Source organism: Aphis gossypii, chromosome 2 (genome assembly GCF_020184175.1).
Source record: "Aphis gossypii isolate Hap1 chromosome 2, ASM2018417v2, whole genome shotgun sequence".
NCBI lineage: Eukaryota > Metazoa > Arthropoda > Insecta > Hemiptera > Aphididae > Aphis > Aphis gossypii.
In genome coordinates, this window is record NC_065531.1 from 77,056,603 (window position 1) to 77,166,339 (window position 109,737).

The 109,737-nt window shown below is 30.5% G+C and overlaps 3 protein-coding genes across 5 annotated transcripts; all 3 read left to right on the plus strand.

Moving 5' to 3' along the window:
- The first annotated feature begins 8,981 nt into the window (after positions 1-8,981).
- Positions 8,982-77,260, plus strand: LOC114130224 (uncharacterized). Of its 3 annotated transcripts, none has more exons than XM_050200347.1 (14): positions 8,982-9,438; positions 24,622-24,653; positions 65,391-65,640; positions 67,110-67,265; positions 67,438-67,509; positions 68,021-69,028; positions 69,106-69,365; positions 69,539-70,065; positions 73,184-73,873; positions 74,138-74,433; positions 74,967-75,592; positions 76,316-76,452; positions 76,549-76,625; positions 76,738-77,260. In XM_050200347.1, exons 3-13 carry the CDS (start codon positions 65,452-65,454, stop codon positions 76,623-76,625), a joined length of 4,038 nt encoding a protein of 1,345 aa, XP_050056304.1. In that variant the 5' UTR covers positions 8,982-9,438; positions 24,622-24,653; positions 65,391-65,451; the 3' UTR covers positions 76,738-77,260. The 3 variants fall into 3 exon arrangements, with proteins under 3 accessions (XP_050056304.1, XP_050056303.1, XP_050056305.1); XM_050200346.1 differs by having other exon boundaries at positions 76,549-76,621; XM_050200348.1 differs by lacking the exon at positions 73,184-73,873 and having other exon boundaries at positions 8,983-9,438; positions 76,549-76,621.
- Positions 77,261-96,438: 19,178 nt separating this feature from the next.
- On the plus strand, positions 96,439-100,797 carry LOC114130225 (elongation factor Tu, mitochondrial-like). Its single transcript, XM_027995154.2, has 8 exons — positions 96,439-96,653; positions 96,739-96,791; positions 96,856-97,057; positions 98,047-98,213; positions 98,292-98,577; positions 98,645-98,863; positions 99,739-100,036; positions 100,417-100,797. Exons 1-8 carry the CDS (start codon positions 96,611-96,613, stop codon positions 100,595-100,597), a joined length of 1,449 nt encoding a protein of 482 aa, XP_027850955.1. The 5' UTR covers positions 96,439-96,610; the 3' UTR covers positions 100,598-100,797.
- Positions 100,798-103,419: 2,622 nt separating this feature from the next.
- On the plus strand, positions 103,420-106,905 carry LOC114130226 (uncharacterized). The gene is given in 6 exon segments (XM_050201059.1): positions 103,420-104,457; positions 104,601-104,691; positions 105,400-105,506; positions 105,539-105,714; positions 106,043-106,201; positions 106,499-106,905. Coding segments are annotated over 6 exon segments (1,335 nt in total). The 5' UTR covers positions 103,420-103,718; the 3' UTR covers positions 106,562-106,905.
- Positions 106,906-109,737: the final 2,832 nt, after the last annotated feature.

Consider the following 109,737-nt stretch of genomic DNA (forward strand, 5'->3'; position numbering starts at 1 on the left):
TATAAAAGTAAATTTATATAAATATAATATACATGTATAACAATGATGAACATTAATTTATTGTTATATACTGTTATTAAATAGGTTAGTTATACATATAATATAACTTATATATTATATTATTCTATATGTGAATCTTTTTTATAAATCTAATTTAAATAATTATTTTAACGATTAACTCTATTTTCCATATTATACTAAGATATTATTGGAAATTTCTACTATTTTTAACGTTGTAATTTTTTTAGATCTCAGTTCTTTTTTTCGAACAACAGTGTATATTTTTAATTTCATATAGCAAACTAGAATATTAAATTCAAAATATATAATATTCAGTGTTTCTGCCACAACTGTTTATTTTTTATAAGAATCACCTTGTACAATATATGTTTACCATATAGGCGGACTATAGGAGGTGGATTCTTGTGTTTGGTCAATTACTTTTTCTGTGTAAAATTGAATTATGGCTTGTGCGCTATAATAGTATCAGAAAATTTGATTTAAATACAATGCAATGAATTAGAATATACATTAAGAATGAAGAAAAGTCTATTGCATATGTTTCGTAAACACGCATTTGTCTTGGCACATGATTTATCGATGGGAAAATATTTAACGCACTGATGTCACCTTCGTAATCGAAAAGTCATTAGTATTTTACAAATCGACGTGGCTGTTTATTATAAAGGAAATTATTAGAGCTTATTAAGTCGTCATAATAATATTGACATTTATATGTAGGAATATACGTGTCATTTGTAAGTAATGAGCGTTTTCAAGGTAACTTAGATAACAGTTCAGATAATATCAAAAACAATATAATAAATCTAAAAAAACATACCTATTATATGCTATCTTTTCATTCAGTCTGCGCCTTTGCCAGTTTTAATAAATCAAACACAAAAAATTGGTTCATCTAAACCAGATTCAAAAATATAGCACATTAATATATTATATTATATTCATATAAAATTAAATAGTTATAATATTGAAATAATGCTGTCTAATATTATAACCTTAGTGTTAAGCTTACAACAAAAATCGCTAAGTGATGATTTTTTTTTACTTTTATATATTAATTTCTCAAAATACTATTTTATAGAGGCGGAATTGCTAATCATATTACATCATTATAATAAAAGTTGTACTTGAACCAACCGTAGTTATTACGTCCATACGAACAAGCACGTAAAATTAAATGCTGTTTTCGGCAGTAAAAATGTAGAAACCGCAAAAGTGACAATTCGGTTAATGTATATCTATAGTGCCTTTTAACCGAATGCCTGCTATGTAGGTACCTACATAATATTACAAGACGATTATCTCGGGGCGCCGTCGAAACGAAATTCACTATTTATACAAACCTTCACAAATGCCGTCCATTACTAGGTCATGTTTGTTATATAAAACAGACGCCCACCAGCATCTGTTCATAACGATTTCAATGACACGGGTACGGGTTATCGACAAATATAATATAAGGAGACTATTATAATACATAATATAATATCTATACGATGATGTAGTTACACGGTGTCGGTGTGTTCATATACGATGACGTCAGATCAACGAGAATCTAAATACATACGAGTGTGTTCCAGATGACCGGATCATAAAGCATTGGGTAGGTACACTGAGAAATTAAAAAGTCGTACTATTCTCCGAGTAGGTACGTTTGTACATTGAACATACATTTTAAAAGTAATAATTGGCAACGAAAACAGTTTACAAATATTTATACTGAATGTAATCGCTTAAATTATAATATCATGCAACATTTTTAACAGCGATGTTAGCCATAAATTATAATATTATAAAATATAATACTGCAGTTGTTAAAATATGACTGCTACTAATATTTATTAAAGCTGTTATAATTTTTTTAAAAAAAACTTTTTTAAAGATGAGAAAAACTCGTTGTTTGTATACAAATTATTATGACTGACTCTATAAGTATGAAAATAAATACGGTGATTAATTGATTACTCATACATAAGATGGAAATTAAAATCTATTACTATAGATTGAAGATGAACGCATCTGTAAATAATGAAAATATTTTTATTTGCCTACTTAAAACGATGATATAATAAATAAGTTTGTTTACTTCAATTAAACAAATTTCTTAAAGACGTAACACTTAAACGTCTATTTTTCGTATTGTATAAGTGTTTAATAAACATACATTTTAAGTATATTACATAATTATCTTGCCAATAGTAGAGTGTCGCTCAATGATACATTGATAAGTTTCATTATTAAACAAAAAAATGAAGCATTAATAATTAAATATTTAAATAACAATAATATATTAATAATGAATGGTTGCAAAGTAAATTTTAAAATTCGAATGCGCAAGGTTTTAACAATTACTTCCGGTCATTGTAGAAATCTCACATTAGGAAGTCAAAAGATTTCTTAGAGATTCCGCCCGATGTTCGATGCGATATAAACCATTAAGTGGGTGATTTCCACGCATTCTCGCCATAATAACTATTATTATAATTTATATTTTGTATTGGAACACAAACTTCAAATTGTGAGTTCATAAAACATAATATATTATAGAAAATTGTTTATAACAACTGAAATATTATAATGTGTAAATGTATTACATAATATATATGTATATCATATTATTTTAGTCTCTTTAAAAACTCTACGCATTATTAACATTTAACAGATCTTGCAGTTGTAGTAAAATTATTACTTTAGATTGTACAATTTACTACTGAACAGTTGTGTGTAGGTTAAAAAATTGTATATTCACTGGTGAGTATTATTCTAATTTACATCCCTTTTTCTCGGTTAATTCAATATATCAGTAAGAACGCAATTTCAATTCACACTACAACTCCTACTTCGCAGTCACAAAGAGATAATTTTTGCCTCAATATGCAAAATGGCTGCTGTTAATGTATTACAATTACGTATACAGTGTATCTCGCTGTTTTTGTCCTAATGATGGATTTTTTTTTTACTTATTAATGAATTAATTCTTATTTATAATTTTTAAATAAGTAGGTATTATTATTATTTCGCAAATAGTCACACGTTTATTATTCGTTATTTTAAGTATATATATATAGTATATACTTAAACTAAATATTAAAATTATATTCAAAAACTTTACATGATCGTAATCTGTAGTAAATATATTAAAATTCGAATAAGGAAATTCCGTTTAAACATTCAAAAGGTATTTAAAGTAGATATAAATATATTTAACATTATGTAATAAACACAATAATATTCGCTAAGGACAAACACTGTGAGCTGTGAGGTACTTTGTATTGTATGATCTTGAAAACACGAATTGTGTATAATATATTATTGTATTTTTGTCGATTTACGTTAGTAACGACCGATTGCATCATATTTCTGAAATCGCTAACGCCACATATTTTGACTACACAAATTTTCAAATATAATTTAAAATATTACATACTCGTATACGACTTTACTTAAAGCAACCACTCGTATAGTCGTATCTCTAACAGACGTCATTACCCGTTAAAAAAAGGTTTGAAAAAACTGATGGAACACTAAGAAAAACTAATATTAAAAAACCTATTGTCTTTAACATTTTTATTTGTTCCATATCCAATGTCAATACGACATACGGCCATCACACAATAATAAAAAATAAGTGCAGATAAACCCAAATATATATTATTATAAATTATACTATACTACAAATAATAAATACATATATACCTATGATAAATTAAAAATATTTGATTATAGTATATCACAGCATTCCTAAAACACTGTGCTATAATACCAAAAGATAATAATTTTTATGTAGCTTACTACTCATAATGATCAGTAACAAGCAACAGCCAGTAGGATGGTGGTCGATGGATACGAATCATGATTTACGAAAGGGAGAGGTAAAATAATTCGATCAACACTGAAAGTTTGAATATTATAGTTGGTGATTTTAAAATCATTTGCTATCCATTTTTATATTCGATAATATTAAATGTATTATTTAAATCGTGTTATAAATATTATATTATAATCTATCATCAAACATTAATTTAGTCTATTAGAAATTCATTAAATATCGTTGCACGATATTACGATAATAACATTATATCATATTATTTAGTAACAGTATTTACTATTTAAATAACGAACATAATAATATAATATTTAGTTTATCTTAAAAATATTTTTACTGTTCCAATGTTTTGGTATCGTATAGTATAGTATATTGACTATATCCTGTATAGTGTATGGTTTATTTACTTTCAATCCTATAACAATAATGTGTCGCATATAAATTTTATTTTGTTGTAGTAGTATAGTAGTAGTAGTAGTAGTATTTGTAGTAGTAGTAGTGTGCCCGAACGCGATACGCCCGGTGAACGAAGATGGAGCGGTAGGTCGCGTAGGCGTATAAAAATACTGATTTAGTACTATATAGTATATATATATACATACATATAATTATAAAGATAATACAACACGAAATTATGGAAGACAATAAATTCGAGGAATCCGTTTCAGAACAGCTATGACGTACTTGGCGTCCATTTTCAGCGCCTCACAAGTAGTAAGTCGATTATTATATTAGTAGGTAATAAACGTCTGGCAGTAAATTATCAGACGCATTACGATATTCAGGGTACCTATATATTATATACAACGAAAATCATTATAAAAATAAATAAACTCAGTAAAATCGAAGCTCAAAAACATATAATTATTGTACTTACACTTAAATTCCTTTATTATATTTACTTGAGTTGTCAATATCTGCTGCTACCTATTTTTACTCGTTAACTGGCGATATCTGCCATTACTAGTAAGTTAGTGTCTTATAAACAATAGAATTTTGGATCAGATAATTATTGTATTCAATTAAGACGACAACTATAATATCACCTACTATGGTACGAAATAAGGCAGAAGTCGTGCGATATAACATAATACAATTTTCCGTATGTAATTTTCATAGAACATCTTGGAAACTTTTAAACTTTGGTCACAATGTTTGAAATTAAAATTAAAAACTTCGTTTTTAATATAATATGAAAAAATATAAAATGTTCAATTTAGATCGTTTCATAGATCATCATGTCTGTGTGACATTTGTTCTAGAAACACACTGTATAATATTACGTAGGTACCTATTTACACTGTGCATAATATAGAGACCAACGATATTATATTTATACATATATCTTTCGAGTACGTGCCACTGTTGCTGAACCGTTGACAACGAATAGCTATTGTTATACTATGTAGTGCCCTAAGTATACCGTTATTATGCGTTATGTATGTTGGAGAAGATGTGTAGTTCGTCTTGTGATCCAACGAATACAGTTATTATCGAACTAGCACCATGTCATTATATTATTATTATTAACCGATCTTTGTTATAACATTTTATCTGTATAAACACGAAATAAATATCATCGACGTCACAGACCATATATATTTATACTTACAATTTTGTGACATGGACGATCAAAAAAATGTTGTTAAATACTGCAATATCTCTAAGACGTCATATTGAATAAGACGAGACAACTATATTATATTATTGTAATGATATTATGAATTGCGGGCAATTCGTTAAAGTCTCCGGGAAAATTTATGACGTTCTCGTGATCGTCTTTATTACCGTCGTATGCGGGCCTGGGAAATATTATTTATCAAGCAAAGAACGTAAAAAGTTTCTCAGAATTTTTTATTCTATTTTTTATTCTATCGTCCGGGTTATTGTATTTGTACTTACAATACAATATAATATTATACAATGTACATAATACACACAGACTATATTATATTGACACAAAACAAATCGTTTGTGCTACGAATGTATCATCATTATTGTCATAGAATTAAAATCATAAATAGTACAGTATATAGTATCATTGTGTAAAGTATATTGTGTACACCTTACTATCTTAGACGCATAATGCAATGATATAGGTAATATTAATAATACGTATGAACTTAGTACGACGACCGTTGTGGCCGGAGTTACCGGTATATGTACTTATTATACAGACTTTTATTAAAATATATTTAAATCGTTGCGTTTGAGAGCGTTTATGTTACATTCACATTTGGCCGAGCACATTACAATCGTCGCCGCCACCGCAGACAAATCGTAGGTGCATTCGTTCGACTACATACATTTAATATTATTATATACTTGCACAGGCCGTAAACCTGACAGCAATGCGCGTGTGTGTATGATTATTCTCATACACATATTATTATTAATAAATAATAATATATTATATATGCTATGTAAGATTAAACATTTTTCTTCTGTTAATAATCCGTATTCATCGTCGACCGCGTACATATAATTTTAATGCGTCCGACGCTAAACGTTGGATTCGAATCATTACGAGTTGATGCGTTTTGTTTTGCGACCGTATCTCCCGGCGGATAATTGTATTGATAAACACGGTTGGATGATTTTCCGGAATTGTGTACACAATCGCAGACATAGGTCAATCCGGATTTCAATGATTTTCCTAATTCGTTAGACTTTGACGCTAGAACAAAATGTTGCTCAGTTATTACTACCTAATAAAAAAAAAATAAATAACATACTCTAATGGACGAATTGAAACCAAATTTTTTAATCAAAAAAAAAATTTAATGGATACAATTATTATTTTATATCTTGTATTTTATAGCTTATAGTGATGCTTTTAACATTTTATTGAATAATATTGAATATTGTTTAAAAAATAATTTTGTAATTTCCATTTTATTTTTATTTTTATATGAATATTAAGTCACCATATGACCATAATAACATATTTAATATTGTTACTAATTTATTATAAAGGAAGCATATTTTATTATTTTATAAAATAGTTTGAAATCCATTTTTGGTAACTAATGATTTAGTTTTTTTTACATTCGTTATTAACGGAAGAGTTTTTTTTGTTTATTTTAAGTCATATTTAATATGTACTTATAGTTAATAAAATAATGCGTGTCCTTTAAAATATGTTTATGATACGAAATAATAGTTATTAATAGTTAAAATAAAAGAAAAAAGACGAGTGGTACACTCGGAATAATAAACCCATTTAATTCGGTGATAAGTTGGTTTATCTATATAACATTTTCTTAATGGAGGTCGATTACGGTTTAACACCGGAAGGCTACAGAAAAAAAAACTAAAAGATAAAAACTTAACTCGTATTTGAAGACAAGGTTAATCCTCTTAATTTGCGATTATCTAAGTCCCTGGAAAACATATCTCAAGGCGTATTGTGGAGTAGTCGAGATATTATATCAAAAATCAAACACACTGTCAAACTATAAACCATAATAAATAAACTGATGACGTACTAATATATGAGAGTTATTCCACATACTCCATTCGCATACCAACCCATACTCGTAATTCGTTATATTTAATTACGTATAACGAGTATTTCAATAAATCGCAAAATAATTTCCTGTAATTAATAATTACGCACTTCTACGAAACGATCGGTTTTGATTTGACGAAAAGTCAAATATTATGAATTCGATAACATTGTTTGTATGTAAATATTATCTGCGTCCCATAAAAATTAAATAATATTAACTGGAACGTGAGAACGCAAAAATAGAATATTAAGCTACGCGTTGAACTCGTTTTTAAAATTCGTACACACAACATATAACTATAAAACTATATTAGGTATACTATGAAGTCTCGTTTTCCGTTGATATATATTTTCAACGCTCTTGGCTACCATCCGAATAATAATAATTATAATATTATCGTTATTATCGTTAAGTACAGATATCCGGTATTATTATTATTATTGTTATTGTCAAGTGCACGTGCAAGTCCGACGCTCGCACTACCTATTCGTATTTTTCGCCATTATGCGCTGATTTTAATACATTGAAACGGTCGGTTAACGGTGAACGCAACACGGTTACACTAGAAATCTTCGTCTGGGAGGAAATACTAATATTGATGCGGGGAGTTTTGAAAAAAAAAATTTAATTTAAAAAAGGCGACTGTCGCTATAATGTCGTAAGTCTGCCTCCGATGTGGGTTTTTTGTTTTGCGAGAGCTTTCCGATCGGTATATTATTAGTATCTGTATTTCAGACGGTCGTGTCGTCGTTCTGAACTCCCGGGAAACGCGATTACGATTATTCCCGAAAGCGCGATTTCGATCGGTCACTCGTCGACAGCTGCAGCTGCAGATGGTATCGAGAATTCGACGGAAAATTAATATCGTACACCCGAAATCGCGACAACACTGCAGCAGCAGCAGTCGTCGAGACCATTGATTATAGAATAGTCTATATTCTATAATCAATGGTCGAGACGAACTCGCGCTAACCTCTCGCACACGTCATAATATCATTATAATATTCTGCACTCGATTCACTCGGACTTAAGTCTGTCGCGTTCGCAACAGTGCCCGTATCGTGTGTGTGTGCGTATAATAAGTACGTAACGTTCGCGTGAGATCGCTCGCGCGCGCTCGTGTGGTGTTGACCATTTTAGGAGAGACCCGCGGCGGACACGGCTCGACTCTCTGTGCATAGCGTATACACTATTATAGTGTGTGTGTAGTGTACACACACACAGACACGACTGGCATGCATTCGGTGTCGAGTGGGCGTCGGGCGGGCGGCGGCGGCGGCGAGTGTGTAAAAACGCGAGGAAAAATGGTGGTTTCCACACCGCACCGGTTTCCGCGTCGCTCTGTATATATGATAATAATATGCATCATGTGCACCGCGTACGCACGCGAATCGAACTGTACGAGTGCGCCAACACAAACGCGAGTACGTTATTATTATCATCGTCGTCGTCGTCGTCGTCGTCGTCATAGGTATACACAATAATAACGATAATGATAATGATAATAATAATATTATTATTATTATTATTATACGGACTCGACGGCGGCGATCGCGTCCGTCGTCGGTGGGGACGGTGAACTCTCGCGCCGCCCGGAGAGTGTCGCGAGCCGGGCCGGCACGCGAGACGGTTCTCGGGCCGCAGTACGCGAAACACGTTCGACCGGGTCGATCGGCGGTGGCGGACGACGCGAAAAAATTTTCACCACGACACGTGCGACGACTTCGAGCCTACGACGGACGACGAGGACTATTACAATAATATAATCATAACGAATCACGATATAATAATATATTAATTTAATTACGTTCTCGTAGTAAATAAAGTACATTGGTTTTCATAACCCCGTCGACGGGAATCGAGAAGCGACGCTTTCGTTTTTTTTTCGCCGCCATCGCGTATTTTTTCCGGCGCGAAAACGCGTGGACCGATTTTGTTTCAGTGCGATTTAAAAAGGATTCTTTTTACTTTTTTTTTTAACGCCAGTTTACGAAATCGTCCGGTCAGAACGTCAAACGGTATAATATCGCTAATATTATTCACAGTCAAACCCGCGACGACGAGTTTAAACGAGATTGGGTATGTAAAATACATATTATTATTATGTTTTATTATATTATTTTACATTTGCGATAGATATGTATACTATATACCTATGTTATAATAATTACGACCATTATATCGCGTTTGCGCACACCCATCATCGTCTTGCTTTAGACCGTTTAAGCTATGTCGTATTTTTATAACGGTTGAATACAGCCGAATAATAATTCGTTATTTTTACAGCACGGATATCATCGTGAATTCTGCGATCCACTTTCGTAATTGCTCCGCATGATATCATAAAACTGTTATAAGTACGAGTATTATTATGTGATAAGTATTATAGTTGTAGACACGTCATAAACATGCCAACAAACTCGTCGTTATTAGCTTTTATTAGGTATGTGTTTTTTTTTTTAATTATTATTGTTATACCATCAGTCAACGGACCTGAAGACCGCTGCTTGACGGCGGCCGTCGACTGCACCAGACGTTCGCGTTAGTCGGACGCGACGATCCAAATTTGGAAGTAGTTTATATTCAATATATCGGTTACGCTATCGCCACAAACAATGACGAGTAGGTATACTTAAAAAAAAAAACCGACAATCTTAACATTCTTGTTTACTTGAATGCATCGATTTACATTGAAAAAATACTTAAACTAATCACGAAGTACATCTACTCGTAATATATTCCAAGCAATGTATACGTACCTCTATCTATATGTATTTACTATGGATTCGGTCATTTCTAAAAAGCAATCTGTTAACCACATTCGATGTGTATTTCAAACATAAAAACCATAATTTTGACTTAGATTGTAATGATAATAGGTATCTATACATTTTAAGTACAGATACTTGTTTTGATTTTTTTGTTAAATTTATTATTATTTAAACGTCAATAATATAATATAATAGATTCTTACTATTTCAAACTTGGATGGATAGTTAAAACTTTTTATTATCTCAAACTAAATTGAAGTCTCCTTGAAACTATTACTACAACAGTACTCAATATATTGAATTTTTTTTATAAGTATCTCAAACTTCTTTCTATTCTCTTTTAAATTTGAGTGTTTATTGTATTACTACTAAGTTCTTACATTTAAAACATTCAACCGGAATACAATTTTATATAAATTATTGATTCTGGTTTTGGTGACTATACCACAGTATAGTATTAGTATAGTACTAATAACAATTAGTGTTATTATAAATTTACATTTAGAACTTTTATCTATCGACATAGATATTAGCTAATATCATATTAAATAAATGTATAGATTTTATTATTCATTTTAAACACAAATTCAGTTATAATTTACTATAATATATAGATACATACAAATTAATTTATCTAAATAAGTTATAAAATCGTATAATAATAGCCAATTGTCGTTAAAATATTCTTACATAATTCCATCTACGTCTTAAAGACAGGCAGTAAATATACTAAAGTAAACACAGAACACCGGTCATAAAAACGAATTTCAATACTTGACCTTTCAACAATTTCAAAACATAACAAATTTTACTGTCACTTTAAAAAATGTCTTTAGATCAAATAGTGTGTGTCCTATCGATCATTCAATATTTATATATTATTTTATGATTTACGAATATCGTGTAGATATCACTTTTTTAAATCATATAAGCATATAAAAAATAAAATTATTAGTTAGCTGTTAGCCTTTTGATCTACTTAGTACTCATCATAATATCAATCCATAAACGCATTATCTGGTAGTTGGTTTTTAGATATAGTACCTATACAAAAATAGCATAAGTTAAATATTAATGTGGTATTTTTAGTGGATTTTAAAAAACAGCACGTGGGTTTTCAAACAACACAAACAACATAATACTATGGTATAATAATATGTTATATGGCCCTGATGATAAATTTCATAGTAAAATACGATATTATTATTATAATTAATGTTACTCAGACATATTTCGGAAGTTGATTTAGATTGGATAAAATAATATCAAAAATATGTTAGACGTTTAAAACTGTTTACTGGTGTAACTACCATTAAAAGGAACTTATCAGTTACGATTTAAACTTGTTATAATTATTATATTTTATAATTTTATATTCATCTGTGAGTTGGTGTCATCGACCTAGTAATATCAACTACGGAAAACTTATATCAACACGGCCATATGGTTAAACATAACAAAAAAAAAAAAAACAGTCTTTCTTCTAATTGTTTAGTATGTTATTATTGTTTCGATAATTTTGTACAGCATCCATTGTCGAAGTGGTACTGTACCCACGCCACACACATTTCGGAAGTGGTATTTCCATCGCTCACATGAGTATCCCGGTACGGGTGTAGGTTGATGTTCATACAAAAACTTGCGTAACACACACTTTATTTTTAATCTTCCTCTGTCATCGTTTATTTCTTATGCTTATTATTTTTCGGCGACTTTTGCTCTCCCGTCTGTTGTGTGTGTACCTCGGATCCGTTTGGTTTTTGTTCTTGACGTCAAACGCGCGGGACGGACAAAGCGTCGACCAAAGCTGCGTAACCAGAAAAAACCAACACGTAATTTTTTACACGCGCACACGGAAAAGCCCAGTAGTGGGTACTGCAGATGGAATGATGACTGTGACTGAAAAGATTATTTATGATTTCAACCAGCTATGTCACGTATTGTAATTTATAACATACAATATTATATTATTATACACAGTGGCTCGCGCATTTTATCTTAACAAAATACTATACATTGGTCACAAATATCAAAAATAATGTCTCGAAAACCGGACTACACGACAGATTACCGTCAACCTCTAAATAGCATACCGAGTTTTCTTAACATTGATTAGCTCTTAAATTTATATATATTAGATATTGTTGTTATTATATATTTTGCCTCTGATATTGATTCAAATAATATGTCTGAGACATTTAACGGTCTGTTTAAAACTCATTTGAAAATCATTATTGTTAATTGTACGCTTATTTAAAGTTAACAATGTATTTTGTTGAATATAAATAAAAAAAAATTGTTCAATTGTGTTTAGTAGCAGGTACCCACGTTTTTAACGCAGTCAGTTGGACAATAAAATTTGTTCTTCTACATAATATAATAGCACAATGAACTGAGTAATTTTACATAACTCAATCCCCGCACTGTTGCAGGCTCTTCGAGTCGTACCTACACTATTCGGTTTTTTATATATATACGGTTGTTACGGTTTAGTTTTTTAATTTGTTTACTATTAACGAGAAAGCGTTAAAAATATTATTACGTATCGTTTTGTGAACTCAGCTTGTAAGACGTCGCAAAAATATAGATGACGAATTTCGCGAAGGACATTCCCTCCAATAACCCTGAACCGTCTAATAAACACGCGACTTTATTTTCTATCAATTTTTATCTCGATTGTCTCGCCTCTAGAAAAGTGTGCGGAATCGCAAAATTATTATTTATTTTTATCTTCCAAGGACATACTAGAATCTAAGACTTTACTGGACCTAGTGTTCTGCACTGGTGCAAATTTATTTTTAAATGCATCATTTCTAATAAATCATAACTGTAATAATGGAGGTAAAAATTGAGTAGGTAAGTGTGTACTGCGATGAGTTTATGAGCTGTAGACGGGCTTTTATTTCGATTATCTCGAGCCTTCGGGCTGATGAGGTTTGCTGAGGACGTTGATGTGTATGTAATTTAACTGTGAATTTTGCGCTTCAGGTGTGAGTTGTAGTCGGTGGGTATTGAGAGGAGATTATTAAATTATTATTATATGTATGCTCGTACTATTTTAGCCGTCACCCGCGTGAAATCGCTAGTTCGTACATAAAAATACCAACAGACCATTTAAATATATATATACATACTCGTATATCGGTATTCACAACACGAGTATACCATTATTTTCGGGGGAATCGGGAAGTCGGAAATCGTCACGAAAACGTTTCTTCGGGATTTCACCATCATCGCCCGGGCCAAACGTGTGCGTGCAGCTTATAAATACATCATATTATACAATATACCAATACATAATATTGTATTATTTCGTCCGACTAGACTATATAGGTGCAAACGCGTGCAGGTAATACGATACACGATGACGGTGACGGATACGACGGTTATTACCGTCATCTTCGTACTTATTTTATATTGTAACGGTCGAGAATATAACGCTTTCCCCACTGCAGACGTTTCGCCCGCACACTAGTCCAGCGACATTCGCCAAACAGCCGCAGTATTTTTCCGCCCACGTGTCACCCCGCACACCTTGGCTGCAGCTGGCATTAGCGCATAATACGCGTGTGAGATTGTCATCTCGAACGGACCACGGCCTCAGGACTTGCACGAGCCATTCGGTATGCGTATATTGGTAAACTCGGCTGCGATCGTCCGATCGTCATTGCGTTCCTACAATATTTCTACTATATATTATTTCGGTATTGCGTATAAATAATAGCAGTGTTTGGACGTACAAAGTGAACACCGAGGTGAACACAATCACATAAAATAATATAATAATACCACATTCAATAATAAAACTTAATGATATAGGTATTGCTATCTGCGTAACTTTAAAATTTGGACTCGGAGTAAAATTTTCAACAGCCACTCTCCCGCCCGCAATCAAGACAAATTTCTAAAATATCTTACCCTTACCTGTTGAAGTTATTTTAAATGTTATTTAAATATGTACTACCACATGTTTTATAATGACCAATAAAATTTATAATATATAATAATATTTACATAGTGTATTGAGCAAAACCATCACAGAACTCACTTTTATGTGACCGCTGTTTGATGTTATTCGTAAATAATTATACATAGTGACTTAAGTTTTTGGTAAAACATATTTTAAAATTTCAGTAATTATTAGTCGCATTCATATTATTTATATACTCGTAAACAACAAAGAAAGTTTTAAATTAAATTTAAGTGTGTTTTGAGCTATTAAAAAATATATACAATTTGGTACATTATTAAAAGTAAACACTATACACTTTAGTCCTCCTTAACATCCGAGTCCAGGTACGAGTACACCATCTGATCCATTTTTGGTTATACCTACAACTTTTTACCAGAAACTTTCTAATGGTAACACACACATATATATATATAATAGAACACACAATTGTCATGTTAATAAATTCATGACCGTTCAATTGCAATTAAAAAGCGCCAATTGTGTGTAGACGTTTTTCTTTCGTAAATTAAGTTTTTTAACCGTATTCACATTTTGCCTAAAATAATAACCTTTAATAAATAGTATAAATTTATCAATCAATCGATTAAATAATCCATCCACGTTTCCACGAGGAGGAAACATTTAATATTAAATTTTGTTTTTACCTTCCGCTGTTAGATATAAAAAAAGTCTCCTGGACACCCGTATGATATTATTATCGAGTTGTATTCTGAGAACCATTGCGGACAATGCGATCTTCTTTGAGCTGTTTCAGTGGACCGTGAGTCATGTCTGTAACACTGCGGGTGTGTGGTTTGTATGTGTAGCGTGTGTGTATATTATCATGTGTGTATGTGCGTTTGCGGCACGTCATCGCCGTTAATGACCTCTACGAGTAAGTTCAACGTATGAATGCAAATTTGCTCCGTTTCTATTATTTGTTATTTATTTTTATTGTTATTACTTCTTTTTTTTACGATGCTCGTAATGGACTTTTATACACGTATATTATTATTATTAATATTATTACCTACTACTACTATTATTATTATTATTATGGTACATATTGCAATGTTATTTCACCGTTGAATTTGATTATTATTACCATCATCTTCAAACCAAGCACTCAGCCGAGACGTTTATTTTACCGCTCAAATAACTATAATACTATGTTGTCTATACCCGAATTACTACCAGGAAACCTGAATTATAACGTTATTAGCGATTCTGCGTGCACGATTCGCGTATTTTTGATGTTTGAAATTTCGTATTCCACAACGTTTTAGTAATCTGTTTTGCAACAATCGCTCATCAGTGATATGTATTCGTATAGATGCTGTAGGATAGGCCTCGGGCATAATGATATGTTAAAGTATAAATGAAATCTCATAATATTATAAAGGAACATCGAAATCGGTATTTATGTTTTTAACAGAATTATATTATCATATAGCAGTTAGTAGTACAGATGTAAAACTAAATTAAATTTGGATATGATTGTTAGATTTAATTTAATTTATATATTTTACCGTTAAATTGAATTAGTAATAATGATAGGCGTATCTAGACGTAATCCAGGTTAATTAATAAAAGCTATTAATAAACGTTGTTCTCTATCCTATTACGTTTTTCACGCGTCTACGAAGCTTATATCTAATAGAACTAAAATAATTTTTACACCCATCCCCTCCAATTTTAGATTTAATATAATGGATATCAATCAATTAAAATAAAATAATGTATAAATAATAATATGATATTATTAAATAACTTAATTAATATGTCAGTCAGTTACAAAATAATATAAGTTTTAGGCGTGGTCATGTACTTCTGAAATGCTATCAAGGTATACGGAATCGAACACATTACTACCTTATTACTTTCCTAAAAGTTGGTTTAGTATAATTGTTATCACTTATCACTAATAGTTTGAATTGAAAGTAAAATCAAATGATAGAAAGTTTTGATATTTTTTTTAAATAAAATAAAACACTTTGAATATCACGATTTTATACTATTTTTTACTATATTATTCAATACAATAATACATGCTACCTATATCATAAGTGAAAATGTCCTTTAAATTGAATATGTATTTGTTTAGTTAAAATACGATTCTCGTTAGTCATTATTTAGATTGTAATATCACCATAAAAGTTAATACTTTAATCAAACTGCAGCTGTATAATTTTACTCGGGAACAATCCACCGGAGAACAATAGGATATGCGAAAAAGACACATTTTATTATTATATCAGTAGACGACTGTACAGTAACATATTACACAATATTATAATAAGTTAACGACAAACCAATTTACGAGGATAATATTATTATGTAAATATATAGATCCTAAGCGCAATAATATGCAACGTTTGACGGGTGTAAATAGTCATGTTTAAGAACAATGATCAACGCTTATAATATTGTTATGGTTGTATCTACGGGCCGAATTTTAATTAAAAATACATTTTTTTAGGGAGGGGAGTGAAAGCTCTGGGGCATTGTTTTTCATATGCATAATTTATTTAATATAAAAAATATACTTCAAAGGTGAAACTTTTATCCGCAGTTTTCATCGTTTTTTTCATTTTTAGATCATTTATTAGCATTTTCCGGTAATTTCATTGATGTTACTATTGCATATTAACACATTATTCGAGTGTTCAGGGAAAATTTGGAAATTTAAAATATTACATAAAAAAATATTGTTTTCATATAAAATCTACTCAAACGGTTTTTAGGTATTTTTTATTCGTGTACAGTCATACCTACACTCGATACAAAGTAAGTGATTAAAAGAGACCCCCCCCCCCTCATCCAATTGCGTCATTTGTCCTTAAATAGAGTGTACGCAAATATTGTATGTTATCATAATATTGTGGTGGCGATCAAACACAAGACGCGTCTCGCTATTTAATAGAGTACAATATCATATTGTATTAACATATATACGTGTCGAAAACTGTATCGATATTGTGCGGGCGCACGCGACAATGTCTCGTCGGCAAGACCTCAAAAAGTAGGTCAGTATGTCTACTGCTGCCGCTCGTTTATATTATGAATATGGCCCGTCGTTATGTTTATTTCGCGCGCATATATGATAATAACATAATAATCGTAATTCGTAATAATAATAATAATAATAATAAAACCGATACGCCCTACGACACGACCGAGTCCGTCGTCCTCGCAATTCATTTTGTAATATATATAAACGATATAATATAATAAAGTTATTATCGTGTGTCGGATTGCCGCTAAAATAATATCGTCGTCATTATTCGACGATGTCGGTGTATGATAACAGAATACGATGGTATATTACAACGGATGTTCGTATAAATTTCTGATTAATATTATTTTGTACCGCGTTACCGTTATTGTAGCGATCGGTAAAATCCGTTGCTGACGGACAAAACCCCGCGCGTATGTCTCGGGGTGTCTGTGTGAGCCGTCACGTTATTTTTTCGTTTGTATATCATACGTTTTCTTTTTTTTTTCTTATTTTTTATCACCCGGACTTCCTTCGGCTCCTGGCCAAATTTCGTGGTTTCGTACGAACTACGGGTGTGCACGATCGCTGACAGACGAACGTTTACATTATAACATGTTGTATAATAATATATCGACTCGCGAACACGCGTATTATATACCTTTATACAGTGTATTATGTGTACTGCGGTGATATACCCGTCGACCGTCTGTTTCATATCACAAGCCAAACGCACGTGCGCCGAGCGGTCGGAGGAGGCAAATCAAACGCCGCGGGTGAACCGTCGAACTATCGCCCGCCACGAACTCTCCGCGCGGGCGTGTGTGTATATATAGGCCGAGACGTGATATTATTAATTTAATACGACGTGTATACATAACGCAAGCGAATCGCGCTTGGCGTTAATGTTGTGTATTCCGCCTCGGGCGAGATAGGAATATAATAATATGAGCAGAAACAAAAACGTTTTCGGAGCTTGTCTGTGATACGAACGTCATTGACCATCTTACACCCGTACTTCAGTCTTAGTCGAGCGTATGACGAACTTAACCTGATGACAACTTGATATATTGTTATAATATGTAATTTTTGGTTCGTCGAATAATAATAAAAAAAATGATGTAAGGTTTCTGCCGTTGTGGTAAACTATATAATTACGACTTGAGCCTAAAACAACCTAAATACATTATTTCTAATAATTATTAAATATTGCTATTTTCTAAAAAGTATGCAATTATAATATAATAATATATAGAAGTACATACGTCTGAAATTTATTATCTATTTTTTAGATTGAAATCGTGTGTAAGTTTTCGTAGTCGGTTTCAGTTCTCAAAATAATTAAACAGGGGTTCCAAAGAGGTATTGGTTCAAGCCCCCGGCAAGAACGCGCGACTATCCGTGAATTTCGAAACTGATATCTTGTCGGTCGAGGTGTACAGGTGTATATATATACTGCATTGTAATATCTCGTATTGTTTGGGCAATAATAATATTTTGGTACTATTTTATTCGTATGTGTTTTTGCGCCATTGAGACGCGCTTGGGAATCTATGATATACCGCGGGCTTTTCTTTTATAATATTTTATATCGTAATATAATATAATATAATATAATATAATAATATATAGAAGTACATACGTCTGAAATTTATTATCTATTTTTTAGATTGAAATCGTGTGTAAGTTTTCGTAGTCGGTTTCAGTTCTCAAAATAATTAAACAGGGGTTCCAAAGAGGTATTGGTTCAAGCCCCCGGCAAGAACGCGCGACTATCCGTGAATTTCGAAACTGATATCTTGTCGGTCGAGGTGTACAGGTGTATATATATATATACTGCATTGTAATATCTCGTATTGTTTGGGCAATAATAATATTTTGGTACTATTTTATTCATATGTGTTTTTGCGCCATTGAGACGCGCTTGGGAATCTATGATATACCGCGGGCTTTTCTTTTATAATATTTTATATCGTAATATAATATAATATAATAATAATAATATACACACACATGTATTTTACGCGCCCTTGAAAATTAAATAGGTTTTGGAAAATTAATTTCGTACCCTCAACAAATTTTCGTCCGTTCGCCCATATTGTTTGCACTCAATGTCAGCGTACTATCAAATGCATTATTATTATTGTTATGGCGGTTCTATACTGCGTATGTATAATGTAATATACATTCTCCAATTATTTTAGAACGACAAAGCACCGTACACACAACAAACCGTAATGAGTAATGGCATATCATATATCATAAATAGATATATATATTAATTTGATTTAGATTAAAGTTATACTTGTACATAATTTTATTATTATATAGGTACATTGTTTATACATCGATCTCGTTTCGTGTGACTGTGGTGTCCAATATACGAAATAAGAGTATGCTTCAATTTGTTATGTTCGACATTCCACCATTCCCCTATACGACGATATTCAATAATTTTAGAACTATTTTATCACATCGCGTGTGATATAAAAAAAAAATATTAAACCTAGAAACTTAATTTGATGATTATTAAAGAAATAATATTAAGAAGGCGTTAAATTATCGCACGGATGATGATTATATATAATATTGCTACACACGCACGAACAAGAATTATTATCGCCATTCGATTTTATAAAATTTTCAGTCCTAAATATCTCAATGGTTATTATATTATTATTATTATTATAGTGGTCCGATGTTTTAAGACGTTTTTCGTGTAAAGTAAAAACAAAAAATGTGTGATTAATGGCACAACCATCGTTATGCATACGACAAGCCTTCACCTACGCAGAGTAGGTACTTACATCTTCCCCTTTCTCCTCCAGACTATTACAGAAAAATTGCATCTTACTGTCAGTCGTATCACCGTATAATTTTTGACCGTCGTGCGGCGGCGAAAACTCTTAATTTATTGTTCGATTTTAATGTCAACCAGACTACCAGATTTTGCAATTGTATACAATACGCGCAAACGAGTAGCTGAGTAGACTGCATAATATATTATAATAAACACTAAGCCATTGATCACGTCAACAATAGTAGGCACCACGAAGATTTCAAAATCGTAAAATATACAATGCTTTTTTCTCATTTTTTTTTCACATATTCTTTCACTTTTTATCTCGCTAATAAATTGACTCGTCAGAACGTGCAAGAGGTCGTGAAAAGTAGCAAAATAAATAAATAAAACACTTCACCACAAAAAGAGAGATGAAAAAATAAAAATATTATGATTACCACTCAGATTAGTACTATGTATAATCAAAGAAATTATCTAGAATAATTTTATATTTAAATACACGCGCCTAGTAGCACCTATATAGGTACTTTTATTATAGCACGTCATTTATCTTATTAAACGAACGAATTTGCTTTTGCTTCAATGCAATACTTTTGTTAAATATATTTCAGTGAAACGATTATCATCGTCCAATTCTCATAACAGAGCATAAAAAAAATATAAAATATTGTAGTATTTATTATAAAGCTATACGAATTCGTAAAATAATCGTAGTCAAATATCAAATACGAAAATTTAATGTAATATTATATTGTGTTGTAAGATTATAAAAGAACGTTCGTTCATAATATTAAACTTTACATTAAGCTGATCGTGCAAATTATTTTAAAGCATTTTATAATTTATTTAATACCTAAACGTTTTCCACGAACGTGTTTTTCGAGTGCAGTGATGAGTATGTATATGCATATACCCAGTATAAAGTTTATTATACAATCATTGTTTATATTAAATAGTGTTTATGATCAATGATACACAACATATTATTATTATATGAATTTACGATGGGAATATATAGTATAACTCGGCGATTAATACGCTTCGCAGGAAAAAAAAATCGCAATCAAACGTCGTCGGTTAAAAGAAAATATTTTTTTTTTACAAAAACCACTTGTCGTCGAGCGACCGCCTACGGCCATGAGCTGCATCGTAAATCGAATATTACCTATGCAGTCGCGGAACTGTACACGCTACGTCCACAGAGATATAGGTACATTGATTGCGGTATAAAACGCTTTAACGGTTAGGTTATAGTGTATATATTATATGTATTATATTTCTCGAGTGCGTTGCACAATAGGGTGTTTGCGCACATAATTGAAGGGTATACGATGAGACATTTGCTATGCATAATACAAGATGCGCATAATATTGTAGCGGACTTTGTTGTACCGTTTTATTTATATTATCGTCAAACCGTTCAATGCATATCTTTTCGTACGAGACACGAATGAGGAGCGGACTGAGTGAACACACGGTGGAATAAACGCGACTGCTGATTAGTTATCGCGGTGGTATAATATAAAATTATAATAAGTACGCAGACGGACGCTGCAGCCTTGTAGGTATTTCCGTTATCAGTTATCACGATGCCAACGGTCGGTGGACCGTTTCAACGACGAAATTAATTTTCATAATATTATGCGTATACGATTTTACACAACGAGTAGATAGGTACGCGATCCAGCTACTTGTTCGAAACCTAAATATATAGTGCTATGCTACATAATACAATAGGAGATTCGTATACACGATAAATCAATAAATATCCTGCCATAGTGAAGTGTTCCCGTTGTAGCTCACACGATGACGAATAATGACGCACAGAATTAAATTAAGTAAGTATTGCGTTCTTTGGACTACAAGGATTCAATATCGTGGAACTTGTCTAAAAATTGTAAAACGCATTTTTAACGGCACTGCACGTCAGTTTGACAGATTCTACCATTATATATGAGTGATAATAGCTCTGCTTGACGCTTACAATCGTTTAAAAAGGAAAAAAACCATAAACCGTAAAACGAATCCAACAAATCCTGATGGTTGTATCGGTCAATTATAAGACGTATCCTATTTTTTGTATTATTATTATAATAATAACGTCGATCGAACGTCGTAGTCGTGTGAATCATTGTAGATCCAATTCGCATCTATAATAATTTATAATAGGTATAAAGGGTATTATCCGTTTCTACACGGTGGACAAAGGACGACTATAATATAATATGAATAGACTTAGAACGAGAGAGAGAAAATAATAACAAACAACCGGATTAATCGTCTGGTCCGTTGCGAGCGCGATGGCCTGAAGTGCGTTAGACCAAATCAGGTGACACCTACACCCACACTCTCTCTCACACACACGCACGCACGCACACATATATACATATACCGTGAAAAATCGTAACTTACACTGCATAATAACGCGTCAAACAGTGAAGATCGATTCGGAGTGACTACAGACCAGCGTGACCTGAAGCTCTATAATGATATTGCACCTGCAATTATTTTTTTACGTCCTTACCTACCGTTGGTATTTTTGTTGTTATTATCGTTATTATTATGATGATCATAAAACACGCGAAAATACAACAGACGACCTTGCCGGATAGCCATGCCGCTGCACTTCGCCCGTTCGTAAAATGTATTATCGACGGAAACGCATTGTCTCGTGTGCGTTGTAAATATTATATTAAGAAAGACGACAGAGAACACACACATATATATATATATAGGTATTTTATATTGTAATCTACCGATTTCATCACCAGCCGAGTTGCCTCTAACGACCTACAGGCTACGACGTACACGGCGGACCACAATTGTTTGCCGTCGTCGGTCACACGTGCGGGTCACGAAATAATATTATAACCGATCGCGATGAAACCACGGCCACATACGGTAAACTTCGTGATGTCACTGACACGTGTTTGCTGGACATACGAAGAACTCGCTTTGAAATACAACTTGCGAATAAACCAGCCAACAGCCAAAGTATCCAACGGTCGAGCAAATGCAATATTGTATTACCTGGTCTATAGTATGGTCAAATAATATGCATTACATATAATTGCTGATAAATCGAAAATTTAAAAATGTATTTTTCAGTATACCAATCAAGCTTACACTTCAATAATTATATAAATGTTGTTTACAATAGCGTGATGGCCAAACCGCCCTCGTCATTAGAAAAACTAAAAACGTTATTGGCAAAAATCACGCACGAGTTTCGTTTTCGAACACGTTTTAAAAAAAAAAAATGTTAGATATTATAAATTTGATCTTTAGACAGTACTATAATAATACGCACATCATGGTCAGAAATATTAACGATTAATTAAAAAACAACTGCATGAAAGATTTATTGGACCTTGGATATATGTTTTGTATGAATATAATATGTACTCTTGAGCCACGGAAAATATATAGTTGCGATTATTTCGACAACCGGACGTAATAATCGCGGGGGACTTGATGCGATTCTTTGCCGTCTGAATTTTGAAAGTTTTGACGCCCCCGAAATGTTTCGATGAAAACGAAATGTTACGAAATCGGTGGACGATGACGACGCTCGACGCGTAGAGACACCTTGAAAATCACTTTCGAACGTTATTTACTCATTCCACGCGGATGTCATTCATCGTCGGAATGTTTACGACCAGTGAACAGTGTATTTGTGCATGAGTAGTATAGTAGGTATAGTAGCATACCTATGTGTATATTATGATGACACAATCCGTTATGGACTGGTCAGCTTATAGGTTTCCTTCCGTTTTCATCGAATTAGTAACACGATTCTTGCAACGGTACAAATTAGACTACTGGTTTAATTATTATGGTCAGCAGTTATACATATTTATCTAATACTTTTAACAGTAACCATATACCAAAAATTATGTGTTCGACAATTAAGAGAAAAAAAAAATTGGACACAAAAATTTAAAAACCTTGTACGTTTATAGCCGTTCGCAGCTTTATTTTCTGAGCATTGATAATTATACACAATAATAGTATTGTGTACCTATACGTAGATAGCAAATTTATTGAACCCCCAATTGAACATCAGTCATCAGACCCTTATTTTCTATACATTCAGACTATATAATTAATATTATATCCCATTTATTTTATTGTATTGTTAATAATTGTAATAACTTAAAGCACGGATTTATATATGTACAATCTTTATGCTGGTTCAAAGTATAAGTATGTCATTTTATTTATTAATAATTTAATGTTATATTAAAATATTATGCTTATACAGTAAAAAAAAAAGTTGTACGATTTAAATCGGTATGAAGTGGTATTTCAATATTACCTATCAATATTAGTATTATTTGAATTATATAAATATTTTATATCTATTGGTAGTAAAAATGTGTTATTTAAAGAAGCAATTCGTTTAGATACTTATATGTCCTATATGGTTATATCTACCACTAATTTTCATAATTTTATATTTTTAATTCGCGATTTTGACGATACCTGTATAGTATACAATATAGGTACATATATTAACACAAATTAGTAGGTATATCAGATTTTACCTAACCTATTTAGGTATGCTGAAATGAATGTTATTGCCTCCACGATGGCATGTGCCCGATAATTTAATCCAAAGTTACATTAAAATTTAGCATTTGCAAAACGCATAAATATAAATAATTTCAATTTCGATTTAAAATGGTGATATTATTTTTGAATATACAATAATTAATACAATTTGTTTTTTTTTTTTTAGATACGCAATCGTTGTCGAAACCACGAAATAAAGTAAGTGTTCTTATTAATGGATTCTAACCTGTTGGTATATAATACAGTTCGTTAAGATTGTTAACAAAAGTCCATGTGACTATGTGCAAACGGCAATAAGTCCATGTGCTATATATTATGCAATTGCGTATTCTACAAATCTCTAGACCCTTTAATATTATACACTAGCCATGCCTATTTACATTCATCACGGCGACACGCAAATGATAATGATATTAAACGTACGTACAAAAAAAAAAAAAATCGACTTTGCATCGTAATATCGTTAATATTTTTGAGTCACGTTCGTCGTATTAACACAATAAAATATACGCGGTCATGAACGAAATCGAGGTTATTAAAATACGTAGGTATTATGTACCTATATATTATAATAAATGAGTATGTGTATAATATGGTACCTATTTAGAATTTTTTTTTTAATAGCCGAGCGCGTTACATCATTGTCGCACGCTAAAACTTTATGACAATATACCTATATATTATTAGGTTTAAACATTATTATAATAGTATCTATAGGTAGGCACTTGCCGATTTGATATATTATTATGCGCCGCATATATTAATAATATTATCATTATTGTCGTTTACGATCACCGTGCACTACGATACAATATTCGGCCGATTTTCGGAAATTGACAAACCAATAATAATTACACGTTTATTGTATACACTAAACCTTTTAACCGATAATTTTTCTATTAGTAAGCGCAAAAAAAATTGTCTACTCGTCGTAGGCGTATAATATGTGTTAAGATTTGCATACTAATAGTTACATTATACAATACCTGGAAATAGTCAACAGTATATTATTATTATTATAATTATTATTGTTTAACATTTTATTAATTTTTGTATATTTTAAATTCTTAGGTCTTACTATACACTTGATAGTATCAGGTATATTATATGATTACTATTCGTTCAAAGGTCCCGTGTTAATCCATGCTCGAATGATGATGTTATTATAACTATTAATTGGGTTAAACCTAAATAATACATTTAATTCGTCGTCTTATAACTATATTAACTATAGAATACATTAATTATATTCACTTGACGTATATATAGTGAATTTCAGTGTGAGGTATATTTTATGGTATATACCTGCAGAAATTAATAATTGATATTGAGGTTACCTATGTGGCCATAATATAGCCTAAATGCGTATTACGTACGGGTGTGTATAATATTATTATAAATTTATTACTAAACCTAGTCACAACAAATTACATTTTTAATTAATTAATCTCGTATGATAAGATTCAAAAAAAAATAAAAATTAGCACAATAATTAGAAGAAAGATATCATTCATAGTTAAGTTATAACATCAAATATAAAAAATTTCGTATTTTGCTCTCGATGTATTTTAATCGATGATTACGAAATAGTAAATTATTGTTTGAAAAAGTCCTCAAATGCGTTTATGTATACAAAATTGTATTTATTTCGTAATTTTATTATAATGTATAGTTATTTTATTATTTAAAATTGAATAGGTGCCTACGTTTTATTTATGTGCTATGATAGGTTTTTATTTCGTAATCGTATTTAAATACTCAATACTTATATAGGTATAATGATACTTCCAATATAATTCTAAAATCATCAAGGTATTCCATACATATACCTTATAAATTGTTTAATATCAATAGTCAAAATATATAGTTAAATGATATTTTAATATGCAAAAACAGGTTTTTCGATTTACTACAGGTATAGCACCTCTTGGAATTTCATCTATGTCATCTTTATTCGTATTAAACACTATGATTAAGAATTAAGATTGTGAAAAATGTTAATGCGCCAAATCACATGTAACTTTATTATAATGTATAATATACATATGACTCGTTCAAAATTTTCCGGTCGTAGTAAACTATGACTTATCTAAATTGTATGTAAACAATAATGATAATAATATTATAAGGAAATATTGGCATAGATTTCAAGAAAAATCACATCCGGGATGGTTAAAAACTATAACTAGTTTTTGTATTACGAATATATTATATATAATATAGTGACTGCAGTCGTAAAATGCGTTTTTGCTTATTTAAATCAGTTAATAATATTTTGGACCGCTCACGAAATAATTTTTATACTATTATACTAGTAGTATTATTTATTATTATTATTATTGTGGTCTATATTAACTGCGTGCAGTGACAGTTTCATATCTAAATATATTATAATGAAAGAACAGGATCTTGCACAGTCCTATTTTAATATATAATATAATATCTCTAAATTTTATTGGTTATAAGTTAACTATATAAAAACCTTTAGCTCATCCTTTATTAAATTTACGATTACATTTTATATATACACTTAAATTATTCTTTACTCAATTCTTACATTTCAGTTAGATTAAGCACAATAAATATCGTTTTGTTGGATGCACCACAAGTGCAATTCTGTGTGCCAACCATACATCTAGTTTCTATTTTTAATATAAAAATATTTATTATACATAAAAAAAATCCTAGGTGTAAGGTCATTTATTATTTTTTTTTTAATTCACAAATTCTATTTAGCACGGTTCTAAAATCAAAATTTGCATAATCATATCGCATATTCTTGATTCTAAGAACTCTGTGCGGGTTTTCAAACGAATCATATCGCCGAGAGCTTTAAATATACGTTCAAACGATGAATTTTCGTCTATTTAATTTTCAAACTTTTTAAAATAGTAATAGTAATAATAATATATAATTATTATACACCCTTTAAACTTTAAAGTCCTTTTTCACTCTTCGAGAAATCAATTCCAATTTTATGTACCTAGTCACAAAATTGCATATAAACATAACCATAATGCCCTGCGAGGTATGCTCGGAGCTTATTTAAAGTAATAAAAAATAATAATAATTAATCCTCGGGTCACACAACTATTATTCCTAGATATGTGTTCAAAAATTATGTCCGTTTTATAAATAATGATTAATAACAACTTATATTTACTACACTATTGTACCATAACTATACCGATATAAGTCTTATTAGTTATTACCATTTCTGTATTAGATGTGAAATTGAACGTAGCGTTTATTAAATATAACAAAAATTTAATTTAGAAGAACGTTTATAGAGCAATATAATGTGTATAGTTACTTATGTATAATATTTATATTGGAGAGACCGTTACTTTGATATGATTATATTATATTATTAAACGCATTATTAAATTATAAATACAACCATTAACGATAAAAAGTTCTATATTTTATAACGGCGGCTCTATGTGAGGCGCATATTACTGAAGCATATGATTGAAGTTGCTATCAAAAAAAAAACCTATGGCTGGACAAATCGATTAATATATTGACAGAGTTTCAAGTACGTTAACTAACACGTAGTCGAAAGTCTATTCATGTATCAATAATGCGACAAAAATAATAACGGCAAAACAAAAAATTAATAAATTTTAACAACGTATAAAGGTATATCGGTTTATTCCATAAACACGGCTGAAATTATATTTCGTATGTAAATTGCATTTTGGAAAAGTAGAAATCCAGAAGGGGATGAAAGAATAATATAAAATATCACTTCAAAGTAATTGGTTGAGGATTGTCATCTGTGCACCGTTTGATCGCCTCCACTCTGATAGATCGTATTTCCCTTGCACTCTCTTTCTTTCTCATCACTTCTATACGCGGCATGCGAAAACTATTTGAATAATTTAATCGTTATATGCACAATTTGTATACGATTTATAATAATTAAAAAAAAAAAAAAAATCCGAGGGTGGTTTTTATTCGTCAACACTGCCGTCGCACGAGGACGATTAATTTATTTATTGTGATATTATATCTAATTTCCACACGCGTAATACGTGTCACGCACTGTTTGGTAATGGTTTTTATTAATCGAGTCATTTTCAATGTGTATTAAATACCGAGGTATATAATACATTGTTTACTCGGATTTAATTCGTGTCTCGTCCCGCGGTCCAGCAGCATCCCGATCACGCGCTGCAGTAGTCGCAATGATAGGAAATCCGCGCGACGTCCCCACCCACGGCTTTTAATATTATACATAGGGCGTCTGTCGTGTATAATTAAAATATAATATAATTTCATAATGATATGGTACACCATAACTAAAAAATCCCGACCACATCTCCGCGTGCAAACAAAATTATATGATGTTGTCAATTCTTCGTAGAATTCTCGGGAAATATTAAAACAGAATATTATTATGCTATAATATTATCACCTGTAGCCGCAGTAGTAACGCCCCTTAACGCTATCATATTATGTCTCACGTTTTTAATTTTGAAATAAACATAATATATATATATAATGCATTTAGCGTATGCACAAAATCCTTCGCAAACAGAATTAAATAGTCTTGTAATAATATTATATTGTCTTAATTATATCAATTTACAGTCGCAGAGCGTCTTTTTTCTGTTTTAAAATAAATATACGTATATTGTTATACGTATAAGCACTGCGCAGTAGTTGAGTGTAGTTCCTTTACAGGACACGTTTTAATAGTATACAGCAGGTATGATACTATATACGTGTCAAATTCGTTTCGATTAACCTTAATAAAACATATCGCACGCTAATAATTTAAACGCGTTCAAAAACTGCAGACATACGCGTTTACTATTTTTTTTCTCTCCGGTGAAACGTGTTATTGCAAAATGCACATGTCAATTGCACATAAAGCTTTTGTCATGAGATTATATTCAATTTGTTAATGGGATTAAAGGACACGTGAGACGTAGAATGGATTTTACGTCGAAATAGTTAGACAACAAACAGCTAGAGATGTCAGACAGTAAAACCTGGTGCAATTTATTTGTTATTTTCGTTAATTTACTATACCATATAATGTTTGTATACAAAAGGCGATTCGTTTATTAACAATCATTATTTCAAAATCTATTAATGTTATATTTTTTATCGTTATAACTTTTTTTAAGTTTTTACTATTTTGAATGATAACGCACATCTTTAATTGTATTTACTGCATCAAAATATTTTCTGGAGTATTTCGATAAAAAAAAAAACAAAACGACATTTGGATGAGTACTTTATGAGATTTAAGTATTTGAAGTTCGAGTAAACAGAGTAGTAGACCAAAATATTTCGAGATATCCGTCATCAGTCTGCTCACAAAAACTATAAATACTTATAACTCATAAACTACAAGCAACACATCAGCATGGGAAAAATGTAATAGGTAGATACAAGTTTTAGTTCTCGTGCACATATTATAGCCCAGTCAATCGATTCGTATACTTGCGAGCAAAGACGTTAACGTCCGCATACCATACTAAGTTATTAACAATTTAATATCAAATTGAAACCTACGCAAACGACACGTCCCAATATATTATTATACATGTATGACAAAAACAAATGTTCAAAAACTCTAATTCGGTTCCACGCTTAACGCACGTTCCGCGGGCGTAATCGGTCGTTTTGCGTTTTATATATATTTTATTTTATTTTTTAACGATTTTACTATAAAATGTCCAAAACAATATTCGCCTCCGTAAAGTAGCCGCGCGCACTCTCCAACGGTCGAAGGTCGGTTTTTGTTGTTGTTTCCACCCTCCTCTTATCCATAGCGTTTCTTTGCGCTTTTATACTTGCCGTATATATTATCGTTTGATTGTTATTTTTTCAATCAAAACGTCAATTTATTTTTACGACTTGGTACGCATAGCGAAGAAAACGTGTACATATTATTATTATTATTATAACGTATACGAATTGAAATGTACTACGACGCACGCACAATAACAACGGTCTGAGCGGTCGACGGTCATGTAAATATTCGCCGAATTATTACGAAAAATAAATAAAAGCCGCTCGTCTTTCCCGAGTACCGCACTCAATAACAATAATAATAATGGCAAAATATTGTAGGTACGTACTACTTACATCATATTATTGTACATAAACCAACACAATGGAGTTTTTTTAGCGACCGGAAACCTCCTCGGCGCGGCGCGCGGTGCGGTTGTGTTGACGATCCGATCCGACTACCGTGTCAGGCACAGGTCAACGCACTATATTTTATATAATATTAAATTTTTATATTTAATACTCTAAAGTAGTATTTAGTACATTTATACGTTCGACTTAGACACTTAGTGTATATTATACCCTGTGAAAATGACGATTGTTTACGTTTTTTCCATTAAAACATCGAAAAAATATTTCACTTTTTCTCATTGTTTTTACAACAACAACATTGTTATGCTTTTTATATTATGACTCGACGACTGTTTTAGACAGCTGATCAATATGACGTATAATATTATGATCACAATACATGCTAAAAGGCTTGATTTGAGTAAAGTTCAATCCTATGTATATCGTATTCACAACAAAATCTCTAATATTTATGTCAACCACATACCTAACATTTTAATGAATCCATATTTAAATAAATAAATAAATAAATAAAATACGTGGAAAATGGCCATTTTTGCTAAAAATGTTTTCAAATAATAATAGTGATATTTAATAAAATGTCTTGTATCATATTATTGTTGATAACTTCATGGAGTACATCAAGCAGAATTTAAAAAACAATTAATGAGTTAATATTATTATAGTGATTACCAATTAACTATATCTTCATCATCAGCGTTAATATTTTTAAAAAATATACATTCGAATTAAATTTGTTTAAAAAAAATTTAAACAGTTATTTTGTCAGTAGTATATAAATAACACGATTTATTTTATATAAGAGTGAAATAATCTAAGCACGTATACTACAGATCAAGAGTCTCCAATTTAAACTGTTTACTGGTGCAAACATTTTTAAATCAGGTACTGTATACAGTACATGTACCTGTAGTTGCCACGGTAGAGTATTTTAATCGAACAATGACGTTATGGGTTATGTGACGTTCGTATTTTTTAATTATTTTTTTTTCAATTTAATGTACAAATAATGACTGTGAAAAATCCACTAGAAAAACAATAGAAAATCTAATAAAATAATTAACTTGGTTTACATATTTTGTTAAAAATAAAAATATGACCTAGTTAAGAAATAAATAAAACAAATGTAAATAAGGTAATCAATTTACAAACCAACAAGCATGAAATGTTTAAAAATTAATAAATTATTAATTTTTATTGTACAAATAGTAATCGTATTTCGTATCGATTGTGTACCCGGAACATTTAAATTTTAAATTGAATTGTTAGCACAAATCATTGAAAAATTATAATTTGTTAGGCGAGCGTTTAAAACAAACGACGAATTAAAAAATAAAAAACTATGATAATATATAATAATAATATTACAATATAAAACATTATTGTTTGAGTTTCTTGTTTCTAATAAAGTTACTGAAGTATCCCAATATTTATCTCAATCAATAAAATAAATGTTCATCTCGTGTTTAGTATTTTTATATTACTAGTGTTATACTTTCCATCAACACGTTTTATATACATAGTTTATGCAAAACTCATGAAGCTTACTTTTATGTGTTTTAAAATGTATTTCAATATGGAACATAGTTTAATCTTTTATCTTAAGTATCACTTTACTAATAAAATCAGATTAAAATATGTAAATAACAGTTTGAATAACTTAATTTTGTTAAAAATAGCAATAAGTTTTTTAGTGTAATTATATCAGTAATTTTAGTATCAACTAATTTAGATTTTTTTAATTTATTATTTTATAAGGAATACAACCATTATTATTCATACAATTCATATTTCAAAACAATAATAGAAAACTAATAAAGTTTATACCCACGGATGAATTCTTTTATAACATTAATTGATTGCATATGCCATTATTATAATAATATTATCTATTCGTTGGCTGAATATCAAAACTTGAATTAATACTCGTGGGAATGAACATCATTTTTATCGAGATAAAATTTGATATTATTCGCAAAAACTATAAGGTCTTACACATTATTTATTTAGTTATAAAGTTTTAAAATCATACACAAAAAACATAAAAGTTATGAAACTGTTTTGTTTTATCGTATAATGCGAAATCATAGGTTTTATTTTTCATTTGTCCATTAATTCAACATCGTTAGTTTCGCGATAATAAAAAATAAACAAAAATAATTTAATCTAATCGATAGTGTCGCGTTGGTATATAGTTTAGTAACTTCCACATAGGTAAAAATTGTTTATATACTACTAGTTATAAAACAAGACTTCGTCCGGAAAAAAATTAACTATTATTAAGTACTTACTTACATTATATCGATATATCACAGTTTTGGTGTTCACGAACAAATCGGCATCAATGTGCCACACGCCTTTGTGAACAAAGCTGACAAGTATGAACAATTAGCCCTAGTCAGATCCGCTATACCACTCGTTTTATTTTCAAATGTAGTTCAAGCTCTACTTATAAACTTTTCTAAAATTATTTTAAGAACAGTTTTTGAAATGTTCGTGTAAATTGTTCGAGTAGTTTTTAAATCTATAAGTTATAAACTTATAAATATGTAGACGGAATCCAATGAGAATCCTATTTTATAAACGAAAAAATGTGTGAGGCAAAACTAAAACCACGCGCAAGCCACCCGACACAAGCAACCTATACAAGAGTTGTAAAACGAAACTTATAAACACTCCCCGATTCTCAATTAGGCGATAATTGATTAGGAGTTTCCAATTCTAAAAGCCCCGTCTAAACGTGTACTAATTGGTGTATATACATAAATATATATACTGCATATAGGTGGATAATTAATAATAAAATGAAAAAAAAAAACAGTTTAATAACTTATTTATACGTAAAGTTTGTTGTTTCGGAACGCTGATTAACAACGTTTAATAATCAAAGATGTGACGTGTACAAACGTGTGCATAAAAACTTCGTGTCATATCAACGTCAAAAGCAATGGCAAGCGATTAAGTCGCTTTATATATTTTGAATATTTTATACTAATGTGAACTGTTGATGAGGCATTTAACTATATTTACTGTCGATAACATAGTGTTTAGTGACTGATATACAATATTTAATCGAAACAGTTGAGTACGTATAGTATAATAAGTAATTAGACATAACATGTTATATTATGCGCAGTCAGCTATTATTGCTAATGAGCGATTATACTATTGTGTTTAAAGAGTTCGCTTCTTTGGTCGGTGTAAAACCCGCACAATCCGTTTTGGAATGGACTGATCTACGCCCGTTGTTCATGTCTGATTAACCTATTATAATGATATATATATATATAAGTATGTGTGTGTAGCGTGTACGGCTTGTCGTGAACGTCGATCGTTAAACGAATATTAAAGACAATGATATATTATAAACAAATTATACATATAAAAAAAATAAAATAATCTGTTTGGCCAGTGGCAACTTCTAATCTATATGGAGGTAGTAAAAATAATTTATTGAGCTCTGACCGAATCGGTATATACAGCCATTAGTTTCTAATTGAACGGTATTTAACATATTATTATGGTTCTGGTTCGGGTCGGATGGAACGCTGTTGAAATACTTAAAAACCTATTTTAGACAGTTTTGAAATCGGGCTGATAACCCGACGACTGTTTCGTCGTAGATCAGTTTTCACCGAAAATAGGTACGTTTTATAATAAAAATCCAAACCGAAAGTTGTTTAAAAGCATAGCTGTTGAATATTATGATGTAGAAGGCTTCAAGCCAGTGTATCATGTATGTTTATTATACGCAATAATATACGCGATGTTATATACATATTATATGTTTATCGCGCCCATAAACATTTTATAAGTTTTGTTGAAATTATAGCTTTGGGGGGCTTTAAATAATATACGTACGCTATTTGATATTAAGCCGTCCGTTCTAAATAAAACCGATGCCCGCGGAGTAATTTAAGTCATCACGTGTTAAATATTCGTTGTAAATACTAAATTATATGTATTGTAATTAATTTTTGTTTCAGACATCTCTATATTATTATAATCGTATACAGAGACTCGTGTAAAGTAAAACGTGTTTACATCAAAAATATACTATACATCTGAACTTGGAGGGGTTATACCTAGGTACTAGTCGTAGTTATAATAGACCATACCTATTTAAAAAAAAATAAAAATATTTTCCCAAAGAATTGAACTTTTCGAATAATAAAAATAGTAAAAAAAAAAGATTATAATAATTATGTAAAGGTAATAACAATATAAATCGACTGCGCGCATTGCTGCTCTCTGTCACCGCATATACAGTACCTAACGGCTAACCCAAAGCCTATAGCCCAACCAACAGTGTACACTGTAAGTTTACCTAGGTATATACCTATATACCAGTATTATAATACTCGCTTCGTATTTATATAATAATATGAGTTATAACATACGTGTACGCTCTGTGTTTACACATATATTGTGTATATATTATATGTATAAATGTGTATGTATACAGACAAAATATGAGTTAATAACGAAGGTTTACACTGCGCGCGCACAAAAGCGAGGCCCACGCCAGTGGACGGATTATATTATAATAATAATATAAGTCCGTTGATGGATGACATCGAATCGGGATCGTACTTGCGTTGGTCGACCGCCGTTGCCGTAATAATGTGTATATACCTATGTGTATTATATTATATGAATACGAACGTTTCTAATACTCAAACAATATATAATATAATATGCATATATTATATTTATATAAATTGTAATATTATTTTAGACCCAGTCGACTGCAGAAGGTGCCATATGTTTATTATGGTATTATTATTATTATTATTATGTATACATGAATAATAAAATAGAGAATTTTACATTTTTTTTTTAATTTTAAACAAATTTTCTGCTATCTGATAAGAGTTCATATTATATCAGGTCATGTATCTTGTTTTCAAAGTAGAGGTGTATAATACGTATAGTATTATAGGTACCTTCTGAGACGTAAACCGCAAGATTATATCAACGATTATAATATAATATAAATGGATTGTGATAAATTACAGAATTTTGTCGTACTTGAAAATATTGCATATTAAACTTAAAATCCAATAGAATATAAAGAATTATCGAGTATTATCTGCACGTGGGTCTGTCCCAAGGATATAGTAGGTATGATATTATATTATAATAGGTATTAGTTGTAGACGGATTTTTAATTTTTAATTTTTTCTTTTATTGCTATTATGATTATCGTCATTGTTTGCTTTTTCTTTTTTTTTAAATTAGATCAACAGTCGTATTTTTAACTTGTCCGATATTCCGACGGCATATCGTCTATCGTCTGATTTATTGATATTTCGCTGCGCTCGGGCGGTCATGCATTTTAAAACAACACGCGCGGTCTGATCGATCAATCCATTTCAATGTCAGAATTTAATTAGAATAATAACTGACGACTGCCGCGGTACGTCGTGATCGAGAAAGCTTTTACGCCCGCGGGACAATCGACTTTTTACTATTATTATTACTGCGGCATAAAAAAAAAAAAAATACGTACGGCCGCCGTGTCTCCGATAGGCGATAGCACGGCTGTATGTACACGAGACCGGGGCGTAAGCCAACGAAACGTTTAAGTAGCACGACCAGTGTTTTAATGTGTATTTGTACAGTCGTACTTTCGCAAATAATTATACTCGTACCTACTTATAGGGTGATTATTATATCGTATATAGGTATATACGCGTACTACGATATGCGTGCCACGCGCACGTTTTTCTATGGGCAATTTGTTTTAAAACGTCCACATGGATCGTATATTATTATGATTTGTTTTCGAACCCTTAAGACGTCTTCCTCCGATTCGATTTCAATTTTTCCCTCTTTGCGTCGTAACGACATAATATCGTACGGTCGACCGCACGAACTACCATCGTTCGTGCAGTAATATACAATAATATGATAATAATATTATTCTCTTTTCGACGGTACGAACGTTTATTAGTCCTGCAACGACGAACGTTTCCGTTTTCTCCTAAAAATCATCGCTTAGCATTGTTGTACAACAAACAATATTTAGGTCGCGACATTACCAGCAGCTGTGTATCTGGTATAGTACAGCCTCATCAAGGTATAACTATTACTACAGTAGCCGATCGTCTTTTACACTCTCTGTACATACCTATAATGATATCGCCGCAGTATCACGCGTTATACTGGCCGTCGTGTGACTTCGTAGTACGATTTCATGATGGTAATTATTGGCACTGTTGGCTGAACACAAAATATATTATACAAACGTAGGTATTTAATATGTTTTTTCCGATTTTCGTTGTCGTCTTCAGTTTTGGAAAACACGAAATAGAAAGTATCGGATCCTCGTAGTCTGTTGCGACTGGGCGACGGGGAAATCTTCTCCTCATCCTACACCCGTCACGAACGCAAACGACCAGAACAATGTATATGTATAGTGTAAACATATAGTATAACGCATTACTGTCGCAGTTTTTTCATAGACCACGCACAAACATTAATAAAAATAATAGTAATTTTTTACTATAAAACTTCTCTGCTAGACACTATACTATGCGCTTCGCACACACTTTATTGGAAAACGTTTCGGTCGGATACAATTCTTTTGTCAGTCGACAGTGGACGGTCCTCCACGCGATTTCACAAAATAATCGTCCTTATACGTATAGCTATATTATAATACATTGTTATTGTTATTATTATTATTATTATTATTATTACATCGTTGGGTAGCTCAGTAGTTAGGACGTGGCGGGCGTGATCCAGGTGACAAAATTGTAATTTTGTTTTGTTTTTCGTTATTACCGCATTTAGGAGTCATTTTTTTTTTTTGCGTTTTCTCTCGATGACAATAATAACAACCAATGGTATACTTGGAAAACGGAAAACACGATTTTCCACACGACCATAACAATAATATTGTAATTAATATAATTTGAATTCTCAGCGGTGAATATGCTACAACATTCGATTGTTATACTCCATACATTGTAAATAGATATAATTAATATTGGTTATTTCAATTATTACAGTATTTACCTGTATAGTTACAATAAATATCAGAATAAATAGATTTTATATATTTTTTTTATAACGTCCTCGTTATCGTTATTGTTTTTTTTTTATTATTATTTTGTAAAACACCTCTCTCGCAGTTTCGCATAGAATAATATAATTAATAGAAATAACATACGAACGAATTACACTTCTTTTACCTTTATTGGTATATCATACAGGGTTATCACTAAGTATACTTGTTCGTCCAATTTATTCTTTAACAATTTTAAATGCTGACTTTTTGAGTTATTGAGATTCAAAAAAAAAAAAGGTTTTACAACATAGAATACTTTTCAGATGGTGAAAAAACCAATAATTTAAAAATGAAGTAAAAATATAAAGAGTTAATTAAATAAAAAATAAATTCTTGAAAAAATTACAAAAATCAGTATTCGAATAAATTCATTATTAAAGGATAAAAATGCGAGTGAGCATGTTTGATGAATAACCTGGTGGCATGTATATACAATACATATATATAAATATTCTGCTCTCGATGCTATGCACCGCTCACATCTACTCTACTTTGGTATATAATACTAGTATGATATTAATGATATTATTATAATATAATTGGGTTGCTAAGACCATAAATACCAAAGCCATATAACAAATATACACGTAAATTACGATGATGATTCCTCATCGTCAGAGTCGTGCGAGCCTAATTGACGTGATCCGTTACGTATTAAAATATATTGTATCTGTATCAACGCGACCATGTACATTACGTATATATATTTTAATCACTCATTATGACTCGTTATTATATATATTATAAGTCCCTAACGAGTGCGCATCACATAACAGTATTATATTAGACGAGTACTTTTGGTTTATAAAACACATATTATGTGTACTGTAACTATGCGGTATTATAATTTATAATATTTTATAAATGTACACAGTAATTTTTTTTTAAATTTTTTATCATCGTTACACTATTATTACTGTGTAGTGTACGTATATTATATACGCGTTCGACTTAAAAATAATTCGTTCGTAGTTTCACATAAAAATAAAACTCATAAGTTCCATGGATCGTTGTACAACAATTATGTCGTATTATATACTATTATTATATATTCTATATGTAGGTAAGCAGCGTAAACGAAAGCGAATTTTGGCGCACCGTCGTGTATAAAAATAAATATTATTATGGGTATTTATTATAATAATAAGTGATGTAAAGAAAAAGTAGAAGAAGAAGAAGAAGAAAATGCGAGGAGATGACCTTTAAGTCTCGCACCAGAGAAAGTCGTGTACCTATTTACAATAATGTACGGTTTTTTCTGTAGACAAGATGGTAAATGCGCATGCATCGCATGATATTTATGTTGTTATTATATACGTATTTACATTCACACATCGTATAAAATATATTATCTGGATTTTATTTTATTATTATTTTCTGCCCGTCTGAAACGTCGGCCGATATATTTCTTTTATCCATTTTATTATATATATATTACTATTATTATTATCATCATCGTCGTCGTTATTATTATTCGGACGCTCGTGAAAGTCGACGACGACCAGTTTTTAAGACCTATTTCAGTTATAATATTATATCGATATTATACGACTGCGACGACTTCGGGTTAATAACGCGTGCAAACGACTGCTATACCCAACATGATGTCGTTATTGTTGAATGTGCGCGGAAAAATATAGCAATTATATTATAAATGCATTGTTTTGCTGCTGCTGCTGCTCAGACGACCGAAAGCTACTACATAATGACAATATTATTATTACTATTTTACCTGATCGCACAAGAGATCGCAACTTTCGTATTCGTTGGTCGGAAATGCACGCACGTTATCAATAAAAAAATCGATCGATAAACAATGCAAACCCACCGTAGAAAATGATAATTATAATAATATATACTTTGGACATATTTTCGCTTTTTTTTTTTTTTACTCGACCCGTTTTCGATAATACCAATAACTTATTAACTTATACCTTTAAGGCTCGAGGTGTCAGGATAAACATGCACACCTCCACGTACACGCAATCATCTTTGTCTAATACAACTACTACAAAATAATATTATGCTGTTCCAACTATACTATTTATCCAGTAAAAAAATAATCATTTATAATAATTGTTTTACATTTACTTATGTAACGCGCGCTTTTAAAGTGTACACAATATATAAATTCATATTACCCGTCAAGCGTGTCAATATTTTGTTTTCATTTTTCATCTTTAACTCCTCTAACAGCTGCGCAACGTTCGTATTCATTCATCATTACTGGTGAATTTATGCATATTAAATTTCAAAACCTGTTCAAATAATATGAATCGTTGTTACGAATTCCGAGTGGTTATACTAATATATTATAATATATATATGGGAACGTGCGTGCCACATGTCAAGGGAAAAATACTGACAAATTTAATAGGAAGATAATTGTTGTATGAAAGTTTTTAGAAATGTATTCAGATACACACATAATATATATGTTTATGGAAGTACTTATGTATTATATATAATATGTAAAACCAAAAGTACTTAATAATATAATAACCTTTTTACGATTTAAATACCACTGGTATAGGTATTCTACCTATGTAATAAAATTATTAATTTTCGGTAGGTACCTATATACTACCTGTTACCCGTATATCGTACTTAAAAGCGAACGGTTCGACGACCGGCTTGCAGCGTCGAAAATAAAAACAATTCGGGCTTACGTGTGTATATGTACTAAAGAGATTATTATATACCACTATAATACTTAGGTCACGTCCATAATATTTGATTATCTGATCCTTACAATAATTGTAATAATACCGTACGACCTTTTGGCTTTTACAAGCACTCACCTAAAATTGTAACTAATTAAACACTACTACGTGTTCGCAACTTTCTCCGTACTCCTCGAAAATGGTTGTCATAAGTTTACCCATTCCAGCGCATTATCACAATGTTATATTATAATTTGATCAAAAGTCATGATAATATTAATTAGGATGCCGTCCGTTTTACTTTGGATAACGCTGTGCCTACCCCAAAAAAGTTTAACAATTAATGTCGGCTAACGTGTGGAAGTATAATAAACACACATCATAATATTAAAACGTATAATGTAGGTATTAAATATTTCGTCAAGTCTAATAAACTTCAGAAAAATCATTAAGATCGACATTGTAAAATAATTTACAAGTATATAGGTGGGACCATCGTTTCGGTCGACCCTGATCAACTGCAACTGTTTTTTGAGTTAAAACCGTTCGAGGCGAGTGTAATTTATTCACGATTATATGGGTACCTAGGTATATCGTAAATGCTATATGTTTCCACACATGATGATAATAATAATAATATACAATAATGCGCATTGCATAAGATTATGATGTTCGTATCGCATTAATCGTTCTCTGTTCGAACGAGTCATCGTGAATATTACTTTTCGAATTCCGCGATTATTAGCGGTTATATTAATTAATTTGAATGTAAATCGAAACGCAGCAAACCGTATAATATAATAATATATAATACCTACCTTGTACATTACAATATACATAATGCCCGAATAGCGTCATCACTGTTCCCTTCACTTGCACCGGCGGTTATAATGCAGGTATTATAATAATAATATCAATAATACAGCTGATTTATCACTCTGGTCCGTAAAAAAATAAAAAATAAATTTACCTAAATAAATATGAACCATTTCTCGGTGGTGTACCTGTTACAAAATATTATGTGTTACGCGTATTGGTTCCGAAAACAATTTTAAAATAATATGATGCGTATAGTCGGGTATATTATATTATATACGTATAGTATACCTATAAATACATTGTGTATTATTATTGTGTGTGCAGTCGCGTAATGGACGCCCGGAAAGAAAGAAAAAAAAATTGATTAACAGTACAATGGGTACCCGTGAACAATAAAAAAAAAAATGTATATTATAATATAATATACGTGTAATGAAGATTGTATAAGAGTATAGTGCGTGCGCGTGTGCGCGAGCAATACGATTTCGGATTTAATATGATATTCTCTGCAGGGAATGCGGAAAGGCTTGCGCACAGGATGTGCCATTAATTGACGTCTATTGTGCACTTGACGTTGCATTTGCATGGACCCTAATAATTATTATTGTCGAGCAAAAGAAAAAAATTACCAAAACCACAGCGTAAATACGATAAAAAAAAAAATTGTTCATATTTTTCGCATCGACAACGATAGGTATTGTGTATAATACAGGTACCTACATAGTGTCTACAGCAGTATAGTCATCGATATAGGTTATTGATCACAATTAATATTCGTAATAATACATCATCGAGTAACTCTGAAATTGTCTAGTGAGTCTTTCGACCGTTGTTAAAAAGTTTTTCGTGTATACATTTTCACTGTGATCTTTATGACTTTTACAATACACCTATGATGTATATTAACTCCAATATACACAATATTATAATATAGTTCAACAAAGAACCGGACCTATGCACCAACCAGTTTTTGTTGTCAATTACACGCAGTTGGTCACAGCAGCTTATTGTTTTTATTTTCACTTTTTTAGACATGGCATTATCACGCACGCCATACTATTATACTAAATCGGTCTTAATATACTTTTTTTGTTTCGAGTAATAGCGCCCGTTATTCAACTGGCTCCCGTTCCAATATACAATCATAATAATAAATTCCAAATCTTGACAGACGTGAGCGATTTTCAATCAATAGTCAGTAAATCCGTTGCACACGCACATTCACGGCGTAATTAGAAACTATAACAAATCAATAACAACAATGAATTATGAGATAAATATTGATATTTAACTTATTTGATCTGAACGGATTTTGTAGACATTTATTTTGTTTTTTTTTTTACTTAATCTACTACATTAATCTGTTAAATTTATGCAATTCTTCACTTTCGCACGAAAATCCAACTTTGGTACGGTTAGTACGATGCTTATTATAGATTGGTTTAATGCCAATATTATCATAACCGTCAAAATGACGATAATATATAATATATAATTTCTAATATCTTACTATATCTACACTGCAGCGACGGTCCTAATTTGTATTAATGTATTATTGATTACAGATTAAAATAATTTGCCAATAGGTATACGTACTTTAATCGATGTTTTTTTATTATTGATTATTAAATACATCGACATCTAGGTCATTAGTATAAGAATTTTTAGTAAAGTTAGCTGTTATTTACATTACTTTTTTTTTTTTATAAATTAAATTCTACAATTTAGTTATTTTTAATTTTGTTCTTTAATCGATGTATGAGTTCATTGTACTAGAATTATACTTAACACCTATAACAATATTATGATGTTCACACATCTGTTTATTACTCACCATACAATATGTTATATAGATTTTTTTAGTATTCGGTAAAGTAGATTGTACATATTAATATGCCTTGTGTGGAAAGTAGTTTTGTAGGTTTTGTTATAGTATACATGATTTATCGTTTAATTGCGTTTATTTAAATATAACAGAATTTCACTCAATTTATTATGATATTATAGTACATAGTATTCATAAATGAACATATTAGTTTTAGTATTATAAATTCAAATGACCATTTTAAATTAAAATTAATATGTAACAGTTATTATATCATATAATAATAATAAGAAGAAAAAAATTTGAGTTGTTTTTATTTTCAAGGATAACTGAAAAATTGTTTTTTTTTTTACATGCATTAAAATTTGTCTTATGAAAGTTGATATTATTTTTCGTCCTCGTCTCGTCCCACACAAATAGCCTAATAATATTCCCCATCGAATTATTCCTTGTAGTACCCATAATATATTAATATACGAAAACGAATTTATTTTTGATTTTTACAATTAAAATGCTCGTGAGTGCTTACAAAAGTAGTGAATAGGTAGCATAATATCGTCGTAATAATCATTAAAAAAAAAAACCCCTGTACGTATACATATTAATAATAATAGTAATGAATAAAAAAAAATAATAACGGGACATTTCGATGGTTTGGGTATAACGTGCACACTGCACACGCATAGTTTTGCGGACGACTTCATTCCGTCACATGTCTGAAAGTTCAATAGAACAACGACAATTACTGCGCACACACGTGGGCACGAGGACTGCAAAAAAAAAAAAGGAAAAGGAAACGTGTAATAAAGAAAATTAGAAATACTTTTACGGTTGTCAGCGTTTACGAATTCGTTTCCGGTCCACGCACCCGATTCGCACCAATATAACGTAGGATATAGGCTTCGGCCGTATTATTGAATATATATAACACCAACACACCTTTTATAATATATATATATACACGGACGTCGACTCGTCGAGTCACGATGGCGGTTTTAGATCGTCCGGAAACGGAGAAAAAATATATAAAAATTGCTAACCTAACCCGTGTGTTACGGGACGTTTGACGAGGCCCGAAGATTTCCACTCGCGTGCCTTTTGCACTTTTTACCTCGTTTACAATCGACTTGCCACAAGCGTACAATGTATTTTTTGGGTTCTCTTTTGGGCGGAAAACTGCAATTTTTGCGTTTCGAACAGTGATCGTTCGTCGCAGTGTGCAGTGTGTACTCGTACCTACGTATAGTGTTCTAAAAATAGCGATGTTATTAAAACAACCGCGATAACGTATAGTTGCGGCGACGACGACGACAATATGTCGTCACGCGTTTCACGCCGCCGCCTGCCGCGGCGATTAATCGCCTCGCGCCGAACGTCATCTAGCCCGACATCGCGCGTTGTCGTTACCCTGGGGGCCTTGGACCGATCGAAATGGAAGGAAGTAAACAAATAAAATATAATATGTACAATCGTCACCGCCGCTGCATAAGATCGCCACGACACACGTATTATGCGCGTGTAATAATATGTTATTATCGCAAAACTCCGCAGTAATACACATCGCAGCGCATTATTATTTGCGCTTGACTTTCCGCAGTCGCGGTGTACCCTTGGCATTGGCCGGACCGTAAATGGTAGCGCAATCACCGCGGTTCGTGTGATATACGATGTGTTCGCGTCATAGTAGTATATTATGTTATATATGGTACTTTGCGCGCTTATAATCATATCGTCTGTGTATGGCGACCGACGGATCGCGGAAATCCATTACCCCGAAAAAAAAAAAATAAATACTTACGCCCGTCCGGGCCGTGACTCGAGCGCGAAAAACGTGGCCGATCCGAATGCGACCAAGGTCGAACGCTGCAAGCGCGCGCGTATTTGCACCGGTGCCAAGTCGGTTTATACCTGCGCCGTGTCGTTTCGTTCGTAATAATTTTTACTCTATTTTTCCCCGTCGTGAAATCCGTCGCACCGTCCCGCTGCCGAGTCGAGGTGTACGCGCGAGCTATAGAGATATTATTATGCGATATATTTGTCACTATGTACATACCGAGCACGAACCTCGGCGTGTGTAAAACTGTAAGAGTAAGCGTGTATTTTAAACGTTTTTGGCATTTCGCCTCGTATATCTACGTGGACCGCTTTTGTAGGGACGCGAACGATGTAATCACGGCGATTCAACCCCCGCAGCAAACGTATACTGCGATATAAATTATTTAATTAAATAGTACGCTATTGTTACATTATATATTTTATTTTTATTCGCTTACACGAGTAATACAAGATGAAATTCCACTTGTGTAGTCATCCCTCAAGTCCTCCTCACATTCGAACGTTGAATATCGCGGTTTTCACCTGATAACTAAACGTATTACATTACATAAAGTATGCAGTTATATGAATGCATAACGGGAAAACGTAGTATCGCATCATCTATACGTACAGGTATATAGTCTGTATCACCTCGTTCATACCTATATACAGGAGATTCATCAAATATACGTGCGTCTTTCTTTTATCCTTTAATAATGATGTTATCGTTAACATAGTACAACGAAATCGATTTTTTATACCATTTAAAGAGTATCTTGTGTCGATACAAACGGTTGATGAAAAGCAACCCATCTTAATTGTCATGTCGATGCATTTTAGGTTTGTAATAATTATAAATTACATTATTTAACCGTTATTTTGATGTATATATATTTAGAAATATTGAACCATGATTAATAATAATATATTATATTAACTTATTTTTCTTTTAGAAGTTGACACCTATGTATACAGGGTGACAAACTAACACTGAGGCGCTAATAATCTAGATATAGGTACGTTTCTATGTCGCTAGTTCGAGTCACACGATGTATAATTCTTATCGTTGACTATACATTGACATGTCTACAATTAATTATATTATAATGCGCACAAGTACACGAACAATGACCGCGTCAACTCATACATCAACAACCGCGTAAATAATCCGTAGGATAATTGTACGCAACTGCGACGTAAAACTGCCTTATAGTTTATAGACTATATAATTTTTTTTTTTTTTTAATTACCTACATACGAGCGTACAATCATAAACTTCGAAAACATTTTAAAAAAAAAGTGAGGTCGGTACTTATGATGCTCATGCGGTATAAGAATATAAAAATCAACCGATGCGAAACGAATTCAAGCGACGACGATATTACACGCATGCCCGGAAAATACCGTGCACTGCAATGTTTGAGAACGCCTTTAATAATAGTAATAATATTATACTTTGTCGAGTAACCATACCAGCGATACTGAACGCTCTTGATCCGGAGGTATAGTAACCGGTTGTATCTACGTAAAGTCGTATTGGGAACTGCAGCAATTGTAACATTGAATCGTCGAGGTGGGCGTTGTAGTAAGGAAAAAGTCGAAACTATGTAATAATAAAATGTGTGTTATAAGTCTATAACCATTATCACTGTACACGACACAATAATACGATATAATATTCTAACAACGTAGTATCGCTTAATTTTTTTGAAAAACACAAAAACAAATATTTAAGATTTTTTTCGAGCTCGTTTACAAATTTGGTACCCTATACCATAAATTAAAATTGTTTCGAATGGAATAACATTTATTGTAACAGTTATGAAAAACTCATCCGTGGCGAATAGAAATCCTTCTCCTCTGAATAACAAGTATCGTGCTCAGCCCCCTCCCCAACCAATCGCGTACATAACAATTATAGAGTACTAATAATTTTCAAAACCGAATATGCAAAAATATATACATAGTTGTAACATTGAAACGTCGAGGTTGGCGTCGTAGTAGGGAAAAATCGACTATTGAATAATATTATATAGTGTGTTATAATAGTTTATGATGCATCATTATCGCCGTACGTTCATCACAATGCAATAATAATAATGTGATATAATATTCTATCAGCGTAAGCGGTCAAAACCACGTCACCGTCATAAACTTGTTACTAATCGACTGTACACATATTATTGGGTATTATATCGCGTTTAAAACGGAAACGTTGTCCACCATAATATAATATAATACTATATACAGTAGGTACAACAATGTCCAAGCGGCAGCCGCCAGTGAGTCTGTATAGTTTTATATACCGCGAGGCCAGTCGTGCACATAGTCCGTCCCGAAGTTCGACAATGATTACAACTCGTATACACGTTCGGTAAACACACAGAAGAATTCTGGGAAAAAACGAACTCGGCGACAGTTTTCCTCCGTCGAGTACAATAATATTTACACAATCGATTATAATATTATATAAATCCTATGACAGTCGTTTGTCGAATCTGCGCACTCGACGAAATGTGCAGTTTTACCGAGTCTACACCCACGACGACCGCGTCGTGTTTTAGTCGTTTTCGATTAGGACAAAATCTTTATTAAGTCGATTTTCCGCAGACGACGTGATGTTTCGATGTTTCGTGGCGAGTCGACGGCGTCGTGTCGACGACACGACAACGACAATAATCGTAGAGAGATATGACAAAATACAAAATCAACACCGCGAAATTTTTCCAGAAATCTGGGGCAGCGTGATGGCGTCAAGTGAACCGAAAAAATCGTACGCCCGTGTGTGTTTATACGCGTGTTTGAGTGTATGTGTTGGTGCGTGAGATTTTCCGTCCAAACGAAGAGGAGAGAGACCGAAATATTCCTCGACGAGCGAACCACGACGGGTCATGCACCGCCACTGCACCAGATTTCAGTTTCGGGGCGACGACATTATAAACGCGTATTATGTGCCGCCTCATCGACATCGACTCGTCACCTCTTTTCGCGCATATCTCTTATACGTAATTGTACGATAACATTGTTTTGACACGAAACGAACAGAGCGTATATAGGTGTGTTATAGCCATAAAAATCTCCAAAGTACATATAATTAGATATTAGCAATATTCCAAAAAGTATGATTACAGAATAACGCGAGATCGTATTAATACGTCGTATTATTAAACCTACGTCGAATGTCTGTTTTCCTCTTTCTTTGGGAAAACCGAAAAATAGTGACTACTTATCTCAAAAAGCAATGTCTTAAAATCGAATGTTTAATAAAATGCATTGCTATAAATTAATGTCTAGTCATTTGTATACAAGTGAAAAAAAATATTCAAACGTTTTAAGTAGATTCCAATTGTAATGGCAATAAAATAAATTACGCGAAACAATGTGTTTTTACCATTCGTGTTCTAATCGTTCTATAAAAAAAAAAACTATTAATTAACAAATTATTAGTTAACTCTTATTCTTACACCTAACCTGTCCTAAAGGCTATATTATACGTGCATAAAATCCGCATACCTAATAATTTATAGTCATTTTTTATCGATCGATATTTACGTACGTTTAATTTATTCATACTTCAATAATAATTACGAGTATACTGCACGATATTATAATAGTTATTAATCGTCATTATAAACACTTAAATTATAATTTATAAGTAATAGAATTTTGATATACTATCGTATTGTCCGATAATTATTATTAGGCGTATCCATGTACATTGTATAGTAATAAAAAATAATAAAACAATTGGCCTATAATGTTATAATATAGTCACTTGGTATATCTATATAGGTAATAATAATAATAATGTGTACCTTGTCTCACTAGTCGTTACGTTTAAACTTTACATGCAGCTCGAAACGGGTCTCGCGATTTTCGCCGCAGCGTCCACTTCGATGGTGTTAAGTCTCCCAAACGTACCTACATAAACAATCGACGTCGATAAACATCAGGAAATTCAACTAATCGAATTTAAAAGCGTTTTTTATACGCAATAATGCTATATTACTATTTTACTCGTTTTGAATGAGACATTCAGCTGATACCTATAGATCTAGTTTTGCGATTGGGCGAATGCAATTGAATATCCACTTCTTTCCTTTTGACCTTTTTTCCACCTAACAGATGAAATTCCAAATATTAATTTTATTTCACATCTGGTTTACGTGCTATCGTCACACGTATAAACTCTCGACCTGATAAAAAGTTATTTAGTATCAATATCTTTTTTGTGTATACATACAATTTATTGTTTATAGTTTATCTTAAATAAAATACCACACATAAATTGTGTATATTAATATTGAGATTGCCTAATTCTTTTGGAAAATTCTTAATCCGTTGCATAAAATATTGTTTGTGTATTTTCGTATTTAAATATTCAAAGTTACAAAACATGAAATTCACTTATTAAATACCATTAGCTATTGGTATGATAAACTGACCATGATACAACAGTTCGTTTTATATACATAGCGGCCTCTTTAAATATTCGCATTGGGTTATAGATTGATTAATAATATACTTATCATTTATAAAAATAAGTATTGTGTTAAGTATATAATATTATAAGCTGCGTCATCGTTAGTTTGACTAATGGAAATATTTCTAAAAACTATTAGGGCACACTAAAATTACTATGGGTAATTTTTTAAGGTATAGATGACGTATGTTTATATTTAAAAATGATTTTGAATGATAATATTTCCATTTAACGATAAATTTGCAAACGCATTCCTCGTCAAATATTATCTTTAAGTATTGTAATTATATTTCTATACAGTATAGAAATACATTTCAATAAAATACACCATACACACACACACACACACCACACACACACACACACACTATTACAAACATAAATTATTGTTAACCATCTGGTAAAACGACGTGAAAAAATATTATGATGTGCACTTTAAATCCATTTTCGTTTTAATATAAACCGTCAAAATGATCACACCTACACGCACTATAATCAAATTAACATTACGTACGGCAAAAAGGTAAACACACACACACACTAATACCTACATACCTATACACACTAATCTAATTTACGATATATTCGCTGTGTCACCGTCGTCGAAACGTTTAGAACACGACTATAATACTGCCATGAACTTTCTAATAACATAAATTCTCCTGCAGCTCCTGTAAACCCCCAACCGATAAATCGGGCCACATATTTACGTTTTTCTCTCTGTATATAAGGCACTATATATCCTTGGGGAAAATCTTCGTTCAAATTCAGTGTACTTTAACTGTCAAACCGATTTGTTTACAATTCATCGATTATTATCTACTCCGTCGTCGGCTTTCCAATTATGATTTTATCGTTAACTGTTAACATCACTATTTTTATTTAACTTATAAACTTGTACCTATAATCTATATATATTATCGTTTAGTCATCGTCGTATGCTTAACACTTCATTAAAACAGTTATTATAGTATTATACTATAATATGACGAAGTTGTATAAGAACTATGTACTTGTTATGCAAATTTAATAATCAAATAAACATAATTAATATAATATAATATCATAAATCACAGGAGACCAGTATCAAAGAAATACTAATTCATAGTTTACAAAAACCGATTTACGTTCGATTGCCAACAAATAAAACGAATATAGTTTTATTCATGATGTAGGAAAAATAAATTATTGCTTCGATACTACGATCACTCTTATATCATAAACCATATTGATTTTAATGTCATCGAGATTTGACATGACATTTAAAATATTACTCTTCGACAATAATGAATTATCATACCGTATATACATACCGTCTATAATGGACGTGAACAAATTTTATATAAAAGTTTTTTTAGGATCTAATATAACGAAACCAGTACACAATAACAATAATTATTCATCACTCTTTAAAAATAATAATATTTTATCACAATTTTGATTAGTGTAGTTAATTAAATCATTTGGTAATCAACATTTTTATTACGGAATTTTGAAGGATTTTTTTTTTTTAAGTTACGAAACTAGAATCATAATATACTATAGTTCACGTTTACAACACACCGGACGAATGATACCTTTAAAGATAATGTACCAAATAATTAATTATATCATTGCTCAACAGTAATATGTTACTTACCGTGAAAGTTTTTAATTATAGTTATCTATGCGGTAACTCCAAAACTAGTGTTATAAGACGTATAACTATACGAATAACTCTTCAACCGTACTGCATACTACTGCACAATTCGTCACAATATAGTTATTAATTCTATCTGTAACACTATAAGTGTTAACAATTTATCACAACTCGATGATGTAGCACACTGTTCTAAATACTGTTTATACCCACAAGTATAATAAGTGTAATTTATACGAAACTAAATAATAATATGTACGTTATGGAAACTCATAATTTAAAAATCTACTACTTTCGAAATTTCGCCTGAACAAAAATAGTATTTATCACACTTCCTATGACTGTCATATACATAATAATATAAAACACGATAATATTGTTTCACGGATTAGGGCGAGTCGATCTGGCGATTCATCGACTGTGACAATATTATATTATTGTATATAAACAATCTATATATTTGTATTAAAAATTTATTACATGTTAGGTTATGCAAAAATAAAATTCTTTCTTAAATGAACTATGATATGAATTCGATAATTCTATTTACTATACACTTAAAGTTACGTATCGAACTATGTTACACGGATCTTTGGAAATGATCTATACTTCGAGTGAACGCGACACACGATCATTGTATTAATACAAAGTATTAATCACAGAATGACGGAGCTGGCCCCGATCGATCACGCCCGAGTCCTCGTCCGATTTTCGCGGCGAGGTAGGTAGATATTATATTATTATAGTCTTGGCAGTCTTGGAAACTCGACGACAAATGAACAACAGCGTGTGCGGATAATAATAACACGAATACCTGCAATACCCGTGTACATCGTCCTGCAGGATGACCGCAAGGACGAGAAGAAAAAACTCGGAGTAAAAGAACTAAGAAGAACGAACAGAAAAAAAAAATAAAAAATATATATATACATAACAAACCACCGACAGTAGAGTCCGGTAATGACCGGCTTGGTCTTATACCAAATACGGAAACTAGTATTTTTCTCGTGTACGCGTTTCCAACCGATATTTATCATAATCTCATGTACGCGCATGTACACGACGACTCTCCGAGTCGGCCGTTTAAGTACACGCGTATTATATATATATTATTATTATTATTATATTCGTATTGAATGTGAAAAAAAATATATTGCGATAATAGTCATCGCGGTAGCGCGTATACAATACTATTATGATATATATAGTGACTAGTGAGCGCTAATAATTTTCACAGGAAAAAAACACGTCTACTCTACTAGAATTATAACGACAACGTTTTGTTGAGTCTTGTAAAATAAAAACATTTCGATGAGTTTTTAAAAATAATATATTCGTGCGGAGTTCGATATTTCAATTTCCGTCGTGCAACCCGAATCCTAATTTATAGATACCTACCTACGCGAATTTGCCGAAAAACGACCAATATCACAAAGAATTGTCCTTTCGCGATTTCGAATTATTATTAATAATATTGTTTTAGATACTTGGTCCGTGTACTAATAAATACATTTGTCTCCCGACGATATGTAATCATTATTCTCGTCGCGTAGCCCGATAAATCTCAATGTTTACGCGAAATTAAACATAATATATTGTGACCGAATATGTTAACGGTAAACCTTAAAATCTAATACCTACTGCAAATTTAAAACAAAAATTCGTTTCTTTTATCGTCTTTATGAGGACGAAAGTTGTCTATCAAAACGATCGTCTAAGGACCTTATAACTCTAATATTTTTTCTCCACTCAACACGCTAATATCGTTTGATCGTTAAAGGTGCGATATTTTTTTTTTTAAAAACTGTCCTATCATCGTCTTTATAAGATATTTTATAGACTCCTAATTTGAATACTCCTCACTAGGTATCCATACTAGTATTTCATCATCCAAAGTATACGTACACGAACAACACCAACCGTTATGATAATATCGTGACGATCGTCAAATAGCACTCAAAGTGTCTATTCTGTACTATAATATACGTAATATAATGTATATATATGTACACTTGTGTAAACTCGCTATCCGTTTCCTGGTTATATACGACCGCGGTTTATCGCGTCGTTTAATTACTTGTATATTACATTTCAAACGCCAAGGTTTCAAAGATTATTCAAATTTATTTTTTTACTTAAGATTTAAACTGAAAGATTAAGTTTAACGGCCACAATCGAATTTTGAATTCAAACAAAACATATGCAAAATAGAATATTATTAGCTATACCTATATTATAATATGTATATTATAATATAATATAATATATTATACGGTAACTTTATACCATACGGAAAAATATATATTATTATACGTCCCTGATTAATGTACAGACATAGCTTTGTAAACGCTTTTATTATCATCGTATAAATTTATACATAAGTATGTTTTAGCGAATTATGAACAGTGAATAGCTCTATCGATAAAATGTATAATACATTTATATATATATCATTGGCGGTGTTGCGTTTCGATTTAATCGCGTTGTACACATACCTATCTAAGCGTAATGATTTTATAACATCGTACAAGGTTTATTTTCCGTCTCCCACTATCGCGAGATTTTTCTAACCAATACTATAGTCTAATAGCGTAATATTCATATTTTGATACATACCCATATGATATTTACAACAATAGCTGAGTAGCATGTGAATTTTGAACGTTGACATCGTGTCTACAATTTTTATAGTAAATAAAATTCGATATACTTTCAAAAACTTTAGATTACTCGCCTCACTTTACGGCGTACAATATAATATGATAGGTACCTGCTTGGTTACGCGAATAGTCGCGGGCCAAACTCGTTTCACGTGCACCGAATAAGGTACAATACAGATATTTATATATATTATGCCTATATGCATATAACTACTCGGGGCTATTTAATTGTTTCTTTTTTTTTTATTCCGATCGTTCCTACAAAACCATACCTACATATACAACGATAATTATAACATCAATCTCGTCGATCTCGATCGAAGGAGCTGTATTTATCGCGGGCGTTAACATCATACATAATAAATATATATATTTAGGTTATTATACCTAATGCATTAAAACCACGCGTGGCCCCATTCTATATCGCTGTCTCGAATACGTCAACGGTTAGATACCTACGATAGAAACGTATTCGTGGAAGGGACTTAGAGCTCTCCATATAACCAAGTTTCAAGAATATATTTTTCTATTAAATTTGCATTGTACAAAAATTAATATGAAAATTAGTTTTAGAATAAAATAGATTAAAATTAAAAAACTGATTAATAAGCCTGATGTGCATTCATGTACTTAATTCTTCAAATATGTACTTATTTATTTATTTTTCAAAAAATTAAAACTTCATTTTTTTTTTTTTTTTAGTATTATAGTAATAGTTAATGAAATTTTAGTTTTAATATTAGAAATGTATACAAACCTTAGGCTAGCCTTGTTTTCATCATTATTTATACAACATCTATAAAAAAAGATTATAATTAGAACAGATTACGTTAATACACTAAAATTATTTTTTTACCTTAAAATAGTCATGAAATATCATAGCTAATTATTAAATCAATAATTTTTTAAGATTTTTGAAATTAAAAGATTTTCTGTTTAGTGTCAAGATATTTTTGTGCAGAGAGAACAAACATCTTCAGATATTATTGTGACAAACACGCCATGTCGCTTCTGGTTAAATCTTCATGGTACATCCAAATCACCTATAAGGTTTTAAAAGTGTTGTGTAAATAATACAAATACATTTTACACTTAAACATTAAAATATCCATTATATACCAGACACAACAATAAGCAGACATTTTGTATTGTCTTAGTGATTATATTTTAATATATTTTCAATGTCATTACAACAACAGACGACAAAAAAAAAACTAGTTATAGGTTATAGGCTAAGTAGCCAAGTAGGTACTTGTATATTTGCGCTGGCTGTATATAATAATGGCCATATAGTGTATAGACACATAGTTGAATCTTGTATATATGATCAATATATTGTGTTAAATAAATACACGAAATATTAAGTGATCGACAAATGATTAATGAAAGTCTAGGTAGTCTAGCCGACAACACTCGAAGAGCTCTTTTACCCAATGACCCCTATATGCTCAAAAACGAATAAAAAATATCTATTCGTATACGTCCGACCCACCACCCGAATCGTATTATAATATCGTGAAACACGCCGAGAGGCGCTTTTCATTTGTTTCGTCCGGATCATCGATCGCGGGTCCGGGAATGCAAAATTATATATTTTAATTTTCGGGTACGCTTACGATTTTTCGCCGCTGTATCATCTCCGGCTCGACCCGGATATACGAAAACGAAATTTTAATATTTAATAATCGTTTCCTGTATAGACGTGAAATCCCATTTGTATATAATCACGTTGTGTATACACGGTATTTTCGGTCGGTATACGAGTATAATATAATGTTATTTAGGTAGGAGAATACGTTTACCAAATTAGGATTTTACGACGGTTGTTGGGATAATAGTACTTAGCACGCGCCGTATACGGAATAAAGTTCTTGAACGAGTATTCAAATTCCGGAAGCGCGTTCAGTGTTCGCCTATCACGATCATACATCTATAATATTAATACATTTATATTATTTTCCAAACCACAGCCGCCGTGGTGATTTACAGTGCGTTCGCAAAATCGTGTCAAAAGGGTCGGACCGGGTCCAAGGCCTTCCCGTCCAACTGGCGTATTTCTATACATGCGTAGATAATAATTTATATTATTATATTGTATGACTACTACCGAATGACACGACACGTCGCAACGATTGTAATATTGTAACAAACTTATGCGTACAGCCGTACAGGGTGATTTGATTTTTCCGTTACCAACAGTGTAGTATTCATGTAGCTGTTGTAATATACGTTTTATCCGTGAATTTATTACAGCCGCTTTGTATAATACCTAGAACATAGAATTTAAAATAAAATGTAACTACCTTAGAAATCACTATACACGACAGAAAATAGTGTATTATATTTGTAACATTATAAACTCTATCGAATAATATTTTTTTAGTCACAAAAATCGAGCGACTAAATTAGTGTACAAACTAAAAAGATCATCCTGTATATTGTATATAAACATATTAAGCACACCGCGGTCAGCGTATTTTATATTTATTTACGACGTGAACGTACATTTTTCGACACGGATCGAGAAGCAAGAATAATATATATAATATCGCGTAATATATAATATTATTGTAATCGTAGGTGGTTTATCGAACACATTTTGCGGAACACATAGTACCTACATAAGTTATATACCATTATATAGACTAAAGTATATTATTAAAATATTATTAAATTATCGGCGTGACGTGTCTTTCGAAATTGCCTCTTTAAGTGTAATAATTTGTAGTTGGCTCCGATATACGCGTGTTCTGATCATGATTTTCGCCATCCACGGCCTCGTGACGTTTAATTAATGACGTTTTCGAACGATTCCATACGTATAAATGCGGACTCGGTTTCGAGACGGACGTCATCTCGTCATTTATCAACTAAGCGAGCAAAACTGATCCTTCAAGCCTCCGTCCTCATCCTTTGCTCTCGTCCGTCCGTCCGTCCGTCGGCGTTTAATTCGAAAACCGACGGACACGAACGTTTGTCATTTTTCATCGTCTTCGGCGACAGGTGCGACGCGCACGCGAAAAACGATATTCGCCGCACCGTCAAAGTATCGTCCATTGCCGTTTCGCTATGTCAACCACAATCGTCGCTATATGATATTACTATAGTAATCGGTGCACTTAATATTATAATATATTATTATCATTCTGATTTCCGTAAATACAATCGCATTACTGAGCTCAAATATAATGTTATTATCGTAGTTATCTCCGTCACACGCGTGAAAATCTGTACAGATATCTAACGTTATATTATTATTATTATTATTATTATTATCATCATATAGGCGAGTATCATTCACATAAGAACTTCGTGACATTTTTAGGGTTGTTTTTACACATTGTATTAGTTTTGGGGTGATCAACATGTAGTTTGCATACGACGTTGATCAAAACTCAGAGGTGATCACTAAATAACGGAAAACTCATTTTGTACAGATATTGACACGAAAACGAGATCGTTGTGTTTGTTATTCTTTTATTATTATTATTAATTATTATCATAACTGTCATTTACGTCTCGTTTTCGCGACCGGAAAATTATAATCGACTCGTCGACAGCGCGCACACCAACTCACATCATACACTGGCTGACGTATTGTCTGCTACTGCCGTTACACATCCGGCTCGCCCTCCGGATGTTTCGTTTCCTACGAATAATTTTATCACACATAACACACAATATATGATTTGGAATATTAATATCCCACGAAATCCGGTGTACTAAAACGTCTATCAAATTCAACTGAATTGCTACTTAATACGAAAAAGTGGCCGTCTCCTACGAAAAAATTGTTTTTGTATTTTTCTCAACATATTGTCGTTCTTAAATTTTAAAATTCATTTAGCTTTTTCGAAAATTGGTTTTTCGCTATCTTTCAACAATATTTAAATTATTTCACTTAAAATAACGCATGCATTTTATACTGCAGTTTTGGACATTAAAGACTGTTCGTTTGGCGTAAGATAATTGGCTTTATATTATAGCACGGACGCACAATGGTGTAATAACTATACTTTTTGTAGGAAGCGTAAAAAGATGTTTTTCGAACGAATTTCGTGATTACGACGAGCTTAACACACAATGCAATATAACAAAATAATATTATTTTAACGGATCGCAATGTATAGTTAAATATTTCTTTAACATTAATTTTACATATTGAATGATTTTTTTCTAAAGTCTTATTTTCTTTCGTGTTACTAATCACACTTACTGATTGTTACTACATTCGTTTCGTAAAAATGATCTATTCTTCTCAAACCACTTGAAAAATCTTCAACTTCCCCACCATAACAGACTTTCAATTTCTCCTGTATTATCAATACATTAGTGGTATACGTATAACATAATAGTATATATTGTTATATGTTAAATTGTGTGGCTTTGGGAAATTATATACGCGCTATAATATCTTACGGTACATCCACGAGCGGGTAAATGAAATAAATCAGTTTGCGCCACACGACGTGAGAAATCCGACAAAAACATCACAATGATGATGATAATAATACTATTATAGTAATAAAAATTCCGTACACAATTCATTACAATAAATAATAATATAGTGTCGCCATAGCATGTTTTCAGAGTTCGTCTACAAACGGAGCCGATAAAAGCAAAACGCGTATACCACCCAGACCGATGTTAATTTGACGCGCACCATTGTGTCAAAATTTCCAGAAAAACATTATATTGTGCGACGCGTAGGTAGTTCTATTTAATTTCCTCGTTAGAAAGAGTAAAAACTTGTATACCTACCACTATATTATAGATGAAGACCATGTGAATACTGCCATGATTATTTTTTTCTTCAGTTTGGACTACAGCCTAATTCATCTCATATATGGCATATACAAATATTAAATTGTATATTATAAAGCTTTAATTCCGACTGACGTCTATTTTTCAATCATTATAATTCCAAAAATGGATCGAAACGACTACTCGACTTCTGGTCAGATAATCGTGGTTACATTAATATCTATAAAATACATCACAATGTTATGTAATAAATGTGTAAACTTACACTATGTCAGTGTGTGTGTATGTGTATAATATAATATATACAAATGTAAGTTTACATAATATATATATATATTCTTTTTTTTTTAATTTATGATAATCTATTAAAATACAATTTCACCTGGCATTTTGTTAACGCGTGTTTATTGTAATATGGTTCAAGTTCATTTGAGAACGGTCGAATGGAATAAAGAAGGCCAGCAATCAAGCCAGAAAGTTACAGGTTTCTATTTTATTATTTTTTTTCTATAATTTCTAAACGGTCATTATTATTGGCATTGTTTACGTGATGTTGAAACTTGGTGGAAACCACAACTTGACGAAAACCGGTTCACGGTTAACAATTCAAATCGTTATTCCAGACCAGTTCAAATCAATTAAATTAATAACATCGCGAAAGCCATCAATGCGAACAAAATAACATAAAAAACTTATAATAACGAACAATACTAAACACTAATCATCTGCGAAATGTAATCATCCGGATCTCTGATCAAAATGTAATCCGATTATATTGAAAAATGACTATTCGCTTCCGTGCGATAAGCACAGTGCTCGTCGAATCATTCGTGATAGAATATTTGATGTTTCTATATTCATTTTAATAGTGATTTACAATGCAATTTGTGTTCGTGTGTTCTTATACGTTACTTGTTAAATTAATTGATCCAAATTCGTCAACAACGAAGTTAGCTCCACCATTTTCTGCAATCAATATCAATATTTTTCAATTACGAATTGATTGTTTAAAACTGAAAATGAATACGCAGACATGAAAATTTTATGAAAATCCACTATTTACGCACATGCCATAACTAATCTCAAAAAGTTAAAAAAAAGTCATTTTTATTTACTAAAATAAAATATACAAAAATGTATTTGCGTTCTACAACTGCAATTTTAATTTATTGTGTGTTGATCCGTCTCAGACCTTAGTAGATCTCGATGGTTTTAAATAAGTAGGTACATACAATATTAAGACAATAACAAGTGTGTTGTGTAATTACAAAATGTTATTGTATAAATACCTTCGTTTAGCGTTAACCATTAACATCAAATAAACAGGTATTTACCTATAACAGATAAATCAAATTTCCATCTCAACCTTTTACAGACTGCCAAGCATTATTATTATTATTATTATCATCGTCATCATCATCACCGCTGAATTGCACACACACACGTCATTTTACCATAGGTGCACAAGGTATTATTTGCATAATTAATAAATACAAATATTTAAATACCGATAGGTAGGTATTTGTATAAGGCCTACAGGCGCAGGATTGTGGAGAGGCCTACGAGGACAGCATCAGCAACATTAGCATCAGTGGTGCACATAATATTATTATATACTTACACAGTGGGACGATGTGTTGCGCCCACAGAGCTTTGCCTCCACGACGATGTAGGACTCGGATAACGCGTGCCAAGACAACGACCGCGGTGTGTGGTTTATAGGTAAAAGCGGTTATTACCAGAGCGGTTCTTATGTACCTACAGTAGAACGCTTGTCACGATGGGTTTGACCAAGCGCACACTGAAGTACAATAGTATAAAGTAATCACCGTTTGTCACACGACGAGTTTTTTTTTTATCATCATCTGCTGTATAAAATAGTATACCCGAAAACACTTACTATGTTGTTATTGTTATTGGGTAAACTACAATATAATATTATACTGTTGTCATATGGTAGGCGTATCTTGTACATTTTATGGTAGATATTAGAAAGAAGATTTGTTTTAATCAATATTTTTTTTCTTATTCGTGTTTTCCAAATACAATTATTATAATGTACCATAGAACCAAAATTGATTATAATTCGTAATATTTCTTGGTTTATTCAAACAAAATGTATTTGCATAGTACTTAAAGTCCCAAGAAAAGTAATTAACTTATTAATCTTTTTTTAAGTTATTGACTTTTGCACTTTTTAAGTATTGTAATATTGTGTTCGTTTAATTATATAGATACTACTGTAGTTGTAGGCAAGCGGACAACAAACTTGTCAAAACTTTCATTTTTTCATTTTTACAATTACATTTTAAATCTATACACGCTTTGCATACAGTCGAAAATATTTCAAATAATTAATATCACTATGTCCTATAATAGTGTACTAATGAAACATTTACATTTCCGAAACTATATGATCTATACGTAGCAGAAGACATCTCGTGCGCGTGAGTTGAATTCACAATTTTTATTTTTTTTTTTTTTTTTAACAAACACTGTATATCGACTATCGTACACTTGTACTTACATATTATTATGAATATAATATACCAACTAAAAAAACGAAAAAAATACTATAAATAATAATATATAATGTAAAATATGTTATCTAACGTCTGAGAGTGATGGAAAAATGATATTTCGAAATCAACGGAGAAGACAAAACAAAAAATAAATCAAAATAAATATACTTTGTCGACAATTTTTAAATGTCACTAATTGGGCACGTACTCGTCTGTATAACACAATAGTATGTACTTACATTCACTAACAATAGAAATTTACTTAAATTTTAGAAGGCGGAACTTACATTAAAATGTATGGGAAACACTGAGCTATATAATAAATATAACTTTTAAGTTCATTACAACATATACAAAAACAAAATAAACACACAATTAATTAGTAATAACAACTTTAAATTAACTTTATTGGTTTAGAATACAATGAAAATTTATAATTTTAAATAAAGGCGTGAAGAAAAAGACGATGTTAGTGTTCTTGTTGAAAATAGACAACACTCTTGGAATGGAAAATTAGTGATATAGTTTGTGCAAACGTGCAGTAAAACAGTGATGAAAAAAAGCTTTGCAGCTCTTGTAAGAAATAACATTTAAAAGGGATAGAATTTTAAAGAGAAGGAAAATTAATAAAACCATTAATTTATTTATACAATATAAAAGGGTTTGAATATTTAAAATTAATCTGACTGAATTATAATTATGGTTTTTTATACATAATATATTAAATGTATAACTGTATAAGATATACATTTTTAAAAACGATTCTGGACACGTTCAATACTGTCAATGCCTAATATTTCATGTATGGACAGTGCCACAGTGGACACCATATTATAATTAATTATAATCGAACCATATTTCAAGATTTACCTAAATATATAATGAGTTATGTAATAATATAGATCATATGGCATTCCACAAATTCTAAAACTTTTAGAACTTTGTTAATAGTGCTTTCTAAATGCTGATTAAAATAATTAAATTCAACTTTAACTAATTTGAGTCGATTATTATTCATAAAAATGCGAATTTTATAGATAATAGCGACCAATAGAAACTCATAGAGACTAAATTCTTGACACTTATTAATTAAAATATTTAATTAATTTTGTAAAATATAACAGTCGTTAATTGAAGAAATGCAATTATAAATTTTTAAATCAACCAAAAATAACAGAAATTAACTATTTAAGAGGGCTGATAAGATTTCATTAATAAATATAATGAAATAAAAATGGAAATAAATGACGTTCTTTGAGAGTGACAGATGGGACTGGCGTAGATAAATATACGTAATCAATAATACTTTTGTAACAGTAAAGAACCGAAATATTAGTTCGGTTTTTAATTTTTATTAAATACCTTCAATAATATAAAATCTATTGAATCTTAAAACAGATCAAAATAAAATTAATTTTCACAATAATAATTAATGAGTTTCGGTCGATAAAACACGTTATAAATTTCAACATTTGTGTACCTAAGCATACTTTTGATGACATTATTTTGTCCTTTTACAAACCGCGTACGTTGTATTTGGATCCGCTTCCTTCTTCAGTTTTTTGTTTTTTTACTATTATTATTATTATTATTATTATTATTGAACAATCTATAACAATACCATTCTATAAAATATGTTATTATGCAATAGTCTAACCTATTACGTAACGTGCGTATTTTTTATCATTGTATTATAATATGTCATAATGCATTATTTTTACCGAAAGAGCTTTTGGCGAATCCTTTGGTGTACCCAAAGTCGAGTCAAAGCAGTCGAGAGCGCGCAATCCAAAAATGTACATCATAAAGTGCAATCATTTATAATTTATGTATAATATTAATACGATGGAACGACGCCGGTTCGGTAGTACACACGCTCTCGCGCACACATACGACATTGATGTTAACAAACCGTAAGTCCTGTTTCGTGGTGTATAATATAATATAATAGTAATAATAATAATAATATGACATATTTGTGTATGGTTTACCTCTATATAGTGATAGTAGTCCGGACTCCGGGAGGCGCGTGGGCTGCAGCAAGCTTAGGCGGTGCGCGTAAACCAGTCGTTATAAAAAAAAAAAAAACGACGTGGGGCTGTGTAACAACGCAAGATAAAAAGCGAACTCGTTGCGTAATTTGGGAGTCCTTAAAAACCAAATATCACAATAACACGCTTGAGTCCGAGTAATTGGATACGCCTGTGTGCTTCGTCGTCGTTCGAGCCAAATTTCGCGATGAAACCCGTCAGAAGAAAGAGAAAAAACCCTAATAACACATTTTAATGACTTCTTCATCTGTCCCGTCTCCTTCCGTTCCTCCTTCACCGTCTCAAAACGGTATTGTCGTTTTATCTGTACCTATGTGCGGTGTGTGCGTGTGTGTGTGTGTGTAGACGGTAATCGATACGACAATGACTCTTTTTAAACGACTCGACGATTTTCATATTTTTATATTAAGTTATATCGTCGTCCGTATTTAATATCATATTATGTCTGGTAAATTCGACCCTGATACAGTCCGACTAATTTGACTTGACTTTAACGATAAAGTCGAGTCGACAAAAAAAAAACACGCTTAATTATTTTTTATTAGTTTTTTGTACGCATAATATCATATTGCATTGTTCAATAAACGCCTTACAGCTCGGGTATATACTTACACGTAGACGACCGTAATATAATAATATTAAAAAAAAAAAATAGTAGTTATAACAATACAGGTGATAGACGACTGCGGTATAATAATGATATTAATAATATATATCGTTCTACACGTTAATTAGGTTTGGCACAAATGCACAATAGCTGGTTATATAGTGTGTGGACAATAAGTATGTTACATGCTTATAGTGATGCGGATTATTATACACGAAATCGTAATACCAATTACCACGGCGCATTGTGCAATGTGTAATAATCAGTAGAAAGGCGGTTTTTATTATATGCATTTATAAAGGAATTCACAATAGTGGTATTATCTTGTCAGTAGCACTATGTTGGTCAAGTAGACTTGCTTACAACTTTTATACTTTTTTTTTTTTTACTATTATTTTTAATTTATTGGTATAACCTGTATTTAAAGTGTCTTGAACTTTCAAATAGGTACTTAGGTTGTTAGCTATTATAGATATTGGTCAAAAATGGAAACGTCGTGAGTAGTAAACTTCTTGACGAAATCAAATACGGGTTTTTGGAAATCTCGCAAAGGCTCTCAAAGTAAAAATAATTGGTTATTATAAGTAGGTACCCGTGTCTCAGACAATAACAATTATTATAGCTCGTATAATACTCTGATCCAAGCACCTTATGAGTCGACGGTAAAAAGAAGATTGTATATTTTTTTCGCGTCTACAGCCGGTCTGTCAGTGGTAGAATAACGTCGTCGTCGTCGTCGCAAACACAATATTATTCTGTATACTATGTTATCATTGCGAAAATCCTATGTACATTCATATACCTACGCAAATCGAAATTTATTACGTCGACCGATTGCGCGCGCAGTTCATTTCTGCGGCGCAGACAGCTTTTTTATTTTTCTCTCTTCAATAACGTTCTTTGGCAATAAATCGTCGTCTGTACGTATAAACGTATATATAATATACAAATACAATACATATACATATCTTATTATTATATTTATATAAATCTACCACGTTACAATTCCAGTCACGGACCGGCTTATAGGTGGGTGACTCCGAGCTTTTGGAATGGTTTTTTATTTACTATCATTTTCGCCGCAATCGAAACGGTTCATTTCACATTTCGTTTTTTATTTTTTTTTTTTTGCGCACGATCTGCGACAGCTGTACGCTCGGCTTTGGCGGTGTTGTACGTACACGCACCGCACACTACAGATAAATAGGCACGCGTATTATCCGCCGGGAATTGTATATAGAACGAAAATGTGCTCGTCAATAATAATTACAATCCAACAATAATAATATTATCATTATGTATACCGCGCTGCACGGAAACCAATAAATAACATTTGGTCGAAAATAATTCGACGCGCGCGATGAATTCTGGCGATAATAATATAACAATAACGGTCTCGGTCCGGCGGAGAACGAGGACACGGCGAACATAACAACTAACAAGCGCGATATTGTGTGGAGACGAAATCTTTTATTTGAGGGGAGGGGGTTAAAATTATAAAACATTCGATGCAGCTTCCCACGGTATTCCAAAATTGCCGGCACAGAAACTTATTGGTGGCGATAATATGTAATCCATAATATTATTATTCTATGCGTATATTATGATACGCACACCCGTAACTAGATCTGCGTGCGTAAGTACCATGCAATAATAATATATGTACACGTGTGTCACGTTCATGGTATCCCAATTTTACAATTTTTTTAGGTATTTTTTCGTTTTTTCTTCTTTTTATAACGTGATCAACCTCAAACGTTTAAGATCTCGACCGAGAATTCAATCGGGTTAAACTATTTTTCTGTTAACCCACATCCCATCTCAACGTTTATCTATATTTTACTTACTTTAATAGTAATGTTAATCAATTATGTTTCCTATATTGTTCACAGACCACGTTCAATCATTTTGACGTATATTGATGCCACACGCTTGTGACCACTACGCTACAGAATGGAGGTTATTCCTCTGATTAGGAATTCAGCCACCGGTTCGGAGGCGTCCAAAGGCGATAACGGCATCAAAAGACACGTCCAAGAATGGTCGAGACTCGACAGGTTGACCGGAATCTTGGAGCACGCCAGAGTCGAAGCGGACCAATGGACCAATCACACTGCCAACACTAAACACAAATATGGAAAAGTAATAAAAATAATATAATGTGCATTTGATGCATATTACATGCACATATATATATATATATATATATTTACGTATACTGTATAATTTTTAATGTATATTTTGATTGATTAATATTATAATAATATTATAATAATATGATATAATATAACATTATATCGTTTAAAGGTGTTTCGATTTTATTAACCGGTCGATTCCATAAAAGGAAATTCGTATAGAAACAGATACATAATATTTTATCGTTAACGATTTTAATAAGTTTTCCATACGAGATCAAAAAATGGCAGGTTTTTTTCATCCGATTAATTATCGATCACGTTTCGTTTAAAATTTAAATAACTCGTTGTGGCTATCCTAATATTGTAGATCATACCTCGTATTTTCTAATCGACAAAATGAACATTTACAAACACAAATAAAACATATATTATTATGTAAGTACGCTATTATATCAATCTACAATTTCGAGACAGTCCTTTACAACGTGATAATAGTAGATACGAGTTGGGTTTTACATAAATACAAAATTTCTAGAAAAATGTAGAATAACAACCGTGGATAGAATTATATATACTGACCACTTTGCGACTGACCTCGATAAACTACATATACACATATTATACCTACGTATGTACATTATTTTGGTATATGACTGCAGAAAATTATATTAAAATGACATCAAACGCTTTCAAATGGAATATATTACGCTTCGGTCAAACGCTTCAGACATCCTAACCTGTAACACAGATTTTGAGGTCAAAAATCCTCGTTAGTGGTATATTTTGACGTACGCTCCGGTTCATTAACCACAAACCGTCTTTATTTCTACACAAATATAATTACTCGGTCGGCCGTGATCCTCGAGTCAATCGTTCTTTAACGACGAATTTCACCTATATATTCCTATATATTACGAATATATACCTATCTGTGTTTGTCGTACTGAACGTAGTATCAACAAATGTACGAACTAATTGCGAATTAATTGTATATAATGTAAAAAACTTCTATAATTATAAAATATTCTCTAGTATTTTTAAAAGATAAACTTCCGAGTAGTTCCTAGTAGCGAAATATGCCAGAATAGCGTAAATAATAAAATAAAATTCCTATTTACCTTTCGTTGTTTTCATCTAATTGAATTACAGCTAAAACCCCATTTTCTAACATAGCCATCTAATAATATTCTTTTTTGATTTTGATTCAAATTTTATTAAAATAATATATTATTTGTTGTCCTCGTCTTCTATGAAAATATAAAAATAAAAATTCGAAAAATAATTTTAAGACACGGTACTAACTGACTCGAATCGAAAAAAGTAATTTAACTCATTAAAATCGATGTAGCATTCAATCTTCATATCGATTTCGAGGAAATCAATCAGGGTAAACTTTGGCCGCAATAATTAATGACTATATGTATTCATTTACCTGTACATACAATATTATTATAATATTATATGCGTTCATAGGTGGTAGACAGACGCGCCAGGAATCTCGCCGACGGCAGTAAAGAAGAGACTCAACAGACCAAACAGCTGGAAGTGTTTCAAGCTCACACTGCCGGATGCTCGGTGCAAGTAATCAGATCTCAAACAAGTACCACCAGTTCGTGGCACAATTCTAGTGTAAGCCATTATAATATACTTATATACGTACTCTCCGACTAGGCGGCAGCCGTGTTCGGCGTTACGGCCACACGGTGTCCGTCTCGTTGTTTATCGACCGTCCTGCTCATGACGACATATTATTTTTTCGCCTGTATTCTTATGTGAAATTTATCGCTTTTTTTTCTAACAGGGTGGTTCGAATGCATTCCAATGGCCGTCTTCGATATTCGACAAAAAAGACAATCAATTTGATCAATTACGTGTACGTTATTGAAAAGAAACATATACCTGTTTATAAAATGTTCGAGAAAATATTTGATAAAAAAAATATATGTACAAATGGTACCTATCTATTACTTTTTATCATTTTTGATAAGAAAATCTAAAATTATTATTTCACCAACTCATGAGTTTCACAGTTGAAATATTTAAAACTTAAATAAACTTTTATAAGTACTCTAAAAGTAAGTGCATCATGACTTGTGACATCAATAAATTGTTATATTTTCAATGTATCACATTAAGTACATACATATATTTTACTAAATCGTTAAAATATTAAAACATCAAATAAATTTCCACCAATTTTATATTTTCTAATAAAAAAAAAAAAAAAAATGATGACAATATAAGAAACAAATCAACTAAAATAATATATTACATACCTATGTACAGTTCTCGAATATTTTATCTATTAGAAATTATTAATATTTTATAACAAAAAATATACATCAATAATTATTTAATTTTGTATACATATATTTTATTTACAGCTGGAACACAGTCCTTTAGACGTAAGTTCACAAAAAAGTAAAGCAACTGTAGGTCGTAGTGGATCAATAAGCACTAGACGACCACCTACTCGTAGACCACAAGCCGTTACATCGCAATTACCGAAAATAGAGAGTATTGACTCCACCGACACAATGGAAACGTCAAGTAGCCTAAACGAAAATGTCGAAGAATCGGTTTCAACAAACTTAAACCGGCTAAAAAGTTGTTCTAACGACGAAATACGAAGTGATATCAACGAATCCGAGGAACCACTGGATCGATCTTCCAGATTTCGGAGGTCGTTACAGTTTGCGCAGTCCAAAAACATAGAATCTAATCACAAAGTTGCTGGAGAGTTAGAAAATGTATTGAAAAAGGTTTTGGGTAAAAAATTGCAAGCAGTGGATGGGGATATCGTGGACGAGTATTCATTGATAAAACCAGCGTCTCCGTTAAAAAAACCTACTTTCATCACGGTAGAGAGTCTTAAGAAAACAAAAAATAACTTACGACACTTAAACGAGGACAAGGATAAAGACGACGATGGAATAGAGACAGACGTGAAACCCCCAGGAGACTCACGGAGCTTAGACTATAGGGGTTCAGCACTAACTCGCACTGAAGAGTGGTATAACAGACGCAAATCGTACGGATTCGAGAAAGTTACTACATCGGACCACAACGGTAAGTACGCCACAGATCCATCAGCAATGGATTCATCGACAGACAGTGGTATTTGCCGATCAACCGAAAATGGACTATCAAATTCAAGCAGGCAGTCGTCAGTCGATCGTGAATCTATCGCCGATCTAGTCAAAAAGTATTCAAACAAAGAAATTAACAACAACACTCAAGTACATGCCTACAACACTACTGTAGTCGCCAAAGGAAAGATTCTTGAAGCCATTAATAGCTTAAGGTCCAAATCGAGTGCTTATTTCGATGTCGTTAAACCTAGCGACACCATTTCGGAGTCCACGGAAAACGACGAGAGCGAAAAAGAACAGGTTAAAATTAAAATTATTTATTAATTCTTGTGTAATAAAAAAATAATCAGTCGTTTTATGCTACTTCATTTTTTTAGGTGTACATGAGACGACTATCGGTTGGTGTGGATATGGCAATGGATAAAAATGTTAATAGAGATGAAGTACCAAAACGCCATTCAATAGCAGTAGTAAGCGAAGTAGCAGACAAAGAACCTGGCATCGATAAGAAGAACGGCAACAAAAAAGTAGAGTTTTGCAGAACCGAAGTACACTTCGATGCGACTCCGGGTAAGATAAATATCGTTGACATGGAAGACAAACCCGCCCCGGCTCAACTGTATCGACCTAAAAAGAGGTAAATCAATGTTTTGGGATATAACAGTATGATTAACGTGCATGATGATAAAATTAATTTATGCTTTGTACGATTAAAGTTATAATAATAATAATTATTTTTTTATTTAAAATATTAAAAAAAGTAATTGAGTAGCATAACATTATTATATTTCGCGTATGTGTACGTTTCAGGTACAACCGTCCACCCGAAAAAAGCAGCCATGGGCTTCCTGAATACCGTTTTGGGGATGACGTGCACAGTGACGTCGTCTTGCAGATCAATGGAACCGGAAACCAAAACGGCGGAAACAGCGGCAACGAGTGTCCAACAACGGAAGACGAGACTACAGATAACGGCAGCAGTATGCCAAAAAGCATACTGAAACGGCAACAACTACAGCAACAGTCGCAGCACCAACAGCAACAGCAGAACACCTCCGATAATTCCGGTGGGGTCGCGTCCGACAACGGCATCGAAGTAAGGATCTCCTCGACGGAATCTACACCCGTAGACTGTAGACGAGCGTCCTGGTCCGTGGCCGACAGGGTGAAACAGGTAGAGGCCGTAGGATTCTCGACCCGAGTGAACTTCACCGAGGGCGAGACGACGGCTGTGGGCTTCGATCCGGCCGATCCTAGAAAACAGCGGTACTCATACAACGGATCGGCTTCACCGGTTTGGTACCAGAACAATGGCAACAGTCCGTCGGCCACCGCAGGTATGTTTATACCCGACGTTACCTAACATGATGAAACCCTATAACCAGCTGCACTTGTAAATCTGTCTTGGACCGGTTTGGTTTTCACGCGGCTTATGGACAACTTGTACTATTCTCTGAATCGTGCAAGTCGACTTAACCAGATAAAGCTTGCACTTAGACGCTTCGCTTGTTCGTATAACACATCACGCTTTTCACATAGGCCCGCCATTACAAAACAATGTTTAAATACATTTTGACTCATAATTTAATTAAACCGACGAACGTAAGAATTTCATTTTACTGAACGAGAGAAAACGCTATTTTAATGTGAAACATACATAAAAATATTTAAATATGTAACAAATTTATAATTGTTATGACGTATTTAAACGTGTTTAACGTAATATTTACCCCATAGTTTATTTTTATAAATATTTTCATTAATTATTTATAGAGATTATAAATCAAGTGAATCGAGAAAAAAAAAATTTAAAAACTTAAAATTATAATAACAATATTATAGAGTTCATGTGCCAGAGAAATGTTTGTATAAGATATTTCTATTTATACGAATTTCACTTTATAAGCAGAACGGTAGTGCCATTAGTATTTCAGTGTTGTTTCGAAAAATATAATTTTGTAACGGTAAAAAAACGCAAAAATGTTTATTACAGCATCTATCTTTACATTGTAAATTAAACACATTGTGTTTGAAATAATAAAAAACCTACTTAGGCGAGTATTTTTTTCAAAATTTCCATAAGTCAAAATATACATTGAAGAAATATAAACAAGCACCACAGTTGTTAACAAATCCAAAATAACAAATTCGTGTTTTGAGTAAATCGACTCACTTAACTCACAATATTTTTTATATTTTTTTTTAATGCAATGATTTATCATTGCATTTTAATGTAAAGAGCCCGTCCTAGTAGTCCACCCAGCTCGTGTATCTTATTTTTTATACTTAATTTATTTTAATTAAAACTAAACAACCCGATGTGATTTCTAAGTGTGATTTATTATTTCCACAATTTCAACTTCTAACATAAACTGTTGTTGAATATCGATAAGAAATGCACAGATAATTTATTTGTTCACCGGCACTTGTTATAATATGTAACCAAATTAACTCACAAACCATAATACACATAAAATGTAAAAATGTAAACATAATTTATATTAAACAAACTTTATTTTTTTTTCGATTAGTAAACTCAATTTCTTTTAAACAAAAACAGTATAATATAATAGCACGCTCTAACATTATTCGTGTAATTTAAAACCATTCGACGGTAAACTGTTTCAACACACCCTTATGGTACTTCCAACTATTACACAAAAGCATTTACGTATATAAATATGTATATACCTACTATACATTGTCAAAACGTAGGTACATGGAAAATTGCACATTTTCTTCTACGGTGTTATATAAATTTTTATTAAGAAAAACAATTTTTTAATCGTACTGAAAAAAATAATGGTCTATGCGTTGAAAAGCAGCATGTATACTTGGTAAAACTATCACGGACTTTTTAGCGCTTTGTATGTTGATTTATGTTGTACCTATACGCTAGCTCTTACCGGCTTGAATTATTGGTATATTTGAACGCAGCTGCTATCCAGTGTATTGTAGTGTGCTATACAAGTGATGTGTTTTGTACGGCTGACGGGGGTTGTTGGATTAGCGTCTTTTCGCGTTATAAAAATGAAGACATTTTAAAACATACCGACCCCAATCAGCTGTACAGCTTTTTAGCAATTGAATTCGTATCATCCGCCGTAGTGTTGACGCGTAAAAACGTGTACAATTTTTTTTTTGCCGCATGGTAGTGTTGTAGCCGCAAAAAGCATGTGAAGCGCTGTTGTAGAATTGACCGCGTTATTAAGATTTAATAGGATGTCGTACGTGCATGATTCGTGGTCCATATTTTAAATTGTAAAAACTCTATGCACGTAAACTACTCGATATACATATACATATTTTTACACTAGCATATAAGGCGATTCAACAAGCGTGCTCAGCCTTGTTTTTAATTTAATAATTAAAATGTTTAAATTCTCATTTTTGAAATTTTCAAATACACCTAAAATCATAGTTTCAATGAAATTTGCTACTTAAGGAGTGTCCTATGGTGATAAATATATCTTCTGTTTTTCAAAGAAGAAATCTCCTTTTTACTGATGTACCTTATGTTGATGTATCTAATTCAAAATTCGAACACGTAACTTAAGTCATTAAAATGTTAATATTAAAGATAATAGTCCTTAAAAATAGTTTTTAATAAATATTATAAATATTAATAATTTTATATTATTTACCTATTTAAATTTTCAACATACCATAATTCCTATAATTTCCAATTCCATTATTATTTATTATAGACTTTACACAAAGTTAAATAAGTAGCTTAAATCTACTCGTTTTTTACATAAAAATGTTCAAATAATCCGCAAAATAATTTACAGTGCAAAAGAGAAGTTGTCATGAGTATAAGTATGGTATTGATAAGTAGGTATATATTTGTATAGTTATATCCCTAAGGAACACTCTTTGAGTTTATTTGAAAATTCCAAAAATCGTGTTTCAAATAATTGCATTATTAAAAATTAAAGAGGATTGAGCATGCTTGATGAATCACTCTGTATAATTATCAAATTTTTTTCGTAAACTCTAAAGAGGCTTTATCATTGATATACATCGATTTCATATTTTCAATAACATAATAACTCTAAGCAACTCTTAAACCACTATAGTAGTATCGTTTTCATAATATATATATATTCGTTTGTTTTTCTATTTAGAATTATCAATTTTATGAAATTTATTGATTATTTTATTTTTCTACTTTATACAATATGTATGTATATGTATTGTTCAACGAGATATCGATTTAACAATTTTCATGCATAACTTCAGACAACGTAACAGTTTTACGTTAACACTTGTAAAACTTATTTTCGCTACGCATTTACGTATAAACGTTACGCACTCCTATATTATACGGCAGGAATCGTGACATTTTCGGTTTCCTTTAACTGTTTACCTTTTAAAAACTGTGCTCATTCAAATGCTCCCCTCGGCGTACGACATCCTTTCGACGATAATAATGGTCTCGGGCGCACGTTGCAGATACTTCGGCGAAGTGCCACGAAAAACTGTTGGTGCGAATCGGCGGCGGTGCGTGCAACGGCAAACCAAACGGTGCGTCTGCCGCCGCTGACCTGTGCGCGTTCTCCCGGTGCTTCAGCGACCAGACGGCGGGCAATCACCTACCGCTGTCGTCCGCGTCGCTGGTGATGAACACCAAGTTCCGGACGACCGAACAGCCCAGCACGTACCTGGAGGAGATGAACACCAAGGTGCTGGGTCGGTTCCAAAAGGCCGTCAGCACGTCGTGGCCGCGGTACGGTCACAAGACCTACCCGACGCCGGCCACTAGAAAGCACAACGTGCTGAAGAGCTGCGCGGACATCAAACGCGACAGGGCCGCGAAAGGCATGCCGGACGTGATCGGCGCCTTAGATGACCTGAGCAAAAGCATCGATGCGCAGATCGTGGACCGCACCTCCGACCGGCACCACGTGACGCTGATCAAGGTGCGACAGCCGTGTGACGAAATCCACGGCCGGCTGGAATACGCCAAAGATCTCATGAGCACGGACGAGACTAGCGAGGAGAGTTTAAAGGCTGACGAGGAAGTGAGATCGTACATGGCCGCCGACTGCGTACACGAAGACGACCGGCTACCCGAGTGCAAAAATCTCAAAAAACTCATATCTACTGTAAAAAAAAATATCACACAATCTCAATGTTCTCAAGGTACCGATGTTATTAAATATATATGTATACGTTAGTAGAAGTATTATAGTACAGTGAAAATATATATAGTGCAAGTGTAGTATGTATATAAATATATGTATAGGTATTTAGGTATCTGGTATACACGAGTTTAGTAGAAGAGAATGTGCAATCGTTTTAACCAAATTATATAGGGACGGTTTTTTGGGAGGAGGGAAACACACTTGATACGATCTAATATATTGTAGTAAACGCCACTGACCGTGTAACGATGTGACTTTTCAGATAATCGTCTAAAAAAAACGGACGTAAAAACGTACGAATCGACATTAGTGGTGCCAAACGTCACTTCGGTGTTACTGAACCACGAAAAACAGTTGGAACCCGAACGCTCTCAGTTCCAACCGGTGAGCGTGCACACCTCGCAAGTGACACACGTTGTGAAACACCAGTTTGATGACTCGCTCCAAAAACAACCCAGCAAACGAGTACCGGTGAAAATCGTACAAGACAATCGCAAGTGCAAGCCAAAAACGGATGCACCCGTTACCAAAATGTGTGCCACCGTGTCTTTGAAACAGGTAAACATATTGTAAGGCTGAATAAACGAAAATACATAGATATAATATTGTAACATTTTGTTCGGAAACGAATAAAATTAAATTAAAAATGTTAATACCTAACAAAAAATAATAAGTACGAGTGCGTTTTCGAACACTGTAATTTATTAATATTCTTGCAGTATTCTGAATACCTACTATAAATAAGCATTGTGAATGTTTTCAAAATATACATAGGTATAGGTATCTTACTTATTAGTCATGTATAAGAAACTAGTCATTAATTAGTTTTTAATTGGAAACACTAAAATCATATTTTATGATACTTTATTTAATTTATATATTAGAAATACATAATATTTTGAAAAATTACTCAAAATAAAGTGTTTAATACTTACGAAAAATATTCTAAATACCTTATTTATGGAATTATATCAAATTCACGTATTCATTGTAATGATGCATGGCGTCGTTTTCTTATGTTAATACCTATTTTATAGATACACATTAATGCGAGTTAAATATATAATATTATCAATTAATACTTGTTTAAGGTTCCTATGACAGTGCAGCCAAAACCGGTGCAGTGTAACGAGAATAAAAAAAAATCCACCGAAAAAAAAGAGTCGATATACGGCAATATCGGCTACCGCGCCAACAGTCTCAGGGTCAAAGACAAGCCGGCCACAAACAAACAGGCGCAAGACTTGTTCAGCACGGGCAGGGACAGCTGGCTTAATATGCCCAAAGACTTAGGTCCCAAGCTCAATAAGTCCAAGGCTACCACTTACAAGAGTCGTGTCAACCGAAAGGAGACGGTGGACTCGGAGATTTCGGTATTGGAAGAACTGAACCGGGCCGCCGATGAGATACTGAAAGCCGTCAACGGGTACACCGACGATGAGTCTCAACTCCCAAACGATGCTGAAGACAATAAGACAAAGACGAATCTTGACCACTCGGAGGCGAAACTCAAAAACAAAAAGAAAGCTGCTCGACTTTTACAGCGAGCAAACAGCAGAGAAGCGTTGTTACACCTGGACGAGGTCAGTTCGTCGGACGAGGACGCAGCAGATGAAGTTCAAAGGATAAAACCAAAAATGCAAAGGAAAACTAAGACCCAGTCACAGACTACCAACAACAGTGTCGCCACTAAGACCACAGCAAGTTTTGCGAAAAAGTAATATTATGTTTTGTTAAAGTATATTCTCGACTAATACACCAACCTCATAATTAAAATTACAAAATATTTTAGTCATATTGGCTATTGCGTATAAATAGTTTTCTAATAATTGTGGTACTTCAAATACTAAAAAATAATAGATCAAATTTAATATTTAATCTAAATTAATGCCTATATCAAAAAAAATTATTACCTATGTTATTAAATTGATAACATATCTTATGTGCGATATATAGGTACTCTTTTTAAATTTAATTTTAACTGAAACAAAATTATACTTAACGATTTATTAATACTCTATTTAAATACTTTTTTTATATAATATAAAAGTAATATTTTTAAATATATTATCTTAAATGTTTGTTTAAATTATTGTATGAGTATTTCTATTTAAAATTTTAATGAATAAAATACAAACAGAATATAGATTTTTTACGCTATAGCCCAACAGCCAACACTATTCACCACTCTCCCCTAAGCGGCAATACATAATGATTTATGACCCTATTACATTGACGAGTTAACTTGACCCTTGATAATAATATTTCTGCAAATCCGATATCGTTAAATCTGATTATTACTACCATTCAGCCCGTTTAAGAATCCAAAATCCACGCTGCTGTGTACGCAGTATTATGAGCCTATAACTGATAGAATTAATAAACGAGCGGTTTTATTTAAAAAAATTATTATTGTAAAAGATTTATTTCTTTTTTTCAGAATCCAAAGTCGTACACAGAACGTAACGAAAACTAACTTACAACACAAAGTCCATCCAACATATTACGGAAACGTATCGAGTTGTACGCAGGCGCCGATGAAATTCCGGAACAAGCCTTCAGAATCTTTGGCGAAACGTGAGAGCTATTGTCTTGTCAATGCATTATTATGTCACTGACCGGCTCCGGCTGACTTTCAGTGGAAGTGTTTATAACGTTTTGTAATGATTCCAGAAATCGTCGTAGATCAAAAGGACACTAAAGGAAGGTACCAGTGCAAGATAACGGCCAGAACTTTTAATTCTAAGTAGGTAAATCACTTTTGCACGAATGCACGGACATTTTAGTAAACCTTTGAATAAAGCAATAGAATAATACATACACTCTGTTTATATGACATCATGATTTTTACTTTTTCCACAGGAAACTCAAAGGTTCAGTCGAAGAAAACAAAAACTCTATCAAAGGATGTTAAATATAATATTAATTATTATTACATTAATATGTTAGAATAAGAATTTTTTTTGTTAAACAATTTAAACAATTATAAATCTAACTTAACAAAATATTATACTTTGACCATTAATGTTATGCGTTGACATGCGGTTCTAACTAGAGTTATTAATTTATATATCAACAATAATTTTTGTTTGTAAAAAAATAAAAATACTCAAAAAAATTAGGTAAAATAAATTTACATTAGTTTACTTGTTTTTTATATAAATATATATATATTATTAATTATTATATGATATACCTACTCATGTCTCGTTTAGTCTTTCATCATGTACTACTACTAGATATTCAACCTTTTATTCTTGTTGACCATATACGTTGACGTAAAAATAAGGTTGATACGCCTAATATGTTAAAAACAAATGAATATATTATATAAACTTACTTATGTATAAATTCTAAATAATAATAAATTGTGATTTATTAATAATATTGTTTATTTTTTATCAACGCGTATTTATTTATTTTAGTTTAAAATATAAAAATTAATGAAAATTTAGCTAGAAAACAGAATAATCTTTATAACTCGTGTTGTACAATACTTACATCATTTTAGATTCTAAACGGAGCAATGAATGTATTAATTTTAAAAAGAATTTTTTTTTCTGACTTTCAAAACCATTTTAAACAATAGAAATGATTTGATTTTAAACTTAGAGGATGGCTTCCCGTAGCAAATTTAATTTTACTATTCTTACTTTGGGGGTCAAAAGTAAAAAATTCCCTACATTTTTCAAAATATAAGATAAACATATAAAATCGTATCAGTTACTCAAAAACAAATAATCTTTGTTTCTTGAAATTTTAATTAAATGATTATATTATCATTTTCTAAACATTTTAACGTAAACATTTTAAAAACACACCTTAAAAATTTCGTAAAATTTGTAAATAATGTATAGTTAATAATATAACTTACAATTAATTTTTAACATGTATAAAACTTTTAATTCGTGTGACTTAAGGTGTGGTTTCTAAGGTATGAAACCATACCTTAAGGATTGAAAATTTAAAACAAGGTTTTTCATAAGTAATTCATATTGTAACTAACAAATCTTAAAAACATACAAACCACATATAGGTACGTATGTAAATCTGTAAGTCCTTGATAAAAACACAGTATTTTTTTTAAACATATTAAGTTAAATATTTGGATGAAATTAGATATTTAAAATTTAAATGAAAAATAATAAGTTAAATTACTTTTTGTAATTTAAAATATTAGTGAGCACTTAGAACTTTTAACGTATATTATTATATTTTTTACACACAATACATTTTTAATGAAGTCTATTTGGAAAACGCAAGGTTTTTTTTTTAATTTCAAATACAACATCATTTGATAAATTAATAAAAAGAACTAATAACTTTTTTTTATTTTGACCAAGATGTTTGAATATACTAATTATTATTCTGATCACTGATTAATGATTTATTTAATAATAAAACACAAAGAGGTTCCGATGAATAATATAATACGATTCTATAATATCTATTTATATATAATGTTTCTAATGGTAAATGAACAATATACTTAGTCCCTTGAGATCTTCACTAATCGATTTCTACAGTACTCAAACTCATTATTTTAGATTTAAGGTCGTTTTACTCTATATACGGAAGATTTGCTTGAAACATAAATACTGAACTGAATGGAAACTGTTCTAATACAATGACCAGAACAATAGCAACCACACAACTGTTGCTGAGCGTTCAATGGAAACCATGAGTTACTAATAATTACAGTATAAACTTTATCATCGTCTAACTTTAAGATTGGTTGTCATTCCAATAATAGCCTTAGTATTATAGCAATCATTACAGTGGATGAACTAAATTAACGCAAACTTGTATCGCACAATCACAATCTGCAGATATTGGGATTGCATAAACAAACGAAGTACATTGATCGATACTGTATAATTAACTAAATAAAACTAAATAATCCATTAGCTTTCCGATAACAATAATATTGTTAAATTTAATTATTTCAAAAAAAAATATGGAAAAAAGGTAAATTACACAATACTATCAATAATTACTTTTAAATATTGATAAAAACCTTAAAAAAATTTTTACGGTTTTTATTAAAGATAAACATATATTTTGATAATATTTAATAGAACTATATACAAAATATTGCATCTAAATAAAACTTTTGGTTACGAAGTCTCAACAAGCAACAAAAAAATTTGTATTATAGAAAAATCCATTAAAAAGAATTATATAAATTTGTTTCTTCTAATTTGATTGTGGTTCTCAAAAATATTTCTATTAAACAAAAAATGTCGTTAAATGAAATTTTCACTTTAAAATTAAATACTTAACAAAATGAGTTGACTGAATATTTTTACCAAACTTTATATTTTTATAAACTATTATTATTATTATACCATGTAAATAATAATATGATGTATCTTTATTTTTATCGAAGCTATTTTAAATGTCTAACAATATTAAACACTTCATTAAAATAATAAATTATGAGGCTCAATTAACATATACACTGGAAACATAATCTTATTACATAAAACGAATATATTGTGTATAAAATAGTTTATTATAATTAATAATATACTTAAAATTTATGAAAGACTATCATCTCACCCCGTGCGTGCTCTCGTGTGGACGCACCTTTATGATCAGACAATATACAAGTATTGTGTACACAATAATATAAATTAAATGGTCCTATTAGGCATTCTTCCTATAATTATCTACTCTATACTACCTGATATATAATCGAAATTAAAATATATGTACAGTTCTTAATAAAAGTATTGCATCGATTTAAAATTAACAATAATACATTTTACTAAAATAGTGACATTCATGTACCTAGTAATGTAGTTCAAATTAAACATTTTACTTATGCCATGTTATTATAATGGCTTTTACCATATTGTTATGTTTACATCACCATTTCAACCTGTCCAATTTACATTTATTAAACAACCAATATTTCCTAGTACTCTTGTCAAGTGTTGAGTATTCATCAAACTACTATTTTGCTTTCATAACAAAATTATTTATGTTTGTGGTTTTCAATTCCCCCATATTTACTTAAACATTCATAATTAGTATCATCATCGTATGTAAAATTTTCGTGGAAGGTTACATAATATTAAACATCCAAAAATCTATCAATTCTACCTTACAACCATTTACAAAGGAAATAATAACATGATATCTACTTATTACAAATTATACAACCTACTATTAATTATTAAATGAATTGTTTACCTATTAATTATTTATTTATATTTATAAATTAAATAATGAAATATAAGAAATATTATTTTAGTGATTTCTAAACAATATAATATATTTATTATTTATATTATTATTCTATTACTTAACATTATTGATTTTTAATACTTTATGAAGATATTGTAAGTATTTACAGTATTATTTTTAGACAAAATTATTCTTAGATTCTTAGATTTTTATTTTAGAACTATTCATATTAAGATTTATTTTAACTTGATAATATACCGGTAATTAATCTAATTAAAATATTTTACCTTATTCCTTAAAATAAATACGAAAACTATTTTTTTGTTGAAAATATTGGTGCATAAATATCAAATACTAAACCAAACCAAGTATTATATTATAGTTACTTTATACTTATAATGATTGATCTAAGTACTAAAAAGTGAGAAATACCACGTTTTGGTGAGATTTTATCATTATACTTAATTTATATAAATTATTATATCAATAATAATAAATTAACTGCCTATTGATTAAATGGTCAATATATGCACATCAGCCAACTCAAAAAATATTTTGATAAAAAATATTATGGAATTAAAAACTAAAGTCAATATTGAATATTTACAGAAAGTAAATACCAAAAAAAAAAAAAAATTAAGCTTTTTAACAAGAAATAATAAATTATTCCATAGATGTGAATGAAAATGAAAATCAAATTTACTGTAAAATAAATCAAATTTTCCTACAATCTTTATTGAAATTGTTGATCAATAATCACCTCGATATTTTAGGTATATTTCCCATTGGCATAAATAGTATAATTTTATTATAGTTTATCTAATATAAAATAGTTGTAGACGAGTAGTAAAATGTTTTTAATAAATTATATAATATTCGTTTTGATACCCTATTTTCTTGTATTATTCATTAATATATATATATATATATTATTAAATAAATTATTAAAGCAAGCATTCTTTTATGTTCACGGTCAAAGACATTTTTATTTTGAATAAAAATAAGTTACATTTTAAATTATCTAAAACATGCAACCAATTAAATTGTACGTAATTTTATTGAAGTTATTTCTCTTACCAATCATTTTTTATATTATTAATTATAATATTTTATATTATAAAATATTTTAATTTCAAAAATTATTGCTAAAATCATAATTATCGTGTGATATGGAAATAGAAAATCTTTATTAGATACGTATAAAATAATAATATGATTGAAAAATAATTTATCCCAAATTTCAATTCAACGACGTATTATACGTATTATCTGTCGTTCTTATTAAGTATTATTTAACGACATATTATAGGTGAGTAATATCAGTTTAATTATACGAATAAAGAGATATTGACAATCAAGCCTTACGTACTTAAAAATATAAATTAATATAAATTCTTAAACGATCGAATTAATGTAGAAAATGCCATTTTCGTTTAATCATTAAATTCTGTACCATTTCATTAATTCTTCTTATAGAATATGAAAAAATATTGCATATCACATGAGATCAGTAAACCATGGTTAACTGCATAGTTTCCTACTATTTAATCTACACAGAGCGCATTGTATATTCAATGTAATTTCATTCAATTTAATATCTATGTACCAACACTTTATTTGGAAAAACATTTTCCGAAATTGTGTTTCAGTTTTAGGTTAGAAATATTCAAGCGTATAAAAAATCTATCAAATAGTAGAATATATTGGAATTTAAAAATGTTTTTTAATGATTTTAATTACCATCGTTTAGAGTAGAAAAATGCTAAATGCTTCAAATTTTTTAGTAAATTATCTATTGATTAGAATTGAGTTTAATTATTATATCTACTTTGGACTTAAGAAGTTATATCGCTATAAGAAGATGCACTTCAGTTCTTAACAATACCAATTTTATTCTAGATATACTAACGATTGTTTAAAAGGTTTAAGTCTTTAAGGTTAACACATATAAGCAATCTACCTTTTTCTATATTACATTATAAGTATAATAAATTTGGAAATTTTAGAAAATTTGGTTGTTGTCACAAATGTTTAAATATTCACTTTTGATATTTAAATACAATGTAACCATGAAAATTAAAAAATATTCTATAATATTTATAAATATAACTTATAATACATACCAGCTATATAATATATATTATAACTAGCAATCAAAAATATTTAGTCAAATTTATTTTATTTTATTTAATCGATAAGTATTCTTATAAATAATTATTTGTAACGTCTTATAAACAACAAACATAAAAATAAACTAAGCAGTGCTCAATATCGTTATTCGAAATCAATGATTTATTATTATTATAAAAATGTAGGTAGGTAGGTACCTTTAAAATAAAGACACACAAAACTGGCACACTATTATATTATATTTGCTGTGCTAGTACGAGAATCTGTTTTTATTTACTATTTTTTTTTCAATATCACTCATTATACGCGAATTGTTTATTTTCGTTTTCTTTGTTTTCTTTGTTTTAGGTATTCATGCGTGTAATAAGCTTTCAACCAACAAGCAGAATCCTCCATTATTATTAAAATTATTAAATGAAAATACATGTATACTGTAATATACGACAAAATATTATACGAGTACATCACTGCAATTATTTCTGTTCGATTTTATTTCAAATCAAATATTAGTTTTTTTGATTTTTGTTATGCTGATTAATAATCTGTAGTATAAAATAATATGACATTGCTTTATTGAAACTTGTACACAAAACTTAATTTTTCATCAAATCTCATATATTTTATAAGTGTAATAAAATTCCACTGATAAATGATATTTTTCTAATTGCTTTTTACTATTTATCAAGATTATGTACTTTTACGTTAATCAATACATTATGATACTACAACTTACTTACCAGTTACCAAAAATTAAGATGGAAACAAAAAAAGTTAAAGTTAACGTAGTAAAAAGTATGGTAGACATAGACAATCATAAAATATTATAAAAATATGATAAAATATTATACATTTTTTTTTATAAAATTTCTTAATTTAAAACAACAATATTTTAATTTTAATAATCTTTTTTATGTCTGGGCATATACTTTAGGTTAATTTTGCTCTTACAATATTATATTGAATTATTTGCCTTTTTTTAGAAATTTTAATGGAAACCTTATAAGTTATAAGGATAATCAGATATATGACGCATGTTAGACTTGGCTCATATACACGTGCATCACCCCAGCCCCACCCATTTGGAATTTTTAAAAAATTTATTTACCAATATTTAGTATGTAATTTGTATGAATTTGTATGACAACTTTCAAAATTTGTGCGGCCTTGATTTTCTCGTTATCAACCAAAAACATGGGTGGGCTGGGGTGATGTGATTTCAGCCCCACCCAAGGTTAACATTAATAATTCATACTCTAACCTACACCATAATTTAGTACGTAATTTGTATGAATTTGTACGACCGTTTTCAAAATTTGTACGATCTTCGTTCGCCGGAAATCGCAAGAACTTAAAAACCGGCGTCACCCCAGCCCCACCCCGCGGACAAATTTTAGCGTTTTCGAATTTTTTCCAGTCCTATGTTTTAGTACGTAATTTGTATGAATTTGTACGACCGTTTTCAAAATTTGTACGATCTTCGTTCGCCGGAAATCGCAAGAACTTAAAAACCGGCGTCACCCCAGCCCCACCCCGCGGACAAATTTTAGCGTTTTCGAATTTTTTCCAGTCCTATGTTTTAGTACGTAATTTGTATGAATTTGTACGACCGTTTTCAAAATTTGTACGATCTTCGTTCGCCGGAAATCGCAAGAACTTAAAAACCGGCGTCACCCCAGCCCCACCCCGCGGACAAATTTTAGCGTTTTCGAATTTTTTCCAGTCCTATGTTTTAGTACGTAATTTGTATGAATTTGTACGACCGTTTTCAAAATTTGTACGATCTTCGTTCGCCGGAAATCGCAAGAACTTAAAAACTGCCTACCTGTTAATATACTAGATAATAGATTGCCTACCTGATAATATATACTACTCGCATTATTCACAAAAACGTATTGCTGTGTCCAGCTAGTAAATTACATATTATTTTATAATAAAAATATTTAATATTATATTACTAACTAATATTGTAACTCACACTAGATTGTACAATTTACATTGATATACGAATTTAATTGTATCATTATCCGTGACGGTTAAAATTAACAAGTATAGCAGTAACGAGTTTTATATTCTCTACATCGTGATTATTACGTATGTCTACATAATACGTAAGATGTATGGTAAAAACTATCTGTAGGTATTAGATTTTGAGAAAAGAACAAATTTAAGGATGAAGTTTTAAAACGTTTATTAGTTTATTACCTAATGAACAATATATGATCCATTACCTTTATATATTGTATAAATATCATATTGTGTAAATTAAAAATTCGCAAGGTACTCGTGTATTAGATTTGACTGGCATTGGTTTGGATTTCATGTCATCTAAATAAATATTAATTTAATTTAAAAGAATTTCATTAATCATTATGATAATATTCCTATAATAGAATATTATACACTGATACAATAATTTTTATAATCATTTAATTCCTATTCCTATTAATATATTGAAAATTATTTTTCAATTTGTTTATAGTGTTTTTCTTTTTTAAATTACCTACTACATATATTAAAAGGTATCTACAACATAATATAATATATATCATGGATTCGTGTACACAGTTTAACATTTATGTCTGTAGTTATTATTATGGTATAATATGTTACATTTTGTATACACGTATAGTTTGGTATTTTCCCAAATAAACCAACTAATTTTAATAACGTAGTATTGCAAACCAAGTTATATATGTGTTATATTGACATTAATATTAATAGATCATTGAATACTATTGATGTTGTACAGAAATAATCACTTTTTCCAAATATATTTTTCATTTTAGTCTTGACTATCCTGACTATTACTACCGAGTGTCGTACTATAATCATAATATCTTATATTTGATTAATTTTCTATTACGCGCTTCCCATTAGTATTTTTTAGCGTATTTTCCGTATATATTTTTCATAGCTAGTAATTGAGTTATTTAAATCCATTGTACATTTAAAATGAGAGGCCGAAAACCAACGATCTGCCCTGATGAAATTATAAGTATTATACTTAAATTTAAGGACAGAGTAATAACTGAAGTGAATGGAGAAAAAAGTAAGTAATAATATCATTATAAATACACACACACATAATTAAGGCAAGTTTATGTAGTAATATATTTAGTTTTAAGTCAATAATAATAATTTATATAAATTAATAAGTAATGTATAAAACTCATAGTATAACTTAAAATTGCCTATAATTTAAGTAATTGTTTAATGATCCTTTTTTATTTATGAATACCTAATAAAACTAAAACCAATTAAATGGAACATAATATTATTAATCGCATTTAATCAGTTCTACGATTCATCAAATTAACGATTTTTTAAACTAAATATTTAATACACCCTATTACAATATTGATTTATCTATAGTGGTAAATACTTATTATTAATCTTATTGTAATATGTTGTCATGTGGTAAGTACTTATTACAAATATTATAACGATGACGCCGGACTGATAGTCATCTCACGCACCGATCAATTGAACACGCTGAACGGTTTTAAATTTAATAAAGGGTTTCATTAATATGTATAAAAATTATGTTGTTCATCATGTGTATCTTACATAATATCCTTCTATTGTCATCTACACTACTGACCATTTTGTTCTAACTCTATAAGTTAGGTTAGATAAGGTTAAAAACCATGTTTTTGCGATCAATATAACTGAGACCTTGAGTACCTACTATTGGCAAAAAATTATGTCTTTAATAAAAAATTACGATAAGGCCGTTATCATGTATGTAATTTTTTCGCCTTTAAAGCGGCAGCGTTCTAAACCCGTACCTAATTACATCACCAACCCACGAGTGTAAGTTGTGGTACCACACCAAAGGTCAAAACTGCTTGTCTGCTTATCTAGCAGCCGCACACTGTTTATAAATAACCAAATTGGAAATACGAAAATAATAATTTTGTCTATGAATATTATTATTTTAGATTCTGAGCTGAGCGAAATAATGTATTGGTTTGTATTGTTTTACTAAGATGTGTGTTGTTTTTTTTTTTTTCAAATAAAATATTCAGCAATATTTTTGATAGGTAGTAAAAATGCTTTGATTTTTGTGATCGGCATATTTTTTGATAAAAAAGTAATTATGTAATTAATCTAGTTGGTACTTTTGAGTTAAATTTATGTAAATTTTGGTTAAAATTAAAAATTATAAGTAGTTTTACAAAGCGTGAAAAAAAAACAAAAAGTGGTAATTTTTACGCAAATTTCTGTAAAATATTTATTTTATTCTTTGGTGTAATGTAACTCAGAACTTAATAACGGTAAACCTATGAAATTTTCACTAACTATTTATATTAGCATTTTCCATAAATGCTAATATTTTCGAAACATTATAACTCTTTTAAAGCTAGTTACAATCTTGATCAAATTTTCTAATTTCGTGAATTTTTTTAAAAATTATTCTCTATAAAATGGATGGTATTCAATTTGAATGTCAGTCTAGGATATTTTATATTGTTATTACTTAGTAGCTGATAAGTTGAATTATCTAATATTATTTTATAATATTTTTCTTGAATTATCAGTTATGTTGGAAAAATATTATATAAAACCGAATTACAACAAAATGACAAAAAACGTTATTCTTTGTGTTAATATATAATATTGTCCAAATTTGAACTTTAAATGTCTGTAAAAATAACTGCAATTATATGTTTTTTTAGTAACGAAAATTTTAAATTTACAATCCTTAACTATACAAATTGAAAATGTTATACATTTTTAACTACAAAATCATTTTTCAATTTTCAATTAATTGATAAATGTTGTCAAAATTTAAACTTTAAATACTTATAAGAAAAAAAAGGTGCCTATGTATTTTTATTATTTTTTAATTGATGTTGAAACAATATATCAGGAGCCTTGTATTACTTTTTAACGCTTTTCTACCGAGCAAAACATTTTTTATTGACAAAGTTTAAAAAATAAAAATAAAAATCGAAAATTTCATATGCCTATAAATAGTTTAATACGAGTCAAAATATTTTGAAAATTTTACGATGTATAGAAAATGCCAACATAAACATTTAGTGGAAATTGTATGTGTACGGTAATTTTTTTACAGTTACACTAAAAACCAAAATCGATTTTTTTTCGAAAACTGGTTTAATTAAAAGAAAGTACTTTTACTTCCCCAAACCGTAATGACAGACACACACAAAAAAAACACACATTATTGTAAAATCAATACATTCATCGCTCCGCTCAGAATCTAAAAGTTTACCAGAAAGTAATATTGATTTTTTATGACTGTTTGAATTTAACATTTTCATGATGTTGGATTTTCATCGGTAAATTAACGAATTTTCATCTATATTTTTGACTTTTTGTTGTAGTTCAATAACAAAGAAGCTTAGATAATTGAAATTTACATCATATGTTTATTTTATCAATTCATATATTATACTTGATAACATTTTCAAAATATTTTGACTTTTGAGGTGTTTACGGACATTTTCAATTTTAATTTTTTCTATAAATGTCAATAAAATTTTTTTGTTGGGTAAAATAGCGTGAAAATGTTATACAATACTTCTGATATATTGTTATAATATAATTTGAAAAATATTAAAAATACATATTATGCACTTTTTCGTTTTATAATCATTTAAAGTTTAAATGTTGACACACATTAATAATAGTCTTAATAACAATATTTAACTTTACTAATTTTATTGTTGTATTTTTTATTAGAAGTAGTTGTAGCTACAAACCACGTATGGCAGGATATAAGTTTTGAATTAAATAATCGAATGTCCAACAATGCTCTGCATGTATTTGTTTACAAAGGATACCATGGAATAAAAGAAAAACTCGGCTTGACGCCAATTAAAACACCAGATGTAGTATTACCCAAAAATGATATACTCAATAATTTAGACGATAATGATGGTTAGTTCAGTTTCAATTCAAATGTAATTTGTGTATTCCATGCATTTTTAGTTATATAAACTGACTCTATATTATAGATTCCGAGTCTATTGACGAATTGGATAGTGACGAAGATTTTGCAAATAAAAAATTTGTTATTACATTCTCATCTGACGAATGGAAGACAATTCAACCACAACGGGTTAAATATAATTTTATGGATAAAAAACGACCTCTTCAGCGTTTTAAAACCTATGAAGTTTTACCCAAAAACACATGGACACCATTAATTGCAGAACATTTTTGGATACACACGCAATTACCATGCTGCCTTTCATTTCACCGAGCGAAAGTGTCACCAAATGGTGAAAATTATGTGTCTGTTGTTGGGCGGTGTTCTGATTGTGGATCCTATTTTAAAGGAATAGTATCTGAAAAACCACCAGAAAATTCTAGGTAATATTAACTTAAAGAATATGAAGAAAATATTTTATATAATATATTATTATAGAGTACTTATGCAATGTACATATGTTGGGAATTTCAATGAACTGCATAAAGCTACTAAAAAACGACGTATGATAGGTCCTGTTATAGAAAAAGCGTTATCGTCTATAGTAGAACAAGGGATTTCGTGCGAGACATACAGAGAAAAGGAAGCCGTACGTCTAATGAAAACAGGTAAGTACCGAAAATTCAAATACAATTGCCTGGTGATAAAAAAAAATTATATCAACTATGAAGTATAGAATTATTTAAAAAATAAGGTTTACTTAGTTTCAACTTTAAATAAATGTTAAATACAGTTGATCAAAATCAGAATTTTTAAATTGTTTGCATATTATTTAGATTAGATAATATCAGATATATTTATATGCTTTTAACATATTTGTACCATATTAGGAATAATAAAACAATCGTAATTTTTTGTGAGTATTAAACTCCGTGCGGAGCCATGAATGTTTTATTTTGTGTTTGTCATCACTGTTTGGGTAACGCAGCATCAAGGTACATTCAGGAAGTCAAAATTTAAGTTATTTTATAAAATTATTGTAAGCTAAACTTATGAAAAACCTTGTATTAAATTTTCAACTCTTAGATACTTATACAAAAATATTTTTATGAATTATACCTACAAAATAATTTGCAAATATTCATGATTTTGACGAATTCTTGTCAATATTTGAACTTCAAATGCTTATAAAAAAAAATTGTGCCTATGTATTCTTATAATTTTTTTCTCTCGATTTTTTTGAAAACTGTTGGAAAATGTTAACTTTTGACCTCTATAATGCACCAAGGATATTCACTTTTACATCGGAAACCACCCCCATAGTTTGAAATTGTAGAATTATTTCGACTAGTTATGCTGTACACAGACACAAAAAAAAAAAACACACATCATTGTAAAATCAATACATTCTTCACTTCGTTCAAAATCTAAAAATTTGAGGATTATTCAATTTAAACAATTTTACGAGTGTTTAAAGTTTTAATTTTAATTTGAAATCAAAAATACACGTGTAAAATAACGTTTTACTAATAAATAATTTTCGATTTTTGTTATTTTTAAAAAATTACTAAACGTAAGATCTTCAAACTTTTACTTAAATGTTTGAATTTGTTTCAAAATAGAATATATGACAATATTTAAGTATAATATATCCTAGACTGACAAATCATCTCCGTTCAGAATCGTTTTTCGTATACAATAATACCTATCATTGCATTCAAATTTAACCTACCTAGTCCGAAGTCCACCCCACCCCTTAATGTACAGCAGAGCGATACTCACTTACCCGCTTTTTTTATTTATACTTAGGTGATCATGAACCAGCTATAATTCCAACTGGACATGTTTTGAGAAATTTAAAAAGACGCCAACGCTTAAATAATCAAAGACATTCAGACAAATTGACCGCTATATGTATTATGAAAACTGAAATTGAATTTAAAACTGTAATTAATGACATAGGTCTCGATCCATTTTTCGTGCATTACCATACTGGAGAGCAGATTCACTTATACAGAAATTATGCACGTGAATCTAAGTATCCACAAATTATTTTAGATGCAACTGGTTCTGTAGTTTCGAATTTTAAAAAATATGATAATGAAAAAACAAAGTATATATTTCTTTATGAAGCTTTGGTTTATGATCAGAAAAATGAATTTAGTTTTACCATCAGTAATATGCTTAGTGAAAGACATAGTAATGTTGCAATTTTTAATTGGCTTGCTAATTGGAAAAAAAGTGATGTGCCGTTGCCAAAAACAACGGTATGCGATCAGTCATTGGCAATACTATCGGCAGTGGTACAATGTTTTACTCAGTACTCCTCTCTCCAAGATTATATTAATGCTTGTGCCGATTTAATTGTGAACAATCTTCCAGCTAACAAACACTGGATTCCTAGATGTTTCGTAAGGACAGATATTGCTCATTTTTTAAAATTAATTACCAAATGGCCACCACTCAAAACTGTAGCAAGAAGAGTTAGAGAGGTTATACTCCGGTCATTTTGTATGTTAATAAAGAGTCAATGTCTAGAATCGATGTGTTCTCTGTTGTTAAGTCTCTTCATTGTACTTACAAATGAAACAGATGGTACTGACAAAATAACCAGAGAAAATACTCCATGCGAAATTCACAAACAAAAAATTATCTTTGTTAGTGCAACTGGTTTAATGGATAATGAAAGTGTATTAGAAACAGTATTAGATCCGGAAAACGACGAAGACATATATATAGTACAATCACAGGAAAATTTGAATGAAGCTTTAGGAAGTTTAAATAATCCATTTCAAAAACTTGTTGAACAAATTTATGATAAGAGTAAATCTTTTTTACAAACCGGAGATAATATAAACCCTCTATATTTACCTGAACTAGTTCCATATATAATAAAATGTATGAAGCTAGTGCCTTTATGGTCGGCTATAATGGTACCCATTTTTGGTTATGGAGATGAAACGGTGAGTTCTGCAGCCGTCGAATCAAGCTTTAAAAAATTAAAGAATGTTACGTTTAAAAATATTTCACTACCCACGGATATTGAATTGTTTTTAGAAAATCATATATCTTCGCTCCGTGGCATGTCCCTATTAAAGTCAAGTGGTTGTTTATTAAAAGACACAGAAATTAATCATAATAACCAAAGCCAATTCAACAAAGACGGTTCTGGACTTAATGTAGAAATTGACACTAATAAAGAAAGTTTACATTATGCAAATTCCGGCGAACAAAAATCACCACAATATGCAGAAAGTCTAACGAAAATAAGTTCACCAAGATATTATTCTGATACTAATTCCAATAAAGAAATATCACTAAAATTTTACGAAGAGAGCCCCGCGATTAAAATAAGTTCACCAACATATTTTACAGATAGTCATTCTGATGAGAACTCGCATCATTACGGAGAATATGATTCAAATACATCCACGATTAATATGGATAGTGATTCCATACTAAAATGTGTAGAAAATGATAGTTTAGAAAGTCCTAATTACAAAAAGAAGATACCGGTAAAAGATAATTATGAAAAGAAAGTTGATAATTATATTGAAAGTATATCTACCGACTTCAATGCAACAAACAAAACCAAAAAATGCCCGTTATGTTCAGTAGGTGACTTTCCAACAGATAAGTCTCAAAATGTGTGCGTCTGTGAAGATCCAGTTCATACATTGTCTACCTGCTCAGTTACTAGACCTGGACAGAGTGGTAGTGGAACATTCATTATATGCTTAAAATGCTCTAATGATGTCCTCTTTGTTGATGAATTGACAAAAGAAAATAAAAGTACTGAAAGTTGGAAAAAAAATCTACGAATAAAAAGAGAATACGGTCTTATCTAAACCCAAATCCTCATCTTAAATATCTGGAATTAAATAATTTAAAAAAAATGAAAACTTTACCTATTTTAAAAAATGGTTCTCGGGCTGAGGAATTAAAAAGTTGTTCAATTAAGGATTATGGTAAGATAATACTAAGTAACTTGTGCGTTTGATTCAGCTGCGTCGATATTAATGGTTGCATACTGTGATAGTATTAATTATAACACTGTGGTCGATAGCTCAAATAGTATGTTCCTTAAATTCATTGCTGAAATAGTCAAGAATGGGATTTCAGCTAAGACATATTCGAACAGAGCAGAAATTATGGTAATTCTTTATTATATAATTAAATAATAAAACAATGACGAAAATTATAACTTACTAAAGTGTCTGACAAAAAATTAAAAAAAAAATTGTTAGGTATGTAATTTTAATATTATTTAAACTTTAAAAAAGTTGTTTCCGAATAAGGGAAATTTAAACACTGCACGGGGGGAGTATAGTGATATATTATAATAATGAAATAACGAAAATGTTGTTGTTAAAATAATTATGCCATTTTACAATCACTAAAATTGAAAACAATAAATTAATTTTACTTATAATATTTTATTATTTAATATATAAATATGTATAAAATTGTATTAAAAATTACAACATTATATTATTAATAAAATATAATATTATATATTATTATATTTATTAAGTTGATTTATATTTTATTTTATACCAATATAAAATTATTTTGTATAAATTTTGTATAACAATATAAAAATGCCGTCTAAGCTCTAATTTAAGGAGGGGGAACCACTGATTTACAAATATGTACACTTAGGTCTGACTTTTACATAATTTCCTAAAAAAGTCAATTTTTTGAAAAAATCAATTTAATGTTATTTACAATTAATTGTTTATAAAAAAATTACATTCAAACACATTAATTAAGTTAATATATTAAATAATCAATCAATTAATAATTTTTTTATATAATACGTATACTGAAAATAAAATAATTATTAATTCACTCATATATTTATATTTATAGATAAAATACTTAAAACCTAGAATGGAATATTTGGAATATAATACAACATTGGCAGTATGTGACACAACAGTAGGAAATGTTTTCAAACAATTATTGATAGAGTTTCCTACAGTATTGGACAATATAAACTGCACTATATCCACTTGTAATAAAACAACTAAATGTCCAATACCTGTGCCATATATAACACTGAATATTACAAATGGTAATTTAAATTCGCTTGAGGAAGATATAGGAAACAGATTATTAAGCGAAAATTCCACATGTCATCATGTTGATACAAAAGGGGAAACATGTAAAGGATTAAAAACTATTCATCCAATTGCTTCACCGATCCATCTATTTATTGAACTCCTTAATTGGGAAGGTATGTTATAGTTACAATAAATTTTATACCTATTTATTACTTAGTTAATTATAAATGATTATTTAATTACACTTCAGAAGATGCAGTCGACAAGGATTACAGTGCTGAAGTTGCACAACAGGTCAACGTATGTTTAGACGATGTACCTCCAGTGTTACACAAAACAACATTAAGTATGAACTGAGGGGTATATGTTCACACAGACACGGGTTGAGTAGATTGAGAAATAGTGTTGGACATTATCAATCATACTGCAAGCGGAACCACATACAAAACTGGGAACTTTATGATGACATGAAATCCAAACCAATGCCAGTCAAATCTAATACACGAGTACCTTGCGAATTTTTAATTTACACAATATGATATTTATACAATATATAAAGGTAATGGATCATATATTGTTCATTAGGTAATAAACTAATAAACGTTTTAAAACTTCATCCTTAAATTTGTTCTTTTCTCAAAATCTAATACCTACAGATAGTTTTTACCATACATCTTACGTATTATGTAGACATACGTAATAATCACGATGTAGAGAATATAAAACTCGTTACTGCTATACTTGTTAATTTTAACCGTCACGGATAATGATACAATTAAATTCGTATATCAATGTAAATTGTACAATCTAGTGTGAGTTACAATATTAGTTAGTAATATAATATTAAATATTTTTATTATAAAATAATATGTAATTTACTAGCTGGACACAGCAATACGTTTTTGTGAATAATGCGAGTAGTATATATTATCAGGTAGGCAATCTATTATCTAGTATATTAACAGGTAGGCAGTTTTTAAGTTCTTGCGATTTCCGGCGAACGAAGATCGTACAAATTTTGAAAACGGTCGTACAAATTCATACAAATTACGTACTAAAACATAGGACTGGAAAAAATTCGAAAACGCTAAAATTTGTCCGCGGGGTGGGGCTGGGGTGACGCCGGTTTTTAAGTTCTTGCGATTTCCGGCGAACGAAGATCGTACAAATTTTGAAAACGGTCGTACAAATTCATACAAATTACGTACTAAAACATAGGACTGGAAAAAATTCGAAAACGCTAAAATTTGTCCGCGGGGTGGGGCTGGGGTGACGCCGGTTTTTAAGTTCTTGCGATTTCCGGCGAACGAAGATCGTACAAATTTTGAAAACGGTCGTACAAATTCATACAAATTACGTACTAAAACATAGGACTGGAAAAAATTCGAAAACGCTAAAATTTGTCCGCGGGGTGGGGCTGGGGTGACGCCGGTTTTTAAGTTCTTGCGATTTCCGGCGAACGAAGATCGTACAAATTTTGAAAACGGTCGTACAAATTCATACAAATTACGTACTAATTATGGTGTAGGTTAGAGTATGAATTATTTAATGTTAACCTTGGGTGGGGCTGAAATCACATCACCCCAGCCCCACCCATTGTTTTTGGTTGATAACGAGAAAATCAAGGCCGCACAAATTTTGAAAGTTGTCATACAAATTCATACAAATTACATACTAAATATTGGTAAATAAATTTTTTAAAAATTCCAAATGGGTGGGGCTGGGGTGATGCACGTCTCATTACTCGTATACTAGATTTCGCTAAGGAAAGCGTGACTAACTGCAAAAGGGACAATCTAAGTTGTACGTTATTTATTGATTAAATAAACGATGCTACACAGACTCCAAGTAATGTGCAAACAGTTCGGTCTCTATGTCATGTAGTGATTCCACGAAAAAAAAGGTAATCAGTTGTATTACAATATTTAGCTGTATGGAATACACGCATACATCATGGTAGAATGGTAGTGGTTTTGATATAATAATATAACCTTATCAATTATCTCTGACACATATCCGAGAGAAGTTTTTTTCTATATAATATTTATGAACAGTAATTTTGAGCATACGAAATCGACTGAGGATTTGCACCAACTTCATCACAAATGGCAGTCTAACACCCAGCGAACTTTTGGAATTCACATTCACCTAACAGGTTATACAATAGTTGTTCGCGTTTTGCGACTAGATATACAGCATAATATTGGACTTGAGATTATCACCTAGGACCTAGTAGATTTATTTTTTATCGCACTGAAATACTTAGAAGCAACGAGTGCGTACAATTTGCGACAACGATAAATTCATGTTGGGTTATTACCTATGACGCGTTTTAATTATTTAGCTTACATGAAATTTCATTTTTTTTTTAATTACAGAAACATATTTCACGGTACCTACTGCCGCTATCAATAACAAAATAATTAAATAAAATATATAAAAACGATGTTAATATGTTCACAATATACGTATAATTTGAACCTTAATACTTATACTATATAGGTAGTGTGTGTAAGTAGTATTGAATTAATCACTATATACAGTATACAAGAATGTAATATTTCGATTTGATATGCCCATCACATCTTACTTAAGATTATACAAATGTATAGTGTAAAAATGCAATGCGTATGTTAAATATTTACACCAAATTTTAGTTAAACTTTAAATTTCATACCAATTTTCCAACGGAGGCTGTCAACGCTATGTAGTTGGTGATAATTGCAGATGAATAATAACCTCTAAAATTTCCCATGAAACATTATTCCTGTGCAGAAATTCGACCGATTACTGTATTATGCAATAAGATAATATACAACCGCTTCTGATGTGATTATTGAATCTCAATTCTGGAGCACTTAAACGTCTTAAACGAAAATTGATAAAACATAAATAAATTATTAAACACTTTGTTATTTCGTTCGTTATTACGTCAGATCATAGTTGATTATAAATTACAGCGTAGGTATTATGTAATGTCGTTGATTACATTAATATAATTAATCAATAATAATATTTACGGATATAATATTTTTGTACTATTCATTATTATAGATTGTTATTTGTTAAACAAATATTTATGATTGTAATCTCAACCACGACTGTAAAATAATTTAAATGCGACTACGTTTTGCCGCCATTTGGTCGTATGTAATCTTATTGTCATCGAATTCCGATCGTTCATTTTTCGCTTTCCGCTTTTTCTTCCATGAATACCGAAATCACATGATCGCCAATATTATCAAGGCAATCTCGGCGAGCTAGGCGATATTAATATATTCATTCGCCGACACCGACGTTTGATAATGGAAAAAATTATTAACTACAATCATCAACCACACGCGTTTCTCGGGTAAGAGACAACTTAACAAATTTATTATATACCATAAGCACAAGTTAACCCAGACAAATTAAATCCAATCGTTAAACGCCACTGCCAAGCGAAAACATGGCCACAATGTTGAAGACCAGTAAATTAATCTGTTACACTCGTAAGTCTTACAATTGTTCTTAGACACTATCCCCGAACATGATTTTTCTATTGTATCTAGTTATCTATCGTTGTTTTATTTCCAGTGCCCAAGAACAAATCACCGGCACAGCTGAACAGATACTTTCAGACACTGCGCGTGAGTATATTTACCTCAGGGCGTACATTTTTTTTTTCATCATTAACGATTGGGTTTTGCGCAGAAATACAATGTTCCCCTGCAGAGATGCTTGAACGATGTCTTACGAAGACAGAATGCCGCCAGTCCGGTTGTTGGTTGTGCTCGAATGTATGCTGCGCCTGCTGAGAAGAAAGTTTTCCAGAGGGTCAAACCTCATTGCAACATTGGCACCATTGGACACGTAGATCATGGCAAAACCACACTCACCGCTGCCATCACTAAAAGTAATGTTTCATTATAGTAGATCTTAAGTGCTAATGTACCTATTATAATATTACGCACTATGTTTCTATCAATTGAATTTGAGGTTTAATATTTATTACAAAATATCCTTTGATAAAAATAAATAAAATCACATTCATAACAATCTTTGAACAATAGGTACAAATAAATACATCATTTATTAAAAATATAAATCCATATGAATTTCCATATTTTACGTTTTAAATATCCAATTTTTAATTACACATTTTTGTATCGTTGTATCATTAATAGCTTCCTATTTCAATGGACTACTACTCTATTCCTAAGTTTTAAAATCAATAAATTTAGTCCATCGGACTAGATCTTTCATTTTGCCTACTAATCTAGAAATAAAAGCCCTACTAATATTGCCGAGCATGTTGCAGACTTATTTTTCTGATTATGTTATAAAATATATTGATTTTTATAGTGAATATCAAATCTTATAGATTTTCTAGTCCAGTTCATCAATAATTATTATTTTTATTATAAGTTAATTATAATTATTGTTACTAAGTGTGTTGAAATAATTGTTGTTTTGTACAATTATTATATATTTTAATGTTGTAAACTAAAAAAAAGTAAATAATAACTAGTGAATATTAGAAAAAATTATAAATATATAGTACAATAGGTAAACTAGTGTGACTATAATTTTTTTGACAAATAGTAAAAACTTTCTAAGCAATTTAGTAATTGTTTGCTTGATAAAATGATAAACACCTAAGTTAATTAAACCAAAATGCACCTAAGGTACAAAAAAATGTAACTTAAAAATATTTTAATATATACTAAAATTAATTGATAATTATTTTTTATTAGCTATTTATTTAAATTAATATTTGTTTATAGATGCTAATTACAAATTTCAGTTTTAAACATTCTGATATATTCTTATATATTATATATTTAGCTATTTAATCTGGTTTTTATTAAACATAATATTTAATTTATATCATTTTATCTTTAGTTTTATCATCAAAAAAAATGGCTAAGATGAAACAATATGCTGACATTGATAATGCGCCTGAAGAAAAAGCCCGTGGAATCACCATTAACGTTGCTCATGTCGAGTATGAAACTGAAGCTAGACATTACAGTCACACTGACTGCCCAGGACATGCTGATTACATTAAGGTAACAAAAAGAAAAAAATCAATTAAATATTTACTTAGCTTATCAAGTATTCATTTATTTCAATGTTTTTATAACTAGAACATGATTACTGGAACTAATCAAATGGACGGAGCTATTTTAGTAGTAGCTGCAACTGATGGTGCTATGCCTCAGACCAGAGAACATTTATTATTAGCTAAACAAATAGGAATTGGTCATGTTATTGTGTTCATAAATAAAGTAGATGCAGCTGATTCAGAAATGGTTGAATTAGTTGAAATGGAAATTAGAGAACTACTGACTGAAATGGGTTTTGATGGGGACAATTTACCAGTTATTAAAGGTTCAGCACTATGTGCTCTTGAAGGAAAAGAACCTGAAATTGGTAATAGTATTATAATATTATGTTTCTATATTACTTCTAGATGTATAATTTATTATTTTATATGTAGGAGAAAAAGCTATTGAAAGTTTACTGAATGAAGTAGATAAATATGTTCCACAACCAACTCGTGATTTAGATAAACCTTTCATGTTACCAGTAGAACATGTTTACTCCATTCCAGGACGTGGTACAGTGGTAACAGGCAGATTGGAACGTGGTATAATTAAAAAAGGAAATGAATGTGAATTTGTTGGTTATAACAAAGTTATAAAATCTACAATCACTGGTAATTATATTACATGATTATTAATTAAAGTCAACATTGATAATAGATTGATAGATACTAATATACAAAAACTCTTATATAAGTTATTACTAAATAAAAAGTTAAACTGTAATATATTTGTTTACTTCATATTTTGATCATAATATTAATATAAATTCATTAAATAAAAATATATTATTAATTAACATTTGTTATCCATTTTGTAATCTTATTATGCATTAATAATCCAAATCAACGTTTTTAAGTAATAATCCCTATTGTACATTACTCATACCTAATTATTATAGTTTAAATAATGAGATGAAATGCCTTCAGACTATTGTTTATATTATTATTTTTAATATTAAATGATTAACATGTGGAATAAAATGAAATAATATTTTGGTCAAACACTTTTTTCAGTATAACAAATTATAGTAACCGATTACTAGTTACTACTCTTCATGAGTCTTAAAAATTTAATTGCTTCATAGTATATTTTTTTTACCTGCTTCAAATTTTTCAAAAGTTAAAATATACCTGTTTTATGCAATTGCTTTACGATTTATGTTAATTTCAATATTACCTATAACTTAACTGACTATGTATGATACTATTACTATGCAATATTATTCCACTTGATTCTTATATAATATACAATTGTGATGCTTAAAATTATACACTGTATAAAATAGATTTTATTTTAATTTATATATCACTGACTTACTCATTGCCTAATAGTCAAAAAAGTAAAAATGTATGTTCATAAGTTATGTAACTGTGTGCAATACGATATTATATTACAATAATATTGTGTAAATGCAATTTGAATATTTAAAATTCTATTTTACAATTAATGTAAAATAATGATCTAATATTAAAATATAAATTTTTAGGAATTGAAATGTTCCACAAAATCCTTGAAGAGGCTCAGGCAGGAGATCAATTGGGAGCCTTAATTAAAGGAACAAAACGTGATGATTTGAGACGTGGAATGGTGTTGGCTAAACCAGGAACTGTCAAAATGCAAGATTATGTCTCAACTCAGGTGTATGTCCTGAATAAAGATGAAGGTGGAAACGGTAAACCACTTGTACCTTACCAACAACTGCAAATGTATTCAAAGACTTGGGATTGTGCTTGCCAATTGAACATTGTTGGCAAAGATATGGTAATGCCTGGAGAAGATTGCTCGTAAGTATAAAATTTTTATAAGACTTTTATCACCATTACTGGTAATTTTAATTATAAAACAAATTACCATACTCATTAATATTATTATACCATTATTATTATATGAATAAAAAATGGTTAACATTGTTATTATGAATTTAACAATTAATATATTAATGTGAACACTGAACATTGAAATCAATTTATATATAATGATAATATAAATAAGTAGGATGATAGAAGTATATCAGGAAAATTTTGGTATGCCTAATAAATACTAGATGCAGACCTGATTGTTAAATAGTTATATATTATGCTAATAAATAGAATTAATTATTAGTGTTTTATGTTACTGTGATAATATTTGTTGTTTTTTAATAATAATAAATGTATTTTACTAGTGTTGAATTGAAGATGATCAGACCCATGGTTCTAGAAAAGGGACAACGATTCACATTGCGTGTGGCTGGTGCTACAGTTGGAACTGGAGTGATTACTGATATTAAGAAAAGGTTATTAGATGATGAGAGGCGAGGATTATTAGAAGGTAAGAAAGCCCGAGAAAAGAAAAATGCTGAGTAAGTCATTAGTATTCTTCAACTACATTGCAACTCCAGTATGTACATAAAATAATTATCATTTCGTGTATCTCTGTACTCACAAAGTGCATTATTGATATTATTGTAGTTTTAATATATTTAAATGTAAGCTCTATCATACATTTAAAAGTTATGTTGTCCTTTTGAACGTATTAAAAAATAAAATACATTTTATTAAAACAACTGTTTTGTTTTATTATATATTGGGTATTAACTTTTTAAGTTTAGAACTATTCATGAACACTGCAAAAATAAATATTATGTTAAAATATAATTTAGATTCATATATTTATTAATAATTCTAAAAATAAAAATAAATTCTTAGAGCTAACCTGTATACACTTTTTTATACTTGTTAAAATTACTTCATAAATATTTTCCCCTAGACTAGGGGGCACCAAACAGTTGATCTTTCTAAGATTATAAGTCGATCACTAAGAAAATTAATTTTACCATTATCAGTCGATTGCGTAATAAAAAATTGTATAATTAGAAAAAATGTTCACTTATTCTCGTGTACTATTATTATTATTATATAATACTATTATTTATTATTATGAAAACAATAATTATTTTTGTAGACTTTTTTCTCATTAACCTGAATGCCGATCACCAGGGACTTAAAATTTCAAATGTAGGTCATTTGTTTGAAAAGTTTGGTGCCTTAGACTATTATTTATCATTCTGAGGAAAAAATGAATGCATCTATTGATTTTACTCTATAATATGATATAATATATATGACATATGTATTATTTTTGTTTTGCAGCTGCAAGCATTAGGTAGAGTAAATAAATACTCAATTACTAAGTGTCTACTTTCTCATACATGTTGAGCTTATTACCTAAAATGGTGTTTGCTAATACTATTAGCTCCCTATTATCTTAAAATATGAATGAAATTTTACTAAGATTAAATTACATTAAATAATTTCATCTTACTTAACGCTCAGCCATAATGTAGCTGTTTCTAATAAGAGTAAAAAAATTGATAATTCTAATCAATACTTATTTTTAAAATCATTCTTCACTGCAGGTAAGTACGTTTATTTAATTTTACAAACAATTGTTATGAAATATATAAATATTATTTTTAAGGCATAATTTAATTAATACGATTTTTCGTTATCTTGTCGACATAGGTGAAATTATGATAACAGGTTACCTATAACTCAAAACAATTTAAAAACTAGAATCTCGTTTATCACTTTCTTTAATTTTAATTTCTTTGTATTCAGCTGTACGTTATTACTTAAAAATTTTAAATCATCAATTTTAAAATAAAAGAAATAACAAGTTTGTTGTATTCCTATAAAAACTACGTTACTTAAATAATAAAACCAAATATTATCTTTTTTAAATAATTTAGCGATGACCAAATGTAGTTTTTTAAAAAAGTTTCAATCAATTGCACTATTTTCTCGATGTCTTAATAACATTACCAATTTGTATATTGTATGTTAAATATTCTACTGCGAATATTTCTATTTTCTACAATCTACAATAATATTACGATAGTATGGCGTCATAAATAGGCAATTTAACTACACCAATGTTGTAATTCGTAAGATCATTCTCCCGATATCTTAATAAAATATTATGATATTGTTAACAAAAATGTATTTCTTATAGTTACCCTTAAATGGCTTAATTACAATGATTACTGATTTGTATCATACTCAACTTGTTTCATGTATTCGTAAATTTATTTTTTATATATAAGTATTATATGCGTCAAAAGTTTTATAACTTTATAAGGATTATAATACAGTCATCGCATAAATATTTAACACTATCTTGTCCAATACATACTATTAATGTTTTGGAAAAAAATTTATTTTCGCACCAATTTATTATTCTGAAGGGATTATGTGTTTGATCGGGTGGCATGATGAAAAAAAATATCAAAATGACGGAGTCTTAAAACTAATCTACTGCCTATGCGTAATTGAATGATTGGTACATGTAATGCAAGGTAGTACATTTTGGTGTGGTGCCAGAGACCAACACTGATATTTTTATTCTACTAAAAATACAAATTTACCAATAAAAAAAAAACATATTAAATAATTAATGAAAAATGCTCTGGACGTTAATAATCGGATTCGTTCCAAATTAACATAATGTTTTTATAAATACGACTATCCAGGAGTACATCATAATTATCTATGCGAAGAACTATAATCACGTGAAAATCCGGAAAATGTTTCGTACGTCAATTATATAATATAATATACGTCTATAACATAATATTATTATATAATTATAATAAATAATAATACCTACCTATATTACATTATTATACCACTAATATCCATGTTATACTCTACGCCGAGGACCCAAATACCAGGCCACTATTAGTCTTTTTACCGGTAATATTGATTGTTCATTCTCACACAGTTGCTATACTTTGTTTTTGTTTCATATTATTAAAAATGTTTTAAAATACTATATAACCCTCCATTATCGTTATTAAAATAACCTTTCATGACATTAAGTTTTCAAACATATGATTATGAGGCATCTTACATAATAATGTATATTAAATCTGTGTGTACATTTTTAGGTACCTATTCAAAGGTTGATTTATGAATATTCAATTAAATCCACGTATAATTAAATATATACGTACGATTTCTGTAAATATTAAATAATAATATTATAAAAATTAATAGACATGTATAATTAATGTGATTATATACTAGTCCTAAACTCTTAAAAGAATATATACACCTGTATGGAAAAAAAAAACTATAAAGCTAATCGGTGAACGAAGCAATTCATTAGTTTCTATAAGTCCTTTGACGATATATAATATTTCTGATTACTCTGGTTAAAATAAACTCTTTCGTATTTGGCTATTTTTTGGTAAGTCGACCAATAAATTAACGTTTCTTGAAGATGTTGGATTAGTGGGTAAATTTTTGAGCTAATTGGCTCCCTGCATGTAATTGATATATACTTAATATATTATAAGAGTATATATACAATATTATAATTTGTACCTAAAGATGAATACTTGGAAATCCATTGGTACTTGACAAATATGATACTATTGACAACGTCTATTATAACACCTTATACTGTTTAAATTTTTATGTCAAAATGGCTACTACGACAAAAATGGTATACAAGAACGAAGATAATTTAATGATCAATACTCGATTAATGAAAATAACTGGATTATACCAGTTATTGGATTCACGAACTTCAAAAATCTTTGGTCAAAACATGTTAAAATGCATGTCTTTATTTCAACTGTCGATCATGTTCATAACGGTGGTTATATTTCTTGCAAACACATATTATTTTTCAGATGACATTAACGCAGTAATGCAATATTCAATATTATTTGTATGCGATGTACTTTCGATTCTTAAACTTTATGTCACAATCGTAAAATCAGATACAATATGGAACTGTATACAAATGACATCTATTGACGACTTGTCTTACAAATATCATAATAGAAGCATACTCAGAAATGGCCAATTGAAGTCCAAATCGTATTCTATATTAATTATGTTTATGTGGATGAATCTTATAATACTTTGGGCACTGGCTCCTTTGTTTGTCACTAACTATTTTTTAGAAGTAGAAGTCAAAAATAAGATTTACCGTTACCGCTTTAACATAATGAATTTCGTATTCCCGGCTACCGATCAATTCTACAACGACAATTTCGTGATTTATTACTGTATAGAATTTGCCTGTCTGATAATATGGTGCCATTGCACAATGAATTTCGATGTACTGTTGCTGTCGACGAATATTACGTTCAAATATCAGTTAAAAACTATTGCGAATTCTTTCAGTGCATTCAAAATTACACATTACATTAAGAGTAAGTTATACCTATACATTTAGATTTATGTACCTATATAAGCTTTTAGTTTGTTTAACTTTGTTACACTAGTAAGATATCTAAATAATTATGCTTCTATATTGGTTACCATATTTTATATTTTCCATTCTTATGATATCTAGATAATTTCACAAAAAATATTAAACACCACAAGGAATCAGAATTGATATTTGATTTCAAGAGTATAATTTACGACCAACAGCGTGTCATAGAGTAAGTAGTAGAGTAATAAGCATCCACATGCTATTGTGAATATATTCATTTAAATTTTATTCCATATAGTAGATATAATCATATTAAATTATGATCTTATGATACTTAAACCTAGTTACAATATGTATTCTTATATTGAATATATACTCTTATATTATTCTTATTGTAATTATTGTGACTAATGACTAAATAAATATATAGAAGGTATCAAGTTTCAATAAGCAATATAGATGCTGAAACTTTTATTTTATACTTTGAGAACAATACAGTTAAAAATAAAAAATTATCCAATAATCTAAAATCTATGTTAAGTTAAATATTATACAATATTTGTATGTTCATTTTTGATATCAAAATTTTTCTGATATCTAAAATATGAATTTGCCTAATTAATTAACCTCATCTTTTGATAATTATTTAAATATTATTTACACTAATTTAACTACCATATAGGTATGGTTTTAAATAATTTAAAATTGTTTAATTATTTTTTTGTAATAAAATTTGAATCTTCCAAAATCGAGTAAAATAATAATGTGTAATTTTATAATTAAATCAAAATTACTAACAGCAATCAAATTTTATTATAATTTAATTTACCTATCAGATATCCAAGCAATTGAAAAAATAATTTACAATCGCTTGACGTTGTTTATCAATATGCAATACAAAGTAGTGTTTTATTAGTAATTAATAATTTAATTCCAGAAACATGAGAAATATTTACCGAATATTTCAACCCGTAGTACTTACTCAACTAGCTTTCGAGTCTATAATAATAATTCTACTATCCTGTATCATAATGATGGTAAAATTAATTTTATTTAGCTTATTATAAATAGATACATTTATTATTAGTGAAAAATCAGATAATTTCTAAGTGGCTTTTTTTTCTTTATTCAGAACTATTTTAATGGTATATCGTTGATATCGGCAATGAACTTGAGACTATTTGCAGCGGTATTGACGTTTACATTCCACATTTATGTTATCTGCTACTTATTTGACAATGTCAACCAACAAGTATGTTACTTAATTTCATAAAACTTAACTATAATTATTATTGTTATTATTATTACATATAATATATAAATATTAATGATAATTTGAATTAAGGTTTCAATTTTTGTCTTATGCTTTTTAACCACACTACTAAACTTCACGCACTACAACAAGATTCAATTCAAGATCGATTTAACGATCTTATTAGTTTAGTAGGTATACGTTTCATCATTATAAGTTTATATTAAATGATACGTAGTCTGTTGTTTCTTTAAATTTTGAGCGATTTAATATTTAATAAAAACTTATTACAACCATTCTACGTCGTTTTTAATTTTTTTTTTTTTAGAAAGATTCGATAAACTTTGCTCTGTATAGTCATGATTGGACGCAAAGCAATGCACAACATAAACATCTACTACTACACGCCATGCGAATGAATAACGCCGAAAATCTGAGACTAAAAGTGACAAAAAATAGAATTGTAAATTTCAAAATGTTTACTGATGTACGTACAATTTTCTTTTGTTTATTTTAGATTCTACTAATTTAGACAAATTTTAAGAAATATAATTTTACGTCATTAATCATTATATATTTTAAATTATAATTATTCACTCATTTTTCGTGAATAATTTATATATTTTAATGCATCGTCGTTCATCGTGTACACGAATATCTCGTGCAAACAAAATTGAATCGTGTTGCAATTTTTTAATACATTACAATATTATTATGAATTATATTTATATTTATGATATATAAATGCATTGAAATTAACAATATGATTTACATCTGTTCGTAGATCATGCGGACAACGTATTCAATACTATCAGTGTTGGGAAAGATGTGTGCAAAAAAAGCGTAGACCACATTATTAATTATTATGACGATACTATAGTTTTGGCCTGTGGGAGTTGAATTCAAAGGTTCCGACATAATAATAGGTATTATATAATTAACTAGTCGTCTAGAATCCTGCAGAATATTCACCCAAAATAAAATAGCATTAGTAGTTTTGTAAATAATAAACACGGTATAGGTTTAGCGCTAGTGACAAAAATATAAAATATACAAAAAGATGTTTTTAATTTACGATAATATTATTGATATTGATCGCATTGTAACTATTGAAAATACAACATAATATTTTATTTATTCGAGTTGTGTATTTTATTAGAGTTTGCAGGTCGCATACTGCTGCAGTCATACGCAGTTAGAAGTGTATATATTATGTTACGACCAGCCGATGAATGTTTCGAATACCCCTAACTCACCCTCTCGCTCTTGTGTCGGTATACCTTTTATACGATTGTCATAATATGGTGACGACTCTGTTATACGAGGGGTCTTGAAAAGGTTCTTGTCGATTCTTATCGATGAGACGTGGGGTTTCGTCTTTTTACAAAAGAAACGCGTGATTCTACTTTGATGGCTAAATTATTTATTCTAGACATTCTACGCTCTGTGTTCTGTCCTCGTCTGCTTGTGTTAATACGTTTATATAAAACGTGTCGTCACAACATAATATTAAGATGTATAACAATAGTACAGGGTCTAAAACATATTTCACTGAAAATTGTGTATAAATATTGTAGTGTATATTCAATATTCATCTAGGTTAGAGTAATAAAACGAATTTATTGAGACCATAAAATTGTCTTTGGCGATTGTCACAAAAAGCAGGCGGCAAAAGGAATACAGACAAGTTTCTCAACTGGATTTCGGTGTAACTATGGTACAGTATGTGTTGTCACATTTTTTGAGTCGACATATTGTTAAAGTGTATTTTTATTTTGAGCGTGAAAATTATTTTTTAAATAGAGGTTTCATTTAGGATTTATTGCTTATAGTTTATTTTGGAGTAAATATGTACAAGTGCGTTAACGAAAGTGTGAACAAACCGCTAGTAATGTGATTTATAGGGATATATGTTGTGTACTTACTGACTTACATGATGTGTATAGACCATAATGGTACAAGCATAGTGCTATACACAGTTTATTGTGTGTGAATATATTTTATTGGTCAGTCGTTAACCGTACTAAATCTGTAGTCTGTACCAATAAGTTAGGGTTGTCAGATTTTAAAATCACCAAACCGGGACACCATATTATTGAATAAAAATATTTTTTTTACATAAACTACATTTATTAGTTATAAGCTAATAAATGTTATAATTTCTCAACATTGTTAAATAATAAAATAAGGATGTTTAATGTAAATAACAAATAAAATATTATCAAGCTGAAATAAAAAAAAATACCTAATAATAGTTTGGTACATTTTGATGAAACTTAGTAACTCGTGTTATTTAAGGATTGAAGGATTCAACTAATATTTACAATATAAACAATTTTTTTATAGTAATCGTTGTATTATATATTTTTGTATTGACATATTACTTGTGTTCATATAACACTAAAAAAAGTAAATTTAAGTCATAATTTCATCAAATCGATTTTTTCTTTTCATCGTAAAAGATGCGCTTTTTGTAAAAAAGGAAAAATCTTTTTAGATCTGTGTACAGGTTGCAGTAAAACTTATCACCAAAAAACAGTGATCTACAAATTGAACGAATTAAGTAAATCCGAAGAATTAGATTCTACAAAAACAATTATTAAAATCGACAAAAATGACATCGCCGTCGGACGAAAAAGGAAAGAATAAAAAACGACGGTCGTCCTAAAAAGTCAAACAACACAATAAAAAGGACATAAAAAACCAGCTTAGTTAACATATACTGCAGGTACATCCATGACCCATATAAATATTCCTATTTATCATACTAAATACTACTTATAATAATAATTGGACGGTATCCGGGCAAAAGAGAATAATAACAAAAACACTGAACTAAAAAACCTATTCTTTTTTGTATAATAAATAACTGATAACTTATTCCTTTTTACTCATAAAGTTATAAACTTTATGAAAAAATTAACCTACAATTTTTTTTTTTATTATTGTACATCGGCGAGGACCGTAGATTATAATTATCTATAGGTATTCTATAGTACTATTGTAGTAGCTCACGCGTGAGCAACAATAATAAGAGTATGTTGTTCTGAGGTAGTTTTTGTAAATAATAAACGAAATAATTCAAAGTGTTTTTTAATCCAAAATATTTGTAAGTGTTTTACAGTAAAAATTATTCTAAGTCCGCGGGACAATAATTATTAAACTGCAGTTTAACCTAACCCATATGGGTGCGGTATGAAGGTGCTCGTATACTAACTCTGGCAAATCACGTCTGAAAAATGCCTGGGACAAAATCTTGAATCCCCTTACATGACGTGTTCAGAGACCCCCGTATCACCGACAGGTCCCTGCTGGTCAGTTGCACGTGCATCCGTTGCCTTCCCACATTCTGCGTCAATCATATACAGATGACTTCCTGTCAGATCAGAGGCGTACGTGCGATGAATCTGCGGATTTAATGGCATCCGGATAACAATAATAGGTATACCCACGCACATCAACCACGACCGTCGCGCTAGTATTTCTACGAAAAGCTATTTCGCTGTTGTACTTAATTTCAGTCCTACAATGCATTTTTGATTATTATCTTATTTTTGTATTAGCCATTTCCTAATTTACGATGTGTGGTTCCTCTTATTTGTTTTTGTACAAATTATGATAAAACTTATTAGATTTATTACTTCCCTAATGTTTGGTCGTATGGTCTATGTTGCAGTACCTACATGTATTATACCTATTTAATATATGAGATATCAGAATACGTAGCATTATCTATAATATATCTAGTATATTATTATATTATATATAAAAAAAAAATCCTAAAAATCAACTTATTCTCTTTTGCTCGGAGGACACCGTCAAATTATTATTATTACTATGATAAATAGAATATTATATTGGTCATGGGTGTATCTGCAATATGTTAACTAACCTGGTTTATTGTTCTCCTTTTTTTGTATTGTTTCAATCACAAAAACCTGTATCCGAAGTTGACAGTCTTATGATCAGAATAGAATCAAATATAACAATTACAAACCAACACTATATGCTATAACAATAGCA

What these genes read in the sequence shown, in the direction of transcription:
- LOC114130224 (XM_050200346.1), top strand. Translation starts at nt 65,452, where the DNA reads ATGGAGGTTATTCCTCTGATTAGGAATTCAGCCACCGGTTCGGAGGCG. An exon ending in ACAATCTCAATGTTCTCAAG is followed by an intron (nt 73,874 to 74,137) that starts GTACCGATGTTA and finishes GTGACTTTTCAG; the next exon opens with ATAATCGTCTAAAAAAAACG. An exon ending in CCACCGTGTCTTTGAAACAG is followed by an intron (nt 74,434 to 74,966) that starts GTAAACATATTG and finishes TACTTGTTTAAG; the next exon opens with GTTCCTATGACAGTGCAGCC.
- LOC114130225 (XM_027995154.2), top strand. Translation starts at nt 96,611, where the DNA reads ATGGCCACAATGTTGAAGACCAGTAAATTAATCTGTTACACTC. An exon ending in GATACTTTCAGACACTGCGC is followed by an intron (nt 96,792 to 96,855) that starts GTGAGTATATTT and finishes GGTTTTGCGCAG; the next exon opens with AAATACAATGTTCCCCTGCA. An exon ending in AGGAAAAGAACCTGAAATTG is followed by an intron (nt 98,578 to 98,644) that starts GTAATAGTATTA and finishes TTTTATATGTAG; the next exon opens with GAGAAAAAGCTATTGAAAGT.